Source organism: Pyrgilauda ruficollis, unplaced genomic scaffold (genome assembly GCF_017590135.1).
Source record: "Pyrgilauda ruficollis isolate IOZ18807 unplaced genomic scaffold, ASM1759013v1 scaffold12, whole genome shotgun sequence".
NCBI classification, from domain to species: domain Eukaryota; kingdom Metazoa; phylum Chordata; class Aves; order Passeriformes; family Passeridae; genus Pyrgilauda; species Pyrgilauda ruficollis.
In genome coordinates, this window is record NW_024510321.1 from 2,716,857 (window position 1) to 2,861,035 (window position 144,179).

A 144,179-nucleotide genomic window follows, 5' to 3' on the forward strand; every position below is an offset into this window, starting at 1 on the left:
TGATGCCAGCTGATTTTCCAGATAGAGTCAGCAGCGTTTCTGAGAAACCATTCACCCTTCCAGCTGGAAGGATCCAGCTGGGCTTAGACACCCCTAGACTGCAGCCCCTTCTCTGCAGAGGAGACTGGTGGGGCTCACCACTCAGATGTAGCAGCAAAACAGCTCTCTGTGCTCTGTCCTGGGGAGGGGGTGGCTGGTGCATCACCTGCAGCCAGAGCTGGGCACCTTTTGTGACTTGTGCCAGCAGACAGGACCACAGATTACTCGGGATGAATGGAGCCCTAAGTAGTTACAATTCACATGGATTAATCAAGCTGTTCTCCATCACGTACATCATTTAATTCACTAAAGCTCTGCTGCTGGCATCACTATTGGCATGGCAGGGAGTCTGTTCATAGCAGAGCAGAGTTCTCCCCTCCACTTGGCCTGGAATAGGGAGAGGGGTGGTCAGTCAAGGTGCTGCCCCAGTGCCCCACTGTGCCTGCCATGCAGAGCTGGGAATAAGCTCCTCGTGGAAGCATTCCATTAGAACTGTGTGCAGCAAAGCCCAGGGGATGCAGATAAATGGGGATTGAGCTGCCTTTGAGGAAAAAGCCCTACGAAAACATGCCCCCCTCCTTCACATCAAGCTGTCATAGGAAATGCTGTGGAATGGGAGGTGGAAGGCATAAAGAGTGGAGTGGGGAGGTGTGGTTTACTTCTATCTATGCCTTGGGAGGAAGCAGACTGCAGGGAAGATTTTCCTTTTGCCAGCAACTTCCTCTGGAATGAAGAGACCACAGGGATGCTTGTACACAGAGAGGGGCAAAACACAAGGATGAGCAGGATCTATTCTTGCCCAAAACCCTTTTCTTCCCCTTTCTCTTTCCTAGGTTAAGTCAGCTCTGCTCCTAAGGGGGATGCTGTCTCTGCCAAGCATAGAATCCACCCCTGGATCCTCCTGCAGAGCCCACCTTGACAGGCTCTTCAAGCCCAGGTGAGCTGAAAGTCTGCCTGAGGCCAAGTTTGCTGGCTCAAGCTCTGGTTATAGTCCCGGAAAAGCAGAATTGTTCCATTATCCTCTCTTCCTGGGCAGGGTCAGCCCAGCTGCATTTCTTCCCATTTGCCTTGGGCTGACCTAGGTAAAGGTTGTTCAGCTAGGAAAATCCAGGAGATGTTGTTAAAGATGCACACAGGTCTGAGGGGTGGGGAGCAGAGGGTGTAAACTGCTGAAGAAGTGACAGCACATTAATGTCTCCTAACTCTATGTGCCAAAAAATGTCTGTCTGTGCCTTGCTGCTCATCTCTAGGTCCTTGGGAAGAGCACTGCATTAACAGGGGGAATTGTTTTGTGTCCCCAAGACATTTCTTGTGCTTTTGCTTTGCTCTGCATAGTGCAGAATAAAACACCCTTATGTGCCAGTGTGGGAGACACTTCCTAATCCCCTGAGAAAGACCTTGTCCCACAACCTAATGGTAAGACCAGAATTCCCAAAAATTCCCACTACCAGGAACCAAACTGTTGATTCTGCAGAAGAAGTTGCACAGGATGCATCTATATGCAAGACCCAAGATGTCCTTCAGGGTGACATGTGCTTTGCCACAAAAAGGCTTTAAATCTTTAATGGGAAAGTGCACTTTGTTCCTTTCTACGAACACAGTAAAAGGCTTTAAATAATAGCTGTTCATGCAGCCCTGGCAAAGGTTGCTGTGTGGCTGAACTCTATAAATCTGGACATTTGCTGAGTTGATTTTGCCAAGAAACATACTAGAGCTGAAAAATGAGCTGGAGGGATAAGACTGGCTGCTTGCAGATGCCATGCTGCTGCTGCTGCTGCTCTGCAAAGCTTTGCTCGTCATTTAAAAAACACATTAAAAGCCCTCTGTAGTAGTGGGAAGTTTACTGCTAGCTTGAGGAATTGCTGGGTGAAGCTAAAACCTTCTCACTGTGTAGGAGCAGGATGAGCTTCAACCCAGTCCCTGGGAGAGAAGAGAAGGAGAGCTGAATTAGATGCAAATCCAGGTTGAGTGCCATGATTCATTCCACTCTGGTTATGAGAACAGAGAGCAGCTGCTCTCTCTTGCTTCCACAGCTGATGAGTGTGGTGTGGGGTTTCTTTTTAGTTTTTTTTTGTTTGTTTTTTTTTTTTTTTGCTTTGTTTTGTTTAGTTTTTCTGATATGCTGGTTTAATTAGAATGCTCTTGTTTTGCCAGTAGCACTCCCTTATGCAATACTGGTTATACCAGTACAGATTTATTCCAGGAATAAAAAAAACGTCAATTTTTTTTTTCCTTTTTATGAGGATATTTATGCACAAAAGTAATCAAGCTGGTAACTGGAAGAGTTTAAATTCCTGTGTCTTTTAGACATACAACTGCACAAACAGATGAGTGCTAAGAGCTTTCTAGAGCATTGGCTTGTGATCCAACACTGAGCAGCTTCTCCATCACTTGGGTTGGTTCCTCTGGAACCAATGTGGTGTTTGTGCCCCTGGACATCTAGACATTGTATGTGAGCAATTCCACTGAGTGCACAGCTGCCCATATTTGATGAGTTGAACAGCTCCCAGGCCTTGCTGACACTATTTACTAGACCCTGGGGGAAGATATTCTGTCCTGCTCTATTTTTTCCTGACCCTAAAATGATGCTGAGGGTACAACCCATTCCCATCTTCTGGAGGGAATTCCCTTGTTGTGAGAGGCTCCAGAATCACCTGGGTCTTGTGCTTTCTTCACTCCTGGCACAAGGGGATGGATCTGGGCAAGAAACCAAAAGATCTTAGCAGCTTGCCTGTACTATTGAGTCAAACCCAGATAGCAAAGTTTACCAGCCTGGAACATCCCATTTTTATTTCAGCAATCCCAGTTAGCATTCGAAGAAGAGGGAGTTCACAGCTGACTGTTGGACATGGGTCTTTCCAGGAATTGTTTGGGACAGTGCTTGTTTGCATGAGCATAAACCAGCCAGGGATTGTGCTGATGATCTAAAAGTATGGCTCATCAAGTTCCACTAGCAGGGAACATTTCCTGGCACTGCCTAATTTACTGCCACAGATCAAGCCAGAAATAGCAAGAACCCTACATTTTGCTCCTCTCCTGCTTACTTGGTAAGAGAGGAGCGTTCTCCACTTAATATCTTTGGAGGAGTTATTTGTATTCTTCTGTTCCCTTTGGTCTCTCACATGGCATGGTAGAATATTCATCTTTTATTATCTTATACCCTTGTTTCTGCGTGGAACTCCTGAATGCAAAATGCTTGTGCAGTCAGACAAAGTGAAACTGTCCTGAAAGAAGACTCTGAGAAACCACCTTAGAAGAACCTGCCAGCCAAGGTGTGCAATCAGTGCAGAAAAGATGCAAGGTCACAGCCAGGCATATTCATAGCTCCCTCCTTCTAGTTCAGGGCTACTTGAACCCCTTGGCATGAGGAAAAGAGATATATTATGCCCCTGGAAGTGGTCAAGGCCAGGCTGGATGGGGTTCTGATCAACCTGGTCTAGTGGAAAGTGTCCCTGCCCATGGCAGAGGGGTTGGAACAGGGTGATATTTAAGGTCCCTTGACCCAAATAATTTGATGGTTCTGTGATTCCATGGTATTCAAGTTTTCAGCCAGCTTTCAGGTCTGCTAGTCTTGTCTGAAGCCTGCATGGAAAGTCATACCTTGGAAAGCAAGTGATGGACCAGGAAACTGAGAGCAAAGTGGTGCAGGACTGACTGTTCCTCTTGAGTGAGGTTTCCCCACTAATATGGAAAAAAAAAAAAAAAAAGCCTTCCATCCATATTTCAGTGTTTCAAGTTGTAGAGGTTTCTAAGTCGCCGTGCCCAGTGATAGATTCACAGCCTGCGATCAATTTTTAAAGGCTTTGTGGGTGATTTTAGCAGCCAAAATATGCCTGTTGTTCCAGTAAAATAACCTTCTTCATTTCCAGCCAGAGCCTTTTATTTCTCTATAAATATTGACAGGAAGGGTGACTCAAAAGATAACTGCATCCAGGACTGCTCACCACAGCATTGCTGCTCTGGATCCAACTGTGGTCACTCCTCACCATCATGTTGTTATGTTTGCAAGAAAAATGTGGTGAGCCAAGCACGATTCTTACATGCAATCACATTATCTGTAAGCCAGGAGTTGATGCTACACTAAAGAGCCCTCTGAGTTTGCTTTATCTGGATACGTTAGGGTTTTGACCTCAGAAAAATACAAACAAACTTGGGAGGAGAGGACAGTTTTGTTGTTAAAGCTGGAGTGTGTGTCAGCTCCTCTTTCCTCCCTGCACAGCGTGCGGCAGATCCCAGTCCCATCTCCAGTGGGCTTTGAGCCACCAGCACAGTGGAGCAGTTCCAAGAGGAGAGGCTGAAGGGACACCTGTGGGACAAGCCATGCTGGCAGAGAGGACATGCTTATTAAGATACTAACATTATCCTTGAAAGCCAGAGGTGCAATTGACTGGCATTTCTTAAGTAAAAAAACTTAGTAGATGATGCGCATCCAGGCACAATGTGGATGCGATTCCCACAAGAGGACACTCCAGAAATGAGAAGAGTCCTTTGTGCAAAGAGCATTTCTGCACAATTCTGGCTGTTGGGATGGAGATGGCTGCCGCCTTCCCCTGTGGTTTTGGAAGAGGATTTAAATACACCACTTTTCAAGATCAGGCTGTACTATCCTTTCCCCTCCCCCTCTCCCCACTGATGTTTTTAGCTCTAAGTCTCGGGGCTGCAAGAGGTGACAGTTGCATTTTGTGGCCAAACAGCTTCCCTCTTTCAAACAAGGCAACTTTTGAAAACAAAGCACCACAGGAAAAACCTGACAAAACCAAATGCTCTTTCCATGTTGCCTTTTACAAGACCACTGCTACTTTTTTTTTCTTTTTGCTGCACTTTGACAAGACACAAATAATTTCAGTTCTAGCAAAGATCCAAGCCATAGTTATGCAGAGTAGTCCTCCAGCTTGCTTGCTTTGCTTTCTTATTTATAAAAGGAAAGGGAGTATGTGAGAGGCTGAAAATACTAATTTTCCAAGTGGCCTTTTGCAAGGTGTATTTGAATACCAAACATTATCTGTAGATCTTGAACTGATGAAATATTTAGTAGTTCTTTGTGACATTGATTCAAAATCTTTTTAAGACTGGAAAAGATGGTTCTTTCCAGACCCCCACGAAACACAGGGAAGAGGTTTACGGTCCAGGGCCACTTTGTGTCTGGTTTTCATAGTCTGATTGAACTACAGCATTTTCTGTAAGAACAGGCTCAGTCTTCATTTAAAACCCCTGGATGATGGAGGATCCATGTATCCATAGATACGTTGTTGCAATGGTTCATTACCTTTGCCATCAGAAGGTGTGTACATCATTTCTAGCCTGAATTGGTGGCTTTCATCTTGCCTAAATCTGGGTGTTTGCAGTGTAGATGTCCACAGCTGAACTGATTACTTGAGAGTCCTTTCTGATTCAAAGAGGGAAAAAACACTTGGTTGTGGTTTCCATCTTCCTTATTTCACCTGTTTGCTTTGGGCTGGGAGGAATCTCACTCGTGGCTGGGGACCTGTTGGCAACACCAGGGCTAACTAAACTGAGATGTGTTTGCCTACACTTGGGCAAATGCTGCCAGACACATCTCTCTAACCCCTGGCTGCTGCCAGCTCTTTCTCTGGTGCTCACCTGCAGCCCCACACAGAAACAAGGGACACTCGAGTCACTTTTTACTGTCCTGGATAAATTAAAGGGATTGATATTTCTGAGTGTTTTCCAGATTTCTTATCACTGGAGCTTTTCCCTGTTCCAAGACCTGTCCTGCTCCTGTGCAGGTAAGACAATACTCACTGTTGTACACCCTGTCATAATTTTCCCCTTTTTACACACCCAGTGTTAATATTTGTCTTCTGAGCAGCACACAGCACTGGAAATTCATTCTGCCTCCACATCATCTGGGGAAGTGGTGATCACCTACATCCCTTTACTGACTCTGAATGGAATTGTTCCCGTGAGCCTCAGTGGGCCTTGAGCATTTCATTTATTTGTTTAATTACCTGGTCCTCTCTCCCTGTTTCATGTGTTTCTTTGATGTTGTCAACACAGGCTGTCTGAGTGATTTAATTTTGATTTTTTGTTGCATTCTAACTAAAGCCACCAAGAGCATGGACCCAAGAATGTCCCGTCTCCTGGAATTAGTCCAATTTAAACAAATTGCTGTGATGTATCATGAACTACTTCCTTAGCTGAACAGGGTTCTGCTGACTGCATAGGTTTGGGTGACCTGCAACTCAACTCTGCACAGATTGAAGAACTTTTTGCTTCTTGTTTTGAACAGATCTTCCATTCCTTCCACTCTGATGTCCCCAATTCTGGTATTGGAAAAACCCCATGATTGTACTTTCGTTGAGATTTTACTTCTTCTGGACAAGCCAGGCACACGAGAAAGGACTTGATTGTGAAATGGATTTGATTACTCCATGCTGTCTGCCAGCCTTGAGGCCTCAAAAGAGGAGACCAGCAGTGGAAGGATTAGCACACACCCTCCCCTTCCCACCACAGCCTGTACGCCTCGTGCAGATATCTTCACTGGGGTAGGTGCCATATCTAATCACACTTCCACCAGGCCAGGTTGTTTTGACAGAAAGACTCATATGAAGCAACAAAAGCCACTCAGAGAGAAAAGAAAAAAGGCTTTTCTGGTCCCCACACTGAGTATCTGCTGTGCAACACACACACTCCCTCCCCAGCCACAGATCCTATCAGGCTGGACTGAGAGGTGCCTCGCTGCTCTTCTCTATCAGCAGTGCACATGCAGCAGTTTTGGAGTGTATAGACTATTTTATTTTTGGTAAGTAATCTCCAGATCTTTGCACTGCAAAAGGTCACAAATTCCTGACTTTCAATAAGAAACATGGCAGAAAATGTTACTGTGCAAAGGAGCAGAAAGCTCTAACAACTTGGTGTGCTGTGCCAAATGGGGAAGATGTTCTGGAACCATGGATGTCCTGCTGGCAATCAAGGTCATTTTTTTCTCCAAGCATGGAATATAGAGAAAAATCCAGGGAAATTCATTGGCTCTAACCTGGTTGACTGCAAAGGCTCATGACCAGAGCCACGACAAGTGATTGGTATGGTCAGTGTTAAGAAATACGTACTGCAATCAGGTTTAAGCCTACTGGAGTCTTCTCCATCTGGAGGCATTCCTGCCCAGGCATCATGGGCATCTGGACTTGGCATTGCATCATCCTAAAATTAAACAAAGAAATGTGGGTCTGGCAACTGGAAAGCTTTATGTCTCAACTTCGTCCTTGAAAATATTGACCTCTGCCTCCATTTTGTGTGTCTGCTTTGTCACATTCAGGCCAGATGAGGAGGAAAACTGAGTCTATTTCTGCAACATCCCTTTCTCTGCTTTACATGGTCCCTGATTGGTGATTCCCTTGCAGCCAGAACAAACAAAGATTGGGGATAGGAAAACCTCTTCAAAATTTGGCTAGACAGGTGAAGCTCAGCATGTAGGACCTCTCTGTGCCTGTGAAGGGAGAGAGGTGGGATTAAACATACCTGTACCATGCCAGTCCCATGTGTGTCCTGTCTGGAAATACCAGCTCCTGTGGGAATCTCAAAAGCACCAGCAAAAGGAAAAGAAAGAAACATCTAAACCACCTTTTTTAACAAAGCCAGGCAAAATGATGATCTCCTGTCCTGTTTGAGGCTGGAAACATCTAAACCACCTTTTTTAACAAAGCCAGGCAAAAATCTCCTGTCCTGTTTGAGGCTGACCTCCCAGCAACTGCTCCCTGCCCCTGCACTGTGCATTCCCCTGTGGGCTGTCAGATCAGACTAGAAGATGCTTAGATCTAGGAGGGGGAGAAAAGAGAGACAAAGGAAGGATTTCACCGCCCGGCTGATGGTAGGGCCGGGGGCTCACACCAGGTGCTGCGCTGCTCCCGCAGGAACAAAGCTGTGGCCCCAGACAGCAGCGATGGCACAAACCCATCACCTCCGAGTCGGTGTTTGAACCAGAGCATGAGTGGGGAGCTGGCAGAGAGTGGGGGGAGCACTGGGGGGTGTCAGATAATTTATGGGCAAGGTCTTCAAAAGAGCTCTGTTCCCACTCGGGACAATGGCAGCTACCGGGGGCTCGGCGTGCACTTACCACTCCGGTCACGTCAGCGCCAAGCCCCGGGTGGGGGTGTGAAGAATACCCTTCAGTGTGACACTGACCTCTAAAACAAATAGAGTATTGCGGCGGGCTGATGTCCCATTCATCACCGGGTGACAGTGGGAGCCAGGCCCGTGAGCGAGCAGCGCTTCCATCGGGCGGTGCCGAGCGGCTCCGGAGCGCTCGGTGCCAGCCCCGCACCGCGGGGAACCCGCCCGCAGGCTCGGGGTGCCGCAGCACCGCCGGGAAATGCTGCTTTACAGCTCCTGGAGGGGCTGGGCTGCAGGGTGGGATGGCTGGAGGCAGGCAGGGAGGGCGCGGAGTGAGAATGATGGGGAGGGCCAGGGTGTTTTCTCACCCAGGGGTGTCTCACTGGGCAAGAAGTGTTCTCACTCTGGGCTCACACAAGGGGCTGCGCCAGTGTGGAAGCCCAGGGCGGGCAAGAAGTGTTGTTCTCACTCTGGGCTCACACAAGGGGCTGCCCCAGTGTGGAAGCCCAGGGCACTGGGAATATTCCTCTGTCTGCTCTGGGGGAGTTTAGTCTTAAAAGACCTTGTAACAAGGGATTGTTGGTCATTTTTTGCCTTGCTGATGAACTCATGGTTGTGAGCCTGTTTTACTGATAAGAAATAATAAACACCTGAGTCCAAACATGAAACTACCATCTCAAGAACCTTCAATCCAGAGCCAGAGAAACTGACACCCCAGGGGAGAAAAGATGCCTGAGGAGTCTGGATAGGGTTGTCCTCTGTGCACTGATGGAGGAGACCAAGAACTGGGAGCACAATACAGCTGTGGTGAAAGGTGATGGAGAATCAGGGTAGGGAGATGGGCATGAAGTCTTGCCAGCCACGCTGTGCCTTTGAGGGGTCGCGTCAGCACACAGACACTAAGAGGGGCACTAGAACCTCACAAGTAAACTCCTGTGGCTTCTCTTCTGCAGTCATCAGCTCCAGGATGAATTTTCTCCAGCTGCTTCTGCTGCCCACAGCTCTCTGTTGTTGTTCCTATGCATAAGGGCAGAGGAGATGGCTGGTGGCAGGAGAAAATCACAATGTCAGGTTTCAGAGTAATGTACAGGGGCCATTTGATGGCCCTCTGTGGTGCACCAAGCCAAGGAAGGCTTTCTTCCTCATCCCTGAGCCAGGCTGGGCTGGGCATTAAAGCCCAAAGGTGCACATGCTCACTTTGTTGGGTTTTTTCCTTCATTCACATCCTCCATCAATGGTTAATTCCTCCTGAATGAGCCTTGGACTGTCTGGTGATTGCATTTGCTGGTCACGTCTCTGGATCACAAAAGCAATCACAGTTCTACACATGTTCCTCATAAGGACCTCTGCAAATGACCAAAGTGAATATGCAGGGAGTCATTCCCACATGCTGATCATAGCACGAAGAGTGCAATTACAGAGATTCCTCGAAACAGTCGCCTGTGTAATGTACAGATGTGTACATTCACACTTTTAACAAGCCTGGTCTTATCTAGGCAGGCATCAGGACTGTGAGAAATGCTCCCACACATTTTCAGAGGGAGTTTCAGGGATTAATCCTGCCAAGGACTTGCCTTTCGGAGAAAGTGGCCTTGTGCTGGTGCCTGAAAGATTGTAATGTGCAACATTATCTTTCAACAGACATCTGTGTTAACAACTGAAATGAAATGATGGCACATTAAAAACTTTACTGTGCTGTTGCAAAACACTTGCCAAAAAAACCCTGAGCTGCTGCTGCTGTAGGTTACTCTGAATCATGCCTGAAAATAGCATATCCAGCATTACTTGGAAGCAGGCACACGGTTGCTAGCAAATCTAATTATCTCCTGGGAAATAAAGCACCAGTGCCTGTGTGAAAGGCTCAGAGGTGAGTGTAGGCATTGTCCCACCATTCAGGGGAATGATATGTGGATTTGTGACTCCTGTAGGTCGTGGAATCACAGCGCCCTTGCCAAGTGTGCAGTTGTCTGATCATGTGAAGATCACCCACCTAGCTCTGCCTTGGCCTGCGAAATAAAGCAAGCAAGGGTGACACGGTGAGAATTCATGTCCTGATTTCCCAGCTCACTGCTCAGAGAGGGACAGTGTTACAAGGGTGAAATGACTCATCTGGCTGAACGAGGTTGTTTCAGCACCTCTGATGCTGGTGTGTTCAATTTACATCTTCCTTCTCCTCTGAGTTGTCTGGAAGGTGTCTGTCTGTCCCCAGGCTGGCAGAGGGAGTCTGGAGGGTGGACACAGGGCTAAAAGACACATGGGAATATCTTACACAGGTGGAGCAGCATCACTGAAGCTGCTCAGGTGCTGCAGCAAAACCTGGATGGTGAGCATTGAATTAGGGACCAAGGGCATGGCCTCAATTCTGGAAATCTCTGTGGAAAGCTCCCGAGTGTGGGAACAGCACAGGGAAAGCCACAAGGGATGGGAGATGAGAAAAAAGGGTTTACAGGACACCTGTGATGTTTTGGAGCAGCAGCTGGAGACCAGAGAGGATGTGTAGGGCACCTGAAGGGATGGTGCATGACAACATGAGAACTGAATCTGGCCACAGCTATCATAAAAGACTCGAGTGGAAAGCAGCTCAGAGGTTATGACATCTGCATGAAGATGTCTACAAGCATGGGGAGAACTAGGAAAGATTCTAGAGAAATTTGAAATACTTGATGGCATCCCACCTGAATTGGAAGGAGTTACATGGGGTTCTTGTGGCTGGAAGCTAAATCTCAGCTCACATCAGATGACCTTAGAGATGGTTTGACCAAAGACAGGTGTCTACCCTGGGAACCTGAACAGCACCTTGGAGTCTCAGCTGTAGTAACTGGCTCTTTTTCCACTGCAAGGGGCATTTAGATGCCACACACTTAGCTGTTGCCTAAATTAAATCTGTGGTTACCTTAATCTCAGGGAATTGCTGTTGATCCCAGCTGCATGAAGAGCTGTGAGACAGACCTGCAGAGGTGGTCACAGCACCAGGGAGGACATGATCTCTGGAGGAAGTGGTTTGCATTGTGAGGCTGGGGAAGAGCATGTGCTGATCAGCTCACTCCCTTCACAGGCATATCCCAAAGAGTTACAAACACAAACCACAGGGAAGGTCCCCAGCTTATTTCATCCCTTCAACATCCCATGTGAGAAACACACATTGTTCAACACTGGCCAAAACTTTATTTCCCAGGATTATTTATTCTCAGGATTTTTTTTTTCCTGCATCGTTTCTGGAGGATTTTTTTTTTTTATAGACCGTGCTAAGAATAACCCTATTGGGAAAGATGTGGTTTGAGTGAGTGAAAAGGTTGCCCCCTCTCCTTCAAAGTTTTGATATCAGTGCCTGAGAGGTTTATTATTAGCATTTAATCACTTAATATGTGTGAGGCCCCCCAAAACAATGAGCAAGGTTTGCTAATGTGGAGTACAACAACACTGCCATTGTGGGGAATATTCAGTATTTTGTACTTTTGTAAAATTCAAAGTACCGTCAAAAGCTCCCTGACTTGAGTCTGGAGTTTGCTGCAATCCAAATAATTGGCTGTGCGATTGCAAGTGCTGTTTTTTTTCCTCTGTGCCATGTTCCAGGCTCATTTTCAGGGAACGTTCTGTCCGGACCATCTCCTGGTCTCTGCTCTATTTCACATCAGCAAAGCCATGCCTTCAAACTTAATCCCTTGACCAAATTTCTTGAGCCCTCCTTTTTTTTTTTTTTTTTTTTTTTTTTTTTTTTTTTTTTTTTGCCTGAGCATCAATGGCTCAGTTTAACCTTTTGCAATAATGCAACACTCCCTGGGATAATGCCTGGAGTCTCTGCCTGGTTAGCAATTATTTAAATACTCTGTTATGAATAGGATCAAAGCCTTCTCTTATTGAAACACTCCATTCCCAATGCCAGAAGTTGTCACCGCATGACAAATGGATTGCCTGCTCTCTTCTCACGAGCGTGCTCCATCCAGACAGGGCTGGGCAGCCTGTGGGATGGGGGAGTTTAATTAATAACAATATTTAATTTCTACAATGGAGCACTTAGGGGAGGATGAATATTGCAGCAGCTGTGATGTGCCTGCCCAAAGCGCGAGGAGCGAGAGGCTCCATCGGCAAAGCGCTCGGCCGCGCGCTCCGCGCTCGCCGGCTCCCAGAGTTCCACGGAATATTTCAGCCAGGACAATTTTTCTTTTTTCCTTTTTTTTTCTTTTTTTTTTTTTTTTTTCCCCCTCAGTTACTGAGCAGCACAAGTGTCATCGTTCCTCCAACTGATAGTAGCTATGGAAACTGTGACATCACCGCCGACATAGCGATACATAAAAATTCAAGCGGCTGGGGACCGGTTGCTAGGAGAGCTCCGCTCGGGAAAGTCATCGGGCAGGCAGCCAAGGGACGGGAGTCTGCTGAACATGTTGTACTTCACCCTGGTGATTTTACCCTCCTCCCACTATTTTCCCTTTCACATGCAAAGCTTTTTTTTTTTCTTTTTTTTTTTTTTTTCCCCCTCACTATATTCACCCTTAAATTATCTCTGAGATTTTTACAGCGTTCTAATGAGCTGGTGGTGGGGTAGCTGTGCATTATAACAGTGTGCACAAAGTCAGGAAATAAAGCCACCTACTGTACTTAAGATCAAGTAAAAACCACCACGAGCCACCTTTGTATCATAAACATGCATTTTGGACTACTTTTGGACAAGGGTTTTTCACTAAGCTTTATGTATACATAAATTATAGTAAAAGCCTGACCAATAATCATCAGAATTAAAGGTGATTTGAACCAAGGATGAGAAGTGACCTCTTCTCATTGTAGTGGATAAAACCTCCTATTACAACTGAATTATTCCTGGTTTGAATTCAGGAAGTGGAGTGTTTCCAGCAGTCTGACTCACACCTGGTTTCTGGAGAGCTGGTGCATCTCATCTGGAGGTTTTGGACCACTGGTGGTCAAGAGAAACAAGTGAGGGAATTCTTGTAGTGTGACATGTTAATTTTTATAAGACCAAAATTGTTTTATTAGACCAAAACTGTTAGAAAGATCCACAAACTAAGGAAACCCTTCCCCAGGCTCTGAGAGGATTTATTGAGGCAGCTCATTTGCTCATTTCAGCATTTTTGGTTGGCCTTATGAAGGATCTTTCACACAGATCTGGTCACTTGCTGGTGTGTGCATCTTTCTTGGACGTACCTGCAATAAAGGACAGCTGGTATGTCTCTGCTTGGATGCAACAGGTTCAGGGGTACAGGTTCTTTATATATACATATAAGTAAATACAGACTTCTCTTCCCTCCCAGACTGAAATGCCACTTGCAGAGGAAATCGTGCAAGTAGATTTCTACATGGCCACCCAAGTAATGACAAATTACAAGATCTTAATAAAGGCAATATTCAGACTGAATAATCCTGGTAACTGACCCAACAGTGAAGAGGTGCTGGGGAGCCTTGTCTAGGAATTACTCATCAAAAGTGTTTGGTAAAAGGGTTTGGGTATTTTTTTCCAGAATCTGTGTGTGCAAAATTCTAAGAATGTAATCAGCAACTGAGAAAGAAACAGAAAGGGAAAAAAGTAGCTGTTGATAACTTATTTTCAGACAATCCCTGATTCTCGGAAATGCATGTGCCCTCAGCACACTCAAGGCACCCACATGAACCCAGCCACAACCTGAGGATGCATGGGAATATCAAAAGAAAATAAAATTGTTTTAATTTTTATGAACCAATTTGTGACCTATTAAATTGGTAGTACATCTTCTTCCAGATATCGCTGAGATTTGACTTATTCACGTTTATTCAATGTACAGGATAATGTGTATTAAGCATTGAGGCCTTCTCAACCAAGATAGTAGAAGTCTGGGTTGAAAAGGTGTCTTCTGGTGTGCAAGGATGTTTGCTGTAGGTGCATCAGGCTGCTTAATAGGTCACAGTTTGGTTCATAAAAAGGAACAGATAAAGATCCCATTTTATCTGAAGGTATGTGCATTTCTATGGCATCAAGCTATTGTTTTCCCTGATTATCTTTAGGGAAGATGAAGTACTTTGGACAAGCTGCTACTTATTTCATTTTATCTTAATGAATAAGGATTATTCTTTAGCCATCTTGATAAAAAAAAACCAACAAAATGTTAACCAACAGTCTCTTTTGATAACTATGGCCATAGCAGGATTTGAACTTGCCTTCCCTAAAATAAGGTAGGCACTTTACTGTCCATCAGGATACAAGATCTTTGTCTACCTTCCATGGGAATTTAAAGGCGTTAAATTAGCTACAGTGATGTTTCACTATTGTTCCCTAAATGTAATGGAAGTGGATTTAAATTTACAAGGGGGAAAAGCTAATAATTAAAAATTGAACATAAGGGCTATAAAGTACAAAATGGGCTCCCTTGGACTGTGTTACAAAATTTCATGAAAAGTGCAGCTCCTGTTGGGTTATGCTTTTCTAGAATGACTTTAAAAAAAAAGGTTTCTTAAAGGTGTTTTTTGTTGCAAATTAATTGCAACAAAATTAAGGCTTGTGGCTTCTATGGATCTTACAGCCTATAAAGATGTCCCCATTGTGGTTTCCATCGATTATTTCATCAAGGGTTCCTCCTCTCCTTCTTGTTACCAAAATCACACACAAATTAGTAGAAGTCTTGCTGAAGAAGTTGTGAGAGCTATTAATGCCCCAGATCTGTCATGCCTTAGCATTTGGGGTACAGATCACAGCAGTCTCCAGTTCCCTCTCAGATTTCATGCATTTATCCCTTTTCCATGCAATATCCCATGGGCCACAGGCAGCCACTGATCCCCGTAGGTGTCATGGTCCTCGATTGCATGAGCTCCATCATTTATTTGGAGTGGGTTGCTTATTTACCTATATAAAAAAATAAAGAAAAATAAATAAATAAATAAAAAAGTAAATAAAAAAATAAAGGAAATTAACTCCTAGACCTGAAGACAGCTGGAGAAAGGTCTGGTGGCAATGTAGGATCTGCCAGCAACCTGGAAGGTGACAGGGAACTACCAAGGGAACTCATTCTCACTTTCTTCCTTCACCAGGAATTCCAAGTATGCAAGTGATGTGAAATCTCAGCAATCCCAGCTGCCTATGTAGAAATGGCACAATGTCTCAGAACTCCCTTACTGGGAACAAGGGCCAAGAAAAAAATCTTGGTCTTGGTGTGTTTCTCCTGCCATGGGATTTTCCTTTCTGAGTTCTAGCCTGTTCATAAGATAGCTTCCTTCCCAAAAACTTCTGCCTCAGCCATCTTTTTCATCTATGCAGTTCCATTCACCTCCTCATTCCCTTTTGCCTCAAGCCATCAGTTTGTTATTATTATTTTTAATATTTAATCATTGCAAAACCACTTCTGACTTTTCTCTGACTCTTGTCACTCCTGTCAAACAAGCAGCTGAATTGTGCTGCCTTCTAGGATTGTTTCTTTCCCTGGTTCTACTTTTTCACTGAATTTTTTTTGCTCCTCTAAACTTTACTCTGCTCAGACTGAATTTCCTCCTGTCTTTTCACCCCTAGTCTGTTTTCAACCAGAGCATATGAACTCCTGGTCTCTTGGGACAATTGAACTGATATGAAGAACATCACATTATTGGTGAGAGGGTTCTGCAGTGCCTGTCGGGAAAAGAGAATTATCCAGGCAGCCACTGCTGTGGCTTCAATAGCACTTCATCCACAGGAAAATGTTCGAAGGGAATGGTCATTTTAAGCCCGTAGGAAAGCAGAAAATGGGACACAAAGTGGGGTGGGGTTGCTAAGGGTAATCCCCAGTGCTTACTTGCATAAGATAAGGGTGTTTATAGAAAGGTTGTGCAGTGGGGCTAATCTCTGAGGGTGCAAATGTATTTGCTGGTCTGAAGGATGCTGTGAGATATCAACATTAGTCAGGTCACTCGTGGCTGGAATTGAACTATGTCTTCTACTGATCCCATAACAAAAGGGGGCTGAGCAAGGAACAGGGAGGTTTTTGCTGAGCAAATGCAAAATCTTTGTTCCACTCCTTTGGCAGAGACTCTGCTTCATCTTGTTTAGCACTCCTCTGCAAATAAGCTGCTTAAAAATATGGGTTTCCCTTCTCCTTTTGGAGAAGGACAACAAAAGTTGAAAGATTTTGTTTCAGCTTAAATTCCAAGAGGAGGAAAAGCAGGAATGGAAACCTGTTATTTGCTGTTAGGCTGCTGCTGTATATTAACATATATGAGTAAGTGGCACAATCCGGGCTCAAACTTTCACTATCAAGAGCTGATCATTTCTGAACGTGGAAGAAAGTTTCACCCAGACCTTGTGGTCCCTTGCACAAGGATTCAATGCTTGCAGAGAATGAGGATCATGAAGTTGCAATTGTCAAACAGAGCTGCTGGCAGGGCTGGAGGTGTGTTGTGCAACAAACCCTTAGCTCCTTGAAGATCAGCTTCTGCTTGCTCCCCCAGCACATTAATCACAAGCTGGAGGTGGATGGAGGGGAAGAGATAGAAGTTCAGGCTTTAGCAGAACTTTTATGTGTTGAAACTGTCGATCAGTGAAGAGATAACAGGAGATCACAGAATCAAAGGGTGTGCTCAGCTGGAAGAGACCCACAAACTGAGGTTTAAAACTGTATTTGAGATGTTTTCAATGTCACTGATGTTCAGAAAAGAGCAATTCAGACTGACTGCTAGTGCAAGCACCCCTGTGTCAGCCAGAAGGGATCACTGTTTAACTATTCAACTATTCAACAAAAGCTTTTCTCCACTGACTGGGTGGGGATCAAGGATCTGGTGGCTCGGTAGTTGCAGAGAGTTTTGGTTTCTCACTGATTTCTGCAGTTCTGGTTGCACACTCTGAGCATTAATGCCTCAAGGTCATCTTCACCTGGGCTGTCAGGTGAGCAAAGTGGTAGAACTATCAGTTCCATACAGAGCAGAACAATTTCAGCCTGGAAAGTGAGTAGCCCCAGACACTGTTCTGGTGTCTCCCCTGGGCTCTTTGGATTTTTCCAGTTTCCCCAAAAGGCACTTCCCATGGAGCAGGGACACAAAGGAGAAAGTCACCCACCAATCTTTTTGACATCCCATGGTGCCATGTCCTGTCACCAGCAGCAGATGGGTGGATGCAATGAAGCTGCCAGCCCACACCCAAACCATCAATTCCCAGCACATTGGATTTTCCAAACCCACATCACCTGTGTGAGACTCAGTGGAGGCAGCAGTCATGGACAGAAAGCCTGGGATGATTTTCCTTTGCAGAGTGTTTCAATCTCTTGCTCTTGCAACCAGACTCTTGGTCAGTATTCAGCATTTTATTTTTTATACAGAAATAAATGGCAAAATTCCCATCATCTTTGTAGGGACAATACAGCCCTGAGTCTATATGCAACACATTTCTGCTAGGTGGACATACATCCACTGGGATCTGATACTGGTGAGATTCAGAGTTTTATTCTTTTAGGTACCGTATATTATTTATTTTATTTTATTTTACTTTATTTTATTTTATTATTTTATTTTATTTTATTCCATTTTATTTTATTTTATTCCATTCCATTTTATTCAATTTTATTTTATTTTAAATTTTTTCCTTTTAAAAAAAATATTTTATTTTATTTTATTTTACTTTTAGCTCTACAAATAAATTCTTCCGTTTACTCATGGAAAGAAATAATTGTTCCACCATTGTTTAATCTGTGATTCTTTCCATAGTATGAAAATCCAGAGATTTGGATCAAACTATATTCCTGAACAGAGATTTGGGAAAAGAGGAATGGTGGTGAACTCAGCTCTGCTTTGCAGCGCTGATCCTGATTTCAAAAAGATTGCCTCCAAACGTTGCAGATGGAATCTCTGCTGAAACAGAGAGGTTGGTTTGCTGGGGAAGAAGCAGAAAAAACCCATGTGACGAGATCAGGTGAAGCCGTGCTGGCAGGGAGGGGGCACTGGCAGCACTCCCTGGCGTGGGGATGCTGGAAGGGTTTGACTGAGCAGCCAAGTGCCCGGCCACAGCTGGCTCCAGCCCTGGTGAAAGCACTGCCCTGAGTTCCCCGTGTGAGCTGAGGATGCTCCCGGAGCCAGCAGCTGCATCTGGAGCTGGCTGCCTCCCCCGGGGCTCCTCACCTGAGCTGCACTCGTTCCACCGCAAACGCAGACAGGACTGGGTCCTCAGAGGGGCTGCCAGCCTCCGCCGCTGATTTATGAGTTGCTGTCCGGTGCAAAGCGATAGAAGGAGGTTTTTGAGCTTCCCAGGTGGCTCTGGAGAAAGCTCTCTAGGTCAAGGCTGTTGGTGAGGGTGGCTACTCACAGCTTGGAAAATTGTGCTTTGTGCAGCTGAACGTCTGAAGGGACCTGAGGCCGGGAGGAGATGGATGGGTGGGGATTCTTCATGGCCCCGTCTCCTGCAGACAGGAGCTGGCTTGCAGAGGGCAAGTTATTCCCTAATTGAGCATTACGGACATCAGTGCTGCAGCTGAGGGACCGTGGCCACGTTCAACCACAGGAACCAAAAACCAAAATAATTGTGTGTATTTGAGAGACAGCAGTGAATGCAGCAAGCAGATGTGAGGATGAGGGCAAAGCAAAAGCTGTGAGAGAGCTTCTCGCTCTCCTCTGGAGCACCTGCTTGTGGTCACAGCTGCAAGGGGAGTTCTTGACCCTGGAACTGCTCCAAGACAGTGATTTCTTTGTGCCTGGCTCAAGACCAACAGCGGGCTGTGCAGTGCCAGGAGCTGAGGGACAGGCAGAAGCCCAGAGCATCTCTGCACTCATTTCTAGCAGAGTAGATACACCAGGAGAGAGATAAATGCCACCCAGTTGCCCATGGATATACCTCCTGGGGTCAGTGCTAGACTTACAGTTTCTCAGCACAGAATCCTAGAATACCCTGAGTTGGAAGGGACTCACAGGGATCATTGAATCCAGCTCCTGGCCCTGCACAGGACATCCCAAAAATCCCTCCCTGTGCCTGGGACCATTGTCCAAACACTCCTGGAGCTCTGGCAGCCTTGGGGCTGTGACCATTCCTGAGGAGTCTGTTCAGTGCCCAAACCCCCTCTGAGTGAAGAACCTTTTCCTAAATCCAACCTTTTTAGCAGCTCTGCTGAAAAGCTCCAGACCAGCTTCGCAGGCGGGGTGGGCAGATGGCATCCAGCTGAAGGACTCAGTGACACCATTTGTCACAGTAAAGAGCCACCAGACCAGAAGCCACCTTCTTGGCTCACTGCAGCCCTGCTACTGCAAGTGGCGAGGCCATATGCTGTCTCCCACAACCTGTGAGTCTGTTCACATCTCGTCAGGACCTGTGCTGAGATGCTCTGAGACCTCCCTATTTATGTGGCATGGCTTATAAGCTTCTGCATTTGTCACTCCATGTGTGAGTCTCATGCCAAGTCTGGTTGCCCAGGAAGGCCAGGATCTTTCTTGACCAAAAGTGTCTCCCTCAGTTTTGATCATATATTCCATTCTGGTTTTGATGGCAATCCATCTTTCAGACAACCTTTTTTATAAAAAACATTTTGTTCCTTTTTGTTGTTGTTGTTGTTGTTGTTGTTTTTATTCCTTGGTCTCCCTCTCTCCCTTTTTAATTTTTTAAAATTTTTTAAAATATATTTTAATTTGGACAGATCTAAACCTTTCACACACTGACCCAGATATCAACATGGATCCAGATGGGATCGGACCAACAGTAGGTGAACACTAAGCCCAGGAGTCATAGAAATATTCCCAAAGCACAAATCCTGGGACTAAATGCTCTGTGCAGATTCCCCAGAAGTGGGAGTTTTTCTCAGAGGGAAAGTTTTCCTCCAAAGGCTCAGACTGCTACAAAGAAGAGCCCCTCTTGTTGCAGGTGTATTTTTTAATCCACGTCCCTGTGCCAGTGCAGAAATGCCAGTTACAGAAAAATAAAATATTCACCCAAAAATAAAATAATCACTCAAAAAGAGGTATTCTCCAACAATCTTTTTCAGCCAGATGTTTGCCAGTTCTCATTGCCCAGTTCTGCTTTTTGTAAAGGCTGTGGGGAACCGCCAGAATAAAGGAAGGGATGCTGGACCAGCTCCATCCTCCTGCACTCATTCCAGAGGGGAATGGCTGAACTCCACCTCTGGTGATGGAGGGCAGGGCCTGAGCTGTGCCAGCCACAGGCAAACCCCAGTGCCCTTCTGCCCACAGCCCTGGCACTGCCAGGAGAGGAGCTGCTGCTCTCCCCGAGCCATCCAGGGCTGCTGCCAGTGATGGATTCAGGCAGGTCCCCCTCTGTAGGGATGCTCTGCTGGCTGACCCACCCCTGCCCGGCTCACCTGGAGCCAGGGCTGGCCATGGAAGTCCCTGTGACATCCCCAGGGTGGCCGTGGCAGTGCTGGTGGCATCCCCAGGGTGGCTGTGGCAGTCCCTGTGACATCCCCCGGCCTGGCTGTGGCAGTCCCTGTGACATCCCCAGGGGTATCGATGGCAGTCCCTGTGACATCCCCAGGGGTATCGATGGCAGTCCCTGTGACATCCCCAGGGTCACTAGCAGGATCAGTGAGAGCCCGGGGAGCAGGAGAGGGCGAGCAGCCAGGCTTCCCCCAGCTCCCAGCTGCCTTTTCCAGCAGGGTTGGAGTCCGGAGCTGCTTCCTGCCATCCTTGAGCAGAAATCCCTCCTGAGGGAGGATTTTGGGGAGCTGTGAGTTAAATGTGACTCCTCCCTGGCCCCCTGCCCGATGCTGAGGTCAGGCTGTGAGTCAGGGAGCAGGGGAAGGCAGCCAGGGGATGCTGTCATGCTGGGAGGGGAAATTTGGGCTCCACAGCCTTTGTTTAGGTGTGGGTGGTGCTTGGAGGTGGCTTTTGCAGGTGGGAATGCCCCACTGAGTGACACTTCTGGGCCCTGCTGTGCTCCTGGGAGTCACTGCAAAGTGGGGGCTCCAGGAGAAGGGCTCAAACACTGAGCTCAGCTTACATCCCATCCCTTTCCATCCCATCCCATTCCATCCCATCCCTCTGCTCTCTCTGGAATGCCAAGCATAGCTCATGTACCCTTACATCAGCTGTCCAGCAGGATCTGCTCCTACCAAGGGGACACCCAGAACCTCTGGACCTGCCAAGCCCTTGGCTCACCTCAGCAACCACACTCTGTGCAACAGGCGCTTTCCAAAGCAACAGCTTTGGAAAGGAGAAGGAAGTGCTTCAAGCCAGTTACACATTTCCAGGGACCAGGCTGTGAAAAACCAGCTCTTGGCTGCTCTGCCTGGGAGCAGCTGGAGATTCTGAGGGAAGCTGGGAGCTGAGGTCGTGTAGCAGATGCTGATCTGTGCCCTTGCTGCTGTGGCTGCTGCATAATGGGAGGGGATTAAGGAGCTGTGTGGGGCAGCACCCTTCCCAGAGCTAATTAAGTGACTTAATTTTGATGGGGACAGACTTTTTAGTAAGGCCTCTAGCAATAGGACAAGGGGTAATAGTCTTAAACAAAAGGAGGTTCAGACTAAATATAAAGTAGAAAAATTTTGCAATGAAGGTGGTGAGGCACGGGAACAGTTTGGCTGTGAGAGGTGGTGGATGCTCCATTCCTGAAAAAATTTGGTATTTGTGTGGGGCTGAGCAACCTCACCTAGCTGCAGGTGACCCTGCTCATTGCAGGAGGTTGGACTAGGTGGCCTTTAAATGTCCCTTCCAACACAAAATATGCTATGGCCCTGTGATCCTGGGAAGGGCATCTTGGCCCACTCTGTGTGACCCAGAGCAGAGTACACGAAAGCAAAGTGGGGAACCAAGGGGTGGGACCCCCCTATGGCAAAGTGGGAGGCACTGCAGAGCTGCTCCCAGCACGGGCAGGGCTCCACAGTGGCTTTGGGAGTGACACACACAGGGAGCTGTGCAGGCACAACTGAGTCCCAAGGGGGCTGGACAGCAAGCTGCAAATCAAATCTGGAGCATGGAGTGACTCTAAGACTCACCAGCTTTGTCTTATTTAAAAATCCCCCAAACTCTGCAATCCTGACCCCCTTCAGATGCTCTGTTTAGAGAGAATGCAGCACTCCTCTCTCAAAATCACATAAACCCCAGAAACCAGGGATGCTGGCAGCTGCTTGGATAATTTGGCTGACTGAGCATGACTTTGATTCATTTATTTTTTGAGAGGGAAATATCTGGCTCAACTGGAGACTAATTCCCTCCCTCTCCTGAGATTGTCTTTAATAGCTAAATCTCAGCTCTCTCCCTCACTCTCATACCTCTGGAAACAATTGAATCAATTCCTTGTTTATGAAATGCCTGTGTTTATGTACAGTTGACAAAATAAAACCTGTCTTCTATTTTTCTGCCAGATCTCAACAACATTAGTGTTTGAGAAAAAATTTCACTTTATTTTGTGTGTTTTTCTCAATCTCCAGTCGTAAGCAAAGCACACTTTTAGAAAGGGGAAATGAAGTCCAGAGTGATATACACATTAAGGAATTCAGGTTCTGACCTAAATCTATTTTTCATCCAAACCTGGATCCAAATACACTTTATTTTCAGCAGCTGATAGCTGGAGTTGGACTTGAAACACACCACACAGATTTCTTTATCACAGATATAGAGCCTGAAGGTTTGCTTTAGTAGCTGCTTTTCAGATGTCTGCTGACCCCCACATCCCTCTAGCTGAGATACATTTTCTCTGCCCTTGGTCGGGAAAAAAGAGACTTTTAATCCATCTCGGGGTCAGCTCGACCAGAGATCCCGAGAGTCACCCACTGGTGAGGGGGGATCGTGCTCTTTCAGGCTGAGCATCAGGATGGCAGAGAACAATCTTTCCCTGCAGGAAGGGTTCCCCTGATCTGTTCTGAACGTCTGCTTTGGGTGAGGAGAACCACAGCAGCACCTCACAAACCTTTAAGGGGATAAGATGGTGACTTGTTTTCATGAAGATATTTACGTGTGGGCACGATTTGGTGCTGGAAAAGCACCTCACAGCTACATCTGACAGGCACACCTGAGAGTGGGCAGCAGGAGCTCACCATGGACAAGGAGAGCTTGGGATGCCCCATGTGAAGAACCCAAAAGTTGTGCCTCTGTGCAGCATTCCAGATGTTCTTTCCTGCTCTGTCACCGTGATATTTTCTGGAAAAATCCCTTCGCCAGGATTTCTCTCCTGGGAAGCTGAGAAGCCTCAGAGATAAAGGAAAACAATATTATCTCATTTGCTTCTCCTGTGTTTTGCTGCTTTGGAATGTGGTTGGAGAATGTTTATCCAACAGGTGATTGTTTCATTGGTTGCATGTGAATTGTTTTTACTTAATGACCCATCACTGTCAAACTGTGTCTAGACCCTGGAGAGAGTCACAAGTTTTTCAGTAGTATCTTTCTAGCTTTCTGTCTGTATCCTTTCTGTATTCTTTAGTATAGTTTAGTATAGCATTCTTTAATATTATATAATACCATGAAATAATAAATTAGCCTTCTAAGAACATGGAGTCAGATTCCTTCCTTTCCTCCCTTCCTTGGGGTCTCAGAAAATACAAGACTGCTCCAGAGAGTTTTAGAGACCGAGAAATGAAAAATGCATTTATATTGGTCCAATGTAAAAGTGGCACTGCTTCAGTTCCTGAGTAGTTTAATCAGTTCATCTCCATGCTCAGATGTCAGGCTGGCAAAACACCCCAGCTTCTCCCTGGCCAGGGCAGTCTCCCTTGGCAGACACAGCTCAGCACTGAATTTTGGCTCTCCAATTCAACCTCTGACCCTCAACCTTGCCATGCTGCCAGCAGCGTTCCCAGGGCTCAGGGCAAGTCATTGCCTGTGCTTCACACGTGTGACCCTGAGGCTTTGATGTCACCAGAGACCTGCCTGGCACGGCTGTTCTGTCCCAGTCCCTCCCAGGAAGAAGCATGGATTTTGGAAGGAAAAATGAGTGCACGAACAGAGCCATTCTGGCACAACCACCGTGCCTTTAATTCACATTCTCCGCTTGTTTGAAATAACATCATCGTGTAGACAAGCTGTAAATTCACTTCTGCCAAAAAATCAAGTTAATCCCTGCCTTTCTTAGTGCTCATCTGACAGAGTTTGCTCCTGGCTTTCTGGCTCTGAGAAGGAGACTCCAACAGGTTTTCTATTCCCTGAGGTACCTGACAGCCAGTCATGTCAGGGTACTTCTTCTGGGAAAGTAACTAAAAAAAAAATACTTCTCATGCCAGGATCTAGGCTGTGGAGAGTAACCTTGGGCAGTTTTTACTAGCTTGTGGATTTTGAGTGCCTGGTGAGGTTGTGAAACTCTTACATAGGTGGTTTTGTGTTAGAAGAAACAGTTTTAGCCAGCAGCAGCAAGGAACCTCCCACATGGGAATTGAGACAGACCTTGGTTGGAAAGAGGTCTCACTATTCAGGGAGCTGCTAAATGTCTTTAATTGCTTTCAGCACTCAGTCCCTGCACTGTGGGTGCATTTTTTGCCTCTGCAGCTGGTAACCACCAGCACATCTCACTCCTTGCCCGGAGGGATTGAGCTGCTGCTCTATGGACTGGCTGGAAACTGGTCCCAGCATGAGGGAGTTCAAAAAGTACCGGTAGACTTAAATAAAATGATGTGAAAAGGATCTTTATCTTCTGTCTGATAGAATGTGCAGCTATTTTTAGCTTGGCGTATCAAATTTTTATGTGCAATCTAAGGTTAACAAACCACAGAGGGAAGGTGGAGCACTTTCAGCAGTAAACTTCATAGAGGCAGCTCCAAGGAGGGGATAATCTTTCTCTTGTCTAGTTTGTTTGGAAAGAAAATTAAACTTGCTTGTTCTCATTGTGTGTTTACCCATTGTGTGCACGTTGGTTCTCAGCAGTGCAAAGTAGAGCTTTTTGTGCCTTACAAATCAGTCTATAAACATGTTCACTTGCTTTTGCTGCTTTCTTGACTTTAAGTGATTTAAAAAAAAAAAAAAACAAAAAAAACCCCACCACAAAATCCACCCTGTCTTTGCCAAAAGAACATTTTCAGCTGACTTTTGCTGTGAATAAAAGGAGAAGCTGAGCTCTGTATTGCAGTGGAAAAGACTTTATTTCTATTTCTTGTGAACATTCATGGTACAACCCATGCAGAAAAAGAAATATTTTCTGCCCCATCTCACTGGGGTTCATATCACAATCAGCCCCCTCCCCTTCTTTGAAGGGAGATATGTTGTTTCTACGAGGAAGGTGGGCAAATAAATTATGTCCAGGTTTAGCCAGATGTGCAACCTTGTAAAACCCATTGCTTAAAGGTGTTTCTGGTCTGGAGACTACTAATAAAAGTGAAAAACTGACCATGCTTACAACTAATCCACTGGTTTGATACAGAGCAAAGTGCAAGTGTAGATACAAATGCTATCTCTAACAGATGTTAAACCCACATCTATGGGAACATTTATTGGTGGCTGTATCTATTGGCTGATTAACCATTTATGAAAACACAGTAATAAAATCATAATCCTTTACTGCCTATTAAAAGTCCTGTTGTGTGAACTATTCCTGGAAAAAGAAATCTCATCTTTCTTTCAAGAATAAGATGATGGGATTTTTTTTCTAATTTTTTTTTAAATTTCCTTGTAAGTGTTCTCTGGGTGGTACAAACTACACTGACAGAGGGCAGAAGACAGTGTGAGGTGTCTGCAGTAGGACACAGCCATTGCTTTTCCTGCCTTCTTGAGCCTTGATCTCACAAACCATCAGTTACACTGACAGAGGGCAGAAGACAGTGTGAGGTGTCTGCAGTAGGACCTAAGTGACACAGCCATTGCTTTTCCTGCCTTCCTGAGCCTTGATCTCACAAACCATCAGCAAGAGCAGGGCAGTGAGGTTTTGGGGGCTGCCCACAGCAATCATTTCATTATGATTTTTGAGCCAAATGATCACAGAGTGTGCAGGGTGAGATGAAAGGCCTGGTGAGGGGACCCTGCTTGCATCTGCTTAAAGCTGTTCCCTTGGAAAAAGCTCATCTGAGCTGAATCCACTGTGCCAACACACTTCCCTGTGGGATTTGAAGGGGCTCCAGATCCTGCAAGGTTACTTAGAGCATTTCCACTTCTCCCAGTTAGGGACATCATGGAAAAGATGGAAAAGAGCCTGCAAGGCTGCTTCTTACAGCATTTCCACTTCTCCCAGTTTGGGACATAATGGAAAAGAGAGGCTTTTCTACCCCACAGGCAAACATTTCCTTTTGTACTCCAGGGCTGTGGAGGTGGAATACGCTTTCCCCTGTTGGTTTTTCCTCATCCCTCACCTCTCGGTCCTCCTCAGCATTTCCTGCCTCTCCATGGTTACTCCACACAAACAATTTCCCCGCTGCCAGGGCTGATGCAAAGCTGCCATAAATACGCAGTGCAGATGCAGCGTGTGACTCAGCCTGGTGACTCATCTGGAGCCATCCTGGGGCCCGTGAGTCAGCAAGGCTGGCTGGCTGCTGAGCTCACACCTACAGCCACTGAAGCGCATCCCAGTGACTTCTGTGGAAAGCCAGGGAGTCCTGCATGGGTGGCCCTGATGGCTCTCTCAGGAGGGAACTGGAAATCGGGGGAGGAAAAGCTGCAGTCAGTTTTGCTGTCATTGCTGGCAGGGGGATGGGGTTTGTGTAATGAGGGGGCTGCCACTGTGATCGGTGTTGGATCCAAGCCTGAGCCCACCCAGGGTGAGAACTCAGCCCTCTGACACTGGAAATGAAGATTCTGGCACCTGAAGGAGGGCAGGCTCTGCAGGCTGCAGGTAGCAGAGAGAAAGCCACACTGTTGGCTTCCAACTTTTGGTGCAGAAAGCAAATTTCATATAGAGTCCATAAACCATGAATTTTCTCAAAGTTCTGCCACTAACTCAGAAGTGTCCTGAGTCTGTACAGTCTCAGCATCCTCAGGGTGCTCAGAATTCTCCTCTATTTACCTATTTTCCATTGGTTCACAGACATGAGATCATCATTCACAATAATTCAGGCAGCCTGCCCCAAAATGATTAGGCTTTCATGGTGACAGATTAAAGCAAATTTTGCTCGACAGTGTAATCAGTTACTACAATGGGCAAACAAAGGATAAAGCAAGGCAGATATGGCATGGGAAAGTTACTTGTGGAACTGATAGGAGCTGTAGGCAAATGTTAACACAAATGGAAATAAGCCCAATGTAAAACAAGGAAACATATATGCTTACAATCAAAAGGGAATTACAGTGTTTTTTTGTCTTGTTTTTTTTTTTTAATTTTTTTTTTCTTTAAGGATAATAGGGAAATTGACTAGCAGGAATTTGGCATAAGTGTTGTGACTAAATTTCATGCAAGGCTGTGGCATCTGCTGGTGGAGGACATTGTAAGAATGCCAGCTTGGGGACAGGAATGCAATTGGGCCATCAGATCCCTCTTTTACTTCTTAAGAAATAATTAAAAATATCCTCATCTAGCTGAAACAGATGGCTACAATCACACCATTTTGTCTTAATCTGAATAAGGAAAAAATTGTTTCCTGGCTGCATGACACTCAAGCTGTTCCTCTTAGCCTTTTCCCCAGGAAAAGCCCCAAACACTTCACACCTTTGACACTCTCAGGCTCTACTCACTGGCCAGACTAACTCATGCTGCATTTCCCTAACATGTCCATAAAAGGGTTAGGTTTAAACAGGGTGTCTAAAGCCCTTCCAGGTAATCATTTGTAGATTGGTCTGGTCATGACAGATCCATCTTGTACTGACTCCACTTTGTTTGCTGAGAAAAGCTGGGCCAGAGCTGTGATGCCCAGCATGCCTGGGCTGGCTCACATTCAGAGAGCCTTGCAGCTCAGCTCTACCTTCATCCAGGCTTCTCTGCTGCCAAAGACGTTGGTTTGCAGAATGATCTTAAGATTCAGGATTGTCTGGGGGCACATCCCTAACCTCCAGCATCCTGCAGGGAGGAGGCCATGAGGTACCTCTGGTTGTGGTGCCTTGGTACCTGCAGCTCTTGGCCACAGCCTGCAGAAGTGTCACCTCCTTTTCAGTGAAGAACTATTTCCAAATCTACATTGTCAAGCTCCAAAAAGGGTTGGCTCACAGCCTGTTGTAGAGGGGAGATAAAGTTAGATGATCCCTTACGCGCCATGAAATGCTCCATGAAACTTTGTAGGGGATAGAATATGAACCTCCCTTGAACAGACTCACTGTGACTGCCTGGGGAATGCATTTCTCATTGAGGTTGCTTTTGGTTTTGATGAGCAGGGGGTTCTTGGAGAGCATTGCTCCTCTTCTCCCTTGCATTTAAACCCCTTCTTCATTTCTCCACTGTGTCGTGTCTTGGCTGTTGTGGTGCCATCGTTGTGGTGACCCTCTGGCTATCCAGCACCCTCAGAGCAGCTGCTTTGGTTCCCAGACCAACTGTACCTTGCTGGATTCCCTTTTTGTGCCCGTGCTCCTCTCCACATTGGCAGGAGCTGGTGCCTTCCCAGAGGAATGTCTCACTGGCTGGAGATGGAGGAGCAAGAAGGGGAGGGCAAAACCCATCAGCTGCTGCCGAAGCTAATGTGGTTCAGCAGAGCATCGGTTCATTTTTGTGCTTTCCAGAGGGCAATTAGCAGACTGAGAAGATGTTAAGTGGACTTGGGTGAAAAGGGATGGCCTGGTGCATAAAACAGCAGGGATGGAAGAGGAAGAGCTCTCCTGGTAAAAGTGGAAGGGTGCAGGCATCCTTCAGCCCACTTGTCAGCCTGAGAGTCATGGACTGCTCCAAGAGGGCCAAGAGTGGTAGCTAAGAAATGTACATTATTAGGCTTTATTTTGCTTTGTGGGAGTCTGCTGCACAGCTGGAAAATGTAATTAGGTCCTTGTGCTGTAAAATGGGCTGCACACATGCTGCTCCAGGCTGAGATTAGAAGGGGGATCTGGGAAAAGGTTAGGCACAGGCTATGCTGCAGTGGAAACATGCTTGTTGTAAGTCTAAGAGGATAAGATTTGTTTCAGAAGCCACTTTCTTTTTGACCCCAACCATTTTCTTGGTACATCCAAGGCCGACAGAACAGTTTGTTATAAACCTGCAGCAGATTTGTGCCCCTCACTTTGAGTGGAGAGCTCAACCACTTCTACAGGCTGAAGATCAAGCTTACAGGATTAATTGGGAGATTGAATGAAGGAGCAGACTTTAAGGAAAAGAATAGAGACAAGGAGGAGGAGGAGAATCTCAAGCAACAGGTCCACCCACACAGGAGATAAGAAGGGGTTAAACAACTGAGCTGAAAGAGGACAGCATATAAGCAAGGAAGGTCCCTTTCCTGGGAGAGATCCCAGCTTTGCATTTCCTGTGTGTCCTGTGAGGTCAGCTGCTGCTGCTGGAATGTTCCTTCCAGAGCCAGGTGAAGGATTCATAACATTTTGTTTCCAGCATTCTTCGCCCTTCCAGCAAGTACACAGAGCACACAGAGTACTGTGCTCTGGCAAAGCCTCCAAACTGGAGATAATCACCTGTCACTACCACCAGCCATTCCTCCAGGCTGCCAAGAGCTGTACCTTCAGCTCTAGGTTCAGATTTTTCTCTCTAGACGTAAGTGGGCACCGTCAGTACATTTCCATATAAAAGAGCTCTTGTTCTTACATCACTGCTTTGATTTTGTTTGTTTTTGTTTTTGTCGTAACCTGGAGAAAATCCAACCAAGAACAATAGCAAGGTTTCAAAGCCAAGCACCCTGGTGCTAGAAGCTGCCAGAAGTCAGGCTGCTCACATCAATTCAGTTTGATCTCCTATTTTGATTTCTTTTTACAAGACCCTGCATATTTCAGCAGAGGGGCCCAACCTCCCTCAGCACGCTGGCTGGACACTGAGTCAGGCCATAAAGCAAACACTTTTCTGGGGTGATTAACGCACACTGTGGGTATCCAGGAGAGGTGAATTATAGTCTTGGCTTTGCTACCACCTTTTGTTTGATGTTGAGTTGGGTGAGATGCTATCATAATGGAACTGTACGAGGTGGCTGAGTTATGGTGGGGGCTCGACAGCATGAATTATGGCCTTCTCCATTGTAGCTTTTTTGGTCTGTCTTTTGAAATCTTTGTCTTCTTGCAACTCAGCTTTTTCACAGCACACGTTGTCCTGGAGGACTGGGTAGATCCTTGCTTTTTTTCAGGGTCTTCAAAAGAAAACAGCCTCGGGGTGATCTCTGACTGCTCGTTGTGATCGTTCTCCACTTGAGGGCGATGTGACCTGGTCCAGTGCACACAAGAGGGAATTCGGGGTGAAATTAAGATTAAAAGAATTTGGCATCTAATACTGGGTGCCCAAATGAGGTCTAGGCTCTCCACCACTGTGGCTGGTGAGGACTCATTCAATAGAGCCAGGGGAGCTGGGAGGGAAAATCAGAATGGAAAATCAGCTTTCTCCAGAGTGGACAGGCACCAGCTGAGCACATGAATCTCTCCCTCTGCTCATGGGGCTGGACTGGGGAGAGTCACAACTCCCTTTCCTTTGTGTCTTTGAGGTGGTCTCAGAACCCTGGTGTGGGCTCCAGCTCTGCCCCAGAAGGGTCGCCAAAGGTCCTTGCTCGCACCTGCCATCAGTGTACAGGTATGTGACAATCCTGAGACACGTCAGGTGTCCCCTGAACAGCCAAACCCAGGCTCAGATCTCTGCTCACAGTTCTGGGAACTTGGACATTTAGCTCATGTGCAGGCAGGGGCACAAGGCTGCCTGCATTTAAGGGTCTTGTTTGCAAGATAAACTCTGCCCAGGGTTGTTTATGTCATCAAAGAAGGAAATGTGTCCCACTGAGTGTGGAAATGGAGGGTATTTTTGCTGAGGGGACTGCATGCCCACCTCAGGCAGACTGTGACTTGTGGGTCAGGATCTCAGAGCAAGAAGAAGCTGATGAAATTGACTGAAAATACAGATGACTCTCCATTGTGGGGTTGCACAATGAGATTTTGCTAGAAAATATGTAGCAACAGGGCTTTTTAAAGATATAAATCTTTGTTTTGCAAAGGCCTGTAATAATCCCTATGGCAAGAAATGTATTTCAGGTTTCTGCAATCAAGACATACACTCTCTTTTTGTAGTCCAGGAAAGCTACACTCCAGGAACATGGGAATATGCAATGACTGCCTGATAAATGTTAGTTGAATCTAAATAATTCACCTTAGTCGTGTCTGGTTTATCTGTCAGGCTGATCAGCATTTATCTTTCTTGTTTGCAGGCGAGCAGGAGAGAAATACTATAGATGGAAACATTTCAGTCCACTTAAAATGACATGAAACTAAATCAGTGTTACAGTGGCAGTTGAAGCTGACATTTCTAATTAGCAGCAGCTTAAAACACAGCAAAGGTCTGTAATGAAATAAATAGATCACCATTGTCCCCAGCATTAGGGAAAGTGGTGTAGGGCACCAGGAGCCTCATAGCTCATGCATCTTCCTGAAGCCTGCCTCCCATGACCATGTTCAGAGTTTTAGGGAGCTCAGTTCCCTCCCTAAGGCAGTTTTTGATGCTACTTGAAGTTTTTCAAGCAGAAGGGTGTGTGTTCTGCCTTACTGGGTGTAAGTGTTGTTCTGATGAGGGAGCTCAGTTCCCTCCCTAAGGCAGTTTTTGATGCATGTTACTTGAAGTTTTTCAAGCAGAAGGGTATGTGTTCTGCCTTACTGGGTGTAAGTGTTCTGATATGGTGAGAGCTGCACACAAAGTTTTGGGTGGCTGGGGACAGGAAGAGATCAGGTCCCAGGTTTGGGAGCAGAGCCCAGAACTGCACATTTTATCTCCTTGGAGCCAGTTGAAGCTTAGGCCTGTAACAAATGTGGGGACCCACACCTCCTCTGTGGGTATCCCTCTAATCTGATTCCTTGAGTCTGGTCATCTTCTGATGGCTGATTTAATAACACTTGGGTTCAGCTGGAGCAGGAAAGGATTTGGTTTCTTTGAAAAAAAGAAAAAAGAGGAAACTAAAGTGCTTTCATTGATGTGTTAGTGGGTTAAGGAAATGATTCTGGGATCATTTGTTTCATATGTGCCTCTGTTTCATTTCTCAGACAGACAAGGTACTGCTGTTCTGTTAGCCTTTGATATGGGACAAAAGTAATAAGAAAACGGAGTTTGTATAGGAAAAACAAATTCCAAGGGGGAAATTTCAAACTGGCCTGCAGACCTCACTGCCTCACAGGATTGCAGAGAGGCCAAGAGCTGGGCAGGGCTTGGGACAACTGGAAATTGTGCTGGCTCTGACAGAGGTGACCTTCCCAAACACATTTGAGGGGCTCCCCAGTTTTGGCTGCGGTCTTGCATTTCCTTCCCAGACACAGAGCAATAGTTCTGCTCACCTGCATCCCAGGGAAGCCATCCAGAAAGCCCTGGCACTGTGGTGGCTGACCCTCCAACCATCTGCTGGTAACAGCAGGAGCTGCCTTGCTGTGGGAAGCACACGGTGACATTCCTGCAGGAGGGACTTCTGCTGAGCAATTGGCCTGCAGAAGGACGATTTTATCAACTGTGTCTTAAAAACTTCCACTCTGGCCCTGAGGATAATGGGAACACACATTCCTGCTGGCCTGCTTGCTGCTGATTTGACATCATGCCACGTGGGGGAGGTGTTGGAAATAGGCAAATACTACAGAATTAAAAAAAAAAAATCACTCCAAGTTGAAAGGGAGGAGAGCCAGGAAAGGAAATACCTCAGGCAGAGAATTACTACTTCTGTATCAAAGCCAGCAACTCCTTACTTTAATATTTAACACCCAAGAGAGCTGAGGGGGAGGATGCTGAGAAGGGGTGAAATTTTTCAAAGGAACCCAATTTCTGGTGATTTTCCTTGGGTGCATTTTTTCTAGTAAGTATTCAGTTTGATGAGAAATGTGACTTTTGGTCATCAGAAGCACATTTACACGTTCAAGCTGCAAATTGCTGAACAATTTCAGCTGGAAACAAAGCGTGAAGAGCGGCTGGAAGGGGAGGTGACATCAACCCCTCCCACCAAAATCCAGCACTCAGTGCTGCTGCTTTTCTCACTTAAAGTGTTTAACTCTGGGTCAAAGGGAATGTTTAGCTCAGGAGAAGGCAAAAGGGGTAAAGCTTTTTGCTGTGCTTAAAGGAGGGATATTGAGAAGAGATGTTTAACAAAGGGTGATGAAATGGACACAAGCTGCATCAGGGGAAATTCATTTTGGGCATAAGAAAAAGCATCTTTGTCAGGAGAGCACTGAAGCACTAGAAGAGAAGCCCAGGGAGAGTGAGCAGTCTGCATCTTCAGAGAGAATCAAAATTCAGTGGAGCAAGGCCCTGAACAACTGGAGATGACCTTGAACCCAGACCTGCTTTGATCAGGGCACTGTGCTGCAGACCTCCAGAGGTCCCTGACAACCCAAATTATTCTCCAGTTCTCTGAAGCTGAGATTGAATGAAATGAGGAAAAAAAGTTCCCTGTTTTCCTGTCATTCCTCTCCCTTCAGCACAGCTGGAGGCTGGCATTCATGTGCTTTGCCATGCTCTTTGCCTTTCATACTTGTGCCCCATACACGGTCCTAATATCCATTTCAGCTGCTTTGCTTAATCAGTTAAGCTGGTTTGAAGTTATTTCAGTCCCCAGTGATGCTGTCTGCCTCAGTGACAGTGAAATCAATTGCCCTGCAACAAGCAGCACTCTTACTGCACTGCCAGCACTTATGGGGATGCTTTTTGATGCTGCAGGGACAGGGAAACCAGTGAGACAAGGGCCAGACAAGGCACAAGTCTACATCTTACCGAGGGAAAGGCAAAGGAAGAAGTTATTGTGAGGGTTGAAGCTGCTGTCAAAGGGACATGGCACATGCACAGGGATCTACTCGCTCTCTCTGCTGCCTTAACTTTCCTTGTTGGAAGGAATGGCATCTGCTGAGGGTGCAAGGCTGGATCCAGGCTAAGAAAAGCCAATCCTGTTATCCAAACCAGTACCATGACAGCTCACCTGTCCTGGAAAGGAGCTGCAACCACATCTTCTTCTTAGAAAGGAGGTTTTTTTTTTTGTTTTGTTTTGTTTGTTTTTGTTTTTTTTTTTCCTATTTGCAGGTGGAATTCCTATTTTCCTATTTGCAGGAATCCAAGAGTCACAGTTCAGTTTTGGGGCAGGGGGATGTGGGGTCTTTTTCTTGGTGACAGCCCCTTAAGAATTTTGGGGGTCTTGGGTGAAGAACTCTTTCAGAGTTCTGGAAAGGGGCCAGGACTCTGCACCAGAGGCAGGAAAGTGAAATGTCCATTGCAACTGGTGATAAGATGCATTTATTGTGCTTGTCACATGCTTGGGTATTGTGGGGCTCCAGGCTTGATCCTCCAGTGGGAAAGACCACAGACTGACTTTGCTTGGCCTGAGGTCACCTCCCATCCCTCTGGGTACCTGGAAAGCTAGGAAAGAGCCAGGACACAGAGTCAAACAAAACACTCCCTGGCATGTGTGTCTTTTTCTGCACTGGCAAAAGCCAGGTTTGAGTAGATCCAGAAGGCTTTGGTCCCAAATATTTACAATTACACTGCTGAAAGGAACTGTCGGATGTGACCTGGAGGGCTCCTCTGAGGGAGATCCAAAACAATGCAAGGGAGCTGGAGTTCCTGCCAGCCTGGTCTCTGCCTGGGGGAGGGATGAAAGAAAAAGAACAGCAGACAGCAGATGTCCTTGGTATTATTTAATCCAGCCTGCTGTGGGGGCAGGAGAAGAACCTGTAACAAATGGACCAGCTGAAGGTTCTGCTGGGGAACAGCTTCCCAGAGCTCTTGGAAAAGTCTGGCTCATGGAGTGGCCAAACCCTGACTTGCTGTGGGTCACTGCTTCTGCTTTGACTTCACTGCAACCAGTGAGGAAAGGGGAAATGCTGGTCCTTTGTCATTTATTGGAGGAGGGTACATTTCCTCTGGAGTCTTTGAGTCCTCTGGTGGATCACAGGGAAAATTTTATTGCTGCCCAGTGCTGCTCTTCTGTGCTTTTCAAAAGAAACGGTGCAAAAATGTTCTTTTCTTTTATTTGTAGAGTCTGTCCCAGTAGGACTTCATTGGTGTCTCTCCTCTTAAATTCAGAGACTTTTTCTTGGCTTAAAGGTAGTTCATAATTGACTTACAGCTGCCTCTCCACAGGATATTGCTGTATCATATTCCCTTTTATGTTGCTGCATTGTGGAAACGTTCCTGTGAATTTCGGGGAAAAGGAAGAAAGAAAAGGTGAGGGTGGGATAGAAATCTACCTCCATTTTGTCCTCAATCTTTTGCTGCTTACCCCAAGGATCTGAAGGGATCAAGCTTTGTCCTGATAGGGACTGTCATTAATAAGAGCTATTTAGTGATGTAGGGGACCTTTCCTTGGGTCTTGATAAATATTGTTCCTGAAATTTTCTTGAAAAGTCACTCTTGTGTTTGCAAATGGTGTTTGTGTCTCCTTGTCTCTTTCTGGAGGACAGTGAGAGATTCTTGCATTCAGCCCTGGCTGCATTCCCATCCCAGCTCACGGTGTCACAAGAGCCAGTCTTGAGTGCCCATGCAGAAAGTTGTGTCTGCACCTTCTCGTGGCTTGCATCTCTCTGTGGATTTACTGACCACTGAGCAGTGAAGGAGAAGACAGTTCCAAGGCTCCAAACTCCCCCTGTAAGAACTAGAAACGTGCTACCAAGTCCTGAGCAACGTGAAACCACTGCTAACTGTGTTAGTTACAGTGCCAGGGCTGGCCAGCTTCATCCATCAGGCCAAAGCTGATCTCTGGGGATGGCAGGGGGGCTGTTCCCCCATGGAATTGGGTTATATGAGCAGGTGAATGGAGCAGGTTTTTGATGTAGTGCAAGAGCAGCTGGAGCCCCAGCACTGATCAGGTTTCTTGGCTTGGCCCATGATGACACGTCAGGGATTGACAGCGCTGCTCGGTCTGGTTCAAACCAGGTAAGAACATCTGCCTTCTCCTGCTGCCCTCCACATGAAAACTGGCCCCCAGCGTAACTCTGGTGCAGCTGAATGCTGTTCACCTCCATGGAGAGTTTGGTCTGGTGTGTTGTGAAGTGTCAGAGCTTGAATTCCCACTGCCACAGCGACTCATGGTGGAGCTGGTGGAGGATGTGTCTTCATCACACTTCACATGATCCCACTTCCCCTCCATGCCTTCTTAAAAGGCTTTTTCCTTATATTCATCTGTGGGCAGATAGAATTTTCTGGGATGTAGGTGCACATGGACCTCGTGGCTGTGGCTGTACCACGCTGCTTGAGCTCCTCCAGACTGGCAGCAATGCTTATTTGGGGCTGTTCCCTTGAACAGGCTCCCCTGTACCTCTTTTTTTCTAACACACTGATGGCATGGAAGTCTGGCCTGATAAAAGCTCATGGTAGAAATATAGAGAGCAAGGAAAGTGCTGAAGCATTCTCATACATAAAAGCCTTTTCCTCATGTGATCACAAGCAGGAAGACTGGTGACCTGGGGAAGCAGCCTCCACACAGTCACCAGTTGAGCATGGCATGTACTCCACCAGCCCCTGTGGAATGTTGCCAAGCAGCATCTGCTGGTGATTCAGAGCTGCCCAAGCCCTCCAAGCCAATTGCGAGTGGGCACAAAGAGTCCTGCAGCATTTTCTGAAAAAGCACAGCTGTCCCAGAGCTGCATCACGAGATGACAGTGAGTCCTGCCAGGCTGTGACATGAGAAAGCCTGTGTGTGACATGGCCAGCGTTGTGATGCACTGATTCAGTCTTGCACTAAGTGGCAAAGCTACAGAGAAGCTTCACACCAGCAAACACTGGTAAATGGGGGGGGCAGGGGGGTGAATTTCTAAGAAAATTGGAATTCCTTGAGGTTTCTGCTCAAAGTGTCATGACTGTTCAGCCAGGAGGCTGGGGAAGCCGGGGCTATCAGCATTACACAGTGGTATAATTTAAAGCCATAACTCCAGGGACTGTAGCTGAATGGCCAGGCAGGGGCTGCTGAAGAGCTGCGATATGAGACGAGCTGACCCAGAGAGCAGCTCAGCGGGGAGGCACGTGGCTCTGGGCCTGGCAGGGTGGGTGAGTGCTTGGGAAGCTGTAGTTTTATCTCCTCTGAGATGCCTTGGCTGTGTGTACAGGACGTGGCGTGCTGCCAGGGCTGGAGGGAGCAGGGCTGTGGGGGCTGAGCCAAAGCTTTGGCTGATCTGGTGCAGCTCGTGGCCAGGCTGGTTGCTCAGGAGCTGCAGAAAATGCAAATGCTGGTGGTCTGGGGGGTGATCTTTAGGGCTGAGAGCAGCCAGGGTATGTGGGTATGTGGGTGCATCAGCTTCTTTTTGACTGGTAAATGATGGTCAGGTAAATGACGGTCATGGTAAATGACTGGTAAATCAGGTCCTGAGCACGGGCTCCCACAGCAGCACAGGAGTGTCCTTGCTGCTAGATGGCCCTTGGCATGGCCCTGCTGGCATTTCCCAGGCACAGTTTGGGGGTTATCCCAGGCTGTAGCTATCCCCAACAGGCATCAGAGATGTGGCTGTCCTTTAAGAAGGACAAGAACAGTTTAAAAGGATAGGTGAGCTGAAAATGGGTCTCGTGCCCACCGTGCTGTCTGGTGCAACCAGGACAGTGCCAGGGTGCAGAATGGGGTCTGGCAGCCACAGGACTCCTGGATATCCATTGTGCACTCGAGTCACTCCACATTATGGCCTCCCAGAGATTCCTCTGCTTGCTTGCAGTCACCTCTGAACTCTCCCCGACTTCTGTCAGGTTAACACATGCACTCCCCAGCCTTGCAGATGCTCAGGGAAATTCAGACTGGTTTGGATCTGCACTGGGAAACAGCAGCTGAGCCCTCTGCATCACTGATCTGCAAAGTGGGACTTAATTCGAGCACTTCTGGTTTACCCTGATTTAAACATCCCAGCAGTGGCTCTGGAGAAGCTCCACCGTTTGAACAGCACTTTGCAAACATACACGCTGCAAAATTTCCTGGTGCCACTGGGGTTGCTTGAGAAAAAGCAGGGAAAAACTGCTGCTGGCTACTGTATTACAGCCTGACAGAGCTGCAGGCAGGCTGGCCTCACGGTGTTGTCACAGAGCTCAAATTGATGGATAATGGGGCTAACAGAATAAAAGAACGCTCTTCCTCGCGCTGCCTGGGGAACAGGAAAGCGCACGGCGAGCGCGTGGAGGTGAACAAAGGGTTAAAGCCTGGCAGAGCAGCTGCTGCTGACCTTCTGGTCCCAGCACCGCTAAACAAAGCTCCTGTTACAGCTGAACTTTAGTACCAACTTCTGCTGCTCCAGGGATCCTCGCAAAAGTGCGCTTTGAGTGCAGTCAGCATGGGCTGAGCGTGGGGGAGGCAGAGGGACAGGATCTGCAGGGGGGTATTGCCCCCAGAGCCCACCCTGTCCCCCCTCCAGGCTCCCTCAAAAGCCACCCTCTGTTGTCATCTGCAGTGGAGGACTCCTGGAACTGAAGGCTGCTGCCAGACCGAGGTTTTTGGTAGCCACTGGTCAATATATCCGGCATTTTTTTGAATTTCCAAACAGCCACCAACCTGCAGCGATGAGTTCTGTGGATGGACTGTGTGCACTGGGAAAATGTGCTTACTTTTGTGCCTAAAATGTGCTTAATTGCAAATTTTCAGCGTGCTCCTGGATCCTCTGGAATGGGAAATAATGAACAACTGTTTAATATTAATATTTCCCTTCTTATTCATGGTTTTACAACCTCTAATATCATATCCTCAGAGAATTCTTTCCTTTCAGAGGAAGAATTCAAAGTCATTCAGTCTATTCCCACATGGGAGCCTTCCATAACCTAAACTTAATGCTGTACATCCTTGCTGTCCTCCTCCATTACTTCTACAGAAAGCAAAATTTAAGGCTCTTCTCAGCAGAGGTTTTGCAGGTATGGTCCAGCTCTTAGTGGGACATAAAGATGTGAGAAACATTTCCAACCCATGGCATTTCACATCTTCTACTGGGGATGAATTACACACCACTGGAAAAAATGCACTTATTTCTGTGTGAGACTTGATAAGAAGGATGAGACAGACTGGACAAAACACATCTGGAGTCTCCTTGTGCCCACAAACTGTGAGGAAGAAAATAATTTGTCCTGCAGTAAGGACAAATAGGTAAGACTCAGCAGACCTAGATGGGTGTGTAGACTGGTTGTGGCACAGAATAAAGATGCAGGGCAAAAACAAGTTTGTTTTAAAATAGTAACAAACATCTTGATTCTTTCTGCATAAAGCTGAGCTCAGTTGTGGTGCCCAGTTTTGACAGTTTGAGCTCAAAATTTGCCATTTTCCAGCTCAGTGCTTTTTGTGCAGGTAGCTCCCAGTGGGGTCAGCCCCAGAGCTCTCCACTGTTGACTTTTTGCTTTTCAGGGCAAGAGGTCTTCTGTCCGTGTCCTTATTGTCCCCAGAGTGTTGGCCTTACACTGACAGGAGGGTGAAGGAAGTGGTGGGAAGGTAAGCATTATTCCTCAGCTCTGCAAGCTCCAGGGATGTATCTTGGATACAGGTGGGTTGGCAGCAGAGATTTACCTAACACTACTTATTGATAGGGGTGTGTTTGAGGCCAGCATTAAAATCAGCTCGTTATTGTTTCTTTGACCTTGGGAAAGCAGGGAGCTTGGAAGGAAAGGAATCTTATTGCTAAAGAAGCTGGGAAACTCTTTGGACTTTCTTAATTCCCTCCCAGCCCAGTGGAAAGAAGCATCTCAGAGTGGTAGAGCTCTCAAGGTCATGGCACATGTGCATTTTGAGTGTGAAAATTACCTTATTGGATCATTCTGGGCATGGAATTCCTTGTTTTGGTGTGGCTGGTACCTTCAAAAAAGCAATGAGTGACAGGGGAAGTGTACACTGCTTCTCCTATGAAATTTTACAAACAGTAGTTGTGGACTTCGTCTATGCAGGACAATCCTGAATCCCCTCAGGAGAGGCAGTAAACAGTCACTTTACCATATACTTTTTAAAACCCCTGTGTTTTTGGATTGGACCAAACCATGGTTGGTAGAAATTGGTTTCCTCAGACAGCCTCTGGAATATTTATTACTTGGGGTGGCTTTCCACCTTTCAAATGAAGTCCAGACCAGGCTCCATGCTGAGGTATGTCTCAGGATGGCTTGGGATGGAGCAGGACTATGGCTTGGAAGTCACTTTGCTCTCAGCCCGGGTGAGAGGTGCAGCTTCCACTTCGCAGGAGGAATTTATGGCTGAGGCCACGAAGTCATGCAAGGAGATGAGTCTTGCAGAGGAGATCAGTTTGGAAACCTGGAGGCTGTGGGGCAGCTCCTTCCCCTGCCAGGACACCCACCTTTGCCCCCAGGATGCAAGGCAGTGCAGTGTAACCTGCCCAGTGCTCCTGGCTGAGTCACACCTCCCCCGGGGCTTTGCCCCAGTTCCTGGGATTTCACCAATCCTCACCTTCCCCTTTGAAAACTTGTGAACCTGATGGTTGCTGGGGAAGACTTGAAAGCGTGGTGCAGGCATAATTGGAAAGCTTAAAGCCTCAAAATTTACACTAAAAGCTGTCAGTTCTTGGATTCAGAAAGCTGCTACGGGTGGGCGCGGGAGGAGGCAGGCAGCGGCACCGATGCTTTCAGCAGGAACGCTGCCAGCATTAATATTAACTGAGCCACCACGGCCCAGGACTTCATTTGCATTTGCTCTGTGGCAGAACTCATCCCAGAGCAGAGTCTCTCAGTGCTGCAGATGTGATGCATGACACAGCTCTGTCCCAGGAAGCTCCTGATCCAAGCACAAGGGCTCTGGCTTGCAGGACCTTCTCCACAGAATCACCTCACCCTGACCCTGCTCCTCATGTTGCACCTCCCCAGCCTCTGCCCTTGCCAATCTGGGTTACCAAGGCTAATGAATGGGAGTCTTATTTAAGTGGCTGGGGTGCAATTAGCTCAGCACCTCACTGCGAGTTTGGAGGCCCTGGTGGTGGTGCTGGTGCCCTCTCCCATCCCTTCATGAATCGCTGTGTTTGGAGAAAGGACACTATGAGCAGACATGGGAGAGGTGCCTGCAGCACGCTGAGCCTCTCCTCCATGGGTGCCTCAGGAGAAATCTCTGCAGCTGTGTGAGATTTCTTATCTCCCCCTGCTCGGTCTGTGTGGAGCTGGTGACAGGCTGGTATGCTGGGTTCACATGTACCTGGGTACAGTGAGAGTCATTCTGGCATGTTTGGAGGTCCTCTACATCCTCACAGGTCACGAGGATTTGCAGGCTCACTTGCGCCACTGCCAGTATTCATCAGGAGCTGAAATCATGGTACAGTGGCAGTGGTGGCCAAGTTTCCAGTCTGGCTGATGCTGCAGAAGGCTGCCAGGACTGAGTCCTCACCCTGGGCCTCTGGGAATGTGCCTGGAAATTTGCTTACCTCTGTTTCAGACCATCCACAGGCCACCCACGTGCTCTGGCAGGAGATTCTGTGCTGTGGTGTGAACTGAAGCCTGGGGACCCCCAGCCTGGGACTTTTCCCCTATAAAGCTGGTGAGAAGTCTTGCCAGTTTCTCAGGGCCTTTGCTGTAAATTAAAAAATTATTCTGGAGGCTACCAGGGGTCCATGTTCAGAGTGTCCCCATGGTGCTGTCCTAAGCTCCAGGTTTGGTTTGGGTGTTTTTCAATCCCCTAAATCAGTAGTCTGGTGCACCTGGGCCAGGCAGTGCAGCCTGGACCAAAAGGGAGGAAAACACACCCAAAAGGCAAACCTCCAACCTCCACCATTGCTTTGGACACCATGAATTACCAGCAGACACATGACTAGCAGGAGAGAGGATGGGGAGAGCAGAGGTCCATTAGTGGCTCCCTACCCCCAGCATATGGCTAATTAAAATTTCCAATTAAGGCACGGTGGGGGTGAAGAAAGGAAGCTCTTGGCCGAAAGTCCCCCTCCTTTTTCTGTATTTCCTTCGATAGCTTTATAAATTTTCCCCCTAAATTAACTAATTAATATCACCTAATCAGTTAATAGAATTAGCTAATTAGATTGCTTAATGGAATTTCTGAAGAGCAGATTTAGAAGCTCTTAAAGAGACTTTAATCACTTTTTATCTGAGAAGCAGGGCACCAGTGTCTGCATTCATTCAGCAACTTAGAGCGATTGCTGTTATCAGCAAAACATTTCTGAAAATCACTAATTTGGCTTCATCCTGCTCCAGAGTCACAGCTGCAGCCACCCAGGATTGAAAGGTCAGGCTGAGCCTGGCTGTTTCACCCCTCCAAGATGTGGTTGCCTGCGCCTGAGTCCATCAAAAATCCTCATTTCTGAAGAGCTCAGGGCAGTATTTACCAGAGCCAGCAGTGAGGCAGGGTACTGTGAAGGTAACCCAGCTCCCTGCAGGGTCTGGAGTGGTTTGTTAGCCCCTGGCACTTGCCAGGCTTGTTTGCTGGTGGTGTGCTGGAAGTGGTGAGTGATAGCAAATCACTGCCTCAGCCGCTGCAGCAGCAGCAGTGCCTGTGTTCACAGAGGAAAAAGTTTTCTCCACCATGGTGTGCAAATACACACACACACACAAACACACACGGAGCTGATGATCCCAACATGATGAGAACACAGTGAGGGAGAAATGTGTGTGCTGAGCAAAACACAGTGCTGGGTGAGCTCGTGCTGTACCATGGGCATGGGTGGTTTGCAACACTGCCACAGGAAAGGGTCTTCAAGGAGGACAGGGCAGCTCTAGCAAGTTCTTTGTTTAAGGCTGGCCAGTTAAGGAGGATGAGAGTGTGGCTGGGTTTGCAATGGTACCCAAATATAGGTAGTCTGGTCGTGCTGGGGCATTAGATGACTCTGTGGAAACCTTTACAGCTTCTTCAAACCCCCTAAAGGGGCTCCAAGAGAGCCAGACAAGTTTCTGGAGTGATAGGACATGGGGAAATGGCTTCAAACTGGAAAAGGGAAGGTTTAGATGAGATATTAGGAATAAATCCTTCACTCAGAAGGTGATTAGACCCTGGAATAGGCTGCTCAGGGAAGTTGTGGGTGCCTGATCTCTGGGAGTGTTCAAGGCGAGGTTGGATGGGGCTTTGAGCACCCTGGGGCAGTGGAAGGTGCCCTGCTCATGGCAGGGGGCTGGAACAGAGCCATCATCAAGGTCCTTTCCAACCTAAGCCATTCGATGAATTTTCAGTGGTAGCACAGTGGGCTCCTTCTCCTAACTCTCAGAGTGTCAGGGGGTAGTCCAGGCAGCTCAACAGTAAGGATGGAGTCTTTCCAGAGCCTGGTTCAGGTTCCTGCTGGGAATCACTATCAGCAAGAGCATGTTTCTGTGTGCAGAACCAGTGCCTAGAACCTCCCAGCTGAGCTGTCTAACACAGGCACCTGAGCCTTTCTCCTCAGTCCCTCCAGCACCAACAAAATGGTTTTAATGAAGTTCCCATCAAAACCAAGCTCTCTGAAAGAGCTCACTGTGCTAGGACTAAAGCCAGACACACAACACCATGTTCTCTTAATAAAGAAATCTCAGCAATTTCCCAGGGAATTTGCCCCTCTGTTTCCCCCCTGACTTGCGGATTTCCTGTGGACAAGTTGAGACCTCTAGATTTCCTCAGCAACTCTGGTGCTGGTTTTTTTTTTTTTTTTTTTTTTTTTTTGGTCTTTTTTTTCTGCTATTAACCTTTGCAAGCCATCCCAGTCCAGGGATCATCTTCAACCCAGGCCAGGCAGCTCTTTTGCTGGAGAGAGAATAAGCTGTGACATGCAGTTTTTCTCCACTTGGGCTGAAGTGGGACTAAAATGAGCCATTTACAGATGATGAGGCACCTCGTGAGCCTGGCTTCAAAACTTTAGCATTTTACATCAAGTGAACAAACAATTAGAAGGGTCTTGCAAAGATGTTCGTGGGTCTCCAGAGAAGACAGCTGGGTTTGATATTAACATAGCTCTCTGTGGAGATAATGAAGCATTTTGAACATGGTGACTTGCCTCTTCCTTGGAAGACATGAAGTGAAGCCAGTGAGAGGAACCTCTGTGATGATCCTTCAGAGAGCAGCACAGAGACAGTGGTGCAACCCAAAATGTCAAGGTTCCTCGCCTTTGAGAATCTGGTGGCTCACAAGCTTCACTTAAAAGGACAGAGGAAACATTATCCAACATTCAGTGGTCCTGGGGACTAGAAGAGCAGCTCAAGAGGAGGGTAACAAACCTTTATTAGCACTGAGAAGAGTTGCAGCCAATTTCTGGTGACAGCAATGATTCCCCTGGCGTGGCAGTGGGGTGATGGCTGAACATTTGCCCTGCTGCATGCCTGGTGCTGTGTTTCCTGCAGGCAGGTGGGCTCAGGTTTGTCCCTGGGCACTTGCAGCAGGGGGGGCTGAGTGTGCAGGTGCCTCTGCTGCAGCTGCCTTGGTAACAGGGAGATGATGAGGACCATATGGCACCAAAACAGCATCGCTGCTCAGTAACAGCTCTTAACCCTTTGGGGGGCATCTTCTTCCAGGCTGAGGAGCAGGGCAGGCTGAAATGTCTGACCTGGGCTCCACCAGTGCATCCTCTCAGCTTTCATAGAGGAAGAGAGGAAAAACAAAGGAATTCTGAAGTGCCTCTTTCACCTCCCTGATGTCTGGTGAGAGGTGGTTTAGTACCTTCCTTATCCACAGAGTTGTGGCTGCAGCTTTGTGTTTCAGGTCTCTTGACAGACTTTGAGGAATGTGTCTAGTTTGTAAAATCTCTCCAGCCTTATGCAGCAGCTTGTGCCCCCTGGCATATGAGTTCATGAAAACAATAGGAATATCATTCCTTCTCTCTCTCCATGGAGATTTCTTAGACTGCTAGGTAGATTTTTCTTCTAATCTCTTGGTGATGGCAAAATTTGTTTCACTAAGAGTACCAAAATCCTGCTGGGAAATTAAATTTAAACAGTAAAATAGGCCAAAAATGCTGGATTAGCCCATCTAGATGAAAAGAGCTGGAAACAAAACAGGGAAAAAACCCTTGAAAAATAAGAAAAGAAAATTATAATATCTCCATTGGACACTTGAAGGCTTTAGCAGTATGTGTATGGAGTCTTTTTGAGGCAGTGTCTTCAGCTCCAGGAACTGATTAATTGTTTGGGAGAACTTGCCTAATTTCTTTTTGAGGAATTCCTTTTTCCCTTGTGCCTATCGAGCATCCACAGCATCCTGCAGCAAGGAGCTCCCCAGCCCAACTGTGCGTGGGTTAATGAGCCACATCCTCGTGTTTGTTTAAGACATCTGCCTGTTAGTTTTGCTTGTTGGTCTCTAATTCCTGTACTGGTGGAGACCACGGACACCTGGTCCTTGTTTATCTTCTTTGAGTCACTGATGAGCTTTCAGACATCACATCCCTGCATTTTCCCCAGCGGCTTTCAGAGACAGACAAGTCCTAGATTGTTGGATCATCGCACAGTGTGTTGTACAAGGAACGTTCCACAACTCCGCTTAATTTGTCCATTCCAGATGTTTCATATTCACAAAAATATTTGTGACAGCAGATTTCTCGTGAACTTCTGGAAAACACAGTAGGATGTGATCATTCTGGAGAGGTGGAGAATGTTGTGAGTGCAGTGGTAACAGTGAGTGCAGTAGGAGGATGGATAGAGGTTTTAATTAAAATGCTCATGTCTAAATAATGTCTCATGTTTGCACAGTCTTGCTAAGAAAAAAAAAAAAAAAAAAAGGAATTTTTTCCTTATTGAGAACTATATAAGCAGAATACCCCAAGCAGGGTCTGGTTTGTTGCTGAAGCCTGCTCAGGGATTATATTCCGACCCAGCATAAAATAGTTAAGACTGGAAAGCTAAAATATCCCTCTCCTGGACATTCCTGCAATGTGTCCATTTTCACAGGCTCTGACTCCTGCACTCCTTGAACATGGGAACATTTTCTGATTTCCCAAACTGCAAGCTTATATTAACTTTCCCTGATCAGGTCAGCAGCAAAGCTGTGTAAACAAATGACCTGTAGCCATAATCTTCTTCAATTCCCCCTATTGGTTTCACTTTGCTGTTTGCCTGCCAGATATTGGCAAAGCTTCCTTTGGAACTGGGGGGAACTTTGGAATGCCTCTCAGGCAGGGTGGGTCAGGACAGGCTGGGAACAAACTGCTGGTGTGTCATGATCCTTGGCTGGGGTGGAGGAAGTGTGCTGGTTTGGGCTGGGAGAGAGTTAATTTTTTTTTTGTAGTCACATGTTTTGGCTTTGTGATGAAAATGGTGTTGATAAAACACTAATGTTTTTGTGATTTTGAGCAGGGCTCCCACAGCCTCCAGGCCTTTTCTGCTCCTTGGCTGCCCCACTGGGGGTGCACAAGGTGTTGGGAGGGGACATGGACAGCACAGCTGGCACCAGCTGACCCAAGTGCCATTCCAGAGCGTGCAGTGCCATGTTCAGCACAGAAACCTGGGGAAGGAGGAGGAGAGGAGGACGAGCAGGGTTGTGGCATTTGTCTTACCAAGTCCCATGATGAAACACTTGATTCCTGGGCTTGGCTGCCTGCTTGCCAGGGGGAAGTAGTGAATTTACTCCTTATTTTGCTTTTGCTTTACAGATTATGGTGTCTTTGTCTCAACCCATGAGCGTTGCCACTGTTATTTTTCTGACTCTCTCCCCATCCCACTGGGAGGGAGGGAATGGCTGTATGGAGCTGAGCTGCTAGCCAGAGTTAAACCACAGCAGAGATATGGCTGATAAAATTCCAGTGAATATCACCCATGACAGTGGATGATATTTTGATTTTGAAAGCATACATTTTGCAGTATCAAGGGGTCAACAGTTAGGTGGACCAGTTCTCTGCTGCATTTTGAAAGCCATTAATGCCATGGCTCCAAAGAGCAGAGCTATTTTGAGGTGGTTTCCCCAGAGATTGGTCTTGCTCCACCTGTTTAAAGCTTTGTAGAGGTCATTTTGCAGTGATACAGAACATATAGGGGTAAGGAACACTTTATGGCATTACAGATGACACAGAAATTTGCAGGCTAGAGAATGAGGAAGATATGGGTTACTCAGAGATATGGATTGTGTACTTAACTGGTCATGGTTCAGCAGGATGCTTTTAGTCCAGCTAAATTGAAGGGAATCCCTCTGGGAGTCAAGAATGCAAGGCTGTGCTTACAGAAGACCCAGCTCTGTGTTTGAAAGCACTGTCTTGAGGAACAATGTCAGGGTCGTCGTGATAACCTCTCAAGATGAGCTCTCACTGTGGTAATTCCATGGGGGAAAGGAAAAAAAAAAGAGGATAATCTTCAGAGCAGCTAAAAAGGTAGGTAATAACAGCTGGGACAGGGAAAATACAGTCCTGGGAGAGAGCTGTGCTGAGTCCAGACATGCTGGGAAATCAAATGGGAAGAAGAGTTCAAATCAAATAAATTCACCCCCAAACTAGACCTCATCTCCCTAAAGCTGGAGACAACAGGGCACAGGCCTGGAGAGAATGTTGGAGTGACCTCTGCAGATGAGCTTTTGAGCTTATGCTGTAGCTCAGCTTTGAGGAGACCTTTTCTAAGGATGGAGCTGGAGCAGTGCTGGCCTCGTGGACCAGTGAGGCTCTGGCTGTGACCCCCCCATTTTCCTCACTGTGGTCCAGAAACCACTGCCAGACATGAAACAAAGTAAGACAAACCTGATGAGCTTCAGGCCATCCTGAAGTGTCCCAGGAAGCTCCTATATGGGGACCTTTGGGTTTCTGAAGGACAAACCACAGAATCACAGAATAATAAAGGCTGGAAAACCTCTAAGATCATTGACTTTAGTTGTTGCCTCAGTGCTGCCATGTTCTCCACTAAACCCTGTCCCCAAGTGTCACATCCGTGTGCCTTTTGAGCACTGTCAGGGACAGTGATGCCACCACTTCCCTGGGCAGCTTGTTCCAATGCCTGACCACTCTTTCCATGTAGAAATTATTCCTGATATCCAATCTAAACCTCCCCTGGTGCCACTCAAGGCCATTTCTTCTGCTCCTGTCACTTGTTGCCCTGGGGGAGAGCCAAATCCCCGCCTGGCTGCACCCTCCTGTCAGGGTGTTTTAGTGAGTGAGAAGGTCCCCCTGGAACATCCTTTTTTCCAAGTTGAGCCCAGCTCCCTCAGCTGCTTCTGGTGCTCCAGAGCCTTCCCCAGCTCTGTTGCCCCTCTCTGGACTCTTGGGCACAGGGGTGCTCCATGTGTGGGCACAGGGATGTTCCACGTGTGGGCACAGGGATGCTCCATATGTGGACACAGGGATGTCCCATGTGTGGGCACAGGGATGTTAGATGTGTGGGCACAGGGGTGCTCCATATGTGGGCACAGGGATGTTCCACGTGTGGGCACAGGGATGCTCCATATGTGGACACAGGGATGTCCCATGTGTGGGCACAGGGATGTTAGATGTGTGGGCACAGAGATGCTCCTTGTGTGGGTACAGGGATGCCCCGTGTGAGGGCACAGGGATTTTCCATGTGTGGGCACAGGGATGTCCCATGTGTGGGCACAGGGATGTTAGATGTGTGGGCACAGAGATGCTCCTTGTGTGGGTACAGGGATGCCCCGTGTGAGGGCACAGGGATGCTCCTTGTGTGGACACAGGGATGTCCCATGTGTGGGCACAATGTGTGGGCACAGGGATGCTCCATGTGTGGGCACAAGGATGCTCCATGTGTGGGCACAGGGGTGCTCCATGTGTGGGCACAGGGATATCCCATGTGTGGACACAAGGATGCTCCATGTGTGGGCACAGGGCTGTAGCACTCACGTGCAGGTGGGTGTGCAGCCACATCCCCGGGGTGCTCATCACCACTGGTGACATCCAGGGCAGCACCCTGACTCGCTGTTCACTCAGCCAGGGATTTTTCCTCCTTCCCCCTATTCATTTGCCCTTCAAATTCTTTGAAATCCAAGAGGGAGCTGGCTGCCTTTTGCCTCCCCCACAAAACAAAAGGAGAGAGACAGAGACAGAGACAGAGAGAGAGGGTTGTATATATAAAGAAAAAGCTGCAGAAGAACAGCCTCACAGCTGACAGCTCAGCCAGGATCTCCCCCAGGGACAGGAACACATTATATTAACTGTGATACACCGAGGAGCCCTGTGCATACATCACTTTCCAAAATGTTTTTTAAAGTTCATTAACTTCCAGTGGAAAGTTGTGGCTGCACCAGTTGTCTCCGAGCCATTTTCGCCGGCTCTTGGCCCTGGCTGGGGAATACTTTGTTGATTTAGATGGGTCTATTAGAAAGTGTAAGTCTGCTGGGATGTATAAAAGGCAAAGCTTCACTCTCCTGAACATTTCCTTAGTGCAGCACTTTAGAAATTGCAGGGGAAGCAGGCTTGGAATGCCTTGCTGCTTTTTAACGGCTGGACTTTCAGCTTGGATGTTTCAACTTGGTTAGTAACCTGTAAATGACACCAGTAAAAGGAATTTGAATGGGAAGAGAAAAAGAAGAGATTCATCCAGCATTTCTGTGGCTTATGGGAATTTGCTTTTAACCAGTAATAAAAGCACCTGACACCCAGTGAGGCTGGAAAATTGGATGTGACCCACCTTCCCAAGGGAAAAGTTGTGGGTTTGAGGTTTTTTTGGAGGGGGATGGAAGGGGAAGGATCATGTCTATATCAGAGCAGGGAGAATAATGGGTTGAAATATTATCAGAGTTGTATCCACTGCTTTTTGGAGGTGGTGTCCCAAAATTGATAACTCTCCTTTAACAAATAATCAAATTTTCTGCTTTCATTCCTATCTCTTTCATGACCTCGACTGCAAAAATTTCCTCAGATTCTGTATTTTCCCTTCCTTTTTATTCCCTGTTCCTCCAACTGAACTGCAAAATTAGAAAAAGAAAGGGATTTTGAAAAAAAAGGAGATATCAAACTGCAATCTTCATTTAAAAGCGAGAAAAATGCCAACTGTTTGTAAATATATTTAATGTATTTATCCTTTTTTTCCCCCTTCCTTCTCAATCAGACCAGATTTTTCTCAGTGGCCAAAGGGAAACTGCTGTATGCGTCTGGCTCTGACATGCTCTGTACGTTTTAAGCCTAATACATATTTATTTAAAATATTAATGTAGATGAATGAGTGCTGCCTGGCTGATAAGATGTTCAGGAGGGACATTTGTGCACGTTGTCTTCTGTTGCTCACAGAGCTTCATTCATGAGCCTCGTTGGAAGGAGAAATATACTGGAGAGTTGCTTTCTAGCCTATAGGAATTTTTTAATTACTGTTTTGACAGAGAACAAGTTTAACTGGCTTTTCAGCCACAGACTATAAGGTCATTGCTATCACAGGCCATAAAGAAGATACAAAAATGAGGTAATAAAGTATATGGGCTGTGTATGTCTGGCAATTTAACATTATTCTTGTAACCCTGTGAGTCACCTGTGACTAATTTAAAAATCCTGATGCTCTTAGATGAAAGCCACAGTAAACCACCTAAATCAGAGTCTGAGAGCAGTAAACACTGGGGGTGGGGAGGAGGATGAGGGTGAGGAGGGGATCCAGGCTTTTATCTCAAAAGATGCAGTCAAGATGTGCCCTGGTCACAGATGCCTGTACTGCACAAGCATCCCAATGTGGTGTTCACTCCCTGCACGCCTGTGTGGTGCTCGAGTGCTTTCCCACCACAGAAAAGCCTGAAAAAGGTAAATTCCAGAGGGTTTTGGGTAGGCACTGCCTCCCAGGGGTGAAAAACAAGTTCCACTGAGTGCCAGCGCTGGGCTTGCACTGAATGGGCTGTGGGGGTTACTGGGTACCTGGTCCCAGCATCTCCTCAGCTGCTTGCTAAAGCTGTTTTATCCCAAATAAAGGGAGGGCAGAGACATGAACTGCTGCTTCTGCTGTGCTCTGGCCAAGAGATCCTGCCTGTGTCAAATTTGGAGTATTGCTCTTTCCATTTCTTTTTCCTTCCATCCTTTGCCAGCAGCTGCCTGTTTGTTTTTCAGCAGCTGGTATTATGGAGCTGGGGGAAGGGGTTTTTTGTAGGTAAACAATATTTTCAGGCAGGTACCCAGAGCAAACAGGCATCAGGTTTGGGCTGCTGGCTGCAACGATGTGCATGTGCCCTCTGTGGCCCTTTGCCATGGGGACTGAGCTCTCAGCAAGGCTACAGAGTCATTTTGTCTTGGTGAAACCAATGCAAATCAGCTCAGCCTCCAAAATCCTGCTTGTCCCCATGCCCCCAGCTGCGTGTTCTGAGCCCTTGCCTTACAGGAACCAGTGCACAGCTCAGCCTGGGGTGAGTGGGTTCAGGGAAATGAGCCAGTGGGAAACTATTTGCTTGTTTGGGATGGTTTTTGCTGCCTGAACCCTCTGAACCAGCTGCCTGCAGAGGGAGGGCAGGTGCCTGCAGGGAGGGGATGGGAGGCCCAGCCAGGACTGGGGTGGAGGGTGGGATTCCCAGTGATTTCTGCTGAGTTAAAGATTCAGGAAATATCCCACATCTGGAGAGAGCTCTTCCTTCCCCAACTCCCCTACCCCAAGTGGGGATGCAATGAGATCTTTTGCATGCTGCTACTGAGAATTTTGTTTCCATGCTGAACAGCACCAAAGGAGCATTTTTTAATGTAATACCTCAATAATTTTCTACCCACAAAGTCAGGATTTCCACAGTAACTGTGACAGAGACAAACATTGTCCCTATTACCATTGTTTTGGGTTGTGAATTAGTACTGGCTCTGAGAAATCCAATTTTGGAGTTCTCTTTGTGGGGAATGAGGTGAATTCCTGATGTGTAAAGCAGACAGGGAAAGGAGAGCAGATACATAATCACAGGGGCTGGGGACACTTGAAGGAAACAGCGATGGTCGATAGGTATTGATCCCTCTCTTTGATGTGTTCAGCAGCTGCAGGCTGGGGGAAAAAAAGCCTTTTGTTCCTCCTGGGAAGGTGCAGGAGGCAGGTTGTGCTCTCTGGCCTCTGGAGCAGATGGGCCAGAGCTTTTTTTGTGTGCTCTGTGGCACAGGAAAGGCTGGTCTGTGGTGGGGAGGAAGGGATGGTCCCACCCTGAACAGCCCCAAATGCAGATTTTCTGTTCAAATCTTATTGGATTTACCCAAGGCAGCATTACCCAGGGCTCTGGTGGGAGTGCACAGCCCCATGGGGCATGTGCCACTTGATTTTGGTAGCCAAGCCACTCCCCAGGTGGTAATGGGGAAGATCTGCCATGATCTGCTGTGCCCTGCTGGCAAATCTGCTCCACCAGAACCACTCTCTGGAAGGTTCCTGCCGAGGGCAGCTGCAGGAAGAGAAAGGCATGAGGACACAGATGCTGAGAGGATGCGGGAGGATGAGCCAGGAGGCTGCCCAAAACACCCCTCAGGGCAGGGAGGAGAGGAGTGGAACTCTGTTAGAGGCCAGGTTGTTCCTCCCAGTGTCAGGAGACAAAGTGGTCACCTGAGGAAAACATCCTCCCTTTTTCACTCCTCCCTTGATGCAGCCTGATGAGTGACCCTGCCTGCCCCAGACTGGGAATCTGGACGTGCCAGTTTTCCTCCTGCCTCTGACCTGGCCCTGGTGTGATTTAGGTTGAGTCACTCCAGCTCTCCCTGCTCCCCTTACCCCTCAGTGCTTTGTCTTGTCAGACCAGCCCGTGAGCTCTCTGCTGCTCTGTTGCCTCCTGTGTGTTCATGTGAGACACCAAAACCCACCATGACCTCCAGCCCTCACTGAAATGCAGATAGCAAGGATTCACTTCAGGCAGTTTTCACAAGAAAGGCCTTGACATTCAACACTCAAATTTTTTGCTTCCCTGGGAATGCAATTTCTGCCCCCCAAAAAGTTGCGACATTGGCTTCACTGTGACAAAGAGTGAGAAATGTGACTTGGGAACAAGCTTTACCTGAGTGTCTCCTCTGAATAATGAAGTCTGACATATGGTGACAGGGTCTTGGGGAAAGATTTCAACATTTCTGACATAAATGATAACATTTTCAGCTAAACCCTCAACATTTACAAGTGGTGATTTGAAAGGGAAGAGGGGGGAAAAAAGGAACAAGCTGTTTGCTTAGACTCAGTGAAAAATAGGAGAATATCATTGAAAGCCTTGGTTTTGAGTCAAAACTTGTGCTTTGACAGAATCCAATATTTCATGAAGAAAAACCTCTTAATTGTGAGACATAACTGAGTGACTCTGTTCCTTCCAGAATCCCAACCAGACACACAGTGCTGCACAAAACCAGGGAGACAGACAAAACCTGTTCCAAGCAGCTTCCTAACGTGCAGACTCTTATCTCTCACTTTTGATTTCTTCACTTTGTAATGTATATTTTGAGAAATGGAGGCAAAGCCTAGGAGCAAAATTGCCCAGTGTGTGACTTTCTGACATATAATCAATTGTCTGCTCACTGACTACAGTCTGGCTGTGTTAATATGTCCGTGAAGTCCTTCAATTTATCAGGCAGGGCAGAAGCATCTCTGAACCTAGAGCTGGCTGGCAGTAATAGAGGGGGAGAAAAGTACCCAAATATAGCCACTCTTCCCTGAAGTAACTTATCATTCAGTCTATATTCATGGATTAGCCTGTGCTGGGGTTTTCAGCCTCTGCCAAGCTTGCAAACCGTGCACTGATTTTCACTCAGGATGTGTGAACAACAGTTTGGGTTGGGAAAATGTTAAGCAGTCTATAGTAATAAGGTGCTTCCTGATAGAATATTTTGGAAAAAGAATCTGTGGAAGAAAAACCTTTTATGGGTAAAATATGTTCCTTTTTGGTGGATTTGTTATTGTTTGAATCACACAAAACCATTAAATTACTTATCCTGTGGACAATTGTGACACGGGCATCATCCAAGGAAAACCATGTGGAAATCCTTTTATAGATATGATTAGACCACGTCAGATACTGCTACTGCAGACCTGCCAGGAAAAACCTTCTTATGGTGCACAAACGTGGATTCGATTGAGGCTTGGACTTTAAAAATATTTGCATTTTGGGTGCTTGGCACCCATATGGGAAGCAGGCAAGGAGCTGAGACACCGTGTGACTGTGGCAAGAGAGTGGCAGCACCAAGGTGTCCCAGCTTACCCCAGTTCCTTTTCATCTTGCTTCCAAATCCGCAGCGTTCCACGGGACGGATGTGTTTGCCCTTTGCAAACATCCACGCTTTCCCCTCTGTTCTGCCCTTTAGCAATGGCAATCAGAGCATTTCCCTGCTGAGACCTTTATCCTTTGTTCCTTTGTTTTTTTTCCTCTGCTCCCTCTTTATTTGTGTGCTTCAAGGAGTTTAGCTGGAGAGGGAGTTTCACCAGCGGAGGTGAGCTGAGCACCCCTCCTGCACGTAGACTTTGCCAGGTGACAGCCCCCAGCGCAGCTGAAGCTTGGACTAGATTAAAGAAAAATATAATAGGGATTTTTAATTTCCCTGTGTGGAGCTGGGAGATGAAGAGCCACCACGAGAGAAGTTTGCCAGGGGCGGTGAGTAGATGAGAATGTCAAGCCCGGTGAGAAACTACTGAGAAGTACTGGAGCAGCATTTTTATTTGGAAGGAGTTCTCATCTTGCTGCTCCAGGCGCCAGGCTGGAGTACAAAATGAGATCCCTGAGGTCCTACCAACAGGACAACATCTAAAGAGCCTGCTCAATTACAATCACAAGGCTGTTGTCACTCCCAGTCTCCCCATGGAGAATGAAACGTGAGCTTGGGGGCTCCACTGCCACCTGCCCCGTGCAGGCTACAAGGTGGGGACAAGTGTTTCTTGGGGTGATGTTGAGTGTTTCTTGAAACTGCTGCTAATGTGACCCTCTTCCTGCTCAGTCTGCTGTGCCATCCATCATCCTGTGGTGGCTACAGCAAGTACACTCTGTTTTGTCCCCTAAGCCTGGAGTTTGTGTCACACGGCTTTTCACAGCACCTCTAGTCCTGATGGGAAAAATATTTCAAAAGCATTGATATAATTCAAGTCATAAATACCATCTTCCAGCAGGACTTAGGATCCCGCACACCATTTCAGGTGGAATTCAAAGGGAGTTAAATCAGGGCACTGCACAGAGAGGCTGGACTTCTCCTCAGTCCCTGCCTGTGGGGATTGCTGTGGTCACTCCAGACCTTCACAGCGAACAGTCTAACAAGAGTCAGGCAGTGCAGTCAGTACCAGCATCTGTGTTTTAATGTTTAGAATAGGACAAAAGCAGATGTTATATAATTCCATTACTTTTTTTTTTTTTTTTGCATTAAGAGCATCTTCTTGTTCAAGGCGCTGGAGATTCACTTCTAGTGTATATCCCAGAAGCACCCAAACTCAAAGGAGAACAGAGGAAAAGTGTCAAACCATTTTGACATGGCTTTTCAACTAATAATTCCTTCTAATTGTTTAGAGAAAAAAGTTAGTTTTCAAAACTTAAAAAAATATATATTCTTAGTGTCCTCTGTTATGTATCTAAGAATATTTGGGCTTGCTGATTTCAACCAAGTTTAGCAGGATGAGATGTGTCCCAGAGTATCCTAAATTTTCTGAGGAAAAGGAAGGGAAAACTAAAGGACCTATGAGGGTTAAACTCCTAATAAGTGCCCCAAAGTGGGAACAAGGCTCACCTTTTCAAATACCCATCTTTCAAGCTAACCTCCCTCTCCTACAGCAAAATCCTGGGACACAGATGCAAAGGAAGCCAGGTTTCCTCAATTTCTGCTTCCTGCCAAACATTCAGGGAGTGTCTGGCTAACAGTTGGGATTTCAGAAGCTAAAAATGAGCTGGGAGCTCAAACCCCTGTTGCACATCAAAATGCCAGAGTGCTTTGGCTTTGCTCAGTCCCTCTCCCTGCAGTGGTTAACTTGAATTAGCTCGTTGGAGAATGATGCCTTTTATCTGGCTGTCACATGCATGTTCAGAGTGAACAACAGCAAGGAGAATAGCACAAGAATAAAGGCCTTTGATGGGGATTTATAGAGGTCACGTGTTTTAATTTTGCAGGGGTGGAAGTGTGCACAGAGGGCCCGTGGAATGTGTGCTTGGCAGGCACCTGGGAGTCTGGAGACTTGGAGGAAATGGAGGAACTTAGAGGAGAAGGGGAAATTCCTAGGGGGAGACAAAATAGACCCAGATGCACCTTCGCTGAGTGGTTTTTCTCTCTCAGGATCAGTGGATCCAAAGGTCTCTCCCTAAAGCATCAAACAGGTTGGAAGTGCATACACAAGCCCAAGGGCAAATTGTCCTGTTCTACCAAAATTAGGTGTCGCAGGTGCCTTGAGGAGACATTCCAGATGTTTCATCACTGGCTGGGGTTACCAGGTGCTGTGTGGATACAAAGCCTTTGGATGGCTGCCAAGATATTTTGGAAAAGCTGAGACCAACTCCATCAGCACTGGGGGGTTCCCAGTGGGCAGAGGGACAAGTTGCTCCCAATGAGCAGAGAAAAGTTGCACCCTTTACACCCATCAGGAGAGGCCTCAAACCCAAAAAAGAGCAGCATTTCACTGCAAAACCCAGTCCTGAAGGGGCTGCTCTGTGGAGTTGGTGCCCACAGTGAGAACCATGGTAGATAATCCCAGTGAAAAGTAAGCTTCAGACCTCACTGCTAGGCAGATCTGGTATCTCTTCTGCAAGATGTTGGGACTGGAGGTGGGACCAGCCAACACTTCTTCAAGGCCTGGAAATAGAGTCCAAGTGGAGCTGAGGCTCTAGAGACAGGCTCTTGGTGAGTACAGTGGAAGAAGGGATGCATTCAGTGGAGAAAAAACACAGTTTCTGTATTCCTACAGTGGAGAAGAGGCTGCTACCAAAGCCTGCTGCTGTCCCCTTTGCTTTATGAGTCCTGTCAGCAGGTTTTTCCTGTGCTGGCTGCTGTTTTCCCTCTCTCTTGAGAAATCTGCAGCCCCAGAGAGGAGAAAGTGCACCACTGAGTTTTTTCAGGACAGGGACTGGAACTGTCCATGCTGGCTGCTTTAAGGAGAGGCTGATGATCTGATCCCTGCCAGTAACAAGTAGCTGCAGAACCAAACCCCTTTGGTTTGTAGCAGGCAGCTTCTTGGTGGATCCTGAAACTCTCCTGAACCAGATAATGAGCAAAGTCCTTTCCTGTTCCTCCCAGCCTCTGTCCCTTGCCCCAGCTCCTTGCTTGACCCCCTGATGAGGTCACAGAGATGTTTCCTCCAGGTCAGTCTCACTAGCTCTGGAAAAGATACAGAAAATATCATCTCCTTCTGTCACAGGAAGAAAGTGTCGGTGGTGAGGACAGAAAAAAAACATGCAAAAGACCATGGGGCAGACACTGGGTAACAGAGAGATTTTGAGTCTCCGTTCTTGCATGCTCTCCTTCCCATCCCTGTATCTCATTCCCCTTTTCTCCACGGTGAAAATTGTGCCCCTTCCCAGCCCTGCAGGAGGCTTGAGGCACAATGAGGATTCTCCTCTCACACCAAAGGACTGCGGTGCACACATATCCTCACAGCAAAGAGAGCCCTACTGGGTGCTGCTTGGCTCCAGCCTCAAAACAATTTAGCAATCTGCCATCTTAAACTGCCTAATGACAGCTCTTCAAGCAATTGGAAGATTGCAGCCTTCAGTAAACTCTCCAGCTGAGTGAGAGCTGGTTTGTGCCTCCTCCACTCCCTCTTGGCACTCGCAGTGGAAGTCAGGCTGCTCCCCATGCACCTGGCATGGCATTACTGCAAAAGCAGGATTCTGAGGATGGGTTGAAGAGTGGCCAGGGTTAAGTCTGTGTTGTTAAATAAAATGAGTTAGGTAAAATAAAATAAAATAAAATAAAATAAAAATGAAATGAAATGAAATGAAATGAAATGAAATGAAATGAAATAAATAAAATAAAATAAAATAAAACAAAATAAATAAAATAACTGGCTCATGGGCACAGACAGCAGCTGGCAGAGCTTACATGCCCTTACATAACTCTCCTCCTCTTCAGGACAGAGTGGCTGCATCCAAACCACCCGTCAAGGGCGTGTTCCTGGATCAAACTTCAGTCTGAACCTGGGTGTGTGGCAGGAGTTCAATGGCCAGAGCTTGGCCAGAGCTGTGCTTCTAATGACCTAGCTGACCACTGGCCCTGTTGGGGATATGCCTCAGCTGCCCAATTTTAGTGACATTTGGGTAGCCCCACACTGGCTATCATGTTTGTGGCCTTGGCTCCCTGTTGCTGAACAGGAGTGGCAAAGCAGCATGTGGAGGGTTAGCACATACCCATGCTTGCTGTGCAGCATGTTTAGAGGCTCCAGTGGGATGTCAGGGAGATGTAAAACTGCAGCAGGGATCTTCCCAGTCCCATCATGGCTTTGCCATCAACCTGGGTAGAACTGGAGAGAAAAGATTGTAGGTTTCCCGTAGTACAAGTTAGGAATGAGGCCTGGAGAAACCCAACAGCTCCTGGAAATGCAGAGGAGAGTGACCATAAGGAGCTGTGCTGTTGTTTTTCTAATAGCTGGATGCTGGCTGAGGAGAGATGGGGCAGGCAGGGCTGGGGTTCTCTCAGCTCTAGTGAAGCTGTCAGGGAAGCAGCAATCAGAGTACACTTGCTTCCCAAAAGTAGGCTAAATCTGGCTGAAGAGATTACATTTTTTGACACATTCAAACCTGCCTGGGAAGCTGACAGCATTCTTGCCCGAGGAAAGAAAAAATGAATAAAAGACATGGTGTATTACATGTAAGGCCAGGGCAGTATGGAGGTTACAGGAAGAAAGGCTGTGTGGGGGTGATGCTTCACCCCACAGCCATGAGGAAGGATCCTGCTCCTGCTCAGCCTGTCCACTGCACTCTGCATCATTGCATGCTTGGGCAGACCCCAATGGATCCCCTTCCTGCATCACCTTGGTCATGCAGAAATTCATCCTCACTGTGGGCGCTGGAAGCAAATTTCCAGGTCCTGAGCCTCCCGCAGCTGGAAGGGTAGGAAGTTTCACACCATGGCAAAGAAGAGCTACAATCAGAGTTGATGTGTGAGCAGGGTGTGGTGTGTCTGTGCTGGCAGCCGGCTTGGCTGGACACAAGGGTGATTAACTCAGGGAGAAGAGAGGGAATACCATCATGGATGTGATTGGCAACAGGTTGGCATGCTTACAGAATCCAGACAAAGTACTTTGGCCAAATTGGTTCACATCAGTTTCTTGTTCATGGAGCTAGAGGACACTCACAGACCCACTTTCACCCTGGTTCTCTAACTGCAACTCGTCCCTGGTACAAAGTGTGGGAGTGTTGTCCTTCCAAAGCACGTGGGAGCAGCCCCCTGTGTATCTCAGGGCCATGACAGGGAGGGGTGTGGAAGACGAAGCCAGCGTGGGGGGCTCTCTGCCTGCAGTCACGATGTGGAAGGGATACTGTGCCAGAAGATGGCTGTGACAGCAGCTGCACCAAGGCAGACATGCTCATCAGCTGGGGGACCTCACTGGGGGACCACAGCATCGCTTGCTGACACCTCACACCCCCTCCACATGGGGCACAGCAGCCAGAGTCAAAGCCTGAACCCACGGGGAGTTTTTGCCTCCACCTCTTCCCACTGTGCCTTAGACTCCACAAAGAATTCCCAAACTGGTGCTGGAGCCAAATGATCCTGCAGTTTGTGAAGAGATTTGATTGCACAGCCCTACTCGAGTGTTATCACCCCAGCGAGCTCCAGGATGAGCAGAAAGTGGAGCTGGGCTGAGGCCAAGGAGCCAAGCGTTGGGCTGAATGTTCATCTCTGCAACCCTTGGAACTCTGGCTTTCATCTGTATTTCTTTACAGCTTATCATGTTTGCACGAGGGCTCCGCAGATAACAATCTATTAACAGTAAAGTGAATTAGATCACTGCCTGCTTATTTCCCTCAGCTGAGGCCAAACTGCTCTTGCCCATTCAGGAAATTCGTGTTACTTTATTCTCTCTGAGCACGAAAGCATGTCACTCTAATTACCTCCCGCCTCATTCAGCCCGAGCAGCCCCGAAACACTTGCGAGACAGGAGAGCTATAACCTCATTAGAGCATGTTATCGTAAGAGATCAGACACTGGCAGGGGTTTGTTGTGACGAGCCCTTCACAGATGTTTTCTTTTGAAAGTACAAAAGGGGAAGAGGAATCTGAAGCCGGTGAAGGGGAGCCTTGAAATAACCCCTCCGGTAGCAAAGGACCGCGAGCAAGTGCACGGGGTCACATCCTGCTCCTGGCTTGGCTGCAAGGAGGCTCACAGGGGGCTGTGGGGGTGCAGCAGGCAATTTAGTGCCCTGGAATGGTCCATTCCTGCCCAGCTCTTGGAATTAGGAGAACATTTATCGAATGTGTGCCAAAGCAAGCAGACCTTTCTGGCAGCGGATAAGCTGCCAGCACAGGGTGAGTGGAGCGGGCTGGTGAGCAGCACTCAGGGTGGATTTGTGGTGTGATGGAGCCTGGCTTTGCTGCTTCATAGCCCCTTGCTCAAACTCTTTGGGGTCTCCAATCCAGAGGTGTTTAACAACTGATTTTTGGAGTTTTTTTCCTCAGTTATCATGAATGGAAAGTTTACCTTCTCCTCCAACAGCAGCAAAATAAAATTTCAAGCAACCCAACTCACTATTGCAAGCCATTCTCCAAATTAATGAAAAGCAAACTATTTTTTTGTTGCATGTGGACATTTTTCATTGGAAATGTCCAATTTGTTCAAGGTGAGGAGAGAGGCAATTAGAAATAGCTACAGACTTGCCAGTGGCCATGTGTGGGAGCAGAGTAAGCTGGCTGTGATGGACAGGCTGTCCCCAAGTCTTGTGTCCACTGCTTGGAGAAGGAACCTGGTCAGGGCTGACTGTGCTGGCCAAGGGAGAGTTGGGAGCAGCCCCACCACACCACCTGCCTTGCAGTGTTTTAACTTTACAAGTGGTGCAGATTCTTGCTGGAAGAAAGGACTTAAGCATTTAAGAAACACCACTGAACAGCTTCCCAATGAGTCTAAACCTCTTCGCTTGAGTCAGAATAAACTTAAATGGTCCCTTTTATTATTAGCTGTTGGAGAGGAGTTGAGTCCATTAATATTTAATGAATTCAGTGCCCATGAGCAGCTCACTGCTGTTGCATGTGCCAGCCGTGTCTGGCAAAGGCACAAATCCTACCTTGCCAAGGGAGTCCAGGCAGATTCCGACAATTTATAGATGAAAGCAACTTAATGGGACGTTAATTTAAGCCATCAGGATGGAAATTAGAAGATGGCTTTCAGGAGCAAAAGGGTTAATGCAGAGCCACCCAACATTCCAGCCTTGGCGCCACAGGATTCATCCATTGGAGCTGGTGGGATTGCAGCATGGGGACATGAGACCCACAGCTGGAGATGTTTTATTTGGTGGGATCACCACAGCCAGAGCTGCGGCAAATGGTTCCCTGTTCACTGCTTCAGCAGCTTCTTAATTTAATGTTCATTTTGACCCCTTGCTCTCTGACAATGTTGCTGCCCCTAATGCAAGCAGAGCCAGCACAGCCTGGCACAACATCCACTCCCTTCCCTTGCCTGTTTTGATTTATTGGATGCCCTTTCACTCTCAGGAGACTCAGGAGTGAAAGATCAATGAAGGCCCTGATCTAAATCCTTCTGAAATCAAAGGGAAGTTTGGGTTGATTTGAGCTGTTTTGGTTTTGAGGGTTTTTTTCTGCCTTTGACTGCTCCAGATTCTCAGCAATTTCCATCAGGTGGGAGCTGACCAGCACTGGGCAGTAGCCTGGCAGTCAAGCTGAGCATCTCTGCGTGCAGACACACTTTGGCAATGCTGTCTGACAGACTTGGCTTCCGATGGAAGGTCCCGTTCATCCCTTACTGATGGCTCGAGCTGAGGCCCTCACCCTTAACACCACTAAAAATTGGGGAATTAATATACACCAGGACAAACTCCACAGCATGAATGTGCACACACAGACATCTGCAGCAGACACCAGTGCTAAAGTTTCACCAATATGTGCTGCTCCGCTGCATCATGTACTGGTGAAACCACTTCCACCTTTCTCCCGTGGAAAAAAACTGGGCCAACTCTGACTTTCAGATGCTGCAGCTGCAGTTGGGACCCAGCCACACAACTACTGACTTATCCATCAGGCAGTGATCTCAAATATGGCTTGGGGGGGTTGCCTGCCCCACTGGGTGCCAGGAGCTGTTGGTTTCAGCTCTCCTGCAATGACAGGAGGGGCAGAAAAAGCATAGCTCTGGCTTTCCTTTTTATTCTCTTTTTTCCTTTTTTTGAGTCTTCCATTGGAAACTTTTCTTGTGAGTATCTCAGGGACAACCCAGGTAACGAATCCCTGAAAGGAAGAGGGATCAGACTTTAGCTGGGCTGAGCACACAAGCGTTGACTCCTGGGACCTGAGGAGGAATTGTTCAACTGCTCCCTGCTGTGGTGTGTGGAATGGAAAGCTGAGGAACTCGTTCTCCTCCAGGACAGATGCCATGACTGCTCACACACCAGTACCTACAACAAATACAACCTCAGGGGACTCCTCACATCCCTGACCTCTGCAGGAGGATGATGTTTGAAGAGCAGAGAAAAGGTTGCACACAGGCACGCAGGCAGACGTTGACTGAGAGTGAGAGTGGCTGTAAGATTCAAAAAGGGAAAATCTGCTCTGATGGACACATCAAAGCCCAGAAATGGCTGGGGGAGCGTTCCCAGTGGCAGGACAAAAGGTGACTCTTGCAGCAGTGGAGTCTCTGAGTCTGTCCCATGGCCCTCAGTCTCCTCTCTGGCTGGAAAAGCTGTTGCAAAACTGTCTTTGCCTCTAAGGCTCTGGCTTCACATCATCCCAGCACATGCACAGGACTCCTTCCAATGTCTGCAAACACAAAGCCTGAAAGGAGCCACTCTGCTCCCAACCCCTTTGGGCTATTTGGGGAGCAGAGGCCACAGGGTGACAGGGGGTAGAGAATAGATGGCAAAGGGGGCAGAAGGCTGCTTAGCCCAGGGGAGCCAAGTGAAACACAGGGGCATTGAAGGCACGTACCTCTTACAGTTGTGGAGTGATTTATTGAAAGCTTAAAGACGGAATTGCCAGGCGCTCTTTGTTTCCATGGTACCATAAAAAATGGATGGGAAGTGACTGGGCTGTCTTGTAGTTTGAATGTTTCATTGGCATGTCGAGGAAACCTCCAGAGGATGCCTGGAGGGCATGAGAACCAGCTGATGGAATGTGCTAGTTTGTTAATTTAATAGGATACAGCGTTTTCCCTTAACACTGCACATGCAAATCAGGGTGGAGAATCAGGTCAGCACATCTCCCCTGCCCTGGCACTCGGCTCTCACATGGCATCTCCTCATCAAATCCTGCAGGATGCCGGGCTGCCCCAGCCTCCCTGCAGCCCTCGGCAGGAGAGGTTTTGGACTCCAAAATGTCTAGTGGGAAATGAGAAGCAGTATTTCTGTGGTGTGAAAGCCAGCCTGAGAAATGTGGTGGTATGCAAGGCAATACCAGCTCCACTGCCTGGAAGGGAAGGGATCGATGTGCACATCGACAGGAGTATTAAAAAATTCAGGTTGCATGTGATTCACTGGGGACTCCATCAATGATTCCTTCTATGTGGTTAAGGAAAAGACATACCAGATTTATTTGGGATTAGCAACCTTACTATAGAATTTTCAAACCAAGTTACTGAATGCCATATTCAGGACATGAATCTCCCAAAGCTCACAAGGTGCTTCAAATCCCACAGAAGGGATATCAAACTCTAATAAACTGCATATACAATTTTAGAGTAATTTCAATGAAACTGTAGTACTTTGATCCCCATTCCAAAAGGAGGTTGGTGAATCCTAGCATAAATATTGTGTATGAGTGTACATCTGTGTGTGTGTGCATGCTTAAACAATGCACAAGTCCTGCCTCACCTGTCACTAGAGCTGCTAAACCCTCATTTTAGGAAGGGTTCAGTCCTGTCACAGACACAGACTCTTCTGGGAACAGCCATAATCCAAAACTAATTGAATTCAGTGGAGCTCTGCACATGTAAACCAAAGACATTTAAACTCCCTGACTTACCCCATCCCTTCTCCTCACTGCAGCCAGGAGAGGATCCCAGCTAAAGCTTTGCTCTAAGACACCCTGGACATCTGGAATTGCTGTCCTGGAGCAAGTGTCACTTCACACTTCCTGAAGCCTATGCAGCTGTCCTGCAAAGCTGCTGTGTGATGCTGGGCATCCTCCATCAGCACCCTCCCTGGGTGGTGGCAGGGACCCCAGTGGTGGCACTGACGTGCTTCAGTGCCCTTTGGGAAGGGACCTAATGGATCCCAGCCTGGCACATCCCTCACCTTGCCACGGGAATGGGAAGGGGAGTGCCTGCCATGCATGGATGGCTGGGCTGGCCCCACTCCAGCTACGCTGTGCAGCCAGGCAGTTTCATTTTCTGCTGCCCACTGGCTCTGTGCTCATCTTCCTCTCTGCGTCTTGTGCATTCCCACAGCACATGGCTGGGTTTCAGGCTCTTTTCCCCACACTGGAACTTTGCTGCTCCACCAGCCAGGATAAAAAATGGTGAGACATTCCCACCAAGCTGCAGAGGTGGGATCTCATGGTGCTTTTTTTGCTTTTGGATTTTTTTTTTTTTTTTTTTTGACTGGGGAGGAAAATTACTAATTTCCATTGAGAACTTGCTGTTTTGTGGGAAACACTCTCTTTGAACTCAAGAGTTTTGTTTTCAACCACAGAGACCTTAAGGATCCTGGAAAAGAGGTTTTGTGCTTTGAGAGGAACTCCACCAACCTTCCCCATGTCACCCCAGCTGCTCCCAGTAGGAGCCAGGAGGATAAACATGCAGCAAGAACCTTTTCTACAGAACAGGGGGGAAAAAAAGAGCAACTGCCACAAAAATCTGACTGAGGCTCATTCCCAAACAATTCAGTGCCAGCTGCACAGCAGGGAAGTGGATCCAAAAGGACAGTTGCAGCAGTCGTGTTTGATCTCTTACACACAGGAGGCCAGAGGCTGCATCAGTGCCAATAGCTGGCAGCTGAATGAACCCCTGATCCTGGCAGGACAACTGATCCTAATTTAATGACTAGGTGGTGAAGAAAGGACCACGCCTCTTTCTAATCAGTGATTAGGTCCTTTTGGTGCTGATTTGGCTTCATCTGGCTCCCATCATGTGCTTCCCCGTGGCTACATCTACGTTGTGGTGGGGAGCTGTGGGCTTCAGTCAGCAGAGCTGAGTGTCTCTGTCATTTCTGGGGCATTTCCAAGCCAGCTAAAAGCAGGACGTGTAAGAGCCCAGCCTTACTGCAAGTGCACAGCCAGACCACACAACACACACTCAGACTTGAACCAAGTGCCTGAACCTTTTGGAATTCCTCCAAAAGTTGTCCTGCTCAGGAGTGGCATTTTAAATAGACAGTCTATATGATAATATGCTTGGGGACATGAATTTTAGGTGTGTAGGGAACATCTACTCTGGAATAGAGGGTGGGTATAGCTGAAAAAATTTCAGTTTGTCCTGATAGCTGCTTTTCCATGACATCAGGATGTATCCTACGGATTGCAAAACCTGCCTAAACCCAAGATAAATTAGCCCAATACTTTATTTCAGCTACTGTTCCCCTGTGTAAAGCATTTTTTGTTCTGTTTGTGCTGTGTTCTCATGCACGAGGTGGAGAGGGAAGTGAAAATCTATCAAAGGAGATGTTAGGAGAGGTTTTTCAGCAGCATGACTGTGACAAGACTGTGCTGCAGCTCTGTGGCACGCTGTCTGTGGGATGCTTCAGTACAGCCGTGGAGACAGATGGCTGGTGCAAAGTGAAAAATCTACTTGCATCAAACAAACTATCCAGCAAGCACTCGGCAGGATCCTATGCAAAGCACGGCCAATCTGCACCTGCAAGTCCATATGTACTTGTCCCATCAAGCATTCTCAACCATGTCCCTAGAATGACAGCAAGTCCACTTAGGTTTTATTTTTTTTTTATTTTTTTTCCATCACCATTTCTACTCCAGGGGTTTTGAGAGGATGTACAGCATCCTGTAGCTAGCAATTCCCAACATGTGTCCACTTTAGCATCCTCCCCAACATGTGACACTGACCTTGCTGTGTGATGGATGCCAGACAAAGGGAATTAACCATTCCCCTGTTCTTATTTAGTTAGGAAGCAGTAACCTTTCAGTGCTCCCTGATGTACCAGATATGTCAGAGCATCCCACTCTGACTTCAAAGGAATGTCACAGGAATAGGAAGCGCAGAACCAGCAGCAAAGCAATTAGTTATATGATCTGGTAGGGCAGTTCCCCTGCTCCACTTCCTAATGCCACTTAATGTGCTTCTATTAATGTTAAAACATGTGTTAAAGGAGATTGGACACTGAGAAATTAAGGCCCTCCTAGAAAGGACTGGACACCACTTTGAAGTGGATTCACAGTGAAAAATCTGAAAATCCACAGCTGTGGGTTCAGAGCAAAGTGAGGCAAAGAAACCAACACATGATTTAAAGTCTGCACTGAGGAATACTTTTCTCCTGCATGGATATTTCCCATGCAATTGATTTTATCTGAGTTGAAGTACAAGAGAATCAAACTCTCTGCCTGAAATCCTCCTCTCACTGAGCAGTGGGACACAGGCAACTGGCACTAGAAATGTAGATGATAGTCTCACAGCAGTGGAAGAGGCAAAGTCTGGCTTCCCTTAAATATATCCTACAAAAACTCTATTTTCTCACTAGCAAGAAATAACCTGTGCACTGATTTATATTGATAAATCAAAACTGGTTCATGCTAAACGACCAGCTGGCCACTGCCAAAGGTTTCTGCTTGCTTTTCCCTTGTTTGCTAGTAATCCATTGCTCTCTACTAGCCCAGGATTCGTGCAGCCAACACCTGAATCTGGAACACTCTGCTGACAGGGAAAATACAGAGAGGATTTCTGCTGCAGGAGTCCTGTTTCTAAGCCCTTCTAATATCCCAGCCCTGTCCCTGCAAAGCTGGGCCCCTGCTTTACACCAAGTGCACGTTCCTCTGTTCCTCACATGCAGGAGCATTTCAGGACAACTTTCTCTAAGAGGAGATTTCACCTGACACCTCTGCAGGTTAAAGAGGGACAAGGAAGAAGACAGGCACCCAGCTCAGCTGTCTTGCTCCTGTCCCACTGATCTGACATTGCAGAGAGCCAAGCAAATGACAAGAGCACCAAGAGCAGAGGAATGTGCAGGAGTTGGCAGTCCTGGGTGGTCATGGAAATCCTGCCCTCACAATTTTTGGGAATTGTTTTGATACTGGAGCACATGCCTCTGGGGAAACATTGCTATCCCCTGATAGGTGAGGAAGAAGGAGTGATGGGTTTTTTGTGAACAGCAGGTTCACCCTTGTGAGCCTGCACCTGCCCCAAAGGAGGGTGTTCTGCTGCCTGGTGAGGAGCGAGACCTACAGACACCAGCCACATCCAGGCACCTTTAGCTCATGAAGGTCTGAACCCACATCTGCATTAACTGCTTTAAAAACCTGGAAATACGCTTGCACTGTCCACTGCTCTCCATTATTTACTGCTCTGGTGTTCAAGGGCTCCACAGGCTTAAAGCAGACATGGAAAAATAATAATTTGATAAACTACAGCACAGGGTGATTGTAACCAGCCCAACAAACCACATCCGTGCTGCCCATGGGCAGAGGGGTGGATGCTGACCCCCTCTACACGAGCCCTCAGATTTCTGTGCTACAGAACTGCCTAGAGCCTGTGTTTGGAGACACAAGGAGAAAAGGATTATCACCCTCCCTCCTTCGGCTTTTCAGGCTGGGAGTGCTCCGGGGCAGGACCTGCTTGGTTGTTTGTACAGCAGCTCAAAGGGCGCTGGAGCTTTGCTGCTCCTTGCAGGGGCAGCACCGTGACTGCTGGGTTAGCACGGGCTGGTTTATGTTTTCCTTTGTCCCTCCATGCCCTGATTTCAACACTGAACAAGGATCAACCCCGTAGCGAGCGCAGGGATGTTTTCTTACCATTGCCCTGGGTGATGGGCGGATCCTGCAGCCAGCACAGCAGGTCCTGGTGGCTCGCCCTGTCCTTGGAGGGTGCAAGGGATGCTCAGCATCGTGCCCAGTGTGGGGCCAGCCTGACCCAACTCACCTCCCTGCTGCAGCGAGGAAGGTGATGGTGGTGCTGAGAGGGGGCAGAGCCTGTGGGGAAGACGAGGAGATGGAGGGAAAGCACTCCCACCAGCATCCCTGCAAATGAGGGCAGCCAGGGACAGCGCCTGCTTGTAGGCAGGAGAAAGAAAGGGAAGAAGAAGCACGGGCAGAGACAGAAGGTTTCTTCCAGGAACAAAACCTGTAAGTGTGAAAGGTGTGTTTCCCCCAGAGCCATTATTTTCTGCCAGCATGTGGGAAGCACAAGCTTTCTCCTTCTCACAGGTGTTTAGTGAGTCCTACAGATCACACAACAGATTAAAGCTTGTGGCTCTTCGAGCTCCCCTCCTTTTTCTCCCTAAAGTGCCCTCCATGCTCAGCTTTTCATTCTTTATGTCTCCAGCTCTAATTAGCTTTTCTCTCCTGCTGCTTCTGATGAATTGCTCAGTTTTTTGGTGTTTTTTTTGCCTTTTTTTTTCCATATCTTTGGGGCCCCGCTGCTTCTTGGGGAGTTAGGCTAGAGAGTTATATTTCTCATCCCTCTCAGTCATTATGAAAGAGAATCCTCTCAGATGAGGACATTCATTAAACTGATTTGGGATGCCTGGTCTATCTTCACTCTGTGTGTTTGCATTAGTGTGGGTAAAATAATTAAAATGCATGGGAAGCATAGGCTGGAATAATCAGAAAGGCTGGCCCTAACATGAGGAAATTTGGGGGCAGGGTGCCCGATTACTTTTTAATAGTGCCTCTATATTAATTGCAAAAAAATTTGAGTGAATTCTTCTCTTTATTCCTGTATCTTTGGATGTCAGGGTGTGTGGAAGACAAAGCAGATGAGACCCTGAACTCAGAATTGTGTCCCTGCAAGCCCTGAGGTCACTGTAGGACCTTGACATTTAATAAAACCTTAATGCAGATATGATGGAGAAAGGAAGAATCCCTATTTACCTTATGAATTTGGACCTCTTTAAAGTTCCCAGACTCTGACTCCTCTTCACAACCAGAAAAAAGCAAAAATTATTTCCAACATAAAAGCAGAGATGAACCTATTTAGAGAAGACAGGGTTTTAAGGGAGAAAAATATGCAAAATATTAAACACAAGGAGATGACAGTGCCAGGAGTGGCTTTTTATTCTGCTGATGGAATAGACAAACAATCCCTGAGATACACCCTGCAGTGGATGAGCACAAGAATAGTGTGGCTTCAATGGGCACAGGTCTGAGAGCCACAAAACCTCACCTTTGCCACAGCACCTCTAAGTCTGGATCAGCCACCTCCTGTCTATATTGCTCATACCAGTCTGACAACACTTCTCCTTTTTTTCTTCTTTATGTATTGGTTTTGAAGAGCCTTGGGGCAGGGGTGGCTTTTGGGGCACAGGGCACCTGCTGCTCCTCAGCCCCACGTGAGCATTGAATGGTGCTGGCTGTGGGAAAACCTGGCTTGAGCAGATGCCACTGAGGTCTCTTCTTGCCCGTGGAAGTGGAATGGCCACAGCTTGCACGAGCCAAAGGGAGGCTCAGTGGGCCCAGGGAAAGCAGAGCACAATTAGTCTGGCCTGGCTCCATGCTAATGTGCCTAATTGGCTCTGTGCTGGTGTCCACAGGTGAGCAGCTCTGTGGGCACGAGTTCAGCAGGAGAACCAGGTCCCCTCCAAGCCTTTGCACTTCGATGGGCAAGCCTTGGGCTGAGTTACACTGAGACACCGAGCCAGGGCAATCCCAGAGACTGTTTAGGGTCACAACTGACTGAAGACCAACCATGAAAAGGACTGTACTGGCCAGGACCTCAGCAGCTCCTGCTGCCTCCATCTGCCCTGCTCCCTGGTGTTGCCCTGTTCTTTTGAGTTCTTCTAAGCCTTCTGATGTTTACATTCTTGTAATGAACTTTCTCACAGACTTTATGTAAATAATTAATTGTTTTGCATTATTTTCTGGAGCAGGAGAAATTTAATGGACTGTTGGTTTGTCCAGTGTCATTGGAGAGGTGGCACTTTCATCCTCCAATCCACTGTCACTTTTGGAAATCTATAAATGTTGGAGTCAGAATTAAAACATCCCTCTTTTTCACCTTGGAAATTCTAGTGTCTGCATTGTTCTATTTAGTGTCCTAGAGTGACACACTGGAGGGGTTTTGCACCAGGCCAGCACTGCTGGTTCCCCTCTCCCCGTGCAGGATCTTGCACCAGCTCCCAGAGAGAGCGATCTCACCCTGGAGAAGAGGCACATGCAGGAACCAGAGAAGGGTGGTGTGGCACAAGTCGAAAAAGCAAGTTTCATGCCCCGTGTGACCTAGTGCAATGTGTGCCACCCCTCTGGCTGGGTGGCCCTTGCTGAGGACATCAAATGTTCCTGCATGCATGAGCTCCACAGGTATCTCTAAAAATAACAGAAATGGATTTTGAGAGTGAGATTCAGCTGCATTTAGGAAAATATTTGCATCTCAGTCTGCTGTCCTTGTTCCTCAGTAGGCACTTGGCCAGTGGTTCAACTCATCCCAAAGGAGGTGTCTGCAGTGAGGCAAATGGATAACAAACTCTAAATGCTTCCCACCTTGCACTGCCTCTCAGGGGAACAGGAATGGCTGGCTCAGGTGCAGACATTCAAGCTGCAGGAGCCTAAACTTGACTCACATGACAGGAAACCTGCTGTGGTCCAGGATGGCCAGGCTGGGGGTGCAGAACAGCTGGTTTGGGATGCCTCAGTGTCAGAAGCCCATCAGCAGGCAGGCAGGAGGGGTTTTGTTTGGAAACAGTGCAAGATGCACAAATAGTCCTGTTCCATGTGAGAGTGGCTGTGCTTGTGCACTTCCATGTGGGTGTGAAGGAGACAGAGATACCCAGGGAGAGGGAGAGGGACAGTGAGAAACAGAAAGAGATGATTTAGGACCGTTCCCAAGGTATGTCCTGTACTTGCCTCCTCCCCAAGGTCTTGGCACCAGCTCTTTTCTCTGCAGAGAAGGCAGAGGTGCATTCCTCCAAAGTGATACTCTATCAAACAGGAAAGCCATTTACTTTCTGCTGCCTCTGCAGATTTTCAGTGCCTGCAACAGCAGACCTAAAAGTTTATCTTACCAGAGGAATTTATATGGGGCTGTGAGATGGGCTGGTGTTATATGGCTCTAAGTAGTTACATGAAGCCTCTGTGGGCTAATAAAACAGTATTAATTGTATTGCTAAGGTTGCATTTTAAACATTAAATTATGGATGGCTTGATAGCATCGTGAAAGCCAGCATCTTGACATGACCTAACCATTATCTATGGAAATGGCTAAAATGCCTTTTTGCAATGTACTCTGGTTGATTTAACTCTTTGAGGTGACACTTAACACTAAATTATTTCCTCTGGCAGAGGGAGAGCAGGGAGGGCTTCTCCTCCTCCTCCTTCCCCTTCTTCACCATCTCTATTCTCTTCCTGTGCTGTTTCTAAACTGCTTTTAACCTCCTCAGCTTACTTTAGCCTGGAAATGGTAAATGGTGGGGGGAGAAACACAATCCCAGATCTCACACCATTCCCCACTTTGTCCCTGCATCTCTGAGGGTGCATAGGAGAGGACCCTGGGAACAGTGGCAGCAGGAGGTGTGGGATTGCAGGGAGAAGCTCATAGGAAGCCCTGACACAGAAGGAGTGGGCCCTGGAGGGGTCTCTGCCCAACTCTGCCCCCAGAGTGAAGGAACCAGCCCCTGTTAATCTAATTAAAGGGGTCAGCCCTAAAGGCCAATTACAACACAGCCAGTGTCAAGAGCAGTTCTTCCCTCGCTGGCTGGTTTAGGGGCAGAGCTGAGCAGAGCCTTTCATGGCTGGGAACGCATCTGCTGATGGAAGAAAAACAGGCAAACAAAAATTTAATGGGTTTGCTTTTGTTTATTATTGCTATTTATTTTAAGAGATTGATGGGCTCATCACTGGAGGTGACCCGCTGAGGAGCAGACACACATCCCCAGTGTCAGGCGAGTCCCACCCTTAGTGCCACTCCCCTGTCACCCACCCTGGTGTTTGTCCCTGTGTCCCGCAGCAGGTGAGGAGCTGTGTCTGTGCTGGGAGCCGGGCTGGGGGCGCATTCCCAAGGCAGCAGCGAGGTCCTGGCTGGCACCCCCGGCTGTGTGAGGCACAGCCGCTCAGGGGGGACCCCGCCGTGCCTGGCACCCCATGGCTGGAGTGTCACACTTGGCAGCTCCGTGTTTGTAAAGCTGCAGCTCTGACATGTCCCCGCTGACCCCAGCAGAGCAGCTGGCACGCTGCTCCCACTGTTCCCAATGTTCCCTCTGTACAATCCCAGATCTCACACCATTCCCCACTTTGTCCCTGCATCTCTGAGGGTGCATAGGAGAGGACCCTGGGAACAGTGGCAGCAGGAGGTGTGGGATTGCAGGGAGAAGCTCATAGGAAGCCCTGACACAGAAGGAGTGGGCCCTGGAGGGGTCTCTGCCCAACTCTGCCCCCAGAGTGAAGGAACCAGCCCCTGTTAATCTAATTAAAGGGGTCAGCCCTAAAGGCCAATTACAACACAGCCAGTGTCAAGAGCAGTTCTTCCCTCGCTGGCTGGTTTAGGGGCAGAGCTGAGCAGAGCCTTTCATGGCTGGGAACGCATCTGCTGATGGAAGAAAAACAGGCAAACAAAAATTTAATGGGTTTGCTTTTGTTTATTATTGCTATTTATTTTAAGAGATTGATGGGCTCATCACTGGAGGTGACCCGCTGAGGAGCAGACACACATCCCCAGTGTCAGGCGAGTCCCACCCTTAGTGCCACTCCCCTGTCACCCACCCTGGTGTTTGTCCCTGTGTCCCGCAGCAGGTGAGGAGCTGTGTCTGTGCTGGGAGCCGGGCTGGGGGCGCATTCCCAAGGCAGCAGCGAGGTCCTGGCTGGCACCCCCGGCTGTGTGAGGCACAGCCGCTCAGGGGGGACCCCGCCGTGCCTGGCACCCCATGGCTGGAGTGTCACACTTGGCAGCTCCGTGTTTGTAAAGCTGCAGCTCTGACATGTCCCCGCTGACCCCAGCAGAGCAGCTGGCACGCTGCTCCCACTGTTCCCAATGTTCCCACTGTCCCCACTGCTCCCACTGTTTCCCCTGATCCCACTGACCCCACTGCTCCCACTGTTTCCCCTGATCCCACTGTCCCCACTGCCCCCACTGCTCCCACTGCCCTCACTGCCCCCACTGTTCCCACTGTCCCCTGCCCCCAGTGCTCCCACTGCTCCCACTGTCACTCCTGCTCCCACTGCTCCCATTGTCCCCACTGTCCCCACTGTCCCCACTGTTCCCAATGTTCCCACTGCCCCCACTACTCTCACTGTCCCCACTGTCCCCACTGCTCCCACTTCTCCCACTGTCCCCACTGCTCCCACTCCCAGCTCCTGAGCTGCTCAGAGACCCAGCTGCAGCTCCCAAAACCCCAAGTGGGTTTCAGGAGAAGCCCTTGGCTCACCCCAGGGCTGAGGCACACAGGCTGAGGGAGACATTAAACATAAAGAAAAGGAGAATTATGTCTTCTGCCACCATCCCTGTGGTCGCTGTGCAGCACTGCCCTGGGTGCAGCGGGGTCTCTGTTAGGATGGAGATCCCCATGCCTGCTTGGATTTGTGCCATAAGCCAAGGGACCTCCTGCCGTGCTGCATCTTCATTCAGGAAAACATCCATGCACTGGCAGACATGGAAATGAAATGCAAATCTCTGCTGCCCACAGCTCACAAAACACACCTGTGCACCGCTGCAACGTGAAAACTGCAGCCTCTGGGAATGGCCTCTAGGAATCAGACAAAATAGGTAAAGGGCAAAAACTCATGCTCTGGTGACCTTGAATTTTTATCCTAATAAAGCTACTTGATGGCTTTTTTAACAAAAGGAAAGAAATCCTTTCATAGGTTGCTATCCCCTGACAACATTTTGACATCAGAGACCCATCATGCCTCTTGTATTATGGAGTGCTCATTTATCTTGGAAGCCCGTAGCAGCTGCTCATGTTACAAGTGGGAATTACTTCCCTTTGTTTTCCTAGATGTTGCTCTCCTGAACTTCAGTTCAAGGGTTGATTTAAGTGGAACTGCGTTACAGACTGATGAGATATTTCCAGTGAGTGAAATGACTAAATGCAGCATGTTTAATGTTGTTGGTGGATAAAGCTCACCACTCATTTCTGGGTACTTCAATGAGCTTAGCTTTGTAGAGTTCATAATTTGAGAGCTGGGTTTATGTGGTACAAAGTGTACTCAAGGGAGGCACACTGGTGCAAAATATATATAAGACTCTCATCATGTTCCCCACAGCCCCCAAAGACCCCTGTTACAAAGCAGCTGCCCTGGGAAACCAAACTGTTACATGAATCAGCCCAGAAAAGAAAAGCCCTGAACAGGAGCCCAAAAGTGCCCAAAAAAGTCAATAATAACTGGAATATGAAGAGGAAATAAGGAAACCCTGCCACAAAACCCCAGAGGATGATATATGGGAAGTGTTTGGCAGTAATGTTTACATTTGATTTATAAGTTTGAGAGCTGAGATTTCTCTTCTTGGAGCACAAAGGAGCCGTCCAGATGCTGGTGGGACGAGAGAAGATGAATGCATGTACAGGACTTTTCCCTTGTCCCTGTCAGTGTTCAAGGCCAGGCTGGACAGGGCAATGAGCATCCTGATCTAGTGGAATGTGTCCTTGCTCATGGCAGAGGGGTGGAAATAGAGCTTTAGGGTTCCTTCCACCCCAAACCATTCTCTATTAGATGAAAAATCAGTTGTGTCCTTAAGGCAGCTCAGCTCTCTTGCACGACTCACAAAACAGTTTGTTGAGCTCAGAGCTGTTCTCCTTACTCAGGAAAAACCACCAAAACCTTCCTTCAGTATGCAATCCTCTGTTGGGTGTCTGGGACTGGCAGCGTCACGGTGATCAGCTCCAGAGCTGCAGCTGTTTGGGGTGTGGTTGGGGGTCTGGTTGGACACAGAGAGGATGCCCTGTCCAGGATGATGCTTCCAAGGGGACAGAGCTGTGGCAGCAGTGCTGCATTAGCTGGTCCATCACATGGGCTGTGTAGGGGCTGCCTGGCTGGGCTGGGATGAGCCAGCTGGCCCTTCTGTCGGGCAAGTGGTGCGTGGCTGAAGCCTGGTCCCTGCCCAGGCTCTGCTGGTCTGTGCAGTCTGGATACACAGAATTCAGCCAGCTGGCTCTGGGATCACCACTGTGTGCTGAAGCACAGCTCCTAAAGGCAGAGAAATGCAAACCAAAGAGGATGAATCCCTCCCTGACCTGCGCGTTGTTTGGGATCAAGGGTCAATTTCTCCAGAGGTGGTGGGAGCTTCCTGCCCTGCTCCTGCTGCTGCATCCCAAAGAGATGAAAGGCAAATCTCTGACAAAAATTATGGCAGAACATGGCCCAAGCTTTTGCAGGAAGTTCTGGAGCCTGCTCCTTGCTGAGAGGGGGTTGCTGCAATCCCACGTGAACCGTAACACCAAGGCAGCGTCTGCACAAAGCGCTGAGAAGTGAAACCAGCACTGCCCACCCAGCTCTTTTCCCCAGTTCCCAGGCTGAGAGAGACAGCTTGGCTCATCTTTACAGCTGCAGCCTCCCTCTGTTCCCAAGGTCTGCTCGCCCTCCTGGCTCCTTCTTTGTTCTTCAGACCACCAGGACAGAGACACATGCAAAGCCAGCCCTGCCCTGGCTCTGCAGCGGTGGTCTCCATCTCCCTTCAGCACAGACTCAGGAATTTATAAGCAATCATAATTTCCTGCTGCCACTTGCTTTCACTGCACAGGCCTTCTGTGATCTGCTTGGAACCCCAGCAGATATCCATCAAGGACATGTCCTTTCCAGCTGGCATTTGAGGGGTGTCTCTGATGATGGCTGGTGGTCTATTCATCTGCTCATCCCCAGCAGAGTCTCAAAGAGATTATTTGCTTCTTGGCCTTTTAGCAACAGTGAGTTCATGCTTTTTTATGACCCTTGGTACCTCCCCTTCAGTTGGTGCCTTGAAATACCTTTATGGAGGGTTGGTATTGATGAGCATCTCTGTGATGACACGTGCTGTGTCTTAGTCCACCACAGCAGTGCACAGCTAGTGACAAGGGGACACCAGTCCCATGGATGGGTGACCATTGAAAGATTTAGGGCTTGGGTTTGGAGCAGCTTCTGAGGTTTCAGACGCTTCTCTGAAGCTAAGCCAAACCCCTCTGGCCTGGAAATCGAGCTGGGAAATATAATGAGATTAAGCTGTCAAGTGAGATTTATGGTTCATCCTTCTTCCAGCTGGGTCAAAAATACCACAAGTGCAGCTTCTTCGAGAGAGCCCTGGTGCCTCTGCTCTCAGACAGAGCCAGGGAGGAAAGGACAGGTGGGCCTTCCTTTCAAGTCACTGGTTGATTATTGTTTTGGGGAAGTTCAGCCTGTGCTCCTGGCCCACTTGTAGTTGGGGACTTCTGCATCTTGACCAAACTGGGAATGGGACTCACCCTGACCCCAATGGTGAAGGTGACACTTTGGGAAGGCAGCAGGTCTTGGAGACACTGCCATGGTCCTGCTGCTTGTCCTGGTTCACAAGCTCCTTACAGACACCAGATTTTTCTTCCAGCCTCCAAGCAGCATCCTCACTTCTCTGTCTGCTGAGCTCCCAGCTTGGACAGCAGCGATACAACGTGTGGATCACCCTCTGCTGCTGCTGCTGGCAACTTCTTTCTGTTCCTGCTTAAAAATATGGGTTAGCAAAGACCTGATGCTTTAAAAGAATTTAAGCCAAACCCCAGCTGCTTCAGAATATGAACCAGGGGTCCATTGCGTGAGCAGCAGAGCTACCAGAGGGATGAAAGCAGCCAGTGACAGGGGGCTGGGTAAAGTCATCTCAGCTGGCCCGGCTGGCGCTAGAAAAGGGCACAGATCCATGCCCTGAGCCTTCTCAGGCCACACTATGGGGCACCTTTCAGGACGTTTGCATCAAGCCACAATCTCTGTCACTGTGAATCAAATCAGACTCTGGGAATTGTGAAAAAAGTGGAGAACAGAGCAGAAAATGTCATTGTGCTGCTACAAATGTCTCTGGTGCATCCACATTGACTCAGTGGATGATTCAGGTTCTAAGGGATCTTAGGATGTTGTTGTCTGTAGTTTGTGACATTTTGGTCCCACAGCACTCAGAGGAAATAAGATGTTTGGAAAAGATTCATGCAAAGCAACATGAGTGACTGAAGGCCTGGGAGGAGAGATGTTCCAGTTTGGAAAACAAATGGTCAAACAGAGATACAAGAAAAGTCCAGGGAATTCCTGAGGGATGACTGACGGCTCATTGTCTTGTATAATAAGAGAATTAGGAGCAATGGACAAAAAAGAAGCTGTCAGGTTCAGAAGCTACATCCTCCTGCTGCCCCACCATGGGGTGTGGGTACAGCTGTACCCCAGAGGTGTGATACAGCCAGCTGTGAATCTCATGGGGTGACACCAAGCTGACCTTCCAGGTGACCTCAGCTGAAGAGGATGGCATGGCCTCAGCATGGCTTTCACACACAGTTCATTTTTTAACCTCTCTGTTGAAATCTTTTGGATACTGTTACATATTTCTACCAGTGAAACCATTATTTCATTACAAAACAAGCTAATAACCACTGAAATTAGCAAATGAATACCAGTTACCATCAGAGCACATGGGCATACCTTGAAAATTCAACCACATCCCTTCTCAGTGGTCCCAGAACCCCAATCCTCATTTCACTTTTCATTTTTTTCATAAGTTCATAGTGCCCTGAGAAGAACTGACACTGAAAACTACTTTTCTGCCTCTGTTGGTCTTGCAGGGTGAATTTGCTGGTGTCCAATGGAGTGTAAACTCCAAAAGCAGCTTCTCCTGGTGGGTGGTGCTGGATTCTCTACCTGCTGGTAAGAGATGAGCTCAATATTGTCACTTTTATCCAGGTTTTTATTCTTAGGACAGATGGGGGTCAGATGGGGCTCAAAGACTTTTCTTAATAGCTACACCATGGGGAACTGGAGGGATTGGAGCCCACACATCCCTCCTGGTGTGGGGCAAGGTCACACCAGTGTCATCCCAGTCTTGTTGCCTGGGGCACAAATCATAGAATCACAGAATAACACAATGATTTGGGTTGGAAGGGACCCTAAAAATCATCCAGTTTCAACCCCCTGTTACAGGAAAGGACACCTTCCACTAGACCAGGTTGATCAGGGCCAGATCCAACCTAGCCTTGAAGATTTCCAAGGATGGGATTTCCACAATGTCTACAAAGTTTTTTATTAATTTTTTACAAAGTTATGTAAATTCTATATCACAGTGGGTTTGTACAGCCTTTTCTTTCAGCCTTCAGCAGGGAGACAGAAACGTGAGGCAAAAATGTTTTTTCTTAACCATTCTGGATTCTGTGCATGTTTTGCCCTACACCTTTTCTTTTGATTTTCTAATTTTTTCTTCCTTTCCTTTTTGATTTTTTTTTTTAATTTTTGTTACTTACTAAAATAGTAAAACAACTATGGAATTCCTTTCTTTCCCTTGTAAGAAGCATCCTAGTAACTAACCACCCTGATCCTTACTGCTTTCAAAGAAACATTTTTAATTCTTCAGCGTGGCGCAGCCTTACACTTCACAATATATTTTTCCTCCTGATTTCTCAATGGGATTTTCTCCAAGCAGTGCTAAAAATCAAGAGCGCCTCTTTTGTCTCTGAACAGCATTTTTTAAATTCTCAATTCATGGAAAATCTCCCAACTTTTGTCTTACACAGCACAAAGAAAAGAAGCATTTGGAGGTTTTTGCTGCCGGCCGGCAGAGCCGGGTGTGTGAGCAGCTGCATCTATGGAGAGCCTCTTCAGCAGCTGTGAGCAGGGGCTCCAAGTCAGCTCTGGCCACATCTGCCACACCACACTTGTGGGTTTTGCTGCCTAAAGGAAGTTTGAATATCCTTGTGTGCTGCAGTTTGTCCTGATCTGGTGCAGCAGCTCCTGTGGCCAGGCCAGGCCCCTCTCAGGTGCCCGATCTCACCTGAGCCTCCTCCTCCGGGGGCAAGGGGATGCTGGTGACCCCAGAAATGTCCCTGGGGCCAAAGGGGCTGTTCATGGCAGATGGTCCCCGTGCACCTGGGGCCCTCCATGTGCCATGAAGGGCTGCAGCCCAGCAGGACAGAGATGGAAAGCGCAGCTGTGGAGGGGCGGCACTGCCGTGTCTGAACAGCTGGAAGCACCCACGGCCCTTTGCTGTCTCCTTCCCTCCCTCTTTCAATTAATTTGCTTCCCTTTTCTCCCTTTCTTTCCCTTTCTCTCTTGCTTTTCTTCTTTTGGTTTTGCTTTTAATTTTATTTTCTCTTTTGCTTGTTCTCTTTTAATTTCTTTCTCATTTTATCTTTCTTTCCCTTTCTGTTTTCCTTTACTTTTCTCTTTCTGTTTCTTTTTCTTTCCTGTTATCTTTCTAGTTATTTTTCTTTTTTCTTTTTATTTTTTGAGTTTTCTTTCTATTTTTTGAGGTTTCTTTCTTTCTTTCTTTCTTCCTTCCTTCCTTCCTTCCTTCCTTCCTTCCTTCCTTCCTTCCTTCCTTCCTTCCTTCCTTCCTTCCTTCCTTCCTTCCTTCCTTCCTTCCTTCCTTCCTTCCTTCCTTCCTTCCTTCCTTCCTTCCTTCCTTCCTTCCTTCCTTCCTTCCTTCCTTCCTTCCTTCCTTCCTTCCTTCCTTCCTTCCTTCCTTCCTTCCTTCCTTCCTTCCTTCCTTCCTTCCTTCCTTCCTTCCTTCCTTCCCTCTTTCTCTCCTTCTTTCTCTATTCTTTCTTTCTTTCTTTCTTTCTTTCTTTCTTTCTTTCTTTCTTTCTTTCTCTTTCTCTTTTTAACTTTCTCTCTATTTTTCTTTTTCTCCTTTTTTAAATCTCTTTCTCTTGCTTTTTCTCTTTTTATCTTTCTTTCTTGTCTTTTTCTTTTTTTATCTTTCTCTCATTTTCCTCTTTCTTTGTGTCCCACTCTCTCCTCCTTTTCTCTCTGTTTCCCACTCTGATTTAATTTCTCTTCCTTGCCCCCTTTTTCTCACCCCCAGCCCCCTCTGGCTGCATTCCCCACACTCCCACCGGGATGCCACTGTCTTTGCAGCCATCCCGAGGCATCCTGGAGCTGTGGGCAGAGCCCTGGGCCAGCGGTGCCTCAAAGCTCATTTGTGAGCAGCAGGATGCTTTCATGGAGGATTTCCCACCAGCAGCACTCCATCCTTGCGGGCGCACAGGGAGAGCTCTGACGTGAGAAGGAGGAAATTACCCTGGGGGTGGAACCACCTCGCTGTCACCTTCCTGGTTAACTGTCCTTGTCCCAGGGCAAATCCCCTTTCTGCCAGTCTGGGAGTCTTCCCAGCAGGTCCACCCCACCACCAGCTCCTGCTCTGTCCAGCACATTCAGGGCACACAGTGCTCTGGACTGGTGAAGAGCAGCTGCATCCTTCTGCAATGGCTTGGAAGGTGGCTGGTGGACTAATTTAATATAGCTTGGTCTCAGTTCTTTTAATTATGTCTTTATAGTCTTTTAATTAGCCTGAATCCTACTAATTTAAACCACTCTTGTTTGGAGAGACTTCTGCTGAGCAGCTGTTCTTGTTCTGAGCTTTCTCTGGGTTTAGGAAGAGAAGCTTGGGACATTTGCTTCTCCCCTCCAGGCTGTTTTTCTTATTTTGCTGCATCAGCAAAAGGTTGCAGAATAGAAATGGTTCCTCTGAGATAGAGGAACGTGACTTACAAACCATTATTTGTGTCTGGAACCTGTTTACAAGGTTCAGACAATAAGGAAAACCAAACCCACGGTGTTTCCTTTGCATGCAATGCTGCTCCAGCCTCCCTTCAAACTAGGCAGGGATTAGGAACTTCAAGGACAAGGATGACAAGCTCATCTGAAAGACAGGGCTCATCCAAAATAAGAAATGTCCTGGCAGCAGGGCTAACTTCAAGGGAAAGCAATGGGAAAGAGAGCTCCAGGAACTGCTCTTTTATTCCTGCTGCATGCCAGACTGCTGGCTGCAAACCAGGCCTGTCCCAAGGGCTGTACAGTCCTGAGAAAAGAAGAGGTTCCCTGGTGCAGAGCACAAATCAAAACCCCAGCCCAGAAGTTCACATGAGCTTCACCTCCCTCTCCTGAGCTTCAGCTGAGGTCTCCTCTGTGAGGTGGCCCTGAATTCCCTTTGTCGCTGAGCTCCAGGAGAAAAGAAAAGGGATTTGCAAAAAAAACCCAGCTTTCTACATCACCATCAGCTGGTGCTTCAAGCAGTGATGGGAAGTGCAGGGCTTGGGACATCAGGCTACTCCTCGGCTTCCAGCAGCACCCAGGGCTCAGCTCTGCTCTTGGCAAGCACAGGATGTTGTCCAGCATGAGATTTTAACAGGGAAAAAAAAAAAAAAAAAAAGAGAGAGAGGAAAGACTGTGCAACAGCTGTGAGGGATTATCAGTGTGTATCACGCTGTCCTGCTCTGCAAGAATAAAGTATGCTTTAAAGTTCAGGATAGGCATTATTGACTGCATATAATTGCTTGTGTCCCAACCTGGGCAGGGGCTGCAGCATGCCAGGAGTAATGCAAACACTCACAGGGGACAATCCCTGCTAAGAAACCAAAGTGCAAGGCAAGAGGGAGCCAGCCTGTTTTCCTCCTTTAATAATTCCTCCAAAACATTAGTCTTCCAAAAAACAAATACTGTGGATGGTCCGGGGAATTGAAATCCATCACAGCACGGCAAGCAGACAGCCCTGCTCTTGCTGCAAGTCAGGAGGGAGGTGGGAAGAGAAGGGAGAGCCGAGGGGGAGAAGTGTCACTGTCGTGTGGCTCATTATCATGCCTGCTCTGGCTGCTGCCTGAGTTTATAATCCAGGCTCCGTGGTACCAGCAGAGCTCATTAATTTGGAGTCCGCGCTGGTGAGTCAAGCGCAATTAAGAACAATCAAAGAAATGTCATCCTGAAACGTACTTCATGGATTTCTTTTCAAAGTCACACCATGGCTGTGGTTATTTGTGGTGTGGATTCACAGCTCCTCCAAACAGGCTGTGGTCATTCTTGCAGAAAGAGGAGCCCTTTGTAGCAGCAGCTCTGGCTCCGGGCGCTGCCGCCGGCGCTCAGTCGGCTGCTGCTGGGGGTTTTATGATTAGGAGGAGGTTTAGCAAAGTGCAGATAAGCACCAGGCTGGGTTTTTGCACACAAGAAAAATAACTGACCTGTGCAACCCAGTGCCAGCTGTGGTGGAGGTTACACAGTGCAGCTGGACCTATGTGTAGATAAAGTTTGTGGGTGATAAGAGCACTGCAGTGGCTTGTGAACCCACTGGCCTGGACACAGAGCTGGTGTAGAACTTCTTTAAAGTGGCATTTTTGATTGTTAACTCCATGGATGAGACACTTTTATGTGTTTTACCTTTCCCTAAGCAGCCCCTACCAGTCATTTATCTACAAAAAATAAGTGTCTAGCCCTAGGTCTGTGTCTGAAGGGAGAGCAGGCAGCCAGTGCTCTGCTGTGTGGTTACCAGCAGCCACACTGGGGGGACAGTGGCAAAGGGGACAGACCTCCCCATGAGCCCACCACTGTGTACACCAGGGAGCAGCCCAGGTCATAAACCCAGGGGACAGAGAGGTGGAAAACAGCACTCCAAAAATTTCCACTGAGCCTCTTTTTCAAGGGGTGAGTACTTCTTTGACTAAGTGTCTGTTCACTTGCCAAAACAGCTGGGAAACCAGATACTTCATGCTGCAGTACAACTAATTCCTGTTTGCTGATGCTTGGGATGCTTTTTGGGAGAAGTGTTTTTCAGTTTTCATCTGCTTTCAGACAAAGCATGATTAAATCTAATTTTCCATTGAGGGAGGGGAAAGAATACATTTCTGATTATGCTGAAGGCTTTTAAAGCTGTACCAGGGGGATTGTCACCCTGAGAAATCCGTGCTGTCTGAGGGGAGCTCTTCTGGGGGATGCTGAGTTGAAGGAGGGGTGTGCCTTGTCTTGTGGCATGGTTGGCAGTAAAACACATGCAAACTTACAGCTGTGAATTTTAAGTCCTTTAAGGAACTTGCCCAAACTAAAAGTCCAAGACATGCTTTGGTGTCAGATAAAGCACCTGTTTACCTGACAGAGAACACATCTCTGCTCATCCAGGATAAAGTTTGGTGGAAGGCAGTGCCATGAGCAGCCCTGGCTGTTTGCATCCCACCAAAGGTGGCATTTTCAGGAGTGTGAGATGCCATGGAGAACCAGATGCCTGCATCATACTGACCTCTCTGCTTGCCAAAGGTGCTTCTTTCCCTTGGGTGGGCTGAATTTTGCCAGCTGCTGTCATCAGTCAAGTTTACAGCCTTTGCTGAAGCTTGAGGTGGCAACACAAGCACCCTGCCAAGCACCAGGGTGAAAGATTCACACCTCTGTGATGGTGTTGTGTTTTCTCAGGTCTTTTGCTGGTGCAGCCTTCAAATTCCTCCGAAAGTGTGAGTCTGCCTGCAGGAGGGAAATATGTGAAAAAGGGATTTAACTGGTAGCCACCTATTATTTGTCCCATGATGATGGCCAAAAACCTCAGAGGAGATTCCTGATTCCTATTATCATTATTATTATTATTAAAATTATTAGCCATAACAATGATTTTCCATATTAAGGTTATACCTGAGGTATAAGATCACCAGCATCCAATCTGATCTATAAAAAAGGGGTATTAACAACCTTAAAACCAAAACTAAAACTTTGGTAGGGATTTCTCAAAGCCAACACAAAAAACAGCTGAGAAAACCTCCTCCCAGCCAGAATCAAAGCCCCTTCCTCAGCTGGCCGCTAACTTTTATTACCTTAATTTGCATTTCTTTCCCACATCAGTCATCCCCAGGGTGCCCAGTGTTTCTTGCTGTGACCTGTAGAGGGAACTGTGCAATATAGCAAAAGAGTCCAAAATGGTCTGGTGTGTCCCTTTCCAGGAAAGGGTGTTCCTCACCCATCCCCTCCATCCTTAAGCAGATTTCACATTTTCCACTCACACTGTTTGATCTCAGGTGGGCTGGCACTGGGCTGGGTTTCCCAGGCAAGACAAGGTGTCCACACACCAGCTGTGGGCAGCAGCCAGAAGATGCAAACCACCCTGCAATCCTGCTTTTTTTTTTCTTTCTTTTTATTTATTTAATTTTTTTTTTTAATTAGAAACAGCCAGCTGGTGGAATTTGTCCATTGCTGTGACTCATGGTGTCTCAGTTTTTGGGGGCTGCCAGTAACAAGTTAGGAAAGGGCTGTTTCAACCCAGGACTTTCCAGGCCCCCAGCCAAGGGTGAGCAGAGCCCAGTGATTCTGGAGAGAGCAGCAGGCTCAGCACTACAGCTGAGGTTAGGTCCTGTTTTATTGTCACTCATGACACTGAAATAAAATTTCTTGGGACACTGTGGAGCAACACAAGCTCTCCTTGCCCTGTGGCAAAGTGAGCCCACTCCCACTCCCCTCCAGCAAGCACTGTGGAACTCCTTGTTGGACAGCTTGAGACCACTCAGTAAAAGCCTGGGAAAACAAAAATCCACCCTGCCCACGCAAATGTGCCCATCTCTGCCCAGCACAGAGCTTGGGCTGTTTTGCCTGTGCCCAAAAAGGCAAGGGGCCAGGCAGAGCTTCAGAGCTGTCACTGTGCAGACACTTTCTGATTCCATTAGTTGTCAATTCTGTCACACTTCAATATTGCTGATGTGGCAACGCCTGGCCTGACTCAGAGCCTCTTGAAAGCAGCAGAAAGATCTGACTGAGGCTGGAAAAACCACTGGTTTGGATCCACTTTTCTACTGATACTGATGATACGGAGGAAATGAGACCCAAGCTGGCAGTGACTGGTGCTGAGGTCTGCAGATGCCCAAACCCTCCCTGGGATTCCTCCCCTGGAGGAGTCTGTGTGTGCCCAGAAAATTAAAATCTGCTTGGGTAGTGATAGTGTGTTGTCATGGTGGATGAGTATCCTCTAGTCTGAATTTCTCTTCATTCCCTTTGGAAATGTTGAGGAAAAAACCAATCTAACAACTAAAAACAAACAAGGAAACAAAAAAAAATTCCCCCTCTAAATATTTATTTGGTGACATTTACAAGATTAAAAAAATAATTCAACTGGGTTTCAAGATCTGCAATTTTCAACATTTCTTGGAGGGCTGCAGCCTTTAACTTCTGGAGTTCACTCTCTGCCCTACAAGATAGACCAATGCAGAGATCCACTTATTTTTGATTTTTTTTCCTTTATTAAGAAAATCAGTATGTAAAGGTACAGAACAAATTACCATTACCTTGCTGAGATTTTGAACTTTACTCATCAATGCCATCCCTGTCTGTGAAGTGGATGAAAAAGCCTCTCCTGTGCCATGATCCCTTGGAAGGACCTTCCTCAGATTTCCACCCCATCCCATGGGCAGAGATGGTTCTTCAGCCAGGTTGGGCAGGGCTTGCAGCAACCTGGTCTAGTGGAAGGTGTCCTTGCCCATGTCAGGGGGGTGGAATGAGATGATCTTTAAGGTCGTTTTCCACCCAAACCATTCTGTGAATCTGTGATTCTGTGATCCTGTGATTCTTTCCCACTTACAGCCACAGGACCCTCGTGGCAGTGGGACACAATTTGACTTTGGCAGGAGAATTGCAGCCAAACACACATTAATAAGAGGCTTCACAGGCTGTGGTGATGACTTTTATCTGGCCTATTTTCAGGGCAGAATCAGAGGTGAGGTGTCAATCTTTCCTCCTGCTCTTAACCTGTCCAAAGGGAGCAGGAGCCCCCGCTGACGTTAAAGACAACTGAGCGAAAGGGCACGAATATAGGCCAGACTTTATGTAATTATATAGGGAGGAAAACTGGGATGTCTCTTTGTAGAGGCTGGGAATGTTCCACTGGAAAACTAGGTTAGACTGAAAAAAAGAAAGAGCCTCTGTAACCCAGAAATAGCTAGGAGGTTTAAGTATAATTTTCTAGCCCTGTGTTATTATAGTGATAATTCAGGTTTGTGAAATAAATGTAGGTAAAGGTCTCCCAAGGTCAAGAGGAGAAGCAAATCACATTTACAGCTTCCTTTTCATAAAGAATCTCTAATTGAAAACTCGCCATTCACATGACATTGGTCCCCTTCAGTGCATGGAGGAATATTTGTGTTTAATTAATCAATTTATTAATTAATACATTTAAAAACAAGGCCATTTTTGGAACTGTCTGAAGCACATCCTTTCACTTGGAAGGTGAATTTTAGGAGCAAGAAGAGCCTGAAGGTCCTTCACATGCCCTGGGAGCTGAGATGGAGATAAGCAGCAGAGAGCTGGGAGCAGGGGTGAGTGGGTACTGCGCCTCCTCCCAGCAAGGAGCTGTGATTTCAGCCTCCATCCCTGCAGCCTCCCCTTAGGCAGCAAGTGATGGCACAGCTCAGGCCGAGCCAGCTGCTTCAGGAAACCCAGAACAAGCTCACTGTGATGTTCATTGCCCTTTGAATTCACATTTATTTTTTATTTGTGTGAGGTTGATGAAGATTAGCTCCCTTCACGGAGCACTGCCCCGCAAAGTGCTGCACAAGGTGTTGCTAAAAGAACAACCTCAAAACCACATCAGCTCTCATCAGTCCACAAAAATCTGCTTTTTGCTTAGAGCAAAGTGGCCAGAGCTGCCAGCATCTCTGTCCTGTCATGGGAGGAGATTTCTAAGAAATGTAAGCACTGAAAGGAAGAATGAGGAAGTCAGTGCAACACTTTTCCTGGGAAGGTGAGACATTTCCCTGAAATGTCTGTACTTAAACAAGTGCTAGGAAGCTGGGCAGTGTGAAATGATCTGGTTGTTCTGTCATCAGACCAAACAACTCAAAGCTTTTTGCTTTGGCATCTTCCAAACCTTCACTGCCCATCAGCTCCCAAGCAGAGGGTGCATCTCTGGAAAGATGTCCAGCAACAGGGCCTGTTTCCAAGGAATGACCACTTGGACAGTGGCTGGATATCTGCTAGCAGTTTCATCATACAGACACCCTGAAGCACGAAAACTGATGTCCAGATCTGAGACAAGAAGAAAAATGCATGGCTCTAAAATCAGAGTTCAGGGCAGGAAAGTGCAAAGGTAGAAATGGCTGAAACAAATTGGAGGAATTGTGAGTTGTGCCAAATTTGCTTGGGACTTTCTTTTTTCTTAAAGGTCAGGTTTTCACTGTGGCTTGAAATGTTTTTAACTTGGTTTCTTTAGAGCATGGAGCTCTCCAAGGGGCAGACAGTGTCTGGTGCAATGAGGATGATGAGGATTGGGAAGGGAGCAAGGGCAGGAGGGAGGGCAGTGGTGTTGCAGCTCAGCCACGATGCACAGAGGCAGAGGAGAGCAGCCTCCAGCATCCCTGCACGGGACCATTTGGGATTTAATTGCTTTTCTTCTTGGACTCTTTCTCCTGGGTGTGTTTTTAGCAGCCTTGCCAAGTCCACTGATCTGCCCAGCCAAGGCTGAAAAAGGGTAAATAATCCCAAGCAGCACTTCTCACTTAAAATTGCTCCTGGAAGAAAGAACATTGTCCCTTCTGGTTTTTATCCCCAAAGAGATGACAGGTGGTAACTCTTTTCTTTTTCTGAGTTGAGTTTAAATCCAAACCCTGTAGATTTTTACAACTGATCACCTCTAAATACATCAAGATGACATTTCTTTGGCAAACCAGAGCAAAGGTCAGACTAGATAAGGGGTGGGTGAGAAGCTAAATTCTTAGACAGACAACACCAGGTTGGATGGGGCTTTCAGCAGCCTGCTCTAGTGAAAGGTGTCTCTGCCCACGGCAGGAGCTGGGGCTGGATGATTCTGAAGGTCCCTTCCAACCCAAACCATTCTATGGTTCTATGATCTACAAAATCTCAGCTTTTGTAGAGAAGTCCCTAAACTCTCAGACCTCACAGCAAGATTTCCACTCTGCCATTTACCCTGCAGGTCTTTAAAGGACAAAAGTGATTTAAAGGCCAACCAAGATTTGCCCTGGCTGGTGCAAAATGTGTCAGATGGCACAACGTGAGATGTGAAATGAAATGAAATCAGAAATACCAGCAAGGTCAGCTGTCACTGTGGGACAGCAGGTAAAAATCAGAAATCTTGAAGAATTTCCTCATGTTTCTCTCTCCTGCATCATCCCACACGGGGACAGCAGACAGGAATGGTGTGCGAACAATTTAGTGAAGAGTTTTGCTTGAGTTGGAAGGAGGTGAGTGTCTTAGCTTAAGCAAACACAGAGGACCTTGAAGCCACAGCTATTTTATCATCTGGGAGCAATACAGCTGCAACCTCAGGCCAGCAGCTGTGCTCTTGTGAATTTTGGACCCCAGAGAAAATGGGAGATAAAAGTTGCCTTTGATCTGACTGGACTGAGTTATTATTGCAAAGTCCCTCCTTTTATGATTTACTGCAGTTTTTGGTTGGATGAGGATGGGAAATGGGGGAAAAGGACCAACACAGCTTGTGGGAGGGACAGGTCATTTGGAAATCTGTGTCTGAGAGCCTGTAGGACTGTCTGCTGGGGCAGACAGGGAACAGAGGCTGTTCCTCTCCCCCTGCCCCCTCCTTTACAAGATATAGCCATGCCTGAAATTGCTCAGTATCAGGGACCCGTCCAGAAACCCTTCCTTATCTCCTGACTAATCATGCCTGGATGAGGCCAAACTGAAGCTTGCTTCATCTCACAAAGGACTAAACAAACATTCTGGCTCCCGGTGATGCAACTCCAAGTTGATTTTTCCAGTTACTCAACTTCTCTCTCCCTACGTATAATGTGCTGAACTTTGAAATAAATGCCTCTCTCAGCGATTTCAGCAATTTATGTCAAGAAAATCTGGATGCATCAAAGTGAGACATAATGTTTTCTGACACAGCACAGGAATAAAGCTGCAGCAGTAGATGCAGATCCCGAGCCTGCATCTCAGCTCTGCCACTGACAAGGGCTATGGCCAAGGGCAAGGTAGTTGAACTGCCTGTTCCCCAGTTTCCCTGCTGATGAAAAAGGGATTGTGGCATTTATCCCAAGCAAAGGAAGTGGGATGAGTTCATACAATATACCTGTAACACAGTGGGGGGAGGAAGCTGTCTGTGAAGGGAAGGAAATGTGGATTCTGCTGTCTCAGCAGAGAGGTTGTTTTATCCTCAATTTGTGCTAAAAAATACAGCATGTAAAGAGGTGTTGCTGATTGCTCCTAAGAATCAGCAATGTACACTGCATTCAAAGAGCCTTTTCCATATGCTAGTCCTGGTCTCTTGGCTGCTTCCCAGCATGGGTCACAACCTCCTGTCTCTTAGAACTGCACTGATGCTCCTTTCCAATACAGGCTCCCCCTTCCCCACCCGAAATTCCTGTACAGAGCTGCAAGGAGCTTGGAGGGCTCAACCCCCAGAGAGATGGAGCACCCTGACTGGAGCTGAGGGCATTCAGATATTCCAGAAAGCAGGTCCCAGCTTGAGGAATCAGACCCAAAACTCCCACTTTTATGCCAACAGCTCTCGCTTGAAACCACTTGGTGAGAATTTCAGGAGTCTACAGAGTCCAAAATCCAGACCATCCTTGTGAGTTATCTAAAAAAGAGGGAACTGCAGGAACTTAACATTGCCTGGAGGTGCCTTTTTTCACCCCACAAAGGTTGGGGTTGATGAACTTTTATCTTTTAGGCTTATATAACCTGATATTGATTTGGTTTACAGCAGGACACAGAAATACCCAGCTTTGGCCCTGAAATTCACAGTGGCAAAGTGTGGATTTTTCTCACTGCTGTGAATTGGAGCCCTAAAGAAAGTTCAGCCTGAGACACCCCAGCTGGACAGCTGAGTCTTTGATGAGCTCCTGCAACAGGAATTAATTCTCTTTGCACTTTTCCACAACATTTATTAAGCCTTTTTTAAGACAACTTGTCTTTTCACCCTTTTATCTTCACAACAACCTGACAGCAAAGGGATCAGTGATTTCTTTTCTGATGTATAGACAGGAAGACTGAAGTGCAGAAAACCTAAATAAATGCCTCCACTGCATTCTCACAGGTGGTCTGTGGCAGAGAAACCCTCACACAGCCCTCACCAAGCCTTGGTGACCATTCAGTGCAGAAAAAGATTGTCCTGGAAGGCAAAACAGAGCAATTTTTGGTTTCCCATATTCTCTGTCACCCTGTTTGGCCTCTTTTAGTCCCAAGGCAAGGTTCTTGTGGCATCCTCCACCTTGGGGTGTTTTGCTCTCTCCTTTCATTTCAGAGCCATGAGGAAAATGCTCCCGTGGAGTTTTGCTCCCTGGGTCCAGCCCCAGCCAAGCCATCTCTCCAGAGCAGTGCCAGGAGAGTGGCACTTGTGCCTTTGGCTTTGGAAGCTCAGCTGCAGAGGAGGAGGCGCTGATGGGAGCTGAAGTGACCTCAGCCGACCCGAGCCGCGCATCCACAGCCTCACCCAGCATCTGCAGAGCACGGCCACTCTCCCTCCCAGCCCAGATTCCTCCAGCCCTGGCTGCTCTGAGAGGCTCTGTCTCCTCTGCCTGCTCCTGTAACCATCAGAGGGAATTTTGAGCCTTTGTCCTAAATCACAGAAACATGTCTTTAACATTTTCTCTGGGCACAAAGGCAAGATTTAACATGAAACTTTAGTGAGGGGTGCAATGGAACAGGAAGGTTTGGACCTCTGCTTTTCCTGCGTATTCTCAGGTTTTGACTGGACTTTGTCCATCTCTGGACCAAAGGTTCCCCTCTCTCCCCCAGTGAATTCATCCTAAGTAAATACATATATATGTCTGTTGAAATTCAGGCTGTGCAGCTGTATGTGTGGCATGCAGGCTCTTGCTACCAATGTTGGTACAGTTAACAGAATATTGATAAATATTCTTTATATATATATATATATGTATATATATAAAGTGTGTCTATAGACATACATAGATTATAACCACACCTGAGCTGTGGTGGTCACACTCAAAGTGACAAGCACCAAAGCCCAGGGATGGAGATGACATGGCCAGTGACCAGCACGTGGATCTCAGCTTCCCTTGAATCACAGAGGGGTGGAGGGACTCCTTGGGCTGGTGGTTTATCCACCTTCTGACACAGGAATAAACTGACTGGGATATTACCTGGGCTGCAGTCAGCAGGAGACTTGGGAACAAACAGCACCAAATGAAATCTTCCCTTCCAAAAATCCTTTAAAAATGAATGCTGGAGCCAGCCACAAATTAAAATCACACTGAGGCTTGCTGTTGGATTCCAGGAATAATAAGCTTTGGTTTCAAGGTCTGCCAATGAGTAATTTCATGGCTACCATCATCCCAAAATGCCTTTGAGCCCTGGAGTTAAAGTGACTTGTCCACCAGGAATAACCAAATGAAATTTGGAGAGGATTTTTTGCTCCTGAGGGCATTGTGTGGGTATTCCCCTGGATCCAGCTGATGGGTCTGCTTTCCCTGCTGGGGATACCTTCCTACCACTGCCCAGAGCCTGCCCTGCTGCCAGGGCTCAGATTGCAGCTGGAGCATGGAGACAGCCCTGTGTGCTCTCACGGGCCCAGCCCAGGCTGCTCATGCAGAGCCCTGGCTCAGGTGACATCCCAGCCTGGCCTCAGCTGAAAGCTGGAGGGTGTCAATCTCTGGGGTCAGGCAAAGCAGGGCTCTAGCCTGCTGCTGTCACTTCTGCCTCAGTGTCAGAGCATCCAGCATCCCCTCCATGCTCCCCATCAGAGGGAGCATCTGTGGGAGCAGTGGGTCACCAAGAGATGGATAAAATGCAAGGAAAGGAAGGATGGGATTTGGGATTTGGAACATATGTGGGTTTGGGTAACTCCTTTGTTCACCTTGCAGGAAAGGAGTCCCTGTCTCCATCCCCCAGCCCACAGGGATGTTACCTGGCCTCATCACCTGGCTAAAACTAAACTAAAAAAATATATTCAAGCACTGTGTAAATGGTTTCAGGCAGACATGGGCTCCTGCAGCTCTCCTGGCTGCTGTTAGAGGTGATGAGGGACCAGGCACATGTCCAGAGGTGTCATGGCAGTGTGCAAAGTGCTGCTCAAACCCAGCAGGAGACGAGCACTGCCTTGCCCCTGCCTAACAGCCTGTCCCTGAGACACCAGACAGGATTCCTGTGGGATACCCAGGGGTTAGCAGGGCATGATGAGGGTTTCTAGAGCAGTAGGACACAACAGGACAAATCCCCAGCCAGTTTAGCCTTGCCAAGCTCTCTAGGCTCAAGCTGCTGAGCTGCTTCTCCTCCACTGAGTTTCAGATCTTCCACAAGATTAAACAACCCATAAGAAACTCCTCTCTTCTTGTCCCCTTTACTGGTTTGGGGCTCCCCAGATCCCACATTATGGATTAATCCAGATAGAAAGAGTCTTGGGAGGCAAAGTGCAGCTGTAGACCTGAAGTGACCCACAGCTGTGAGTACTTGGATGAGCCCCATCTGAAACAGAAAGTTCTGCTGGGAAAGACAAAACCTGACCTGTAGCAGGAAAACAGAACAGGAATTTGTGCAGAGGTCAAGAGGAGCTGGCTGTTGTGATTTTTACCTCTTCATCTGTCAGTATCGTACTCTTGGCAGGATTTTTAACGAAGACCTGACTGGTTTGAATACAGAGCTGGAATGATACGATGATTTCCCACAAAATCTTCCCCATCTCCTGATCCCCCAGTCAGACCTGGCTGGTCACCACGGTGTCCTGATGTGATGTCACCATCTGGCAGTGCCAACTCCAAGCTGCCTCTGCTTTCACAGGGAGCAGACAGCCCCATTCCATGGCCTGGAGGACAGAGAAGGGACCTGGAGGACAGATGTAGGAGTTGTCTTGGCCCTCCCCTAACTCAGATATCACATCAGCATCATGCTCTAGGGTTTGTTCAGACCTTAAACACTGAAGCTTCCTCCATTTTAAATATGAGAAGCGAAATTCTGGAGGGCAAGTGTACAATGTATGTCTCACACACAACCTGCTTAATTGCACTCTGAATTGATAATTAATCCAATCAGAAAAGCCCGGTAAAGGAAATGCTTTAATTATCCTCTCTGGAGCCAGACCTATCACATATCGGTGACTCATTTGGTCCTTGCACTGTCTCAGCCTGGCTTTACTTTCACCACACGGGGCCAATGCTTTGGGCTCTTCTCCTCTGACCTGGCAGTGGTTCACATCCAGAGCAGCAGCCTCATTCTCTGTGGACACAGGTGGAATACAGAGCCCAGCCAAGAGATTCCAGGACAAACAAGCAAAATCCCAATGCCTTGTAGCAGTTGGAAATGCTCAGCTGCTTTGGGCCACAATCCCAAGCACAAAGCTCAGCAAGGAAAGGGAGGCATTCCAACAGGAACATTTCAGAGAGAGCTTCCCTTTGGCTTCCTCTCTGCAGAAAGTGGATCTGGGTCACCTGAGGCACCCCAGCCACATGTGTGGGCAGATTTACAGCAGCCAGGGAGATTAAATCTGGCCCTTTATTATCCACATGAAACCTGAGTTCCTTCAGTAGACACACTGCAGGCTTGTGGCACACGGATGAGCCACCTGGAGCCCAGCCAGCTTGTGACTGAGTTTTGCACACACAAACACACTGGCTACAAGTCACCAAAATATTCCTACCCTCTGATTCCCACTGCTCCCTTCCCTTGACTTCAGCATTCCCAAGAAGACTCCTGTGAGTCTTGCTATGAACAAACTTTACTTGAAGAGCTGCTGCTCAATACAAAACACCGCTGGGTTAAAGAAGTGACATCCAATTAGACCCAACAACATTAATCAGCTTGAGTGTGGCAGATCTTTAACAACACTGTGACTGCCACTTCTGTTTAAGAAATTGTTCGTGTGGGATTTCCCTCTGGGTGCCTTTTCATTGTCAGTGCACTTGTTTTGAAACCACAAGTTTGCTCCTGAGAACAGATGGTGACTGGGGGCTCTTTCAAGTCAGCTCTAAGGGGAGCCTGGCCAGGGCCTTAACTGCTGGGACAGTCTTCCATCTGCAGAGTCTTTCCTTTCCCTCAGCAGCAGCTGAAGAAAACCCATGTCTGATAGAAAATACAGGTGAAATAAAGACCTGCCCTGCAAAGCTCCCACTGGCCTAGTGGAAGGTGTCCTTGCCAGATGAACTTTAACATCTCTTACAACCCAAACTATCCTATGATTCTATAGTATCAAAGAGAACTCTGTGTGGCTGAGGACTGAAGGGAAAACCCTGGGTGTCGGAATCCTGGGTTTGCCAGGATTCCATGGAGCACACAAGGCTACAGCAAAAAGTGCACCCCATGCACACAAACACACTGTCCTAGTCAGGACCTCAACCCAACATCAAATCACTCTCACTGGGGTTTGTATTAGCCTGGCAGCAAACCTTGTTTAGCTACAGAGCCAGCTCCTGGGCCATGATGTCCAGGTGTCGAGGTGTGGCTTTGGAATACCAAAGTTTGTAGTGTGGTCTTGTGTGCTTGAATCCTACCTGAAGAGTGACAAGCAGACCTCATGTGGGATGTGAGAGCAGAAGAAAAGTCCCTTGTACTGGGGGAACCACAGCCCACAGCAGCACCTCACACTCACAGCATGACCTTGATCACTGTCCCCTGCCCTCACCCCCAGTCCCCATGCATGCCAGTGCCACAGCTCCTCTCTGCCTGGATCCATCCCTCCTGTGAGCATCTCTGTAAGGAATGCAGCATCCAGATCAACAATGATGGCTTTGGAAAGAGACAGGTCCTGTAGACAGTGATTCACAGCCTTGAGAGCAGCCTCCTGCAGAGATGTCCCTTTGCCTTGCACTTGGGGACTGTGCTTACAGTTGTTTCCCTCAGTTAAGTGGTCATATTAGACAGCTAAATCAGGATCTGTGGCTTATAATGCAGATTTTAAGTCAACTCCTAAATCTTGCCTTTAGGAGCATGAGGACACCTCACGAGCAGGCCAGCAGCAACAAATTGCACATTTCCTCCATGCACAAAGACCCTTCCTCCATCAAGCTTCTCTCCCTTTGAGAAGTTTCAGCCAGGCAAAACTTCACCCCAGACAGCCCTGGGGAGGCCAGAAAGTTCTGCAAATACAATATGTTGGGATTAACAGCCATGCTCATCAATAACAGGTAATGTGACCTGACAGGTATTGATTGGGCAGCACGGTGTCACATTTGCTCTGTATGTAGGTCACCCAGGCACAAATACTTCACATAATTGTGTCCCAGCTGAGCACCCTGAGCACCTTCTGGGTTACTCCTCTGCCTCCCTGGCCTGCTCTCATCCCAGCCAAGAGATCACCTTCATTAGTGTCCAGCACTAATGACATTCCTGTTGATGTCTAGGCATGGAAATTGGCATTTTTCAAAGTGCAATCATAAGGTCGTGTGTCTGTTTTTAGCCCAGCTCCTCATCTTCCCCTCCCCTCTTGCCCAAGCCCATTTTACATTTGCTCTGCTTGTGGGAAAAATGGGGAATGAGCTGAGAACAAAGGGGAGCTGCAACAGCTGAGGTGAGTGTGCTTGGGTGGGACGGACCTGGGGGAGATGTGGGGTGGGAAAGGTTTTAGGCCAGTAGGGCTGAGAGATGTGAATTTTAGGGTTAGAGTGGTGAGAAGGGAAGGTGATGGGACAGGATGGGATGTCCCTGCCAGGATGTTCTTTGAGAACAAGGGTGTGTAGCTGCCCTCAATCCCTTCAGGTCTCCACCCCTCCAAACCTCCATCCCTGCAGTTCTGCGCTCCTACATCCCACCATCCCTCCATCCCTCCATCCCTCCATCCACTCACACAGAGGAATGATGTCCCACTGCCCCACAAGGAGCAGTGAGATCTCCATCTTCACACAATTTTTAACCTCCAGCAAGAGAACAGTGCTGAAAACCTTCCATGCTGTGGTTTCACCGTTGGGTGAAGCTCTGCCTGTGCACCAACCCCCACTGCCAGGGCAGATGTCAGGAATGAGCCCTCGGTTTGGTATTTCTATTAAACCACCCTGCTGTGTCACTTTTTGTCAAATCTTGTGTCAAAACACACAAACCGGGAGACCAAACAGTCACAATTTCTCCTGATATCTCCTTGCTTTAAGTGGTGCACATGAGAGCTGCTCTCAACTTTTGTTAGCTCTCGGTTTGGTATTTCCATTAAACCACCTTGCTCTGTCAATTTTTTCTCCTTTCTCACTCCCCTCTCTCCAACCACAACAACCTTCAGCCAGCTTGTGAGGGAAGAGGAACTCATGTTGACTTTTTCTTTTCTTTCTCTTGTGGTTCCTCAAACGATTAATAGAGAATGTGGGACTTGTGCACTTCCCACTTAGGAAAAACCGAAATAAGTCTACGGGGAAATTCTTTGGGTTCCATCTTGCAAAGGTAACCAGAAAATCCCAGAAACTGGGTGTCCTGGGCCTGTCTCCTGAGTAAAGAAAAATAGACATTCACCTCCTCTGGAAGAGGCAGTGCTTTGTACAGCAGTAACAATCAGACAACAACAATTTTTTCCCAGTGGTTTTAGAGGCAGCCAGAAAACAGGAAGAATTTTTCATTACAAGTTTTGCAAAGAAATGTAGTGGTTTAAGGTTTACTTTTACAATGCCAGGGAGTAGGGGGAGATGGTGGAAAGCAGTAATTTGAAATATTTCAAACCAGTCAGACATTGTTTAGCTCATATCTAACCTTCCTGAAGCATTGCAGATGCCCATGGAAAGGAGAAGAAAATCCAGCCCAGGCTGCTATGCAGAGAAACCTGGTGGTTTACAGTCTGGTCTTCTGTTCCAGGTCCCCAGGATGTGAGCTCCAGGGGTGGGAATGAGTGCTGCTGGAGCTACTGGGCTCTGGGACCATCAAAAATCATCATTAGGGCTTAGTGGTAACAAGGTCATGTTCTCAATACCTGTTTTTGGTGTTATGACTGATCCAAATCTTGTGTCAAAAAAAACCCAGAAACCAGGAGACCAAAAAGTCACAATTTATTCTGATATCTCCTTGCTTTAAGTGGTGCACATGAGAGCTGCTCACAGCTTTTCTTAGGACATTTTATGGCATCATCCTTTGGTGGACTTGGCTGGGTTAAAGGTTGGACTCGATGATCTTAGAGGTCTTTCCCAACCTTGGTGATTCTGTGTTTCTGTAATCATAAGGCTGAAGAAAAGACACATTAATGTTGTGATTTTTGGATTACAAACAGTGAGTAGCTCATTAGCATCCTTGTTAAACTCGCTGTTGGATGGTGATATTAATATGAGTGATTAACAACATTATGGATATTTTAACATTGGAAATTAAAAAATGAGTTATTGGTCATTTCCCAGACTACAAGGTTGCTTCAAGTTTAGAAAACTTGTATGTTCAGGCTTTTAAGATTTTTTTGCCCAAATGGGAGGCCTCAACAACTTCTACTAAAATATTGAAAGGAAGAATTCCAGGATCTGGGCAATGGGAAAAAAAAAAAAAAAAAAAAACCACCAAAAATACAAAAAAACCCACAAGAGATGACAGCCTGGGAGCCTTGAATCCTGCCATGGCAAAGATCAAAACTCTGGATTCCCATACTGCAGTCTTGATTGCAGGAGGCTCCAGTGGTTTATTTTGCCTCGCAGAATGTTTGTTGAAGGGAGGACAGTTTCTCATGGATGTGTCCCAGAGCTCTGTGTGTGTGGTGCATTTTGGAGAGGCAGCTCTGTGTTTTTACCTGCTGTGTTTGTCTTGTGAAAACCAGCAGCATCATGTAAAGCTCAGAAGCAAATGGTAAAATTAAAATGCAAAGACTCGTTTTGGGATAAGGCTGTGGGACTGAGCTGAAATCTGCCACACATGTTGCTCTATTCTTAACTTTTTTGTAATTCTGGAAGGGATCAGAGAGCAAAGCTGGTGACTTCACTACGTGTTTGCAGGTCAGGCTGTGGGGAAAAATGCCTTCCACTTTTCTTATGCTAAGGAAAAAGAGAGCAACAGCCTACACTCAGGACAGGGAGGGATTTCTCTGTTCTGACATGTAGGAGGAACCACTTCCCTCCAATGGGTCTCTCAGCACAGAAATGGGATAGGGACAGTGGCACAAGCAGGGTGAGCCCCTGGACACAGGGCTGGTGGGATGTGTGGTGGCACTGAGGTCTCAAAAGTGGCCCAGAAGCACCTGATGGGCTGATGGGAACTGCTTGCATCTGGGATGAAAACTGGGGGCTCTGAGGGGCCCTGTTTGGCATCTCAGCCTCAGCAACAGACAAATAACACTTGCAGAACATGCTGAGTAATAGGGAATAAGAAACCCCGAAGGAGGAATTCAGAGGTGTGTGCAGCTCTGCTCAAAGCACTGCAGAGCCCACTGCCCCTTTTTCTGGCCTACATCAGCCCTCAGGGCTCCCAGCCTAAAAACCCAAAATGTGCAGCACAATGAGAGCAGAAAATAATGGGGGAAGGGAGGGGCATGTCTTACAGCCTACCAAACTTAGCATCAGTACCAAGGAAGATGGATGGATGGATGGATGGACGGACTTTGGGATGGATGGATGGATTCAAGAGATCCAGCCTTTGAACCAATTTGGGTTTTGATACACATAATGTATGGCCAGGTCCCCAGTTAAATTCAAATTTGTCATATGGCTTTGCAAACATCCTGATCCTTCTCATTATACACACACACACACATACAAACACACATATATACTCATATAGATATATACTTAAAGCCAATTATATTTGGGGAAAAAAAATTCTCTGAGGCTGCATTACCCCAGAAGTGCCATGATAATCAGGCCCTGATAATCAGCCATTTAGGTGTGCATCTGGAAGATCATGAGGACTGGAGCAGCCTTGGATCTTCCTTAAGTGACCTCATGGTTCTGGGCCCTGCACAAACATCATCTGGAAGAGACCCTCACTGTCCCTCATATAAATGGAAGTTGTACTACCCCAGTTTTTATAAAAAAAGTAAAGGAACAAGACAATTTTTATGTTTAATGTGTGTCTCTTTCTTGCGCTGCAAACGTTTATGTTTTGTTAAAACTCATTGAAGAAAGTCAGCCTGATATGACCTACCCGAGCTGGAAGCCAGGGCCAGGATTAGGACTCCAGTTCTCAGCTCCCAGTGCTGGATTCTCTGTATTAAATGACACCTCATCATTACAATAATGAGATCACCCCTGTTATTTAATTACATTCTCCTTGTTGCTGCAAATCCTCAGTGTGGCAATCCAAGCACTTGCTTTCTAAGGTTAGCAGGAACACAGGGATTCTTTTCCTGCCTTGCAAGTGATGCGTATCACTTGCATCTGGCCTGACATCAGCTGTGGCCCTGGAAAAGCTGAACTCACAAGCATGCCTGTGCTCTGAGCAGTGACACTGCCAGCACTCACCTCCCTGCTCAAACATTCAGATGTGAGTTTAACTCTGTAAACCTGTGGGATTTCTCAAAGGCTGCTCCCACTAGGGAAGTGAAGAATTACACAGAATCAAGGCTTCTGGGGCTACGACCCATTTGCTTGTTGCAAGGATGTTGCTTTTCAAGGTGTAAGCCAGGAGGATGTTCCCTGCTGCAAAGGGGTTTGGACATGATGAGATCTGACTCTTTGTCCAGCTCTCCTTGGCTTTGTGCAAGAGACACTCATATTAAATCACAGCTCCTGAGAGGGAGGAGTTGTTACCTTTGGGAAGACCTGTTGCTTCTTGTGCTTGTACTGCTGTGGCAGAGTCAGGGCAGCTTTTATTACACATAATTAACTCCTGATACACGGGGGTAAACTAGGGGTCAGTGGGGAGGATTTATTACCAAAAGTCTTGTGTGCAGGGCTGGACTCCACCACAACTTCATTTAAGGACCAGGCACAGGGGTGGCAGCAGCAGCACCATGTTAATCACCACCATTAAAAGTCATTCCACGTAAAGAAGAGCACTGGAGGAGAAAAGCCTGGGATGACTTCTCTGGTGATGGCTCCAGGCTGCTCCCAGCTCTGCCTGCAGTTCCCCAGCTCTCCCAGGGGTGGCTGGGGTTGCATTTTTGGCAGCCTCTGTCGCCCTGGGCGAGACTGGAGATGGCTGAGTTTCTGGGTGTGAGGAAAAGGCAGTGGTGCGAGTCACGGCACGGCTCGTGCGTGGATCACTCCCTGCCACGGCTCCTGCCAGCCCTGGCTGCCAGGGCTACCAGCACTTCCCAGCATGACTCCTGCTTGTCTTGGCACTGTCCCCTTGGGTAAGTTGGCATTCCCACCTGGGCAGCCCAGGTTCTGAGGAATGTGTGTGATTTACATGCTGAACATTTTGGCCAAGGAAGAATTTAATCCCAGCTTGGGAAGATCTACAAGTTTATGTCTTAAGTGCACAAACATTCTTTTATTGCTTCTTTCACTTCTCATATCTCAGGAAATTAGGCCTCATCTCACTTTTACATTCATTTTCAAGATGTGTTTAGCTAGGTTGCCTGAGAGATAAACAAGCAAAGCTTCTTCCTCATTCCAGGTGCTAGTTTTCCATCTCTGCCAGTCCTGGCTGGACAGTGGTGCTTGGTATGCCTGAGCAGATGCTCCAGCTTCTCTCTCCTCCAGCCTTTCACCACTTCATTACAACTTTGCTCCATGCTGTCAGAAAGGAGCCAATAGCTCCCCAGGGCAGGGCTGTGTATCTCGGCAGACTGGGAGGGTCTAGCATACTTTTCAGTGTTGGAATAATTAACAATTAAGTCCTTAATTAATAGCTCACATGTATGTCCACCGGCATGTGAAGCACTTTTCAATGTTTGGGTGGGTAAAGGTTCCTCTCGTATTTAATTCTAGAGTAATAATGCTTGAAGAAAAGAAAAAAAAAAAATCAGAGGCAATCCCTCCTACATCCCTGAAAGATGGGGAGACTTCTGTTAGACAGACAGATGCTGTTTCCTCCCAACATCTGGAGAAGGCAGCTTTGATGCTGATGGTGGGAAATGTTCTTGGCTTGCTCTGGCTGGATGAGAAACCACTGCTATCTGAGACAGCCACTTTGGATGTCTGTACTCCCACCAGTCACTGGGACTGCAAGAAACCATGAAGTGGGAAAGAAAAGCCACTCAGCAACTGCATTAGGATGTGCAGCGGGGGGAAATATCCTGTTATTATTCCCAGTAAATAACACAATTGTTCTAATTGCTCAGCTCCTTTGCTTTGTCTTATCAGCACATGAACTTGTGCCCTTGGATGAGTTTGAGCAGAGATGCTAAACTCCCATGAAACATGAAATTGAGGATGGAAAATACTCTGCTTCTATTTATTATAATGCAACTCCTGCAGAAATCCATTTTAATGCCCTTGTCCCTGTTTTCCAGAATAGGGAGAAGGGAAGAGGGATTTTACACACACACAAGTGCAAAGCCAGCCTTTTACCCAAGTCAGGTGCTCAGTTTGTATGCAAAAAAAACCCTGCTTTGCTAAAAACATCATCTCCCACTAGAAATCAAAGGAAAAAAATAGTTTGGTGGAAAGTTTCCAGCCAGTTCAAGTGCCAGTTCCCAAACCTGAGTTTAGCTATCCTATGTGGGACAGATAAATCCATCAGATAATATGGCCATGTACTGCCTCAGACAAGCAGGTTGACTCAAAGTCCAGAGTTTAAAATGTGTTTGACTTCAGTGCAATAACATCAAGAGGGAAACAAGAAACCTGAAGCAGCACTGCCATCATTAACCCGTGGTGCTGCTGCCATGAATGTCATATTTGTGTGCCTGGAGTGCAACTCAACTCCTCAGGGTGGTCTTTTATGTACCTGTAAAGGAGTATCTACATGTACAGCACTCTGTAAATAAATAATGCACGGCAATAACCCTAAATAAAATAGGCTAGATGTTTGGGCAATTTGGCTGTTCAGCTGGATTGCTGCTGACAATTCAGAGGGCTGATTTATGGCTTTGAGGTAATTCTGGGAAATATTATACCATGGTTTTGTCATCCTGTTGCCATGTTTTTCTGATTATTTGTGTATTTTTATGTTGAGCAAAGCAAGCACCATTCCATTATGCTACAGACTTAAAGTCAGAGGAGAGCGCCACTGTCTTCTTTGTGCTCCAGCTGTTTCTTGCCAAACCAGTGGTTTTCCATTTGTGGTTTGTGAGTAATGGTGGGTGTAAAGGCGATTTCAGAAGGGTCTGTAAAAGGATGTATTTTCCCAGAGATCTCCACAAGCTTCTGGCTTCCACAATATCTCAGAAAATATTGAAACCTATTTTGAAGGTGTCGAGGAACAGGGCCCTCCTTGTGTTCATCACCACCATCTGTTTGCATCGTGCTTTCCACTTGGATCTCTTTCTCTCCAGACCTCTGGATTTCATTTTGGCTTTGTCTGTTCAATAGCAGAGCTCTGTGCTGAGACCTGCTCTGGTGAGGTGGTTTGCAGCCTACAGCATTGGGATGCCTGGTGGGTCAGTGATTATTACTGAGGTTTTCACTATATCCTCACTATATTTTCCACTATCAAGAGGGAAATTAAAGGAAATTCCTTGAAGATCTTGAGGTGGACTCCATGAAGGAAGCTTAGAAGCTCAACAGTCTCTGCCAATGTGGTTCCCTTTCCTGTTCCCACATTTAATGATTTATTTTTTTTAAATCATGTAATAATTTGGGTTGGAATGAACTTTTATGATTGTCTTTTCCCAACTTCCCTCTCTGGTGAACAGGGACATCTCAGCTAGACCAGGTAGCTCAGAGCACTGACCAAACTGACCTTGAATATTCCCAAGGTTGCGGCCTCCACCAGCTCTCTGCTGCCAGTGTTTTACCACCTTAACTGTAAAAATCTTCTTCCTTGTCTCTTGTTTGAATTTACTCTCCTTCATTTTAAGACCATTACCCTTAGTTCTATCACTCCAAGCCCTTCTAAAAAGTTTTTCCCCATGTTTCTTCTATGCCCCTTTGAGTCATGCAAGGCCTCAGTAAGGCCTTCCCAGGGCCTTCACTTCTCCACAGGCTGTGAGCAAGGCATGCTGACCAGGCACCTGTAACACTGCAAAATCATTGCAACCACCTGCACTTCTGATCACTCCTGCCTTTGGTGGTTCAGTTTTATTAGGTAAAGCTCTGGAGTAGATCTGAAGATGGAGAATTTAATCTGGACTTGTGGACTGGGACCACAGCTCGGCTGTCACAGTAGGGGAGAAGAGCTGGGTGAAGAGGCAGATTGAAAAGCATCATTGGGCACTCATTTAGGCAGCAGTGGCTGAAACCTCACTAACCTCTGCTCAGGTTGCTGTTACTGGACACCAAACTGATCAATAGTCAGTGGGCTATAGGGAGTGATTCATTGTGTCCTGAAGAAGATGAATCATGCCCTACACCTCTGCTTCTGCCCACTGACCATGGGAACCTTGAGGGACTAACATAGCTGAGAACATGTCTGGACTTAGATGGGACATATATCATCCTCACTGACTCCTCTAACCTCGGGTTCATGCCTGTCACATCAGCTGGTCCCTGCAAGAAACTCCATCCTCAGACCCTGAAGACCTTTTGCCTCCACTCCTCTGCTTGAAGAGCTCTGAGAGCCAGCCAAAACTTCATTCCTGAGACAATTAGGAAAAGGCTTCTGATTTCCATTTATGTCTCATTTTTGTTTTGCTAGGCAGAGCAAACCAAACAACTTTAGTCTCCTATCACCAGACACTGCAGCCAGCTTTCCGCTGCACCTGCTCCGGTATAAAGTTGCATAGTGACGATTCCCCATCAGCAGTGATGTTTGGAGATCTCTATCAAGGCAGGTGTTCAGCAAATGGCCTCTTTGTAGGGGGAGTACCCCACTCTGCTAATTGCCAGCACAAGAGCCATAGGACACACTGACACCGGGCTTTGCAGCCTAAGGCTCTTCATGGGGTGAATGTAATCTTCTCCTGCACCTGTAAATGTGATTTAAGAATGTTATCAGGCAACTACACAAACTGGGTGCAGTGCAAAATATTTCTGCACACCAAATGAGCTGGGCAGGGGGCACTTTGTGCTGCCTTTTCAGTGGTGTGGGTGAGAAAAACCATCACAAGTAGAGTGATAGCAAACACCAGATAAACCTGTGCTTCTGCAATCTGCTATATCAGCAAGTATGGAGCTGGAAACTGGAGATGGACAGCAGGCAGAGACTGTCATTTGTGAAGGAGATGGAGGTTTCATGTGTTTGGTCTTCCTACTACACTCTCTTCTAAGTGAGAAAGTGCTTCTCACTGTATTCCTTTCTGGCATTACTCTGAAACTCCATTTAAGTGAAGTTTGCCTTTATCAGATGAGTTATAGTATCATCTAAGACAGATTATAAAATGTGTCCTAGAAATTAGTTTATCCCACCACTACTTCCCTGCTGCATTTAACCATTAGTAAGGATCATCATAACAGGCATTAGCAAAATGACAGGCAGGCAGAAATCTGCCTCCTTAGGTAGAATGACTTTTCCCTTCCCACTTCCCCTCCCAGACTATTCTGCTACATTAAAAAAAACAACAACTAATCTGAGCTTTGCAGCTTGACTTTCATGTTTGCTCACAACCAAGGAGCTGAAAGACCTTGGTTTAGAGAAAGTGAATATGAAAAAGCACCTCCTTGGGCAAGAGGAGATTTGCAATCTTTGTCACCTTGTGGGCCACGTTCATTTGTTACTGATGGGAAAAAGCATCGGCTGGATGAGGGAAAGAGATGATCCCCAGCCAGCTTCCACTTGATTGCTCCTGCCAGGCATCTGCAGGAGATGTTTTTTTGCTGGAAGCCAAGTGGATGCCATAGATAAGCTTTCTCAAAGGCCTGTCCCTCTCAGATCGTGCTCTTCCACCTGTGGTGCGCTATAAAATAAACCCGGCTGTGCGCGCGCCATGTGCGCAGAACCCAGCTCCCGGACGTGGAATTCCTGGTCCTCGCCAACTTTCCCCTAAAGCTTCGTTATTCCAATAAATCATGGAGCTGAGTTATGGGGCTCTGTTTGGTGGGGGCTGCTTTTAATTGCAGTTTTAGGAACTGTGGGAAAGCAGAATTAATGCCATATGTTTTTTAGGCTTTCGGACCAGTCGCGAGGTCTCGCTTTCAGTTTTGGCTGGGATTCAAACATCACAGCGAACTTTCAGGTTCCTCTGTGTCAAGCCACAGCGAGAGGGGGGGAAGGGCAGGAGGGGAGATGGTGGCAGGGTGAGGGAGGGTGCTGCTGTGTGCTGCTGTGCTGCTGGCCTGGAGAGGCAGACAGGAAGGAGAGGGTGCTTCCAGAGGCAAGGAGAGGCACTCCAGGTAAAATCCATCTGCTCGTGACCCTCAACATGGACAAACAAGGCTGAAACTTGTGACAAAGGGGAACCTGCTGAGAAGGGGTATGAAAGACAAAACGCTGTGGTCTTTTCTGTGGATACTGTCTTCCCTCATGCTCCTTCTCTCACAGATTTTCCTTCCCTCAAAGCCCCCAGTGCTGAGGCCTGTGGTGCCTTCACTCCTCTCCTTGCCAATGTCAGGCTGCGCTGTGGACCTGCATTTATAAACCATGGACTTGGAGGTAGTTCAGGTTAGGGCTTACATACCACAGGACTGATTTTGTGAACATAGGCAAACCCCTAGGATGGTGGGACAAATGTCACAAGAGAGCCAGGCCCCCTCCAGCTGTGTGAATCCTCCTGCTCCCAGCCCCTGTGCCCACAGTCTCTGGCTCTTGGTAGTTCTTGTGTGAGTCCAGTTGCTCTGTTCAGGGAGGATGTGATCATGCCCAATGCTCCAGGTCAGCACCAGCCACCTGGCAACTCATCACAGTCTCTATCTGATAAGGTTTTGTAGACTCTTATCAAAATCTTATCTATCTGATAAGATTTTGTAGACTCACACACACTTAGCCACAAGCATTTGAAGATCCTCCCGATACACTTGCTGAGGCTGAAAAGGGGTAATTTTGCCTTTTCTCATGCAAATCAGTTTACCCTGTTGCAGGTGATAGAAGTGATGAAGGCTTTACCCTCTGAAAGCCTGGTCCAGGAGTGTGTTGGAACATTCTTCCCCTCCAAATCTCATCAGTGGCCACAGAGCATTTGCTTCACCAGACACAGAAATAAGAGTGCTCTGAGGAAACAAAAAATACAGCATTTTGCAAGCTCTGGGCATGTGGGAAGTGAGGCAGGTGAGAGGCTGAATGATGAACAAGGTCCCAGCTGAGCACAAAAGACCCAGAGGCATCCCTATTTTCCCTGCTGTTGCTGGGACCTTTGATGTTGGAACACAGTTATGAACACGCTTTTCTCTCTGCTCTTCTATTCTGACTTTCAGGTTCTTTCTCTTCTTTCTTTCTTTCTTGCTTTCAGGTTCTTTCTCTTCTTCCTTTCTTTCAGGTTTAAAATATCCTGAAAGCAGCACAGACTATCCTCCTAGTCAGCAGTGTGGAGGGAAGGAGACAACTCTTGTCCAGGTGGGAACCCATCCAGCACGTGTGGCCTTGCAACCAGTTGTTTGGAGCACGACTAATTAGTCACCAATGGTAAATAACAAGAGGATGACTCGGGCCCAGCCAGAGGTAAATAATTAGTTACCTCGTTTGTTGAATGGTATGAGGAAGGAGAGATCTGTCAGATGACTCAGCTCTGATGAGGAGGAAAAAATGTGTAACGTCACAGTGAATATATGGATTTTCCAGGTCTGAGGATGATGTTGCCCAATGTAGATGTTGTCAGCAGTGTTACCAAAACAGCTCACTATGAAATTTATCCAACAACCAAAAAGTGTCTGCCTGTAATAACAGAAGAGTTGTGATGTGCATTTAAAAGGGTCTGAGGGACTGTTTCTACCAGCTCTGAGTAGGTGTAAATACCTGATTTCTTCTAGATCTTGCCGATTACTTGAAATGATGTGATTTTTGTAGAAAAATAAAGACCTCACATCAAAGAGATGCTTAACATTGTTTTTTACAAAATCACTATCTTAAAATGCATGCACGTGAGGAAAAAATGTTCCTGAAAAGCTTTCAGTGAAACATTTCAGCAGATTCCATTTTCTCAGTTTCACTACAGCAATGCTAAAATATTTTGGTGATATAGAGAGATCTTGTTTCCACTTGTTTTGAATCATTTTGCATTGCATTGCAATATTAATTGAAATATTTTCAATGTGTGTTATATTTTATTGTGCTGGGATTTATGCTGCACCTCACTGTTATGTTTAGTTTTGACATTATCAAAGTGAACTGTTTCAGTTGTATCAGACCAAATGGCTTTTACATTATTCCTCCATCAAACATTTTTAAATTTTATGGGTTTTGTTCAGATTTGCAATGATAAATTGGAAGCAAATTTGTGTGTTTCATGAAGGACAACAATTCTAATATCCAGCCAAGTCAGTCTGTGTGTTTGAAATGAAATTGCATTTTCTGGGCATTAAATCAGCAACTTGGGATAGCTGGTCTGTCTCCCAGCTTCACCAACACCCTGGACATGTCATTAGGGCTTGACTGCATGAAAAAAGTGTCTGTAACAGGTATCCATGATCACATCAGAGCACATCACTCCATATGAAGGATGAATTCTTCTCTGCAGTAGTTCTCCAACCTGTATCACTCACCCTAAACTCGAGGTTTCACCCTGTGTGAAGTGTCAGTTGTGGTCAGATGAATCTTCCTCCACGCTGACTTCAAGAGAAGCCCAAGGTGAGCACCCAGCTGAAGATGTCCAGCATTCCTGTGATTAATCCCCCTGCTAGTGCCTGGTGCAGTGAATTTTGGCCCAGCCTCAGAACAGCTCACACCCATGCACAAAGGTTTTGGTGACACTGGTGCCTCTGTGTCTGCAGGGTAGCAGCCTCTGTGGGGCAAAGAGAGGCTGCAGACTGCACCCCAGACAGCAATGAGGGCTTAAAGCAAAGCACCACTTCCATCTTTGGGTCTGGACATGGTTTAAAGCCCTAAAAGTGGCATTGAGTTTTAAATTCCTACCAAAATTTAACTCCCCAGACACCTCCCTACACAAAAATCCCTCAATCTACCAGTCCATCCTATTTGTCAGCTGCAAAATGAGAATTATGCTAAAGCTTCTTGTCTCAGATTGGTGTACCAAAGTAGATCAGGAGCATCTCTTTCCTTGTGTGAGTTCAGGGATGAGTGCAAAGGAACTTTGATGTAGTTCAGACCTCATTACCACCCAGTATCACCCACGTATTTCAATAGCTGTCCTTTGAGTTTCCTGCATTATGGAAACATTTTCTTTCTGAGTGATCAAACACAACACCACTGAAATCCTTAAAAACACCCCACAGCAAAACCAGATTGCTTTTTCCCTTCCACTTTTCCCAGTCTGACAATGCATCCAGTTTGTAGATCTGTACTGACAGCATGAAGCCACTCAGGGTGTTAGGACAGCATTGGGCACAACTCATGAAGACTCATCCCACTGACAGCCAGGGCAAATCCCCACCTGGGGATTCCTGCTGGGAACAAGGAGATGAGCAAGAGGATGTCCCATCCCTCATGTAGCTGGCTGGGGAGCAGAGGGTGAGCAGTCAGGATGAGCAGGAATAGCCAGGACCACAGCAGATGTTTTCCCATCCTATCTGGTCTGAGCAGCTGCTTCTGTGGAGATGGTGAAAAGAGGAAGAGCTGTCAAAGACAGACAACACGGGGGTTTCAGTTGTGCTTTTCAGTTCACCTCAAAGACCTCACTGCTTTGTTTTTGCAGTGCCTTTGTCTTATTTTCCTTCACATGCACGTGTTCTGAAACATCTTCTTGCCTGGAGAAACCCTCAGGAACTCTGCAGACCTGACTGTCTACTCCCTCCTCCCTCCACATCCAGAACGGGTTTGTAAATCACTTTATTGAGACAAGAAGTGTGATGGACTATTTGCACTCCTCTTTCTATCAGCCCACCTTGCTATAAAATGGTCAAACCGTGGCCAAGTCTGGGAGAAAAACCACAAACCTCTTCTATATCTTCTGGCTTGTTTTCGAAGACTGTGCAATTCTTTGCACACTTTTTCCACCCCACCCCCCCTGCAACTTCTTGGCCTTGTTAAATAAGAAAACAAAAGATAAAAGCTCAAATAAAGTTGCAGCTGCTCGGCACCAGCCCAGCTCTTTATCACCAAAGGGGTGTGCAGGCAGAGAGGGGCAGCATGTGGCTTCTCTCCTGTGACTCAACAAGGGAAGAAAAGAATCAGAAGGGGCTGATTTTGAATCTCTCATGAAAAACTGTTTGACACCTTGTGTTCCTTGTCTTTCTAAGTGATCTGGGCAGCTACCCACCTTCCTGCCCCTCCAATTCAGCAAACAGCTCTCAAATGTGAGGTGTTTTCTGCTGCTTGCAGTAATGTCTGCTCCATTTCTGAGATTTCTCCTCTTCATAGCTGCTGCAGAAGGGCATTGGAGTTGCTGCTCTGGGTCACATCAAAGGCAGAAAAGCCAATAAACAGTATTTCCCAGCAGCCTGATGATCACCAGGCTCCTTCCCTTCCACCTGTTGGGCACTGGATGAGGCTTGAGCTGCATCAACAACTCAACAGAGGTTTTGCTTCCCCCAGGCAAAAGTACACATGGTTTTCATGGAGAAATTGGAGTAGGAACACGGCTGGACACGCTGCTGCTCTCTGCCTTGGGCCTGAACCCCTTGGCAGCTGGGTCCCACCGGTTAAAAGAAACAAAGAAGTCACACAAAGGAACAGACTAGCAAGAGCTGTGGTTGCATGAGGCAGCAGCACATTGAATCAGGTTTTTTGCCTCTTTTCAACCCAAGCCCAAGTGCTGAGTATGCAGAGCAAAAGGTCACAGCCAACAGCACCTTTGGGTTGACCAGAGCCACAGCATCATGATGTAAAGCAAAACAAAGAGCAGGTTTCTTCCTCCGTTATTACTCCAGATCAGAGGTAGACGACAGTGAAATCAATCCTAAAGGACCTGGGATGGGGATAGCTCTTTGGGCAAAGCTTCCACAGCAGCCAGTCTGGCCAAGGAAAAAAAAGAGAAATTTATTACAAATTACATCCAAGCCCATCCCATGTCCCAGTGTTCAGCAGGTGTTTGACTCTGTGTGCTCTTTTTACCTTTCATCCCCCAATCCCCCCCAGATTTTACAAACAGCCTAGGGGACATTAACATTTACTTTAGCACCTTAATTATTGGTAGGGGAATGTATGTGGACAACCCATGAAGAATTTGTCTCCCCTTTATGAAGGATAAGCTGTGTTCAACTTTACTCCAAACAAACCTACCTCTTAAAGCACCAATCTATGTAGGGACACTCATTTTGAAATAAAAATGACTGAATCTCTTCAAAGATTGAGTTTCACTAGTAAGATGAAACTTGGTTTTTTTATACGATGTGCAAAACTTGCACTGATGAGACAAACAGCCCAAAACCCAAATGTCTTTATTTTTGTGCAGAATTTACATACAGAAACGTCTCCAGAGCATTTACTTCGTGACTTAGAGAAAACAGCTAAATTTGAGGCTTCCATTTCCTCTTCTATAAAGTGAGTGGGATGCTATTTATGCATTTTTCAGTTTAAATAGCATGGAGCAGGTGCATCAAGTCCACATGTGCTGCAGTCCTGGGATTTACTCAGTGGGCATCAGTGTGAAGGGGATCAATAACTTTGGAGGGAACATGAAGCTCTCCATCACTTTGGATGGCTGTAGGCACAGAGGTTTGTAATTTAAACTATATTAATAGGCCATGGAAAGAAACAGCCACCCACCCAAACTGCCTTATTTTCATTTTCTAAGGAAAAAAATTAATCAGGGCTGTTTAATACCCTCATATTTACTATGTGGGAGATTTACACATTATTAAAATCCTCACACTGGTACATTAGCCCTGAATCTCAACACACCACATACAATATTTTTTAGACCTCTAGAGCCCCAACAACAGCAGTGCCTTATTGGGGTGTCTGCCACCCCCATGGCAAAAGCTAAATTATTAATGGTAAGTGTGGAGTTAAAAGCAGACTGGGTTTTACATCCCTGTTGCTGTGAGCAGAGAGGCAATTTCAGAGGGAAAAACTAAAATAGCACAGCACAAACTAAGAGGAAACCACCTTCCCTGGCTATCAGGAAACCAAAACCAAACAAGGGTTAACTGGGCAGAGCCAGCACTGACTGTAAGTGGGAGGCTTGGGCTTTATTTTATTGTTGTCATTAATTTCCTTCCTTTTACTTTCAGTAGAGGAGCACAGAGTTATTTACATTAGACTCAACTGTGCCCCACTGAGATATATATACCAGAAGAAACCTCAGGAGTAACAGACAAAAGGAGCTGAAGGGACATGGATGATTTCTGGTGCTAACACCAGGGCCTGGTGCCATTTTTTTCCCTTTGAAGGACACTGTGACAATGCCAGTTCCCCAGTTCTTCTCTGGCCCATCTGTAGGGTGTCAGAAGGAGGGATGAGCCACTCTCACATGATGGGACACGAGATGCCAGTGATATGCCAGATTATTTTCTTTAATCATACTTGTACTGCAGAAATACAATAAGAGTAAGAGTAAGAGACACTTTGTTGGAGCTGTAGGTTCCAGAGTTAATGAATTGGAGAAGATCATGGCCCTTGCTGCACACCTCTGCTCAGAAGAAGGCTCTGTGCCAGTTTCCATTTTTGTATATTGGGGAGTGGGTTCCTTTCCCTCAGAGCAGGGGGATGGAGGCAGCAAAGCCTGCATGACTCTGTCTGAACCACTCCCTTTCTTTACATATTTCCTTTTTTCCTCCTATTTGGCTGTCTCAGCTAATTAGATTATTAAAACACGTGCCTTTTGTGCAGCCCGGGGAACGGTGGGGACCTGACCTCACCAGTGGCTCCACACACAAATGCTCACTCAAAGGAAGGGACGAGTTCCCCACAGCCACCTCCACCCTGTTCCCCCCTCGGCTCCCTGGGACCTTGTTTATCTTAACACCAGCTGAGTTTCCCAGGGAAACCCAGCACAAGGCATTTGCCAGATGATCCCTTTGTGCAGCTGAGCCGAATTCGCTGCCAGGCGGTTTTTGCCTAAATCATGATAAATTCACCAGGGCTCGTGGCTCCTTTCCTGAGGCCGCTCCTCCAGGGCATCCCTGCGTGGTCTTGATGGACACAGGCTGATGGAAAAGCTGGGAGTTTCAGCAGGAACCAAAGCATTTCACACTCCTGCCATGGCCAAAAGTCAATGCCTCGTTGCTGCACGGCTTCCCTCCCACCCGGGTTTCTGCACAGCCAGCAAGAGGCTTTATTTATGGGCTGGGATGCTCAGCAGTGAAATGGTTAGAACTCTTGGCATCAGGGGGTCATAATTACCCTTCCAAGTTAACACCCATTGAGATGAATGGAGCACACCCTTTTCTGAGGGTGTTATTGTTGCAGTCTGCCTGGCTGTGGACACAAAAGCGAGAATTTACCTTGGTTTGCAATCAGAAAGGCTGGAAAGCGCCTCTCCCTCTTTCTTGCTCTCTTTTCTTAAATAGGAAAAGGGAAACTTTGCTTTTGCAGATTTGTGGGGTGGGGAACATGGGTGAAGCCATATAATTTTGGTCTAGTGCTGCTGAGCACCTATGAAGTTGCCTGGCTTTGGAGAGCAGGAAAGGGCTGGAGTGCTCTTGGAAGCGAGCTCCCTGGTTCCTGTTGGCAGCAGGGGAAAGCTGCTCTGTTATCTTTTCCCCATATGTGAGAAAGGGAGCTGGAGCTGCTCAACCCCCAAAACTGCAGGTGTTTCCCACATTTGGCTGCTGCAGGCACACCCTGGGGCACAGCCACAGTACCAGCAGCACCACTGCTGTGTCCAGCTGAGAGATGGAGCTGGAGCTGCAGCATGGGTTGGACATCCCTCCAAGGGTATCTCCCTGCCTTTCCCTCCAAACATCTCTGGCAGGTGCAAACCAGAAGTGATGGAGAAGGGGTGAACCCTGGCGTGGAATGAAACATCTCCAGCCTGTGTCTTCTTCAGACATCAGGTGTTGTTCTGGGTGCAGCAGAGGAGCTGCCAGCCCCACTTTGGAGGAGATGCTTGCCCCACCTGCCTGCCAGAAGTGGCTCTCCCCTGAGCAGCAGGAGTTGGCTGGGGAGGCAGAATGTCTGCTCTTTAATCCTCAATTCCCACCCTGGCACACCTAGCCCATTTCAGCACCCGTTACCATTCCCTGGGAATCTGCAATCAGAGCAGCTAAAACCAGCTGGGATCACAAACTGGTGCCTGGAGGCCACGTTTGCAGGAGGAGATGTTTACTGAGCAGCCCAGAGGGACTCAGCTCCACTAGCTCATGTTTTGTGTCGGGATAACAAACTCACCTCAGGGTGAGTACTTGAAAGGGTTCAGGTGGGAGAAGCAGCAAAACACCTGTCCCCCAGGGAAGACGCAGAATTTGCCATCAGAGGAGAGCTTTGGCATAGACAGTCTGGAGCAGTTCCTAGAAAAAAATAAATTATCCTGGCACAAAGGTTTCCTCTCCTGATTAACCAGTTATACATTTAACAGGGGGACTAAGGGCCTGTAATGCTGCCCACCCTGCTCACAGCATGACTAGCATGAATGTAACCCAGGGAACATAACAAAAAGCAAGCAAAAATACCTTTACCACTCCACTGTATCCCCTTGCAGCTGCTTTCCCTCTAAGGTGCAAATGAGAATTGCAAACGCCCATGTGCCAGGGGTTATTTGCAGGAAAAATTATGCTGGCTAGGGGGTTAAGGGTGTTTTCATCCACACTTTTCAGTGTAGTAAAACAAGGCTGAGGCACAGGCTGCCTGGCATGCAGCAGGAGCAGCCCTAAGGCCTCAGGTGCTTGAGATTTACATCCCCTTGGAGCTTCCCTATATTTGTTTGTGCAGCCAAGGACCCATGGGGATAATGGCAGGATGCTCTGTGTGTGTGTGTGATGTAGACACACACCTGTATGCACAAACAAATGGCTGGACAGATAATCCCAGGGCAAACCATTTCATATAACCTTCTCTTTCAGCACCTAAAAGCATCAGAGCCAGAGGGGTGAGGGGATCTGGACACCCCGTGGCAGCACATGTTTCTGGGGATCATGCTCCTCCTGACCCCTCTGCTCCAACCATCTGGCCACAGCCAACCTCTGTACCCTGCAAAAATCACACCTCAAGCGCAGCTGCCAGCACATGCAACCCCAATTAGTTCAAAATCAGGAGGCAAGCCCCCAAATTCCTGAGGTGGGAAATAAAATCTTCTACCATGGTCTCATTTGCTTTCCTAATGGTTACCCTTAATCAAAAAGGCTTCAGATACACTGAAAATAAATTCCAGTTAATAAAGTCCTGTAAAGCTGCGGACTTTGAAGAGGTTTGGTTTTAAGAAAAAAACATTGGCAAAGGACAGGGTTGTCCAAGGAGCTGGAAAAAATCTGGGCGTCATTTCTACAGAAACAAAACTGCTCCTGCACCGGGTGCAGCCTGTAAACACCTGAGTGGCCCCAAGAGCCAGGGAGCTAAGTGAAATCACATTATCTCCTACAAAAACTTCAGGAATCAGATGTGAACTGGTTCTGTGAGCTGGGGATAATGCAGACACGTAATAAATAAGGGAGGAGAAACGTGGTTGGAAAGAAGTGCACTCCTAAGTAAATCCTTATCTAAACACGCTGCTCAGAATTGCTCAGCCTGTGCTGCTGGGACTGTGCTCCCCATTACTTTTCAGAGCAGCAGCAGGTAAAACATCATTAAAACCCTCTTCCCACCCAGTTACACCAAATCAAGAGGTTTTGCCAGCCTGAGAAATTTGTATGCTTGCAACCAGAGATGCAAATCACAGTCAGCCTGGCCAATCCCCGCATGGCAGCTCTGAGTTTTGCGCAGCGATGACTTTGCTGTGTGCTGTTTATTTTTCCTGGTTCAGCTGGGAGTCAGGCTCTTCATATAAAAGCAAAAGGTGATGCTATGCTCAAAAATAAAGTGCTGCTTGAGTGATCATGGGCTGCTCTACAGACAGCCTGAAAACATGAACCCAAGAACAACTGGTGCAAATATCCATAGGCAACATTAGAATCATAGAATCGTAAAATGGCTTGGGCTGGAAGGGACCTTAAAGATCATCTCCTTCCACTCTCCTGCCATGGACAGGAACACCTTCCACTATCCCAGGTTGCTCAGAGCCCTGTCCAGGCTCACCTTGAACATTTCTGGGGATGTGGCAGCCGCAGCTTCTCAGGGCAATCTGTTCCAGTGCCTCGCCACCCTCACAGAAAAGAAATTCCTCTTAACACTTAATCTGAATCTCCCCTTGTCCTCTATCAGCCCATGCAGAAATCACTGTGGATGTGTGCTGATGAGAGCTACGTGAGCATCACCCTTCAAATTCAAGTTGTTGCAACAAGTTATGTGTCTTTTGTCTTCAGAGCACTGACTATGCACAATGGCCACAGCAGGTAATCCAGCCCAGGAGCACCCACAGCAGCTCAGCACCAGCAACTTTTCCTCCTTCTCCCACAGTTCCTTGACCTGCTTCAGATCCCATGAGCTGTGAGGAGTCACCTGAGGGATGTGTGCACTGAGCTGCAGTGATGGGGCTGCAAAGCCTCGGTGAGACCCAGCTGCTGGCTCAGCTCCGGTGGGCCGGGGCTGCGCAGGGTGCACGGGTGAGTCAGGTTAGCTGATGGGAAAAGTCACAGTGGTTTCGTGGTTGGAGCTCAGGCCAGCACAGCAGAAGAGCTGAGAGCTCTTGCTCCATCTGTCACCAGCTTCCTCTGCGAGCTGGAGTGTTTATTCACACACCCGAGACTTGGAAAAGAGCTCGGAAAGCTGTTTTCTTTCCAGCCCAGCTGACTGTGCCTTGGATTAAAATGATACCAAGAGAGAGAGCGGAGCAGCCTCCCTCTCCATGCCCATGGAACAGAGAGGAGCTGTGCTCTGCTGATGTTTGCAGGCAATAGATTTGGTCAGATTCTAATGATCACCTTCCTTGCTTCGCAGGACTTCCTTCTCGTGCTCATCTGCTGGGCTCGTATCCTCGGCTGTCAGCTGTGTAAATTTGCTGAAAAGCAGAACTGCACAAATAACTGATAGGGGTGAGGGGTGGCCAGGCTGGAAAAAATCAACGTATTTTCTGTGGGGTAACCAGAAACGGCATTTTAATGAAATAACTGTGTTTTGGGCCAAGCAAGCACTTTGTCTGACCACAGTGATCTCTTAAGCATTTTTATAAATTGCTCAGATAATTTGTTAATGTGAGAGAAGCTTCAAAGAGAAGTGAAATATTTGTGCTAAAAAAAAAAAATAACGTATTTTATTTTTTTTCACTCGGGAACAATTTCCTGAAATTGCTTTCAGTCGGTGAAACATTGCAGTCAAACCCATCTGCATATTTTCGAAGAGAAAAAATTGCTTTCTTCCACCTTGCATATTCCCTGGCTGTTAACTGTATCCTCACCCATTTCATCCCCTTTACTTGCTTCCTCCCTTTCTCCCATAACAAATGTGAATTTCCTGTCTTTTTTTTTTTTTTCACCCTCCTTAACCGGTTATCTGATCCGTGCTCTCTCAGTCCTGACCTCTCCTTCCTCCAGCTGACCTCCTGATATCCATTTATCTCCTACTCCCCAAACCCACCTTTTCCCGTGTTCTTTCCCATAGCCACAGATTGTGGAGCAGCCCCAGGGAGGGGTCTGCTGGGTGTTACAGGAATAAGAGCAGGGAAATAGGAATAAATCCAAACCCAAGCTGCACAGGGCTGGGAAAAGAGCCCTGTGGCAATATTCCCTATACTCTGACAGCCTGAACTGAAACTCTGAATCCCACATCCTTCGACTGGAGGTGTGAAGTCAGCATTGTTCAGCGTTAAACCCCAAGGATGGGGATTTAAATTAACGAGGTCCCTTCATGACACTCATTAACCTTGCCCAGCGTTAGGTGCTGTGAATGGGGCGCAGGGACTCTGCCCTCCAGGTTGCTCTCCACCCTGGTGAGATGGAATAAAGCCTTTCCAGGCTTCCCAGCTGCTCCTCACAGCAAACATCTGAAGGTGGCTGGGAGCCAGCCCGGGCTGGGACGGAGCTGTGGCGCTCACACGGTCGGTATCTGATCACGTACGGCGAGCAGGGATCGCTAATGAAAGCCAGGGCTCCTCCGAGGGCAGCTCTGCAAGCCAGCAGGACACAAGAAAGGGAAATATTCCCTTCCCCCCTCCACAACTCTTTTGTTCACAGCTTGCTGCCTCCCTCCTTGCCATAAAACAGCAAAGCAGTGGGACATGCGAGCTCTTCTCCCTGGGATCCAGTGGCAGGACACATGGGAATGGTTCAAAGTTATGCCTGGGAGGTTTGGACAGGACATTAGGAAGCATTTCTTTACTGGAAGGGTGGCCAAACACTGGAACAGGCTTCCTGAAGAGGTGGTTCATGCCCCAGGCCTATCAGTAATTGAGAGGCATTTGGACAATGCTTTAAATTTGATCAATCCCAAACTGGTCAGGCAGCTAGACCAGATGATCATTCAATGTCCCTTTCAAATGAAATCTTTTCTCTCTTCTCTTCTCTTCTCTTCTCTTCTCTTCTCTTCTCTTCTCTTCTCTTCTCTTCTCTTCTCTTCCTCAAGAGAACCCTCACTCCACAGAAAGCATGTTGGCTGTTAACTTAACTGTATCCTCACCCATTTCATCCCCTTTACTTGCTTCCTCCCTTTCTCCCATAACAAATGTGAATTTCCTGTCTTTTTTTTTTTTTTCACCCTCCTTAACCGGTTATCTGATCCGTGCTCTCTCAGTCCTGACCTCTCCTTCCTCCAGCTGACCTCCTGATATCCATTTATCTCCTACTCCCCAAACCCACCTTTTCCCGTGTTCTTTCCCATAGCCACAGATTGTGGAGCAGCCCCAGGGAGGGGTCTGCTGGGTGTTACAGGAATAAGAGCAGGGAAATAGGAATAAATCCAAACCCAAGCTGCACAGGGCTGGGAAAAGAGCCCTGTGGCAATATTCCCTATACTCTGACAGCCTGAACTGAAACTCTGAATCCCACATCCTTCGACTGGAGGTGTGAAGTCAGCATTGTTCAGCGTTAAACCCCAAGGATGGGGATTTAAATTAACGAGGTCCCTTCATGACACTCATTAACCTTGCCCAGCGTTAGGTGCTGTGAATGGGGCGCAGGGACTCTGCCCTCCAGGTTGCTCTCCACCCTGGTGAGATGGAATAAAGCCTTTCCAGGCTTCCCAGCTGCTCCTCACAGCAAACATCTGAAGGTGGCTGGGAGCCAGCCCGGGCTGGGACGGAGCTGTGGCGCTCACACGGTCGGTATCTGATCACGTACGGCGAGCAGGGATCGCTAATGAAAGCCAGGGCTCCTCCGAGGGCAGCTCTGCAAGCCAGCAGGACACAAGAAAGGGAAATATTCCCTTCCCCCCTCCACAACTCTTTTGTTCACAGCTTGCTGCCTCCCTCCTTGCCATAAAACAGCAAAGCAGTGGGACATGCGAGCTCTTCTCCCTGGGATCCAGTGGCAGGACACATGGGAATGGTTCAAAGCTATGCCTGGGAGGTTTGGACAGGACGTTAGGAAGCATTTCTTTACTGGAAGGGTGGCCAAACACTGGAACAGGCTTCCTGAAGAGGTGGTTCATGCCCCAGGCCTATCAGTAATTGAGAGGCATTTGGACAATGCTTTAAATTTGATCAATCCCAAACTGGTCAGGCAGCTAGACCAGATGATCATTCAGGGTCCCTTTCAAATGAAATCTTCTCTTCTCTTCTCTTCTCTTCTCTTCTCTTCTCTTCTCTTCTCTTCTCTTCCTCAAGAGAACCCTCACTCCACAGAAAGCATGTTTGGACAGGGTTAAATCTTCAAAAGTATGGTTGTTTTTACTGTGGTGTCTCCCAATCCAAATTCCTGTTAAACCCAAAAATATCCCCAGCCACTTGGCTGCTCAGTGAGCACAGCTCCTCACCCTCCTGGAGGCACAGGCAGAACCTCAGTGGCTTTAACCCACTGTCTTGGACCTTCCCAGTGGGATTGCCCTAAACTGGGAACACCAGCCCTGCAGACAAGCAGCAGCATATGGGGTTTTTTTGGTGCGGGGGATTTTGTGGTCTTGGGGTTCCCCGAGGCACAGGACATCTCCAGGGTGGGGAGGTGGCAGGGTCATGTGTGCCACCACCCTCCCGGGCAGGAGAGCTCTGGTTAAACACTGTGACACCAGACAGGAACCAACAGGTGGCCTGAGGGAAATGGTGGTCACTGAGAAGAGTTTCGGTTTTGTCTAAATTTTCCATTGAAAAATTCCCCCTTTTCAGAGAAAAGCTACATGCCCATTTGTTATGGGGAAATACAACTGTGTACATATACACAAAGAATTATACAAAATGTAAACACTTTTCTATGTGTATATGCACATCCATATATGTATACATCTCCATGGACATAGTTTGATTGGAGTCAGTCTTTTCTCCAGCAACAAGTGTTTCCAAATTACAGTGAGTTTATTGGCAGAAAAAGAAGGAATTTAAAATCCCCATAATAAAAACCCAATCTTGAAAAGAAATTGCTTTTAAAAGGAAAGCTACAGTCAGTGCTGCTGATCAGCATTGATAAACCACCCTCAGAGAAATATTCACTGTTCACAGGGATGGGGTGCCAACAAACACTTGCAGGGGAACCAGAGGCTTTTCTGGTCCTAGTTATCAAAATTGAATAAATGGGACAGGAAAAGGACTTTTTTTTTTCATAAATACATCTGTGCTAGAGCTTTTCCTTATGGTGGGGAAGTTTTGCTGCTCTATCTCCCTGTAAATCATCACCTGGCACAGCTCCAGTGAGAGTCTCCACTGAACCACCCATCAACAGGTGACTCAGGTGTATCCTGGCCTGACCTCTTCATTTAAGTAGGCTGCATTTCTCCTGGTTTTCTGGAGCTCACCAGATCCTGCCTAAAATGGATTTCCTGCTGCTGTGCTCCAGAAATGTGGCTCTGTGGTGCAGATGTGCTGGTCAGTCCTTGTGGACAGTGAGTTTGTTGTTCCTCTCTCTTGAGGTCATCCTGCTGCAGGATTTTCCAAGTGCATGTACTTTGCAGGAGCTCAAAGCACAGTCACTCTTCACTGTGGCACAAGGAACAAACAGCTGGAGAGGCAAAACAACACAGGATCAGCAGCACTTCCCTGCCTGAGTTGGGTTTTTCCTTACACTCTGCTGACTTTATTAATATACCCCCAAAAATGTCCTGTATCTTTCTACTCCTACACTGGGTTTCTCTTCTAAACCCCTCACTGCTCCCACCTCCTCTAAGAAAACTTTCTTTTCACTATGCAGGTTCCTCAATTCAAAGAATGCCTGTATTACACAAAAAAATCCTGCCTCTTTGTTCTTCCTTCTACAGAAGTTTCCTTTTAAGTGGCTGGAGAGACCTTGATTTCTCTAAGTGCCAGAACCCTTTGTCAGGTTGGCTCTCTGATCAGGCTCCTTGGTGGAGCTAAATCCCTTGCCAAGCTTTCCCACATTTAGCCAACAGCCCCTTTGAGCTGAGTCTTGAAAAACTGGCTTGTCCTCAGCAGCAGCTCCCTCTTTGTCCAACTGAGCTCCATTTGAATGTGCAATCATCAAAGTTTAATGAGGCTCTTTTGTGAGCCTTATACCAGGTGGAAGCATTTTTAGGTTTTCTCTTTTTTTCTCTTGTGGTTTTTGGCTCAAAAATCTGTAGGCAAGAAGAGAAGAGTGCAAAGAGCTCCATACCAAAAGCAGAGTTTGCTGCTTGATACCTGCCTAAAATTCTGCAGGAAAAATGCACCAATAATTCAGACAAGGTGCAAGGAAAGACAGGGAGGATGGGTGAGCACCCACCACCTGGGAGTTGTTTGGGGCTTGAGCAGGATGTGGAGAGAGACAGCAACAAACTGTTGAACTGGGATTGAAAAAGTTCTTGGCTGTTTGGAGTTAAGAGCTCCCAGCTATATCTTGTGAGAGGTAGTTGAAAGAGCTGAGATTGTTTAGCCTGGAGAAAAGGAGACTCAGGAAAGACATTATTGCTCAATACAACTAAAAGGAGGTTGTGGAGAGGTGGGGGTCAGTCCTTCCTCCCAGGTAACAAGTGACAAGACCAGAGGAAATGGCCTCAAGTTGTGCCAGGTGTGGTTTAGATTGGATATTAGGGAAAATTTATTTACTGAAAGGGGTAATTCTGCAGGAAAAATGCACCAATAATTCAGACAAGGTGCAAGGAAAGACAGGGAGGATGGGTGAGCACCCACCACCTGGGAGTTGTTTGGGGCTTGAGCAGGATGTGGAGAGAGACAGCAACAAACTGTTGAACTGGGATTGAAAAAGTTCTTGGCTGTTTGGAGTTAAGAGCTCCCAGCTATATCTTGTGAGAGGTAGTTGAAAGAGCTGAGATTGTTTAGCCTGGAGAAAAGGAGACTCAGGAAAGACATTATTGCTCAATACAACTTTGTATTGAGGTTGTGGAGAGGTGGGGGTCAGTCCTTCCTCCCAGGTAACAAGTGACAAGACCAGAGGAAATGGCCTCAAGTTGTGCCAGGTGTGGTTTAGGTTGGATATTAGGGAAAATGTATTTACTGAAAGGGGTGTCAGGCATTGGAAAAGGCTGCCCAGGGCAGTGGTGGAGTCATTGTCCCTGGAGGTGTTCAAAAGACATGGATGTGGCACTTGTGGACACAGTTTAGTGGTGAACATGGTGGTGCTGGGTCAACAATCAGACTCAACGATCCTACAGGTCTTTTCCAACCTTAATAAACCTATGATTCATCTTTACACACTTTGCCTCCAGCCCAGCTCTCAGCTGCTGCATTTGTGCCCTATTTCTGAACCTGCCAGGAGCTGAAGTCTTAATTATGAGTCCATGGCCAGAGAGAAGGAGCTTTTCAACTCATTGTTTATCTACCTTGGAATAAACTCAATCAACCCTCTCCTGAAGCTCCACAAATGTGCAAAAAAACCCACTTTAATGAAACACTTCCTGCCTTTTCAGCTAGCTGGTGCCTCTGGTATGTCTGCTCTGATAATTAAATCACAATTTAATCATGATTTCCCTGTTCAGGGTTGACCTCTGCAGGTACAGCAGATTTCTCCAATTGAACCTCTAGCCCAGGAATCAGGGAGGGGGGGGTGGAGATTGATAGCTGTGCTATGAAGATAAATTATTTGTTCAGAAAAGGTGAGTTCTGGGCTGGCACATGGTATTAATATGAATTTCATCTGGGCAGGTGACTTCTCTGAAAATTTTCTAAGATTTTTCCATCTCCAGCCCCTCTGGACCTCATCAGCCCCTAAAGTGAAGCTCACAGCTCTCAGTGGCCTCCTCAATGGGCTCACTTCTCACCATGGTCCCAGAGGGGTGGTAAAGCATGCAAAAAGGGCTCAGGCTGAGGTGGATCTCCAGCAGCTGAGCTGTCACCAGGTGCTTTGTGGCTGCAGAAAGCACAGGCTGGCTGAGGCACTTGAGAACACCAGGACCCAAAGGGGCACCCAGGCTTTAACTCAGCTCAGTGGCTTGAAGACTGAGGCAGAGTGAAAGGAAAATTAACCAGAAGTGAGGCAGGAAAGTCACAACACAACACATTAAATTCTTGGACATCAGGCCTTAAAAACAGGTATTATTTCCTCATTTTGATTTTTCATTGGTGAGAATTGAGAAGAAAATAACAAAACCAGGTCCTGTTTCAGCAAAAGGTTTGGGCTGGTTTGATGGCAGGGAAATGTTGTCTTCCGCAGACCAGCAGCAGCCTGGGGCTGTGGTTTAACAAAACCTCCCCAAGTATGTCTGGAGAATAAAATAAAAAATTTTTAAAAAAAAAGAAGAAAAAAAGAGATAATCTGTCTGCATTTATATACCTTGTTTACCTGTGCCTGGTAAGAAATGCTGTGACAGATCATTCTGCTGGCAGGAATGGCTGTGGAGGCTGACTCCTCCACCTACAAACTCAGCTGCCTGTGGCCTTCAGGTGCTCAGTTTCCAGGTAATGAGGCACTCAGGCTGTCCCCTGGGTAGGGCCAAAAGCCATTTTCGTGGTGCTCCTGCTGAGGACGTCTCGAGTGGGGTTGATGTGTGACACTTGCCCAGAGCATGAGTGTGAGTCAGCGACTGCTGCTTCCCACACATCCATGCCCTGTGCCACCTCACTGTGGCCAAACTTTTATCACTGTTCTTGGTTTCTTTATCACACTGCTCTGTCCAGGCTTCCCAGCTGGTTTAGGAATCCCCAGGCAATGGGACATAAAGCAGGGTCTACATCCAAACCTATCACACAGCCATAAATACAGCTGGCAGGAGACTCAGCCCCAGGGATTGTCTTGGTGTTCTCTCTCTGACCTGAGATGGCAGCTTGACCCCTGCAATAGCTCTTTCCATGTTATTCAGTTGAATAGAGCTCCCCTAAATTTAACAAACCCTCTTTGTGAGCCTTATGCCCAGTGCGAGGGTGACCCTATCCTTCTTTGGGAGGAGGAGACAGGAATCAGATAAAGAAAATGGCCTCAGAACCATTGGTTTTCTCTGTGATACCAACAAAAACCATGCTTTTCTCTGTGATAACAATATTGCAACACTGTCAGTGCCACCATGGGACAAATTAGAATCTTATTCTCACAGGGAGAGGGGAATCTATCGATTAGGGTCACCATCCCACAAGCTCCACTGATCACTCCCAGTCACATCAGATCAATTTAAAAGGACCTCTGTGCAGCTTTTGGAGGTGTCAGGAAGAAAAACTGGATGCTATTTTTATCTGATTATTGTCCAAACAAAGTCAACGTGACAGCCTTCAGAATTAAGCAGGGTTTTAAAACCAGTTTGGCTGCTTTATTGCCACCACCTGAGTGAATGAAGCACCTGGATGGAGAAGGCAGGTCCCAACAGACCAGAGGCAGACTTTTGGCAGCGATATTGAGGGCATCTCTCAGCAGTGGGGTGGTTAAAACTCACGGGCATTTCCCGAGAAAGTGTTTTAATTGCTGAACACCGGTTAGCAGCGCCGGCTTCGATGGATGCTCTGATGTCTCTACTTTCTCTCAGCACTGCTATTTCCAGCTTTCAGGCAAACAGCACTTCACATTTAGCTAATTACTCCGACAGAGCAGCAGGGTTTCTAGGGCTGCAGATTTCACACAGTTTCTATTAATATCCCCCAGGGCTCCCAGGTTTGTGCTTCTTTGGGATAACACTGATCTCTCTTTGCCAGGACCACTCAGGTCTTGTGCATCCACTCACTCCCGACCACTTAACATGGCAGCTAGTTAATAAATTCCCTTATCACACAGCCCTCCTGATAAAGCTGCTCTGCAAGAGTGATGAGGGCTGGTGCCTGGCTCCCTCAGACCTGCCCCTGGCTCCAGTGGAGTCTCCTGGCAGGAGAGGAGCAGATGCCTTGGGCTGGAGCTGTGTGGGGCTTGGTGCTGTCTCGCCCCTCACTGTGATTCTTATCTTGCTGTCGCCAAAAAACCTGCTCCCTTGAGCTAAATACCACAGCTTTAGAGAGCATGAGGAGGGGCAGGTGTCTAAAACCAGCTCCCAGCCTGGCAGCCTCCTGTGTGAGTGCCCAGGGAAAAGCAGGGACAAGAAACAGCTCCTTTTGCCCCCCGAGTGGAGGGATATGAGCACTGACACAGGAGAGATATGACAAGATATAACATTTTAGAAAGCAGAGGCAGCTCTAAACCCCCTCATGCATTTGCAGCCCCCTCCTGCCTGCACGCAGCCGAGGCTGCAGTGAGGATTCAGATGGGCCACATTCATTCTGGTTTAAAAAGCTCATCTGGCTTTGCCTTAAATTTATGGGGATCACAGTGAATCAAAGAGCGCACGGCTGGGAGTTTAAGAAGTGTTTTGTTCCTCTGAATTACATGAATCCTAAAAGATCTCTGGCATCAAAAGCACCCATTAACCCCAGCAACTTTGTTATTGTCATAAGGGACTTGTTTTTACTCTCTGTTGCACTTCCCAAAGCTTAAAGTCAACAGAGACAGGTCTGTTGACTCCGCTGCACTTTATTAGCCTGATAGCAGAACGCGTGACCATTCTCTTTGGAGTGATTATAGAAAACTTGAGATAGAGAGAGAAAATTTAGAAGAAGACAAGCACAAGTAAGTACATGCAAAAATGTGAAAAAATCTGCATCAGTCCATGACTCCCCTCGGTAGTCCTCGTGCTCTTGCAGTCACAGCTTCTTTTTTGTAAAATTTTCTTTCCAATTTCTTGAATGATTAACAGGAGTAACTCACTAGTGAGAGCTGGGGAAACAAGGTAGCAAAAAAGTACTGTGCTATCCCACACAAACAGAAAAGGGTAAAAGCAATAGTTATAATCCCCTAATTACTAATAGCCACAGTCACTGGCTGCCCAACATCTTTAAACCAGTGGCAATCCTGAAACTCAGATCAAGACTTCATTGTTCTTCCTGGAAAAAAAAAAACAACAAAAAAACAAAAAAACAAAAACCAAAAAAAACCACCAAAAAAAAAAAAACCCCAACATTGTGTTAGTGTAAACTAAAGAGTTGCAAGCAATAAAAGGCTGTTTTGGGGATGGCTGGTATGGAGGTTACAGGCGACAGCTGGTGGGTGTCTGATGGGGCTGCCCTTTCTAGCTGCCATCTGGACTTTGCATAGGACAGGCAAGAATAAGCTACTTATACCTTAATAAGGAAAAAGCCTGTAAAAATGGAATGGGGGGTGGTGGTTTGGCTGCGAGATCACTTTGTAAATAAACAGGAATGCGAGCTTGGACTTTGCTGCTCTGCCCAGGCTGAGGCAGGGACAGCAGCTGGAGACTGAAAGCACCTAGAAGTCACAGGGATATATAAACACTCTGTCCCTGATGCATTAGTGTGTGTGAAATCTGTTTAACAAATTAATTTGGTTGTTATTATCGCTGTTTAATCACAGCAGGGACGGGAACACCAATGCACTGAAGGGGCTGATTCTTCTACCCAGACAAAAAAAAAGGCAGAACTGTTGCAGTCTATTGGAAAAGGGTGGATGGTGCCAGGGTGGCAAAGTTAGAAGGAAATTATGCAGGAGAGAAACACTGCACCAACATGCATTTGACAGGTGTGTGGACTGCTGGCAGCACACAGAGATGCCTATTTACCCTCCCTTTGGGAGGAGAGTTGCATTAGGCTGGACCAAATTTACCCCCTTTACTTCAAAAAGAGTAATTTTACTGCACCTGGCATTTTCCCACAGCCACTTGACACTGCAAAAGTAACGTAACTTAGACGTAAATAGGGAGTAAACTCACTTAAATACCAGTTTGCCTGCAGAAGGGGTCCAAAAGATGTATAGGAGTTGCTGACTCCAACCTTTGGTTCACCTTGGCTTGAAGATGACCAGGGTGAAGTTATCACAGCAGCAATGTGGAGAGCTGTCAGCTTAAAATAAAAGGTTTTGGCACATCACTCTGCCCGTTCTGCCTGCAGATGTTTTGCCTTGCCCCTCTACCCCTCAGCCCTGGGTGCACCTGGTCCTGGCACTGGTGCCCAAACTAGGGGTGGGTTGGGTCCAACCCAAGGAGTGAGCTGTGGGAGCAGTCGCTTTCCTGACAGCAGAGATGGAAGCTGCCACTGCTCTTCCTGCCAAAGCTCATCTGTCATTGCTTTAATTTGCTGCTCTGCATCCCAGACCTGCTCCCTTCCCCTCCCTGCAGCTGGCCAAGAGGAGACAAGGCTTGTCACCCTGCTGTGTTGGCACAGCCCCCGCCTATGGCAGCCCCTTCCCATGGGAATCCCTGGCTGAGGAATTGCAGGTGGTTTCCAGTCCTTGCAGTGGGGCCTTTCTGGGAGCCTGGATGCATGAGATGCCTCTCCTTCAACCTCCTTCATCTCATCCTGTCCCATTTGCTCTGGGGAGCAACAGGACATGGAAGCCTAATTCCCTGTTTTACACCAATGCAACCCTTTGTCTTCTCCAGTTTTAGCCTTTTTATCCCCCAAACCCTTCTCCATACTCGCCTTCCCCTACTGCCCTGTTGCAATTAACTGGCAGCATCACTAAAGTGTGGAAAAAGCAACACCAGCAAAACTTTTGCTCCCTGAAGCAGTGCTTAATCCACGTTTCAATCCCTGTCTCAAGCAAGTCACCTTCATGTCAGCATCCAACATGATCCCGATTCCAAATGCTCTGGGCCATAACCCGAGCAGGGAGCAGATAAACAGCAAAATCAGATGCTACTTAGAAAGCATTTTGTTCCAAATTAAAGCCAAAATATGTGCTAAGAGATGCTGAGGGAAAGTGCAGAGCATCTGATTTCCCTCTTTTGCTAACACACTCTGAGGAAGAGGTGGCAGGTTTGTGGAAATGGCTGCAATTTGCAGTCAAACCATGAATAGGAATTGGAAGGGAGGAGACAAACAAGAAATGCATGGATTTCCTTCAGTGATGCTGGAGCTTATACAAACCAATTAGCCCCTCATGAAAGAGCAACCCTATCCCTATCACCATACTTTTTATTCCCTAATAGCTAGGTTGTTGGTGTGTTAGTATTTTTTTTTATTGCTTTCACTTTTTAATTTTCATGGGGGAAAATGTACCTGAAGAGCCAGGCAATTGCTTCTCCGTGTTCTCGCATGATTTTACCATGAGGTAAATTTATGGGTGTCAAATAAGTTGCTCCTTATGCCAATGTCACAGAAATACAAGTGTGTGGGAGGGCTGGTGGCTTCTGTGTAGTGGAGTTGCCAAGGATTGTGCTAATTAGCAATTGGAAAGACTTATATTTTAGAGGTGTGGAGTGATCCAGGGAGGCAAGTTGAGGCTTATCTAAAAACTGGTAAAGGCTGTTCTACATGGACTTTGGGCTTTTTTAGAGAGCTCCAAAAATTTGTCAGGCTCAAGTTCAGGTGTGTGCATCACTCAGCCCTGCCATGAGTGAACTGAGCCTGTAAGGGCTCTGGCTGCATCTCCAGCTGTTACCTGACCTTAGGAGTTGGAAGGTGACAGAAGCTGCTTTATGTTGTGCTCCACTCACAGCTCTGGGCTCCTGCTGGCCCCAGTGGCTGGTGGCTCTCTCAGGGCTGGGCTGTCCATTGTTTTACCCCTTATGGCTATTTACAGTGGTGAAAAGAGGAAGAAAAAGGCAGGTGAATGCAGCAGTGACAGAAAGAGGCTAAGATGGACCTTTGGGTGATGGGAAGGAAGTTTTTCACCCAGCTGTTTTCACCCAGCCAGTGGTCAGTTGAAGTGAATAAATTGTATATCCCATGTGTGAGCTGGAGCTTTACCTGCAGCTGAGCTGCCTCATTCTTTCCTACACCTCACACATAACCAAGAAAGAACTGTTTTGCCCTGCTATAGCCCCAACAGCACCCCATGGGGGTCTCTCAGATGGGAACATGTTGGGGAACCTTCTCTTTTGTAAAGGCTTGCTCCCCTGCATCCTTGTGGCATCACTCCCTGCAGCGGCCACATATCCAGAGCTGGAATTGCTGGGCTGTAGCAGCTCTGACTGCTTGACATATAACTATAACCCATCCCAGGAGCCACAGCATCACCAGCACTGGAGAAGGTGTTTCTCTTTAGCAGCTAATCCAGGGTCCAGCAGCTCCAGCACAAGGGAATTCTCTGGCCATGCACACTGTCTGATGTGCAGTGCCTCATGTTGGGGGAAAAGCTGGAAACCAGCTGAAGTGACAGAGCCTGAGGGAACACAGTGCGTCATCCAGCACGTCCCCAGCTGCCAGAGCCATGGCAAGGCCCTTTTCCAGAGAAATAGCATGCTGATGTCTGCTCAGGGAGCTCTTCTGAGCTGAACAGGCTGGAGTCTGCACCCCCCAGCAAACCAGCAGCAGATTTGAGGTGAGAGGGTCTGCATGGAAGGTGATGGGGGCAGAAAGAGCAGGTTGGGAACATCTCCATCATCACAACTGAATCCAGAAGGAGATGCATGTTGACAGCCTCAGTGTCTAGCTTTCGACAACTGATTTGGCAAATTTGGGCCTGTGCAAGTAACTAAGAGCAGATGTGTCAAATGGTTTTTATTTCCTAGAATTAACACTAGATACAAGAGTACTAAAAGAAGTGGCCTGCACATCCCTGCTGTGGGAGTCCCCTGACCCTCTCATACCTTCTCTTTACCATTCCCTGACCAGATACAGCTTTCACTTGCACTAGAATAAATGAGATTGGCTGTAGCCACAGCAGATATCAACCAGAACACAGGAGAGCCGAGGCAGACCAGCTCTTTTCACACCATTTGCTGTGTACATGCAGATAATGAGTTTGCTTTTTACTTGTTTTTAGCTTCCTAAAAACAACTTTTAGCCGCAAGTCCTTCCAACATGGGGAGATCACCCCGTGACACCACATCTCCCCTGATTTCCTCTGGAACAGAAACGCTTTTGAGATCCCATTTATAACTCTGTTCACACAAAATGTGACAGTTTTAGCTGTATTGGAAGACCAGCCTGACCCTGGCAGCCGCTCGCACTGTGATCAGAATAGTTATCAGTCAAACCCTGGTACGTGAGTCTGGTGGCAGTGAGGATGAATCTGCTCTTGCAATGATGTGATCCACGCAGCGAGAAGCAGCAAAGCACAGCCCCACAGAAACAGACAGGTGGAGGAGGAATTGTCTCAAAGTCAGGCACAAGTCTGAGCTAGCCATCCTGGACTCCCCGTTTGGTCCACAGGGAAAAACAGGTTCTTTCAGGGAGTGACTCATCTTGTACTAAAATAGGTCAGAGGAACTGCTCTCCAGCAGCATCTGACTCCTCTCCACAGGCTGTAAAGGGAACCCAGGGGGGACTAACTCAGATTCAAGCAACTTATTTTCACTTGTCCAGCATTTGTTTCTGTGAGTCGCAGCCAGCCTGTACAAACTTTTCTGGAGTCAGTGGAAGCTGTGTCAAAGGGCTTTGGACCTGACACTTCACACTCTGAGTCAGACTCTGCATTTCCCAGAAAATCCCTGGACTTAAAGTGCTGGTCAGGGCTGAGCTAGAAGGAAAACATGCACCTTAACCCTGTGTTCTAGAAAATAATGACAGGCAGCACATCCAAACAGGGAAATTCTGCCTTTTATTTTTAAAAACTTGAGCAGCATAAAACACTGCAGAGTTTGGCGTGGCACCTTGTTTTCCTCTGTTATTTTTCCAGTGAAAACGAGGCCACACTTTTCACTGTCACAATTCCTGGGACTCTCATCATCTTTGAGCCCGATGCGTTCTCCTTCCTCCGGATTTTCCCCTTGATCTGAAGCATGTTGAAGTCAATGAAAATCGACGATGCTCGTAAGACATGCCAGAATCCCTTGCTGGGAGAGGGGCACCAGATTTCTTGCTAACTCCTCCCTTCACCCTCTCTCAGCAGAAGCCGATGACAGGATTATTTTTTATCAAGATGCAGATACTACACACAACCAGCACAAAAGATCAGTGATTAGCTTTTGAATAAGCAGCCAAGGTTGCTTTTTCCTGACCTTATCAATCTGGTATTTGAATTTCTAGGGAGTTTTAGTGAGTGGGTTTTCTTGGGAAGCTGAAATCCTTCCTTTTAACTCTCACACAAAGTTCCTGCTAACTTCACTGGAATTAGTTTCTCATTCAGGATAAAACCAGATAGCTGTCCATGACTTGTCTGAGTTCAGGAAGGCCTTCAGGTTGCCAGGGATTTCCTTTTCCTTCCTTTGCCTCACATTTCGACACAGCCCATAAAATGAGAACAAGTTATTTCCTGTGTAGTAGAACAGGAACAAAAATATCCAAATGCACGTGGCTGCCTACCTACAAGCTACAAGTCTGAGCATCCATGGGAGATCCAGGGTGTAATTCTGCTGCTTAAAGGCAGACATCTGGTCCTGTCTGAGATGCCTGAGGGCATCTCAAATGTGTGCACAGGGCTGGCAGGTACAACACAGGAACTGCAGGAAATTCTTCTAGAAATCCCCACCATTTGGTAATCAAACTCCAGAGCCCAAATAACCCTTTTGTTTTTTTTTTTTCAGCTTCAGCAAATGGTGGTTCATTTAAGCAACCAAAATGCAGTTTGACTGGGCATTTCCTGATAGGCCTTGAGTACCTGGTGATCCTGTGATACCATAGTTCTGTGCAAGAAACAAGGGAACTATCTCCCTTTTGCATTCTTCTTAAAAGAAATTTTCAAACTTACTACTGAACTACTCAGACAACAGTTTCTTTAACCTGCAAGAGAAAAAGGGAATTATTTCCTCTCCCTGTGTCCCTCCACTGACTGAGCAGGATACTCTTAAACCAAACATCTCCTGGGGACTGAAGAGTTAGAAGTCCACAGCCTGCTTTGGGTCTGCACACTTCGGACCCTCCTTGCAGTTCCTGTGGCCTTTTGAACACTAAAAACCCACCAAGTCCACACCTGTCAACCTGCAGGGGTTTGGACAAAGAGCAGGGAGCAATTTGGAAAGCCAGATCCACGTAAATTGTTGTGTTGGAAGCCAAACTCCTCCCTGTCATTCTGACTGGACCAGTGCTGAAGGACTGAGCAGAGGGGCCACTGCAAATAGGAGCAATGAAGCTCATGGGCCTCAGGGTGAGGCATTTTGGCACAGAGAACAATCTTCCCCATGTTCACCCCTCTGCTTTCCACCTTCTGACCTGCAGTGCTCCTGACAGCATCCTTCCCCAGGCTGTCACCGCTACAAGGCTGCAGATGCTTTCTCTGGCAGAAGCAGGCACAGACCTAGAGCTGGGATGAGCACTTTTAACAGCATTTGGTGTTCTTCTCACCTACTTTAGCCCTAAAACTGCAAAGCAACAGGAGCACCACATTAATTCTGGCCAGGCTTTGCCCCCTGGTCACTTGGGGAATCCAGGTGTTTTGTAGAAGGCAGTGAAAGCATTGGTGGGATCCCCAGGGAGGAAATCCCAGCAGGGCTGGGTGAAGCACATGGATCCCAATCCCTGCTTGCAGGCAGAGGTGAAGATGAGCAGTTGGCTCTCCAGTCTTCTTGAGGGAGAAGCACAGAAGCAGCCGCAGCAGGATAGTGAAGGGAGCTCTGGCACATCATACAAAGGAGAGCAGAGTGAACTAAGCATGAAAAAGTCATGCTGTGGATAAAGAAAACAGCCAGGGGAGGGTTTGCTTTGCCAGTCAACAGGTCTTGTCTGCACATTCTGCTTTCCTTCAATGTGGAGGAGCTTCCCAGAGAGCTCCTGCTCCTGTCTCCTGTGAGCAAGGAGTTCAGTGGGAAGCAGAGCATTTATTTTTAGCTTTGTGCAGCAATTAGGCAATATTGTGGGGGGGAGATGTTCTCAGGATGAAAATTTTTGACAGTTTCCTTAAAAGATAAGATCTATCCCATTCCAGCAGGGGATAATAGCTAGCACAGAAAACCACAGGGGGATTTTTGCTGCGTGTCTTGTTCTTGTGAAAGTCGCCTACTGACACCCTTGGATTTTGGCCAAGTGTCTACCTGAACAACAAGAACCTTCTTCCAAACTGCCTATCCACCCCAGGCAGGTACATTCCTTCCAGTCTCCAGGGATTGGCAGACAGGTATTTCCTGGGTTTGGCTGTGATTTCCCCAGTTCCATTGCCTGCCACCTGGAATTCTCCACCCCACCCCTCCAGCTGCTGATGGGGTCCTGTGACCTCCTTGAGCAACTTCAGACAGAGCCAGAGCCTTTGCCACAGCTGGGAGGTCTCGCACAAAGCACGTGAGTGCTCAGCAGACCCATCTACTCTGTGACCTTGGGGAGGGACTGGTAACACCAGGGAAGGGAGGAAGGCAATTGTCTTGCACTGGCACAGCTGCTCGCTCAGGGAACATCTATTCAGGCTTAGGAACAAACAGATGGTTTTCTCCCACTGGCCAATCCATTCTTTCTTTTCCTTCTGACACTGCCCAAAGGGGTCACAGCAAGAATGGTGATTCTCTGTGTCTCTAATATATGTACATTGTCCTCCCTGTACCATGCAGAGCAGAATTGACCAAAGTCAGATGGATAACAAAGCTTCTTGACCTGTTGGATGAGTAAAAAGTGCAGCTTTCCCCGCCCATGAGCCTCAGATCTGCTCATGCCATAGCCATTCCTGGCTGTTCCCCTGCACAAGGGGAAATGGGAGGCTGGTGACAGAGCCGGGGGCTGATTCGTGTTTCAGCAGCTTGGGCACATCCGTGTGCTCTAAGCCAAGAGGAATGCAAACTGCTCAGCGATGAACAACTGCTCCAGCAGCCCACAGCCAAAAGGAGACACTCTGGGGCACGTCAGGCACTGACCCAGCCCGCCGTGGAGGGAGCTGTCAGATTGTGTTATCACAGGGGCAAAGCTGCACCTTCCGCTTGGGAAATAAATGTCGCTGCTTTGGCATGGTGGTTGTAGAGAGGCAAGACACCATTACCCAGCAATTATGTTCTATCTCGCTGACGTTATCTCTTAATTGCACATTTGCAAGTGCTTCTACTTGCTGGGTGGTTGCAAGGAGGAAGGTGAAGTGGGGTTGCCGGTCTGGGAGATACCCAAGAGACCTACACCACTGCTAATTTTTAAGATATAACAATATGGTTGCACTTCTTCACCAGTTAATGATTATCCCCGCCTTTTCCCTGGAAAGAACTCCAAAGGGTACAATTGGTGCAGACCTACTCATCCAGGACTTTATCAAAACCCTCAAAGTGACAAGGATGATCAGATATACCTTGAAAACATAACTTTTTAAGAAGAAGCATAAGAACAGCCATTCAATACACAGACCTTGCTATCTCCTTCCCTTTCTTCAGGATTTTGTACCAATCCATGGCCATCCAGGAACATCTGGTCCATCATTACATTGCACAACATGACTGCTCGCTGCTTGACGTCGCCTGCAGGAACAGAACTCGGAACCACCCATCCTAAAAGCCATCTGACACTGCAGCAGAAGAATTGTCACTGGTGGCTGCCAGAACACGGCATATGACACATATTTTCAGGGCTGTCTCTTTCCAATGTACAGCAGCAACACTCACAAACATCTGCCTGTGTGTTATAGCGTGGCTGATTTTTAAAGACTGGGCCTTGGATCTTGAAAGACAGCTTGGCACATAGATGTGAGGAAATCATCCAGGAATTAGGTTTCTGAGTAGTTCAGCTGATGTGTGTGTCTCTTCCTTAATTCCAAAGTCTGTGCTCTACTAGACTTTGCCACCTCTCCATTTTTTCTGGAGGTATTTTAGGCCTGGAGTCACAGTTTCATTTTAGGACGTTGGTACACTCTCTAAAGGAATTAATTTTAATTTTTCCAAGTATTGCAATTATCTGGGTGCCTTCAGCTTCGGTTAACTCCAAATTCTGATGGGTTGTACATTGAGTTTTCTGTCATTGATGTAGTGACATTGGTACAAACCCATAGTGTAGGTGTCTGGCTAAAGCTGGACCTCATTCACATGGGACAATCTTTCCAAACACTCCAAGCCTGAGGCCAGTGTTGTTGGGGTGACAGAGGAAAACACCAGAAACACCAGCCTGAGCACCAGTAATAAAATTGAGATGTGTTTGGCTGTCCTTGGCTCTCACAAGACTGAACCCCAAGATGACCTTGCCTCTGGGACCTGAGATACCTCAGCTTACAAACTCTCCTGGTACTGGATCCACCAAGACATGGGGACATGTCACACCAGAGGGATGAGGTTGATTGAAACCACCACTAATGTGGCAAAGGCTGAGAGCTACAAGATGGGCTGCCACTGTCAATGCTGCTTGCTTTTGATGGTAACAGTGTTATTTTAATTAAACCTTTGGTGGCTTAGACAGTTGGTGATCTTTTCAACTGCTTTTTGACTTGAAAACTGAGCTGAGAGCCACGTACAGGCTCAGAGGGAGTGATCTGACTTCAGTTCCCTGGTGGGACATGGGCCTGATGCCTCTGACCTGATGGATAACTGGTGTGGTCACCCACCTTTCCATGTTTCACTGCTGCTTAAAACCTCTCTGAGATTATAATAAGCCTTTTTAGCTATTTTTTTTCCCTGCTTTCCTTCATACATTTGAAATATGTTTCACTGCTGCTTAAAACCTCTCTGAGATTATAATAAGCCTTTTTAGCTCAATTTTTTTTTTCCTGCTTTCCTTCATACATTTGAAAAGTAATTATGCTCAGCACTTTTTCCACTGTGGTTCTATTGGGAACCTGGTCACTGCAGAGTCCCTGGGCACATGTCAGCGCCTCGTCACAACCTGGAATGTTTTCTGCCAGGAATGATGAAATGCGACAGTTCCCATTGAAGGGTATTCCTCCCAGATAATTCCAGTTTCCAAGGTCCCGGGCTTTGAAGATAAACTTGTTGCTTGTTTGGTTTCCTAGCAACTTGTGCTCCGCGGCAGAAATGCATTCCTCAGACCCCGAGCTCGACCTCGGTGATGCTTGGAGCTGAGATGTGCTGTGCTCTGCCCCGGTGAAAGCAGCTGCCTGAAAACACAGGACTGGAGTGAGAAAGCTGGGGCTGGAACAGACCCTCTGGTTAGATCTGGTCTCCCCCAGTCACTGTTGCTCAATAGAATTCTCATTGTAAGTTAAAACAATCCATCTGGCCAGCTGTGAAGGTGGAGGTAGCTTGGGCTTGGCTGGTTGTCCAGGCTCTTGCTGGGGAGTTTGGCCCTGATGCCACAAAGTGGCTAAACTGATAATCTCCAGGTTCAAACATCACAGCCTTTACTGGAGCTTTATCTTCAGATGAGAAGCCCAAGGATCCATTTTTCCATGAAACATGGTGAGGCAAATCATCACCCCCAGTGAGATCCCTCAGGGATGAATCTAGAGAAAAAAAGCAAATTTGGTCACCTGAAAGGCACAGGAGTCTTAGCCTTGGTATTTTTATTGAGCTGTTGAAAAGAACAAAGGGCAAACCCACCTTAATCTGCACATTGCCTGGTTATCAATATTTATTTCATTATTTCTTCTGGTTATTAGAAGCCCAGCTCCCCTGCAACTTTTAGCTTAGGTGCTTCAGCTCCAATACCCCAAGGAAACCTTCAAGCTCAGATTTAGTTTCACAGGTCTCCATCAAGGTGAGTGAAGGGCAGACCTAAAAGATACTGAGTTTGCTTCTCTGTATCTCACTCAATCAGAGATTTTTCCAGGCATTGCTCACTGGGTGCCTGATGGGAAAAGATCTCCCTTCCACTTGTGTCCCAGTCAAGAAAGTAAAAGATGATCAGGTCTCCAGCTCAGCAGAATAATGGACAATCCTGTGCCAAAGCCACTGTCACCTAAGTAGCTGCAGCATGGAATAAAAAATATTTTTCAGACAGGGAGGGCACTGCTAAACACCAATGAGGTCTTGATCATGGGGCTCAACAAGGTGTTCTGAAACCCAGTATTACACTTTTATATAGCCACCTTTTCAGAATTTGTCTAATAAATTTAATCAGAGCTGTCAATGACCATAAGAAGATTTTTGTCCTATTTCAGTTAACTCAGGGCATTCTTTCCTGAAGATAGTCTTTAGTGAATATAGCACTGCATTGTGGTCCAGGGAGCAAACTGAATGCATTGTTCAGATTGAATTATAGCATATTACTGTCAAGGGTATTCCTTCAAAAAGCTGACACCTTCTAATTACATCTGTGAGACTCTGAGAAAAATGGTATCCCAGGGAAAAAAAATTGCTTGGCACCCACTTTGTTAGTTTTAGCCTGATGTTCATTTCTAGCCATTCATATAGGGCTGAGTCATACAAGAGAAGGCTGTAAGGGAATCACAAACAATCTGTCTGGCTTGAGGAAATTGGGAGCCATTTCAAGTGTGCATTGCCTCACTCCGTAGTTAGTGGCAGGGGCTATTAAAGACTCTGGGGACTCTGAAAATAGAGAGGGCATTTTTCTACCTGAATAGTTCTGCAGATAGACTGGAGATGGGACAAAAACAAGTTTTGTGAGAGAAAAACTATCCCAGGCAGAGCCAGAATCAGATGCACCATCAGAATCGGATGCAGTCATCCCTCACCTGCCCAGGGCATCTCTAAATCTCAGCTGACAATCTTTTCCTTCTGTCTTTAGGCAACATTTTTCACCTCCCCTGAGCTAGTTTGAAACCTTTAATTCCATTCTGCCTGTTCTTCCAAGAATGTGGTGCAACAAGTGGAAACTCATCTCCACATGGGGGAAGAAGCAGGCGGCAAGAGGGGGGAGCACTCTGTGAATATTAAAACATTTGCAGTGTGAAACGTTGAGTTATGAACAACCACAGCACACCTCGGGCTAACAGCACGGTGCCAGGGCTGTGCTGGCACAGGGGGTGTCCCAGGAGGGCTGGCAGCAGTGCTTGGGGGGATGCATGCCCTGGGCTCAGCAGGAGCTGATCCAGGACTGAGATGCTTTGGCTGAAGATGCACAAAACCCCTGCGTGGTGCAAACCTGCTGGTGCAGGAAGCTGGTTCTCCCCGTACTGGTGAGGCTGGTGTATGCCTGGAGGCAGCATTACAATCCCATTTAAATATTCATCCACTTTGTGTGCGTGTTCTGATTTACCCACATTTGCTAAGGGACCCTCTTACTTCCTGGGCCAAATTGCTCTGTGTGGTGGAGAAAAGTTTTTATTCTTCCAATGCCATTTAGTGGTGGAGCTGCAAAGCTTTGGCCCTGCTCTGGTGGCAGATGGGGACAGGATGCCTGTCCCCCTTGGCTGCAGAGTGACAGGGAAGAGGTCAGGTCTGAGCAAAGCACCTTGTTCCTGCTCCTGGTGCTGATAAGGTACCAGAAAGGTTGTGCAAGCCCTATCAGAAGATGAGAATGTGCCTGAGGCTGTGGGCTTGGTAAGCTCAGAGTAAAATGGTTACTGGCTGATGAGTAGGACATGGGGTAGTTAAAGCCTTGGAGGTTTCTGTGGGGCTTTGGGCCATCAGAGCTTGAAAGGGGGTAAAATGCTGTAGACATCCAAGGCAGGGAGCATCACTGCTGCATTATTATGGAGTGAAAAAGGGATACTGAATACATCCAGGGAACAGGAATGGAGAAAAATTACCCTGGCAAGTGCCATCATTCCCTGGAACCTGTGTCTCTTCTTCTCACACTGCTGTACTTCATATGGTCTTTGGCTAAGTCACAGGAGAGTGGCTTGCTCCAGGGCCTGAATTATCAGTGCATTTCACATCTTGGTCTTTGAGACCTTGCAACTCTGACCCTGACTCTATTATCCTAAGCATAGATAAAAGAGCCTGAGGTTTGTGGTATGAGAAACCTGATGTGCTGTAGGGAAGCCAGATGAATCCAACATACTGAACAAACTTGGAATGCTCAGCTTCAGAGGAGTTTTAAGGTGGAGTGGGAAAACCAGGAACATGCTCAGAGAACTCAGCCAGGAGAGAGGCCACTGCTGTAGGGACAAATCTGCTACAGGGACAGAGATGTTTTGCCAAATTTTAGATTTTGGGAAGGAGCTGTGGGTGTCCCAGAAAAGCACATTTCCTACTGTCTGCAGGCAGCACCAACGCACTTCCCTGTCCAGGAGTTCCTCCAGCATCACTGCAGATTCCTGTGAGGGGTATCCAAAGGGACAACCTGACCAGGGTGCCTCAGTTTCCCAACAGACCTTTGTGAGGGGCTTGATTCCTGCTCATGGTCAGTGCCAGGTCAGAGCAGAAAACTCTTGTTCCACTGATGGATTTGCTTTATTATTTCACTTCCTGGCCCAATTTCTTTTGCTGTGTCTGTCTGAGAAGACACAATATCCCTGGAGTGTGCAATGGCTGTGAACTTTTTTTCAGATGGTTTTCAGTTCCCCTGGGCACAGCAGTTCTCATCTGATGGCTGTGTTGGTCCTGCCTGACCATGGAGCTGTGTTTCTCCTGGATGACTTTATGGATGACATTATCACAGATGAAGGTGAGAGCTGTCTGCTTTTTGAACACAAGGGGACGATTCAGATCTTTTGTGAGGGATGATCAACCACAGTAAATAAAGTTGCTGCTTGTGGGAGTTACAATTAAAACCCATTATAACCTGCTTAACTAGTCAGGGACTGAAGTGCCTGGAAGAACTTGCTCTGTCCTCCCTGAGTGCTGTTTTGCTTGGCCCATTTGCCTGATTTGGGAAAAAGATTGTGTTCTAAGGGGGTTAGCTTGAAATTCCTGCTCTCATGACCGGGGCAGTTTCCCAGTTCCTAAGGATGACTGATACCACAGAAAAAAATAAAAGTTTCTCAAGTGATCCTTCAGCATTGAGTATTTTGATTTATGGGACATGCAACACCTCATGTTCAGGACAGACAACACATCACAAATTAAACCAAACTATGTCTCAGATCAAACTCTGAATTTCCCAGACTGCCATCTGATGTTTTCTTTGGAGTCTCACCTGGAAGGCACATGAGTTGGTGTGACAGGTAATTGTTGTGGGGGTAATTGCATGGCCTTCTTGCTGGCCCAAGGTTTGGAGAAGGGAAAACAAGGGCAGAGAGCCCATGTCTACATGGAAAAGGCAGGGTCTGAGCTGCTGGGGCCTGTGGGTTGATGACTCATGGGCCTGATTAATGAGTGTGAGCCCTGGAAACTGGCTGGGTGTCTGATTGCCCCCAGTGCCAGGCAGGAACACTCAAGAGCCACCTCAGCCCTTCTCCCTTTTTTTTTTCTAGAAGAGTGCACACATGGCAGGGCTTATCTCCACTGATTATTTCTCTGCTTTCAAGAACTATAAGGAAAGAAAAGCTGTGCCTTTTCCCCTCCCTCTCTCTCTTTTCAGGAGACCTGCTCATGGCCACGTTTTTTGCATGCCTTCCAGATACCATCAGAAAAGAATGGTTTTTCCCTGGTCTTTCGTGCAGCTCAAGGCATTTATTTGGCTTTTGTGGCTTCTTTGTGTGTTGCAGTGCTTTTATTTGGGGCAGCACTCAGACAGGTGGGGTGTCAGTCATAGTTTGCCAAAGCCAAGGGTCCCGTTGGGTTCGTGTGCTTATGGCATGGCCATGGCATAAAAATAGGAGCTGGGGTTTGATGTGCCCAAATATGTGCCTGAGGGCAGCAGGATGACCACACCCCATGGCTACTTGTCTGGGATTTGGGGGTGCCTAGGAATTTTGTCCAAATGCGCAAAGTCCTCATATTCCACAAGGATGGGAAGTTAGGAAGGAGAAAGGGAACACACCATGAGGAACTTCTCTACCAAGGACAAAGCTGCCCATGATGTTCTGGCTAAGAATGATTCAGATCTTTTGTGCATCTGTGTCAGTGGGGGAAAAACTGCCTTCAGCACACGTCCAGGATGGGTGGAGAGGCACTGGAGGTTGCCCAGAGAAGTTGTGGATGTCCCTTTGCTGGAAGTGTTCAAGGCCAGGCTGGATTGGCCTCTTGAGCTATCTGGTCTAGTGGAACGAGTTAGAACTACATGATCTTTATGATTCCTTCCAACCCAGTGTGATTCTCTGAGAGGTTCCAGTATGTCCATCCTTGTTCCCTGGCCATCAGACACACAAAGACAGATGTTTTATTTTCTGTGCTCTCCAGAACTCCAAGGCAAAACAGGAGAGGTGTATTTAAATGTTACACCCCCTGCCTGCCACAGTAAGGCCAGCAATAATTTTTTCTCCCTGCTCCTGGAGAAGGAACTGAAGTTTTCAGGGAGGAAAATGCCGTCAAACCAAATGTGAAATACATATGTTGTAGATAAAAGAATGGATGTTCTCAGCTGAGATGCCATTGTTTATTTTGCTGCAGGAGGTGTTCACTAGAGGTCTGGTTTGCCTTCCCTCTCCTCCCTCTGTTCTCAGTAGTATCTCGGATGTGCCCTGCAGGACAAAACTCTTGTCCTCCTTCCTCTCCATCACATAAGATGCCACCCTGAAAGAAGGATGGGTTGCAGGATAAAGCTGAGGAATGGGTGAGTCTTTCTGCTGGGCTCTTGTCCCCCCTTACCAAGATGGAGCTGGCAGCCAACCAGAGAAGTGTGGAAAGGAAATGGAGAGCAGAGAGGTTTGTGTTGCTCTGTGATGTGAGATGGGACAGGCCTGGACCCACAGTGTGACTGGTTTTGTCCAGCATAGTGACATGATCAGTGTCCCTCTGGTGACACCACATATCACCTTGGCCACCCACGGGAGGAACCACAGAGGTGGTGGCAGGGCCATCCTTGTCCCCACACAGATCCAGGAGCTCACCCACATTAACCTAATCCCTTCTCTCCCTGGCTTCAGCTCTGAGCTCACAAACCCTGAGGCTTCTGTGTCTCCAACAAAGAAGATGCTCAGATTTTTACCAGCTCGGACACAGCAGCCTCATGGCATGAGGGGTGAGCCAGGGACATCCCTGCAGGGCAGGCAAGGCTTCATTCAAGTGGTTTTGGTTTTTGGCCAATTGCGCCATGTCGGTCTCATATGAAGTATTATGATGGAGGGAGCCAGATTTAGGTTAAAAAGAAATATCTTTGGTAATTAACAGGCATGGTTGGGGGACTCCTGAGCACCATTCATTTCTCAAAGTTTGAATTCCCAAAGCAGAGCAGTTTTGCCCAACTTGCTTTTAGTGACACATCCATGTTGCTTTTCCAGGGGGATTTGCTGCTGTTCACATTGCAGTGACACTGAGGTATTTATGGTCTTAGATTTCTGCTTATCTGATCCACCCCTGCCCTCCACACTCTTGGTATGGTGCCAATACTGAAACACTTTTCCTCCCTCTGTTTGTGCCCCCCCAGGGGAGGTAATATCCAAACACAAAAAAACCAGGTAGGTCTCCCAAAGAACTTATGGAGATTAATTTTTTATCAGTTTCAGCAGCCTGCAGCAGAGGCAACACAGTGATTTTTTTCTTTTTTGGACATGGTTTTAAAGAATAAAAATCCTTATGGTGTTTAATGCAGCAGAATAAAGCATTGCTGTGACCATGTCACCACAGCTAAGGAAATTTCAAGTGGGACTCCGGCCGTTCTCTGAACTGCAGCAGGATCTGAGTTACTGTCCCACAGGGGCTTGCTGCTGGAAAATAACGTAATTGACTTTGTCCTGTTTCCAGTTTCACAGAGAAAAGAGCTGCAAGAGCACACAGGGTACCGGGGCTGGCTGCTCCCGGGGTTTTGGGAGCCTGATAAATGCAGTAATCAGCACAGAATGTCTCGCTGTGCTTTCCTCCCCTCCTGCCTGGGGACAGCATCATCAGGGGCTGGGCTGCCCCGGCCCCTGGGAAGCCACTAGCTCCCTCCCCCCGGGATCCCAGCATGGCTTTTAACCCAAATAGCTGACCTTTCATTAAAGATTACCTATTTTTACTGCTCCTTGGGATGGGAAGAAGAAAAGGCAGAGGCAGGCCAAGCCAAGCCGAGATGTGGGGATTGAGAAATTACTCAGGGCAAGTTTAAAAGATTGATTTTTTTTTGTTGTTGTTGTTAAATTAAGGTAGTCCCCAGTTAAGCCTAGACATTATTCCATTTGGTCTGCAAGTAACAAAGCAGGAAAGATCCTGGTGCCCAAGGACTACTGGATAATGCTACATCTGTGCTAGTAAGTCAAAAGTGCTTGAGACTTGGTTGTGGGCTCTCAAACCACAAACACAAAAGGTCCTGTGTCCATTAAACCCCTTTAGGCTCTGAAATATGGCAGACACATTAAAATCGTGTCTTGGGAGTGGATCCTGGCCTGTGCTAATCTGCAAGCTGTCCTGGGGAGCTGTTTGGGACACTGCTGGCTGAAATGGGGCAGGAGGGCTGGGGGCTGTGCTGCTGGAGCTGCTGCCAGGAACACAGCCCAACACCAGGAGACCCCACAGATGAGGCAGGCTACTGTCCCAGCCCTTGGTACCAGGGGCAAATGAGGCACAGAGACATGGGGTGACCTCACAGAGGTCCTGAAGAAAGATTGTCAGCGCAGTCTGTGGGCATGTGGGGCCAGCTGGGGGAGAAAGTCCATCCTCAGGCCAACACCCAGGAGATCACAGCTTTCCTGTCTTGTCAGACTGCCTCACATCTCCATTTGCAAAGTAGAGGTTGTCATCTTGCCTTGAGTGTAGGGCTGTGAGGAGTCAGATACAACAGTGATATGCATCATACAGGCCATATCTAGATTAACAGGTAATTGCTACAACTAGATTAGCAAGGCAGCAATAGGAGAGTACAAGGAGAACAAACAGGCTGGTGCTGTGGGCTCAAGATCTACCCCAGGTGCAGTCCACAGTGGTTATTCCAGGTCAGATTAATTCCAGTCACCTACACTGAAAATCCCTACCCTGCACACTGTTTGAGGCTGACTGAAGGACTAGCTACTCATTTATTACCTTACATTCCTAGGAGTGGTTGTGACAGAGCTTCTGCTGAGGAGGAGGGAAAGAAAAAAAGATAAAAAATATTAAATTGTGTGCATCAGAGTTGTTTGCAAACTGGATCACTCTGGAGTGGGGGAGGCCAAGCCAGAAGCTGCTATAAAACAGCAATACTGCTCTGAACCAAAATGCCAAAGCAGAGGCAGCCAGAAGCACCTCGGGCTTAATCCAGCATTCAGCAGAAAGATTCTCATTTACTGCAGCTCTCCTTGAGTCAGGCCCCAAGGGTTTGTCTGTACACAAAAATTAATCTGGATTAGGATGGGGCAGGAATTTAAGTAGCTCTTCTGGAATAACTTCACTTCATAACAGACAAGCCTCTGGATGTTTGGTTAGGAAGCGTTGTGTTACATCACATTTGGGATGATGAAATGCATTCTGAAGAGAAGGTCCTTGTGGTATTTGGTCACAATTACGCAGAGAACGCTCAAAAACACATCCATTTCCTGCAGGAGGAGAAACAGAGCTCCCTGCAGATTTGGAGTTCTTTCCAGGGCTGACTTGCCAGCACAGCCCAAAGGGGTTTCATGGTTCCTCTGCTTCCATTCACTAAAAAGTGCAGAAAGCCTCACGTGCCCAGCACAGCAGCTCCCCAGACAGCAGTGGGCAGGGAAGGTGGAGCATCAGCCCAAACTTGCATGTGGCTGTTACTTAAGACCTGCTCCACACACACTGGCTCACACAGAAGCACTTCAGAGAATCAGTTCAGAGCCCTGTTTGAAGTAATAAACCCTGCACAAGGGTGGCTCTGCATGGATACAAATGCTCCCTGCAAGTGAGCCTGAATTAGACCCTCCTGTAGTGCAGGTGGGTCCTCCTTTCCAAAATCTGCATTTGTGCTTGCTCTGAGAATCACACATCAAGAGGAGGATGAGTAAATGATGTCATTAAGCTGGACATGACTGAGCAGAGTGACAAAAGCATAACTCCCTAAGAAGCACCAGGCCTCCTTATCCCACTGCCCAGAGGAGAGAAAGGCAAAAAATGCCTTGATAGGTGTGAGCCTTCCTCCTGCACTGAATCGATTTTTTTTCATCCAGGGCTTTTTCTCCTACCTGGCTGCTCTTGCACAGTTTTATTTCCAACCAGGTTTCAATGGCCTGGTAAATATTTCTACCAATACACACCCGCTCCCAAAGACTCTGTTTGCACTCAGCTTGAGTTAATTGTTCATAAGCAACAGTCCATAGGCATAAAGTTTCACATATCATTTTTTTAGCTGCCTTGCTATTTATTCTGCAAGGTGATAACATTGGTTTCTCTCTGGCTTTATCAGTTTTGCACAAGGACAAACGAGGAGCAAAAAGGAACCTCCCTTCTCTCCCGTGGAGTGGAGCCTGCAATCAAGCAGCCAAGGCAGAGGAACAAGCCCTTGTCAGTCTGTATGCACAGCCTGGCTGGCAGAGTACGTTTTCCTTAACATGCCTAATCCCACAAGTATGTGGTGGCTTGCTCTGCAGAAACCTCAGCTTTTCAGGTGCTAGAAAATATGCATGT